Source organism: Apteryx mantelli, chromosome 13 (assembly GCF_036417845.1).
Source record: "Apteryx mantelli isolate bAptMan1 chromosome 13, bAptMan1.hap1, whole genome shotgun sequence".
Classification (NCBI taxonomy): domain Eukaryota; kingdom Metazoa; phylum Chordata; class Aves; order Apterygiformes; family Apterygidae; genus Apteryx; species Apteryx mantelli.
The window spans coordinates 17,255,990-17,400,168 of NC_089990.1; the positions used below are offsets into that span (position 1 = coordinate 17,255,990).

General features: G+C 40.3%; 4 protein-coding genes and 2 long non-coding RNA genes across 18 annotated transcripts in view; 2 read left to right on the plus strand and 4 right to left on the minus strand.

The window, feature by feature from the left end:
- Positions 1-2,839: 2,839 nt before the first annotated feature.
- TBC1D8B (TBC1 domain family member 8B) lies at positions 2,840-47,616 on the minus strand. 11 transcript variants are annotated; one of them, XR_010885548.1, is made up of 23 exons: positions 47,452-47,616; positions 35,538-35,648; positions 31,739-31,857; positions 30,990-31,215; positions 29,844-30,084; positions 28,055-28,262; positions 26,061-26,228; positions 23,940-24,089; positions 20,832-20,982; positions 19,217-19,431; positions 18,650-18,767; positions 17,658-17,943; positions 15,848-15,977; positions 12,998-13,096; positions 11,755-11,823; positions 11,296-11,536; positions 10,183-10,248; positions 9,771-9,854; positions 8,584-8,640; positions 8,160-8,260; positions 4,557-4,767; positions 3,382-3,459; positions 2,840-2,999 (listed from the first exon to the last, which is right to left on the minus strand). XR_010885548.1 is itself a non-coding variant. In XM_067304210.1 (21 exons), the coding sequence occupies exons 1-21, from the start codon at positions 47,579-47,581 to the stop codon at positions 4,672-4,674; spliced, it is 3,066 nt and encodes a 1,021-aa protein (XP_067160311.1). In that variant the 5' UTR covers positions 47,582-47,616; the 3' UTR covers positions 2,840-4,671. The 11 variants fall into 11 exon arrangements, 10 of the variants coding, with proteins under 10 accessions (XP_067160311.1, XP_067160315.1, XP_067160309.1 ...); XM_067304210.1 differs by having other exon boundaries at positions 2,840-4,767; XM_067304208.1 differs by lacking the exons at positions 2,840-2,999; positions 3,382-3,459; positions 4,557-4,767 and adding an exon at positions 7,239-7,818 and having other exon boundaries at positions 8,160-8,257; positions 8,584-8,625.
- Positions 47,617-47,862: 246 nt separating this feature from the next.
- LOC106487571 (uncharacterized) lies at positions 47,863-74,818 on the plus strand. The gene is made up of 3 exons (XR_001293089.2): positions 47,863-48,438; positions 69,904-69,998; positions 73,471-74,818. It is a non-coding gene; the product is annotated as an uncharacterized lncRNA (long non-coding RNA).
- Positions 53,023-82,297, minus strand: RNF128 (ring finger protein 128). The gene is made up of 7 exons (XM_067304216.1): positions 81,865-82,297; positions 66,691-66,938; positions 60,562-60,633; positions 59,889-59,971; positions 56,969-57,065; positions 55,963-56,131; positions 53,023-54,456 (listed from the first exon to the last, which is right to left on the minus strand). Exons 1-7 carry the CDS (start codon positions 82,295-82,297, stop codon positions 54,338-54,340), a joined length of 1,221 nt encoding a protein of 406 aa, XP_067160317.1. The 3' UTR covers positions 53,023-54,337.
- A 17,837-nt stretch (positions 82,298-100,134) lies between these two features.
- Positions 100,135-130,547, minus strand: RADX (RPA1 related single stranded DNA binding protein, X-linked). Its single transcript, XM_013946289.2, has 15 exons — positions 129,971-130,547; positions 128,983-129,125; positions 126,929-127,121; positions 122,800-122,908; positions 122,554-122,645; positions 122,337-122,459; positions 121,099-121,206; positions 119,154-119,321; positions 118,378-118,538; positions 117,643-117,854; positions 116,429-116,497; positions 110,779-110,858; positions 106,001-106,294; positions 104,280-104,462; positions 100,135-103,347 (listed from the first exon to the last, which is right to left on the minus strand). The coding sequence occupies exons 1-15, from the start codon at positions 130,536-130,538 to the stop codon at positions 103,202-103,204; spliced, it is 2,649 nt and encodes an 882-aa protein (XP_013801743.2). The 5' UTR covers positions 130,539-130,547; the 3' UTR covers positions 100,135-103,201.
- The window catches only part of LOC136993288 (uncharacterized), a 41,437-nt gene continuing 27,366 nt past the window's right edge, over positions 130,109-144,179 (plus strand). Inside the window, exon 1 of the long non-coding RNA XR_010885549.1 lies at positions 130,109-130,187. This is a non-coding gene — a long non-coding RNA (uncharacterized lncRNA). The remainder of the gene's footprint in view (positions 130,188-144,179) is intronic.
- The window catches only part of NRK (Nik related kinase), a 108,240-nt gene continuing 100,014 nt past the window's right edge, over positions 135,954-144,179 (minus strand). For all 3 annotated transcript variants that reach the window (XM_067304218.1, XM_067304217.1, XM_067304219.1), the window contains 2 exons: positions 140,468-140,607; positions 135,954-139,697 (listed from right to left, as the gene is read on the minus strand). In XM_067304218.1, coding sequence (XP_067160319.1) covers positions 139,614-139,697; positions 140,468-140,607 — 224 coding nt within the window. In that variant the 3' untranslated portion in view covers positions 135,954-139,613. The remainder of the gene's footprint in view (positions 139,698-140,467; positions 140,608-144,179) is intronic.

The following is a 144,179-nucleotide window of genomic DNA, read 5'->3' on the forward strand; positions in this document are numbered from 1 at the left end:
TGGCGGACGTTTGCATGGGGCTGCTGCTCCCGGAGGGCAGGCCCTTTCCCACCCGGAGACACACATCTCATTAGCAACACACTCACAAATGACTCCCCGCACGCACTCCCTGGCAGCGACCCTGTTTTTTTCCGGCACCAGCTCGCTGCCACTGCCCCTCGGGTGCTCAGGGCCACGGTGCCAGTCGTCCACATGAAGAAAGGAGGGCGATTGCGGGAGTTGTCAGCGTCCTCCGCTCTTCTCCAGAGGCAGAGCAATGCTGGTGACGGGGTTTCTTCCTCTGGTGGGAGCAGTCCCACATTGATGCTGATGGTTGCCTCCTCCAGAGGCTGGGGTCCACTTGGCGCTATTTTTAGACCTTTGCAAGCATGCGTTAATGCCTTGCTCTTTCTTCACCGCTCTGCAACTCCCCTTACAACCCAATTTACTCTAGAAGGTGTGCTTTACACGGTCGAGACGTGTTCTTTGGTAGCCCAGCTACCCCAAGCGCCTGTTTTGCCCAGCTGCCAGGTCTGCATCCCTTCAGCAGACCACTTGTGAGTTGTTGGTGGCCTGCGAGCCTCTGGTGTCCTGCTGGGCTCCTTCTCTTCTCATGCCGGGCACCTTGCAGGCGCCATGTCCCGCGGCTGAGCCCAGCCTTCTCACGGCTCCTGCGCTACTGCCCATCACACGGGTTCCCTTGGCCTGCTCCGCCTGGAGAGGGCAGAAGGGGCACGTGGCCGCCCTGACCAGCGGAGACCTGAAGCTGTCGCAGAGCCGCTGAGCAAAGGCCTCAGCCCAGCGAGGCTCGCGGGCTGGCAGGGGGAGCCCGCAGCCACCCTGGGTATAAGACGGTGGTTCCTTGCCTGGCAGCTCAGCCCCCTGCAGCCTCCGTGGGGCCTACGCCAGGGCTTGCAAAGGCACAAGGCCCCCCACGGCCATTGCCCAGCCTGGCATTTCTGGAGGCCGCTCGGCAGCGTCCTCCCTCTGCTGCCCGGCAGGAGACGCAAGTCTCTGCACGGCCTTTGCTCCGCAGCTCGGCAGCGCCGTGCGCGGGACCGTCGGCAGGGTTTGCAGGGGCTGCTCAGCCTGGGGAAAGGGGCTGCGAGCAGTGCCACGGCCACAGCCCAGCGCCAGCGTGGGCCAGCTGCAGGCAGTGGGGGAGCTCGTGCATTTGAGCAGCGCACCTGCCCTCCCCAAGCCCCGACGCGCTCGCGGCTCCGCCACAGCCGAAACAGAGCGGCCTCGACAAAGCTGGCAACCAGACACAGGGGTGGGTTCCCTGCCCGGCGTGCGTGCTGCGCAGCAGCTCTGGCTCCCCGTGGCCACCTCAGCCCCCTCCCCTAGGAGCTCCTCCACCTGCGCTGGCCGAGGAGAGGAGAGGAGAGGAGAGGAGAGGAGAGGAGAGGAGAGGAGAGGAGAGGAGAGGAGAGGAGAGGAGGCGGTGAAACACCACAGCAGCGTTGCAGCTCCCGGGCCACTGGCAGTGGAGAGGGTGCCAAGCGCACGTGGGTCCGCCTATGTGTCTCTGCGTGCGTGCGTGCACGTGTGTGTGAGTGTGTGTGTGTGTGTGTGTGTGCAGGAGGCTTGTGGGGGCTCTGTGTGCATGCTTGGGGGTTCCTGTGCGTGTGAGAAGAGGCTCCTGGGGCAGCGGGCAAGGAGAGGTGATGGGTGAGCATGTGCGACAGGTGGGACATCCTGCCCTGTCCTGGGAGGTGCCCAAAGGGAGCCCCATGGGCCGCAGGCTGCGCCTGTGCCCCTGCCCGGGCTGAGGAGGAAGTCGCGAGACCCTTCAGAGCTGCGCAGCTCATCGCAGCCTGCGCGCGGGCCGAGCGGGGAGGCTGTCCGCAGCCCAGGTGTGGCGGTCTGGCAGAGACATTTCTGCTGCCTGGCCCCTTGGTGAGATGGAAAAGTCCTGCCGGCCCTGGGGAGGTATCTTGCCTGGAGGAAACTCAGGCTGCCGGCCCTGGCTAGCAGCTCCTCTTCCTGCCTGCAATGCCCCCAGCTGCCTTGCCCCAACAGCCCTCAGGACAGGGGCTGCCCCTTCGCACCTGCCAGCTCCTCTCACCCAGCGTTTGCATGCAGCGGTCAGCTCGTCCCTTCCTCGAGCTCTTTGGGAGAGGAAATCCGAGGCGGCTCAGCACAGAGCCGTGGGCTGGAGAGCCAGCCAGACCCCCTGGCAGCCGGGAGGCAGGAGGAGGAGAAAGCAGGATGCTGCAAGGGACGGGAAAGCCTGGTCGCAGCCCTGGGACATGAGTGCCACACAACTGAGGCAGACAAAATGGGCCCCAGCACATGAACTCCCACACCCGCCAAGGAATGGGGACGACCTCCCTTGGTCGCTTGGTTCCAGTCCCCGGTGACTGCATAGGGACAGAGCAGCTGCCATCATGGTCTCCAGCACGGGCGCGATTCCTGGCAGCAGGCGATTTCTTCACGAGGACCCTCCTGGGAAACTGTACCCCCCCGCCCCCCATAAGGCCTTTCCTGACGGTTTCCAAGCCCATGCCGAGCCATGTATTCACCACGAGTCTCTGAGAGCTCGCCTTTGCCTTTCAAGGCCGTACATCCTTTGGGCCCTACAGCTTCCCTTGGACTTTGGCATGTGGACTGTGGGTAAATGTTCTCGCAGCCATCCTGAAAGCTTCAGAGGTACGCCGGGCGATAGGGCTTGTCGATCTTTCCCCCTCAGGCATCCCCAGACCCACATTTCAAGGGGAGTCCTACAGATACCTTTCTTCGGGACCTCACCTGCACATGATAGCTGAAATCACGCAGCTATTTAGCAAAGCTCAACAAACATACCTACAGTCTGCATGCTTTTTGTGACTGGAGCTCACTTAAAAACAACACACAACACTTAAAGAACTACACATCAATATATATTTAAAAAACACAAAAACACAAAAACACAACATTCTCTTCACTAAAAATCTACATAATTGAGGAAAGAGCTATTGACAGAGGTCTGAGGAAGCGCGGCGCTTCCTAGCAGCAGCCAGGGTGAAGGACATTTTAGCCTGCAACAGAAAAGGAGGCATTTTTAGGGGAAAGGAATGTGTTGGGGGCATCCCAGCATTAACAGAGCCTCTTTCCTGGCTTCCCAGACTCTTTCCGAGGAGAGCTGCTGCCAGTCGCGCACTGCCAGAGGCTTCCCGTGCAGACCTGAGGCCACAGCCAGGGAGAGGGCTCAGGCAGCCAGCCCCCGAGGGCTTTGCCGCTGCTGCACGTTGGGCAGCTCTGCCCCAGCGCCCATGCCTGCGAGACCTCCCTGACACCCCTGCCAGGATCCCCACTGGCTGCTCTTGGAAGCCACCCCAAGGCTCTTGGAAGCCACCCCAGGAGCAACGGGAAGGGCTGAGCCCCCACCTCTCCCCATCCAGCCAGCAGCAGGGGGAATACCTGGCCACTGGAGCCGTAACTCTCCCACTCCATTGGCTCAGGCTGGCTGCAGCCTGCCAGGCTGTCGGTGCCCAGAGCCTGAAAGAGAAAAGGAGGCTTTGGCAGGGGAAGCCACAACGCCAGATCACTGTGGTGAAAAAATGCATTTTATGTGCACAGCATCGATAGTAATGGCCCAGCCACAAGAAAGGACTGTGTAGTTTACACCAACAGCCACTGAGAATGTTTCGGGATGAAATAGCCATGGCATAGCTGCCCAGTCACATTGGCAACACTGCAGCAGGTAGTTCAATTTAAAAACTGTATAAACAGCATCACTAGTGTCAGCAATCTACACCCTAGCTTTAACTGTCAGTTTTGTACTGATGATATACATTTATTTATTTCCTCTGACTGAACCCCTCTGCAAAAAGCCAGACAACTTTATGAAAACTTTGTCCCCTACTTTTTGGTTTGCAGAAGAAATTCTTTTCATCAAAAGATTCCTCTCAGCTTCCTCACTCCATTCAGCATGCCCTCCTGCACTTCAAACCAGCATGTTTTCTTGTTACAGAAAGAAGTAACATAGATACGTAGAATGATACATCAATACTCATTTAACCACACCGCTTCCTACTGGAGAATGAGCCCTCCCAAATGCCAAAAACACTTCTAAAATCTTCAAGTTACAATTTCAGCGGAAAGTCCCTCCTTAGGAAGGAGCTGAGTAACTCTGGGTCAGACATCCTGCAGCTGCCCGAACCCTGGCTGGCACTTCTGCTTAATTCCAAGCTACATGCAGTAGCTGACCTCCTGCAGCAGACATGCGCCCACCCACAGCGTCCTCATGCAATAGGATGTGAATCTGGGTTCATCTTTGCATCACCGAGCACTTCAGATGATAGCCATAAGGCATGGAGCTCACTGCCCCTGACCCTGCAGGGCTTGAAAGAAGAGTGATAAAGTCGAGGTATCCCCCTTTGGGACTGAAGACAGGGAAAGAGCTTCTATTGCTTTAGCCTCCTCCTTCCCAACTGAGACTGCGTGCATTTGTTAGCCAGGCTATCTGCACCACAGGAAGGGTAGGAAAGTGAGCTAGACACTAGTTCTGGAGTTATTCTGCTCCATGCAAAGTAAGAGCGTCCCTCAACTTCAGTACATTATGACAAACCAGGGTAGAAGCCCAGCAAACACACCTGCGGGTCACAGTCCTTGGCTCCGGCCAGGATTTACTACATCAAGATCTCCCCAGGGGATCAGACCACGATCCATGGGCTCGAAGAAGCAAGAACTTGCCATTTAGGCAGTCGCTCAAGTCCTGCCAGCCTGCTGAAAGCAACCTTCCTCCAACCTCTGCCCTGCTGGGGCTGGACACGTGGCCGCTCTGACTAATCTTGGTGGATCAGCCTGCAGACATATTACAGGAAGGATTTAAATATTACATTTTGGGGGCAAAAGATATAAAGAAGTTGAATAGAAAATCCATGCAGCTAATTAATAAACTTTAGTGTTCCCCTAAACATCCAAGCTTTTCACCTTAAATGTATTTTTTAAAAAGTATATATATGCTGGTATTTCTCTGCTTACAAATAGATATAACTGTATTATGGACAAGAACTACTATATAATCAGTAATGGCTCTACAATCTCTCAGATTGACATTAATGAAAATTGATATTTTAAAAAGGTACTCAGTTTTGCATAACTAAACCATGTAATAGCACAAGGCTATTGTATTTTGCAGGTTCCTTCAGTACAGCTTTTGTATTTATATTTTAACCTGCATATAACTATGTTTTTCCAAACATCTTGGTTCTCCACCAAAAAAAATGTCACTTTTATGAATTTCATGTCTCTGTGATGCATTGCTTAGCAAATACCACATATCTTTGAGTATGTCTTGAAATTAACAATATCCACAATGATCCTACAAAAGCCTTTTGTATGAGTAGCTGCATCTATTTTCAAGGGACTACATTAATTTCAGCATGATTGCTTTGCATAAGAATTACTCACTGAGCAAACCTTATCTGATTAAGTCCTGGACTACAACATCAGTATCATCTGCTTTGTATTGTTAAAACAATATTGTAACTGTATTTACTCAGTGTTTTCATAATCTACCACAGTAGTGCCCTACTTGCCTCAGAAACATGCATATGAATGGATCATTTAGTTTGTATCTGTTATGCATAAATACACAAAGCAGACTTATGTTGCATCAAGCATGATTACTTTATGAAGGCTTCTGAAGAAAGCTGCCTCATTTCTCAAATATATGGTACAGTTTCTGAAATTACTCTTTGTTCAATAAAACCTTGTTTTATATTAATTCCTGAGAGCATGGGGCAGGAGAAAGGAAAATAATTCATACATTCATTGCTCTTGATCAAAACCCTTCTTTAGAAGCAGCATTGGAACTTTAATACCCATTGCAATGATGGCATTTCAACAACTGCTTGTAACACAAGTGAGATTTTCATTATATTCCTCATTCATTTCAGTATTGCAAAAAAGGCACCCAACACTAAGTAATCCCGTTCTCATTCCACTTCTTTAAAAAAAATACACCTTATAAAAATAATGCTGTTTTGCAGAGAAAGATTGTCATACAGCCTTTAGAAATACCCATTTTTAACCCATTTTAAGGTCAGCAGAGAGATGCCAGTTTACTTTTTTTTTTTTTAATTAATACAAGTGCTTCCCTGTTTCTCAAAAAAAACCATTCTAGCACAAGCTACCTAAGGCTCAAGGTCAACCTTCATCAGCATTAACACTGCTCGAGCTTGCCTCCACAGGTTGTTTACCATATCATTTTAAATATATTAAAAATCCCAATTCAGATTCCAGATTTTGTTGTCATTAATCCTGGCAGATACAAAATATAACAGCAGCAATGATCCAGAGAGCTACAGAAAACAAGGAATGATTACAAGATTGAGGTGTGGACTCAGGGTAGACAAAGAAGCAACCACAATCTGTCCACAGCAGCTTCCTAGTCAGTGTTCAGCTAATTAGGAAGCAGCTAAAGACTATTCTGTTCTTCTGTTATGCAAACACTAGCAAAACCATACAGCAAAACCATACATTTTACCAACATGCTCCCAAGGAGTCAACAATGGCTCCTCTTGCAAGATGTGTAACAATCACTGTGCAGTGAGACAGCGAGAAAGATTTAGCCACTGCTTTCCCTTGATTTCAAGCATCTACACCAGCCTTTGCATACACATGCAGCCTGGATGACCCAGCGACTTGCACCCCTTTCACCTGTGTTTTAAGAGGATGGGTATGTAAATGGGAAAGAGTAACTCATACCTAGCTAGAAAAGTAGGAAACTAGCTGTAAGGGCACTAGCTAAGGGCCACATTGCAAAAAAACTGAGATGTGGGCTGGGAGAATGCAGTCCACGAACTGCTGGTAAAGAAAGACTGCTGGAATCTGCAACAGTCCAGGCCCATCGGTAACACCGGAGCAAGGGAATCGAGAGCCTGGCAACTTTCTTCTCTAATCACATGCTCTTGTGGCCAACATATAGCTACCATTTCAAAGCCTTTATTTTTAGTCTTCGCCCTGCTTTCACCCCAGTCCACATGCAGGTTTAGAAATAACTATTTAAACTAACCTGGAAATCAATCTGTTAGCTGTCACTATTCATTTTAAGTGAAAATGGCTGGAAGTCATTATACTCATCGCAATAATAGAAATGAACTTGGAGGGCATACAGTGTAACAGCTCATTCAGAAAGGTTTTTTCATAGTGCCATTCATAGATCACACCTAGTATTTCCTAGCAAGGTTGCATATTTTAGTAACATGGTAAAAACAGTTTATTCTTCAGTCTTTTTTGGACTGAAACTTATGAACACTGCAAGAAAGTGATTGTGCTTGAAACTATTTTTATTTACATAAAAGCATACTGGTATCTGATATTTAAAGCTGACTCTTCAAATCCCATTCCCCATGTAAACTCCCCACTCAATTCCCATAGTAGAAACCTTCATTTGTAAGTGCTTTATGCTGTTAATGCAGAGTGCAAAGGTGAAGAAAATTATACTCTGGTTCTTGCTTTTAGTTGTAACATTTTAGCACTCTCTATTTTAGTTTTTATCTCATGCGGTTTCTCAAAAAATCTCACAAAGGCTGGCTCATTTAATAAGGATGCCAGAATCTGTTCAAAGGCAAAAGACCACTCGTGGTCCCCTCTCGAACTCTGTGCTCTACTGCCTTCAGCCTGCTCAGAGCTGCTTTCCTCCTGCCCTTTGTTTGGGACTTCAGCAGGCAACTCCGTAACGGCAGCTGAACATTTGACTGGTGTCACTGGACTCTGCAGTCTTCTGCCAACTTCTTCCATTTTCAATAGGAGGCTGGTAACCACTGCTATAGCCCGATATAACAGCTCCTCCTCAGGGTCTCCGTGGAATAGATTGTACAGGGTTTTTGAGAACTGGATGAACTGTGACTACAGAGAGATACAGAGGAAACTATTCAGAGAAGAGCAACACAACTCTCCTGCTTCACTGCTTTCAACCCTGGACTGCTGTCACTAGGTGCCTAGTACAACAACAGCTCTGATGACAACAGGGACGTGGACTAGCCTTGATAAACCGAGGTATGTCTGAAAGTTCCTTTCTACGTGAACTTACAGTTACACTAGTTTAAAAAAAAACAAGCTAATGATTAATTTGAAGGCCTGAAATTTAAGGGATCCTATGAATCTTTTGGAAAACTACTAATAAGACTTAAAGGATAAACAGCAAACAAAAACTGACTCGTGAAAGACTCAGACATAGGCAGTTTTACCTGATTCATCCTTGGCAGATCCTTAATATTTTCTTCTTTTTTAAGAAGTTCATCTTGCCACTGCTTCAGATATGCCTGAATATCAACCTTCCCCTTCCCTACTTGACCAAAAAAAAAAAAGAGCAAACATGAACTAAGACCTCCCCCGAGGGATGATGAGCAAAAGAACTGGTGTCCTCAGTGCCATTCCTTCTTAACAGAGTTGTGGGGCCTAGAACTAAACAGGACCAGAGTTTACATTACCTCCTCCTCCCAAGCACTACATTTATAAAAGTGGGTATAAAAGTGGGTATAACATTAGCACTATGCTTAAGATCACTCAAGACAGCATGATATTAATTACTATACTTCCTCAACATACACTTTCCCAGCTCCTCTCCCCCAAAAACACATGGTTACCAACTGTGTCTTCAGGATTCTCTACCTTTTTCTGGGCTGCTCTTCAAAGCATCACTTTCAAGACTATCTGCAGTAGATGAAACTACAGTTTATGAGGAGAAAAACAATTTGTTATTTCTTTGAGAAAGGAAGAGCAAATGCTTCATTTATTTTTATCAGAAATTCCTTGATTAAGAAGCAAGACCCTCATGGATCCCTGTGTAGTCAACACAGATTAGGCCAAGAAGAAACTGCATGGTCAGATTTGTACAATTTCAAACATTAACATCAAATGTACATCAATACAAACAAACATCAAATGTACAACAATAGCAACAAACACCACGAGCCACAGCAAGGCTGGAGATCAGAAAAGAAACTGCAATCACATATACCATCAAGCAGATAATCCTGATAATGCTTGTGGCCATGTGTTGAACTGTGAGTGAGAACAGTACCCATATTACAGATATGCTACTTTTGGATAATTTATAAAAACTGAAAAGGATCTGCCCTCCAAGCAAGTAAAAAGGCACAGCTTTCCAAAGAGAATGCTTTATTGACTCCATAAATGTATACCTCACAAAATTTTTTCAGCACATATGTTTTAAAATGGAAGCAAAGGATTTTGAAACCCTGGCATACGTGCATCAAATAATTATGGACTTGGATATCAAAATCCTTGAGGCAGGAAATATGCCTTTATGCCTTGAATGCGAAAAGGAAATAGCCAGCACTTCAACAAATAAAGCAAGGCAACAGAAAGGTTGCCAACTACGATGAAAAATACTGACCAGATATTCCGCCCTATTTCCATGTAAATGCTTGTGGCTTTTGAACTCTATCATCAGACATAAGCAGTTCAATTCAGGACAAGGATCTCTGTTCTTTGTACAGTGACTATTGAAATGACCTGTTACTGAGGCCTGCTACCACAAACAGTTTGTATGTTCATAAATAGTAATTAAAACACATATTCCTAAAGAAGAACTGCTTTAAAGAAGAATGCCTACCCACAAAGAAATTCTACCCTATTAGGTATGAAAATACAACTATCTAGAGAAGATCTTCACATAGGATTCATGTCAACAGTGACATGATTTGCTGGAAGAGATGATTTCAAAACAGCAGTTGAAGGCTTTCTGAAGAGAGCTCCCCGTCTTTCAGCACACAATAATTAATAGAACCCTTCTGATACTTTATGTGCAAAATCAAACATAACACAAAGCTTACCACTGAGCTGGCTGAAGTGGATCAGTTCTTCTTTTGAAAGATCATCACCTTTGGAAGGGCTTAGAGATTCTACTTCAGTAAAAGCTGCAATAAAAAAATTAATAAATTGTTTTCAGGGCTCCCAAGAATTACCAAAACAGTAAAAGAAAACAAAAGCTTTGTACAGACATATTGTCCCTAAGAACAAAGCAGAAATAGTGTTTGAGCAGATTAAGTCCTTCCCAAAGGATACATTACTCTGGAAGAACTATACATCTGTATTACAGCTTTGGGATAGTACTGTAGCCAGTGACAGTGACAACAGGAAGAAAGGTAAAGCTAAAAAAAAAACCCAAAAAACAAACCAAAAAAACACACAAAGATGATAAAAGACAGGAACAGCCCTCCCCAAATGCCAATGCTTCTCACTTACCTGGAGGGATGTGTAACTTAAAAAGCAGCTTGAGTTTCTCAGTGAAACTTCCATTATACATGATATCTGTTAGAGGAGAGAGGCAAGAGAGTCTGTTCAACTGGACCAAACTTTAAAACACCCTGTTAACCTAAACAATTGCAAAAGGGAGGTTGGAACTGGACATACGTCCTATCTTACTCTGCATATACTTAGAGATGAAGGTTAAGGGTGGCAACACCCCTGCAGCTGAACCTGGGGTTTGTCTACACTGAGGAAAGAACACTGCTTTATGACATTTCATCATACTATCCTATTCTTAAGTATGTCTGAACATCTAGAGAAACACAAAAGCATCTCTCTTCAACAGACCGTAACACACCTTCTGTAATGAGCTAAAACTGTGGTTACAGAAGAAAGTACAGCCAGAGCACAGAATAATGTCTATCACTTATTAAAATGAAACCACAGAATCAAATAAATATATCACTAATGTCTTCTCAGCATTTTCCCTTAAATTTTTGCTTCCTGCACAATAGCACTTTGAAAATAAGATGAAAGGAATACCGCAATAAGTCTAGACAACTTTCAGTTCCCCAGAGATATCAGGCATTGGCTATCTTGCATGATCTGTGTATGAGGTGGTTGACTGTGAGGAAGCGCTGATCATCAACCAAACAGGTTGGGCAATACGGTCATGCTATTTCCTAATTTTCTGATATTTTGATGGTAAAGCCATTTTTAAATATAATCTCAGATGGGAAATTATTCTCCATGGGATTAATGTTTCAGAAAAGTTACTGATTTGCGAAGCCTGATGTTAGCCATTTCATGGTCAAATATAGACAAGCAAATCAGGGCACAGTTCTCCAATTAAAAGCTCTTATCATCCACCTAAAGAATGTAGCACCCACTCTCAAACTTATAAATATACTCTGAGCACTTGACTTGCTATTTAATCTTTGCATTTAATATTATGCCATAAAGATAACACTATTTCAACCCTAAGTTAAGAGACTTGTCTCCTTAAGCTTCTTAGATATAGCATGGAAGGAGATACACAGAAGCATTTCCAGGACTCCTCCCAGGACAGCATTCCCTTGTCAATGTGCTATGTACGCGCTGTTCTCATACCAAGAACACAGGCAAATTGTTTGAAGTTTATAAGGCAATCAGAGTTCTCATCCATAAGTCTGAATGTCCACAGTGCAAGTGAGTCTCTGTTTGCACAATGAGACCACGGGCTCAAGAGATGACAGAGAACCCTGAATTGCTGGCAATCAATCCGATACTGGTCAAGATATGGCAGACTGGCATCATGGTGTTGCAGGACAGGACTATTTACATTCCAATAACAGGAAAGAAAGTGCTCCTTCTGCAAAGGAAAGGCAAAATGTTAGATGATATGAAAGGACAATTATCTCTCTGGGTGAGAGACGTGGGATGTTAACTATGCCACTTGGTTTAAAGTTGACATGCAAAACATACATGCTGAATCCAGCTTTCACCTGGAATTGTTAAAATTGTTACACACCCATAGTACAGTCCACCATTAAGATGGATGTTTGATAAATGAAGAAAACAGCACATTACCTTGAATAATTCATAAAGCTCTTCAAGGTCACTAGGACTGAATTTTACATCCTGGGACACAACACGTAGCTGAAGCAAAATTAAGAGAAAATTAACTAAATGATGAGTCTTCCCATCTTTGGAATAGGCCTGTAGAATAAAGTTCTGGAAGACTTAATATTATATTAAAAGATGCAGTTTGAATATTCCAGGTTTTGGCATGTTACAGTTAGGAGTAAGAAGAGAACCTCTATTTTAAAAGCAATCAGAAGATGATGGACTGGAAGAAATAATTTCTCACAGAATGCAAGTCACATTATTTGCATACACTGAGCCTACACTGAGACCAAAGAGACAAAATTTGAGTGCCAAATTATTTACAATGATGCAACATATAGTTTCTTTTATAAAAGACAAATGCACATTCAGTCCTTACCACTGAAGCTGAATCCCCATTTCTTTAACAAAAAAAAAAAAAATCCACAGCTTTTAAAATCAAATTTAGCTGCAAGACCAGGATCCATCTTCATGATAGATATGTTTTATAAAACAATATACAACAGTTAAAATCTTGGTGCAATCAACAGCATTTAGTATCATTTGCTACAAGCCACATTTAGTAAAGAATGAAGCACTGCTTCTTAAGTACACCATTATTATCACCAGTTATTGGAATTGGAATTGAAGAAAACAGGCAAACAAAGGAAGGTCCTTGCAACCCTCGCCTTCATTTAGGAGTCTGAACTTTAAGGATGATGGCAGCTAAAGAGTTGCCACACCACGCATACATTACAGGACACCTACACACACCACAGACACAAAAAACAACCTTTGTTAAATTTCAGTACAATAATCTCTTCAGTGACATTTATGATCACTTCCTAGAGCAAAAATGCAGTGACATTGTTTTATTGTAGCGCTATGGGCATTTCACAGTGCTTTATGTCTCTAAGAAAAACGCATTAATAATTTAACAACAGCTGAAAGAAATATAGGTCAGTCTCTTCCAATTAATGCAGAACATCAAGAGATATGCTAGCCTTTAGAAGCAGTCTGTGATGTCACTTGTAACAAGAGCAGAAGGTCATGCTGTGATTCACAGATTGAAAACATCACAGGCCAAGACCTCAGTTAACAGACACCCTGCAGATGAGAGGGATTTCAACCTATAAATTGATTTACTTGGCCTTAGAAAATGCAGCTCATCTCAGAATTTTCTAAAAGGGGATCAGAGGAAAGGGTTGAGCTCTCTCAAGACACTCACCACATTCTGCTTGGTTGTAGCTTCTAGTGCCTGGATAACATAAAGCCTGTTCCTGCAGCGCATGCTCTCAACATCCTCGTATCGAATATCGCCATATCTCTACAGGAAAAGTATAGTTCTGTGAAATCAACTGCCACTAGACACATCTAAGCAGATATGTTTATCTTTCTTGCATCTAAGCATCATACAAATACAGATATGGAAACAAAGCAAGATCCCAGAAACTCAGCAGAGAGTCATTCGTTACAGCACTAGGATTTCCCCTAAACAGTGCAACTCTTAAAAGGGTAAGTGTTTCAAAGAACGATGGGGAAAGAAAAGAAACTCTGGAGTAGTTCACTGTAGATGGGAAGACAAAGGAAGGGACCTTACACTGTTTTGGCTCTATATCCAACTGCAATTGGTTTTCCTCATTGGCTTTGAAAAGCAAATCAGCTTTATGAGCACCCCAGAGGAGTTATATTGGATATTAGAATATTATACTCCAAGAGAAGTTACACTGGATATTAGGATATTTTCTGACTAAAGGTAGAGAAATACTATAATAGGCTAAAGTTGCTGCAAGTTCTCTTTTTTAGAGAGCTTTAAGAACAAGTTAGCACATTTTTCAATGATGATCTGGGTGTGCTCTGGGCAGGGAGTTGAACTAGATGACCTCTGAAATTCTCTTCCAGAACTGAATTTCTATGTTTCTATGAAGACCACCAGCAGTATACTTCAGTCCTGGAAAAAAAGGGAAGCAGAGCAGAAACTGCACCTCTGAGTCATAACTCTTTCACTGGTCTGGCTCCTGGGCATTGATATTGTGCAACGGCCTCAACAAGAATATAAAAAAGATGTATAATCTAACCCTGAATTAGTACAGTAAATTAAAAGCTACATGTTCTTCCATTCAGTAGTTAAACATGGCTTCTTCATACCAGATTAGATTGTAAAAGAATGAATCTTCCATTTGTGCCTGAGTCATAAAGGCATAAAACGGAACATCATTTTAAAATTCAATTCCATATCTTTTCACTTTATCTCATTTATCTTCCTAATACCCATGTGAAGCAACAGTATCACACAGAACATCTCTGCTCACTTGTTTACGATTAGTAACTAGACCTATCTGCGGGATGACAACTCCTTTACAGCAATCCTCCCATTTTGAAATTTATTTTCATTCCACAGTGATATGAAAAGAAAACCTCTTACTAAAACAGAATTATGGTGAAATGAACCGTCTGGTCAAAATGGGAAGTGAGAAATTGACTCTTACTTTGCATCAACAGTTCTCAAACAAGAGGTTGTGACACTTACGAGCCTTGCAGAAATTCACTTCAACTGAAGATACAAAACTTGCAGCCAGAAGAGGCGTCACGAGATAGAAATGGGGATATAGGCCTAAGAGCAGGGTTGCCAACTCGGGAGCAAGAAATTGAGGTTCAAGGTTCTGCCCAACTCAGTGTTTAAAAACTATACCAAATTACAGGCTACTTTCTTGGGCCAACAACCTGACTGCAAATGCAGAACAAGAAAGGCAGCTTCTTTTGCATTCTCTGGTCTTTCAGTAATGATTTCATCTTTGTGAAAGCTTCAGCTTCCACTTCAAAATGCAACACACAACAGTTCATTACTGACCACCTCTATTCTTTAACCTGCAACCATTCCCCCTCACTACTATGAGATCTCACCATGACAAGAAAGACCCAAAAGAGTGTACAATTCTTCTTACAAGGATCTTAAAGTGTTTTACAAATATGATCGATCAGCACAACATTCTTGTGAAACAATAGTGATAGCAGAAAAACAGACATTTTACATGATTAGCCCAATGCTATAGAGAGGGTTCAAGAGAACTGATTCTTGCCTTTTGCTCTTCCTACTAAAGCAAAGTCCTTTTCTCTGTGAGAATCAAAAGAGAAAATTCGATCCCCCTAAATTACACCAATAACAGCTACTTAATTTTTTCTTAGTTAAGACCAGGACATTTTTCCCAAAGAGATGTATTATGGCTCTTTCGCTGGAAACACACGATTGAGAGTCAGAAAGAAGATATCATAGGGATAAAAGAAACAGGCTAATAGAAAAAAACAAATGAACAAATCTTTTTCTCTCAGCTTGCCTTTCATTTCAGATGGACTGAGCAGAAACTTAAAACACAAACCTATCTAAAAATGGATAAATACCCTGGATCTAAACCATGCCAAGGAAGGAAATGCCTCGTGGATATCTGAGGACAAAAGGAGAAGAAAAAACTGAAGTTATTTCCTCCCCAGTGCAGAGCTGCAAAAGCTAGACACTGCAGAAACCAAAGTTACAAGTTAAAAGGAAGTGGTAAAAGATCGTAATTGCCTTTTCTTACCAAACACATCTCAAAATGTCCATTTCATCGGTACAATGAGCTAATCAAGCACACCCAGTTTCCTGCATTGGCTGCTATGTCAAATGTTACCACTACCTGCAAGATGCAGTAAGCAGTCTCAAATTAGTAACCGCAAGGGCTGCTTCTCCTGTACCTTCAGTTTGTCATTTAGTTGACAGTGTACAGGGACTAAGACAGTGAATGAGGCATGCCAACACAGGAACTATGAAGCACCCAAGAAACTCTACTCTGAAGCAGCCTACCAAGCACACTTCAGGTGGTTAAAAAAAAAATCAAAACAACACAAAAACAAACCTATCCCATAACCCAACCTACAAGGTTTTCAGCGAGGCTCAGCAAATTACAGAGCCCAATCTATGCCAGTCTAGAAGGGTCTTCTACTTCGCTAGTTCGTGCAATGCAGCTGCAGTATTTTTAAGGTAGCCCATGAATTGCAAATACTGCATGTGATGGAAAAACATACCCACAATAAGAACACATACTTCATTTGACTCTCGGATCAAATCAGTAATGTCCACTTTTGGGTGGTCACTCTTTGTATTGCTGAGGTTGGAGCCCTGCTGCACAGTTGGAGGCAAGGGACTATCTTTGTTGGTGACACTGTCAAAAAACCTGCATGAAGCAAACACAGCAAGAAATAGCTAGTCCCAGTTTATCAAAACAAAATGATCACATCAGCAGTGAACAGCAAGCAGGATATGGGAAACAGTCAGCAAGAACCTTAGCAGGAGTGGCATGCATATGCAGTAACAGTACCACAGATACACAACACTGGAATTGGCTACCCAGAGAAGGTTGTGGAGTCTCAAACCTTTGCGGTTTTCAAGACCCAGCTAGACAACAACATGGCTGATGTGATCTAATGCTGGTAATAGTCCTTTTCGAGTAGAAAACTGGATTAGAGACTTCTGGAGGCCCCTTCCAACCAAGCATTCCCTGGTTTTCTGATCCATCTAGGAGATGAGCAATGGTGTACTACATAACCAGGAGAGAGGAATGGAGACTTGTGCTGGACTGTGAACTATGCAATCTCAGTTCCCTCAGGTGCAGAAGCCAAGACATGCCTGATATGCACCTATTCATCACACATACATCAAAAGCCTAAACAGTCCCTTTATGGAGGTCAGCCAATGCCTTTGCCAACGTTGAGGAACAGAAAGAGAGAAACATATCTACTGAGCAACAGCTTCCTTTTTCTTGAGGAGAAGCAGACTATTGTAACGATTTATTTAAATATACTGGAATGCTGCTGGCTGGGTTAACTGTGCAACAGAAGTGCTACAGCCAGATAAAATGTTGAAAGCAAGAGTTCAAAAGGAGTTCACAACAATCATCATAATCTTGGGTTCTAAGAGCATTGTTTGGATCAAGTGAAAATTAAATTTCACTCTACTTTCATATTTTAAATTTTAATGCATTTAAATTGGGTGAAAGTACATTTACTACTGGTGTTTTTTTAAATGGTAAAAATTTTAAATGAACACAGTTAGGTTTTACAATAAATACCAGGCTGCATGGTCTCTTATAAAAAAAATACATTTTACTCATTAATTCAGTAGTTCTTACCCTGTTCAAACATTCAATATTTAAAAGTCTGGTTAAAAGGAAATTCTTACTATTAGTGTATAGTAATTATAACTTGTGACTCATATGGCACAGTTTCAGCATCGTGTTTGCTATTCTAATATTCAATGACACATAATCACAGCAGCAGCAGAAACAACCAAATTTAGGAAGGCAGTGAAGCCAATATTGTGCACGTTTTTCTTGTAAAGCATTGCTTAAGAATGCACTTTATGTTGCATATTTAACTTTCTTCAAATACTAATACAGAATAACCATCTGCTCATGATTGTCCCCAACAATTTTTTTTGTCCCATATGTATCATCAGCTATTAGCAACAGAGGAGCTAGTAGCCTGAACTACAAAAACAGACTTGTGAAACAAGTTGTTACTAAGCTGATGTCGGAAATGTTTGAAAAAGTCTACCATCCTCTAGATTACCTGGTCATTAAGGAAAACCACCTTCAATAAGTGATAACAATTTCAGACAAAAAAACACCTAAGGTTTTACTTTAAAATACATAAAATGGCAATGGTTTTAGACGTTTAACGGAGGATCGGATTTCCAGAGGAACCAGGTGCACTTCCAGCCCCCCTTCCAGAATTTCAACCCCCCTTCCAATTCCTTAGAAGCGTTTGGAAGTCTTGGCCAGATGTCTTCTCAGCTGCCCCCACAATGACATATCTATCTGCTACACTGCCTACATGGATAATAGTTACACTGATACCTGTTGAGAACAGTCACAGCTTCTGCATCATCCTTACAAGTCAGCAACTTTTCAATGTTGTAGTCCAGCACTGTGAGGCCCAGCTGCAAGATTGCCTTTATTCCATCATAGAAGAAACAGTCCACCACATTGACTGCACTTTCAATAGGCAGCACACTGATAAAAAGGGTAAGGAACCAGGAGAGAGAGACCGAGGAGAAAAAAGTCATGTCCGTCATGTGATCTGTCAACTGAGGCAGATGAACCCTGATGAGCTCCTCAAACACTGCCTGATCTACCAAGGCACCTGCAGGGAGAGGACAACAAAACCACCACCCAGACCTTAATACAGAGAAGCATACTTTCCTCAGAGTGCCGGCCGGAAATAGAAACCCTATCCTACTGCAACTTTGTTATAAAAACAAACACAGGCCTGGCTGCATGGCATCATCAACTCCATCCCCTGTGCTGGGAGCCATGCACTCAATGCACTGGTCCAGAGCCTACTGCATGCTGTGAAGTACATTAGTACTTCTGTGGGTGTGCGACTACTGATGATGATTCTCCTGACAGATGATACATCCTCTCTGCAATGAGAGAGAAGTTTCATGTGCAATTTTCTCCTAGCATATACATCTGCAAACACTGAGTACTGGATCAAAGAATAAGTGTGGGACATGGAACAACTACTTTTCCTTTATTTAAGCTGTCTAAGTTTCAAATTAATAGTATGAATTTCAGACAAAATTCCAAGAGAAGAGTGTAATAGTCTAAACAACTGCTTCCTGAGCAGTCACCCCTAGAGCAATGACAATATTTGAAAGTCACATCTACTCATGCTTAAGGAGGGTCTAGGGATGTTGTGTTACTCTCATTTTCTACTTTACAATACTGAATCACACCCAAAAATTTCTCTCCAATGTTCAGGCTTCAGGTCATTCCTTAACACTTGTTCTCAATCAGTGATCATTTATATTCAATTCCAGACAGATAAAAAGACAGAAGGATATTACCAATAATTCGGCGATTGAAATAATCAGGTAGCATTCTTTCACAGACAGCAACCAACAGCCAGAATGCTTCCTCCTCTTTAGCATACAGCAGAAGTACTGATGTCAAAATATTCATTGCCTGTAATGTTTAAACAGGAAAGGAAGCATTTACAAGAGAAGATAGCGAAAACACAACTCATATTTGTCAGGTATTAAAATTCATATTTCTGAAGGCATTTTACAGCATGTATCCTTAGACTGGTAGGATAAATTACAGCTGTATCCACTTTAAGAACCTTACCTCAGTATCATCACATGCAGAGTATTTAAGCTACAGAAAACTGTAAGTGTTAGAAGTCTAGCAGAGATACAGAGACATAAATTCAATAGACATGGCAGCATTTAACAGCAGATTCAAGTACAAAGTGAGAGCTGATGTTATATAGTGGGATGAAATGAGCAATATAAGTGAGTCACGGAGCAAGAAACCATAAATATTTGTGTTATTGGTTTTATGAGGTGCCACTATACTGCTACGATGAACTAATGTTTAGACAACCAACACTAAGGGTCTCAAGACTGCTGTACCTGACAATATCCAATCTGGGGATTCCTGTATGCATAAGCTGTAAGGACTCTCCTGAGTGCAGAAATTCCTGTGTCACTTTGAAAAGCAGGATGCTCAGGTAAGGAACGACGCAAATCTCGTTCAATTTCATCAGTAGCTAAAGTGCATGTTCCTAAGGACTTTTCCACCAACTCAGTGTAATAACCAGGGTTGGATGCCATATCATTTACAGCACCTGCCAATACATTTTATTGCACATCATTAGAGGACAGTGGTAAAGTATCTACATGATTCTCTGCAACTTGTATAAAACCTTTTGGTGACCACCGAAGTTACACACCTCATGAATCTCCAGATATTAATGCAGTCTTATATCAGAGTAATTCTACTGAAATTGATGGGATTACACCATAATAAAAACAGAAAAGCAATATAAAATAAGGCTTAGAGTAAATCTAAGTCACTTTCCATTATAAACTTGATTTTGACTTGTTTCTTTTCCTCTGTTCCACTTTTAAAAAGCTTCTTTTTACCTACAATTTTGCCTAAATTCCTGGCAAACACAATAGCTTACTCTCTGTAAAGCTGGTAAAAGATTACACAAAACTAGGCAAAGGACTGAAATTTATCTATAAGTACTACCCAAAAATTTTTTGCCAACACCATCCAAGACACAGAGATATCAACCTGGTAACAGAAGTATAAATGCCTAGGTAAATGCTCAAAGAACGCTAGCAATGATAAACCCATGTTCCCATGTCCTCCAAAAGAACTACCATATATAGGCCAAGAGAATAGGCTAAAATTTATTTGTTATGATAAACAGCTCCTTCTAGAAGGACAGCAGAAAGCTCCACCCAGGGAAACAGAGAGAGAATAGATAGCAGGGAAGGTGCTGGGTGGCTCCTCAAAATCTGCAGCTGATTTTCTGGGTCGGACACAGCCTTCCTATGAGACTCTGATCAAGTCAGCAGTTGCTGCTTTTGTAAGTGTTGCACTGAATGGGAGTAAAAAGTGAAAAGAGTTGTTGTAAAGAAGTGCCTTAATTCCCTGGACTTCCATTTCCACATGGCAAGTACTCCGACACAGGTATGTTTTACGGAAGAAAGCCACAAAAGCCCTCAGTGCTTCAGCTAGAGATCCCATATATGTGAGTAAGTCCACGGTCCCTGTAAGTCTCAATCTTTGTACCAAGCAATACTGTAGAGCAAAAAGCCGCTAATGCTGGGGCCAAATTCTCTGCCAGAAAAACACTATTCTTCTGGGAATGCTATCCTCTCAGAAAGCTTAAATCAAAGCAAAATTAAAAACAGTCCCAAAAATACGTTTTTCTTTTAAGCAAGTAAAGAGGCTTTGCTGAAACTGATTGTCCCTTTGAACTTTAACAATACAACGCACAGTCTTATCACCATTTTTCACCTGAGTGTGTGGTAAAAACACAGATTCAGGTTTAGTTTGAATCAGTGCAAAACAGTATAATTTTATCTATTATTTTGAAGTGTTCTTCTTTAGAAAGATCCAGATGATTTACTGCAGGTAAAGGCATTTTTTGGACAGAATCCGTCCAGTCAGTATCTAGAACATTCATATAGCAAGAGTCTACAAAATGAATGAATTATACTCGTTATGCAATACCTGAGAAGAGCAGCCAGAGCTCTCCTCTTAAGGTCTCTGGAATCCCCCTTACAACTAGGTCTCGAGTCTTCTTTGTCCGAAACATACTGACACCATGTCCACGTTCAACAAAGAGAATGTTCCAGGACTGTTCTTTCATTTTTTCTTTCAACTGTGAATAGGTAAAACAAAAGACCAGTAAGTATACTGGAAGATTTTCTCATGTTTCAGAGGACAGAGACAAATTTGCTCTATGTAACATTCATATAAACTGGAAACAGCAGCTGTGGTATCAGTATTGGTATCTGAAAACAAAACTGGTGCAAATCAGAGCAAAATCTAATCTGTGTATAGAATAAATTTTGTGTACAGTTGCCCCAGGCCATTCTCTCACATGACCTACTATTCTTTTAAGAACATTATTATGAGAACACCTATACTAGATCAGACAAAAGGTAAATCTATCCAGTATCCTATCGGATAGAAACCAATAGTAACTGCCAAAGAAGAGCAAAGTCAAGCAAACATCAACTAACTACTCCTCCATCCTCTAGCAAATTCAAGCTCAGGAACTTCCTGAGCAGAGGCAATCTGTCTGAATTTAAAAGCCCTCAGCAGTTTTTTCCCTGCAAATTGCTTTCCTAATTCAAATAAACCTACCACCTTCCAATGTCACTTGAGCCCCCTAGTTCTTGCATTGAGGCAGCAAATCTTCATGGACTTTCAGCTTTTTCAAGGCACTCATAAGTTTACAGACCTTTTCCTTGCTCCCTGCTCTAGAATGATACCAATCAGAAAAGAGCAATAACTGTATGCAAGCTGGATTTTCATTTTAAATGACATCATCATCATCATCTATTTGTTTTAGAGTATTTATTATTCTGCTAAACTGATTTTTTAAAAATCAATGGGTAGACAGCTCTGTTTGTTACCTTAGATTGATCCACTTGCAGCTTTGACACCACATCAATAAAAAAATACATAATTATCAAAGGACCATGAAGTGCTAGGGGTTGAAAAGGAGTGAATTAACAGTAGTAAGGCAGTAAGACAGCTAACTAGCAACTGCACAGACAAATTCTGCCCCCAAAGTTCTCCTGTTGCATTCCAAAACACATTACTAGTATAACGGATAAGAAAATTCAACATTTAATATAATTCCTGTGGCAAAAACCTAGATGTACAATATAACTTCCTCTTGTAAGATTCTTTGCCAGATATTTCTGTATATGTGTGTGTAAATACATACACACACATGCAAATATATAAATAAGTATCTATATAAATATATACACACACGTATGGATATGGATGTGTGCATGTATATATATACACACACACACGTGTGTGTGTGTGTGTGTGTGTAAACAACAAAATTTTCTTGATGAAGAGTAAATCAAGTGAAGAAGGAAAAAAGATGAAATTGAGTGAAAGCAGTAGAAAAGAGAACCAGGAAAAATAGGAAGAAGAGAAGGCTGAGATTGCTTATCTGTGGTAGCAATTTTCTCTGTGCTAATTTGAGAGCTTTAACAAAAAAACATGAGAAAAAATATTTGGCCATGATGGTGCAATGTAATTAAACAAGTGACTATTTGTATACAAAGTCAACTCACACTGTCACAGACACCTGCTTAATCATCTGGATAAATTAACATACTTTGCTTTCAACATATCTACGAACTGTTCTTTGGTAACAGCAACAAACATATACTAACTCTGATAGAGATGAAACAAGATCCCACAGACACTCAACAGTCAAAGCAGGCTGCTCTCCTTTTCTCATTCATCATGATTTGGTGCATTATATTAGTTTGACAGATTTGGAACAGAGTGGGTACAAACGGTGGAAAGCAAATACAGGGATAGCATGGCATCACTGTCATTATCCTGCCACAGCTTCTCAATCTTTCCTCAGTTTATTTACATGAGCTCCAAACAGAACTAGGGTAGAATCAATAATCAGGAAAACACGTGGGAGAAGGAAGCCTAATTAGATTGAGGGGAACTACTAGCTGAAAATACTTATGCACATATGGGTTTTGCATTTAATCAAATATTTATCAGTGAGAAAGAACATTTTACAACTTAGCAATTTCTGTCAAAATGCAAGACTATATTGTTTGTAAAACCTGCTTCCCAGAGTGAAAACCGGCAAAAATTCCTTAATTCAAACAAAATTCAAGTTACAAGCATTTTGCCTGAAGAGTAGGAGAGAGTGGAGAGGACAGAAGTAGTGAAACAGATCCTTTGTAAGGTACAAGACTACTAATAAACTATTGATTATGCACCTTAAAAGCAATTAAATTTCTCTGAAGCAGAGGAACTGATGATCAGAGGTCCCAATCCATGAGAGGCTCCAGGTCTGAGACAGGGTGAACAGTACTGCTACATTTTCTATATATGCAGCAGTAAGACTCAACATTGTTTAAGCAGTTAAAGGTAATCTGCGAAAAGGAAAAGTAGATTTTGCTCAATTTTTTTCAACATGCTGTAAAAAGTAGGACTGAAAAATCCAGATTCCTGTCATTCCTGCACAAAAAAAGTGGGTTTATTTTCTGAAATTTCTAATATCAGAAATTCTATATTGATTATACCCAATTTTGCTTAAAGACTAATTTTAAAATAAAACCTTTCTGCCCTCTTGCACACATTATGGAGAAGCAAAAATAATACACCATGCTGCAAACAGAATAAAAAAAAATAAACATTATCCAGAGCATGACTTTGGTAGACAGAAGTGAAGAAGGAAGCAACGAAAAAATTAAGTCAACTGCCTGATAACATCTCCTTGCTCCCGAAGAGTTTGTAGTAACTTTGTATCTTGATAATTCAGACCGATACAAAACACGTTCACTATCACAAAACAAACAGCCACCTCCCCCTGAGGGAGTGGAAGAGCAGGAGGAATTTGCTCCATGAAGATAAGGCATATCATTATTAAACAAGATGAGCAGAAAATCGAATGAAGCTATGAAGAAGCACCCTGTGGACTCAAAATACAGAATATGCAGATGAAAGAAGATTGGCAAAGCTCCAGAGGAAATCAGCAGCCTTGCTGGAATACATTTTGAATATACTTAAGTCCTTTCCAATTAGATTCCAAAAGCTGTTGGTCAGTTTATCCCTTACCATTTTAGAGTCTAGATTCTCAGCATCCTGAGGATGGTAGACTGTCATCAGGGCTTCTGTACTGACAGTTTTGCTGTTATCCCTCTGACCCATCTTTGACCGTCCTTCATCAAAATCCATTGGACTGTCAGAGTCAGAACTAGCTGCAACCTTAAAGAATTAGAAAAAAAAAAAAAGACATTAATAATGGTAGTCATAAATGCCAAGACCCTCAAGAAGAAGAATGGATACCAGATGCTGTTTCACTTCCAGACCATCATTTCTTATGACGCTTTTAAGTTACACATACCACGTACAGCACTGAAGTTTACACTTACATGAAATACATATTTGCATGAACAGACTTCAAACAAATGAAAAAACAGAGTAGTTCGTGACATGCACGGCCAAGTTTTCAGGAGACAGCACTTGAAAAATCCACCTCTACAGCCAAACACGTATTCATATTATGAAAGGACAAATATTCATAAGAATGAGAACTATTATAGATATGGAGGCCTGGTCAATCAGTCACCACTTAAGCTGAAAGAAAATCATTAATTTAAATGGAGCCATATACAGAACTATACAGAAATGCTTTACGGCACTTCAAAACCAGCATAAGAACCTGGATTGCTTTTCAAAACATGATGGAAAATATAGTAAAAGAACCGGAAAAATGACGCATTCACAGTAGCATTATTGGTCACTACATTCCCTTTCATATGGGCATAGTCATTTATTTTTCCACACCTTAAAAACAGAGCTACACACTTAGCAGGGTTTGTCAAAATAATACAGATATCACCCAAGCAAGGGCAGTCTAAAGCTGAATGCCCTTGAGCAGCAGACCTTATCACTCAGCTCTCCCAGGGCTGTGCTGTACCCTTATCAGCTGAGCATTTTCGCTGCTATCAAACTATTTTGCTCTTATTACTCATTTGTGCCTTTTAACCCTTCAGAATCGAAGTTTCAAGGTAGAGATTTTGCTGATACACTGATTAGTTTCTACCCAAAGCATCTGTGTGCTTCTCCACTCTTACAACTGTCATTTTAGAGGCTACGCCAACTGATTCTACTGAATTTTTCTGAGCTCTCCTGACCTCTCCCCAAAAGGAGGGGCTCACCCAGGCTACATCAATCTCCAGCTTATCAGGCACTCAACTTTATACATCTGCCACACATTCAGGTACTAGATTAGCAAGGGACAGCTAATCTTTGGGTTAACTGCAAGTATCTGTTTAATTCTGACCCATGGGCCTCAAACACAGAAATGTGCCTTGTTGGAAAGAGAGAAGTGACATCTCTAGCAATTCTTGGCATCTGCCGTCACAACATAAATATGAATATTCACAGGTATAAACATGCAAATTGTACTTTTTAATAAGTGAGTAAGGATATACAGGGTTCAAACATCGAAAATTTCCACTGTCAGTGGTAGAGCAGATTTACCCAGCATTTTCCAATGCATACTGAGTTAAGCTACCATAGACTGATCCTACAGTAAAGTCCTTTCACTCCAAACTAAGGCATGCCAAGGCAGCTAAAGCCTAGCGGCCTACAATCTACCCTGCATGTGACAGAGCGGGATGTTATAGAGGAAAGGTCTCTGTGAACTCACATGTCAAGGTAAAAGTCCCATTGACTTCAGTAAGGAACATGGTTCCAAATAAGGGGAACTCTTCAGGAGAGATACACAGAAACTGTAACACATAATGGTTGTTGGGGTTGTTTTGTCACCTGCTTTCTTGTCTCATGCATGTACAGATTTCTTCACATCTAGCAACCACCTTACAATCATTCCATCAACTTCCTGAGCCAAATAATCAGCTGGCAAAAACTGACACAGCTACGTATGATTTCACACCAGATTGATGGACTTTGTTTTAAATGTGAAGGATCTGAAGGTAAGAGATGGGAACATGATTTTAAAAAAGACTGTAAAATTCAAATTCAGACAACCTGAAATTTAGAGCTGAAGCAGACATTCTTGCTCATCTTTCACCTAGATTCAAGCTTTAACTATAAATATATAGCATTACATGGTGAAACATTGAAAACAATACATAAACTGTTAGTAAGACTAGACAACCTTCTTCCTATAAATAGGTAATAAGAAATTAGAATTAGCTAGGCAGTTACCTCTGTATTTATGATGCGTTGTGGACTTGAAGTTGCACCACATTTGATCCTGAGCTTTGCCACAAGCTGTTCAAAATCTCTAACCTCAGTGAAACGAAAAGCTGTTTTTCCTTTGGTACTAATGCTGACTCCCCTGTTGGCTGGATCTGCCTTATCCACTCCTACAACCTAGGGAAGCAAGGATACTTAAGTTAGGCAATCCATCTCAACAGATGTTATCCGCTTGCTTCCAAAAGAGAAGAATGGTTAAAAATACATCTGTATATGAAACAGTCCTACACAGCATAACACAAGCAGAATTAATAATGCAGGTGACTTAAACTCACCACTTTCAAGCACCGTGATCTGCAGCTCTTTTAGCATGAAGTAATAAATATTATGGGATAGATTTTCAGCAGATTAGCATTCAGGGTGCCAGCTATCTTTGAAAAGGTGTTGCTAGCTTTAAGTGCTGAGCTTGTTTGAAAATCTTGCCTCCTCCTACCCGCTGAAGCTGTTACTTTTTTTCTTACCATACAAGAACAGACAACACATGGCTCTTGTAGGTAACCAAGTGAAGCAGGTTTCACAGGAATGAATTTCCCTTTCAAAGACAGCTGTCATAACACATGATGGCTGGAACTGATTTCAATTGTCATGATGGAACAGTTACAAATTAGAGTTAATACACTTTATTAATGTAAGTACTTTGGGGGAAATAAACTCATAAGACAGTCATGAATAGCCAGACTGACTGCCTTTGCTGATGCTTTTACATCTCTACAGGCAAAGAGTGAAAGACCACTGAAGTGAAATAAGTCTGCAGTACTGTAGAATAAATAGTGATGGCCTGACAATCCCCAAGGGAGAATTTAGAGTCAATTCATTTAACACAATCTCTTCTTGTTTATCACTGTTTATGGAAGTCACTGTTGCTCGCAGGACTACAAATAGACAATCAAATAAACTGCATTTTCTGGGTTGGGAATGCCAAATGTATTGCTGAAATTAACTGAGTTACATCCGAAATTAATCTGAATAGGTAAACAGTATTTCCAAAAATTCTGCTCAAAGAAATAATTCATTTAAGACAATACAAAGAAGAACAAATTTTGGGCCAGGGTTACCTGCTATAACTACATTGACGTGGAACAATAGATCATACCAAGTGAGAATTCACCCCACTGTGTCAGGTACCTTTTATGTCTACATCAGGCAGTACGCACAGACAGTACATAGAGCAATTACAGAACCTGGTAATTTCTAGGCTACTTTAAAACATGTCTGGGTGCTTCTGAAAAGCCTGTAACATTGAAAGACTGAAATGTGGCAATGTCCACAGATCACATGCAGTGAAGACATGGACAGAAAAGGTTTTCTTTTCTAAAAGTTATTCCACAGTCTAACTATAGTACCCTGTAGAACTACAAATGAATGCTGTGTCATTTACTTTATGGTCCTTGTTCTATCTGTTGAGAATGTCAGCTGTAATGGCATTGATATTTGTCCATTTAAGACTGTCAATGGATTTCCCTATAGACCTTTAAACAGACAGCACTGCTCAACTACTGAAAAGAGAAGACTTGAACCAGTGAGCTAAGGAAGAAAGATGGCAGACCAACTACCAGTCTTCAGGATCCTCTACCTTCTCCAAATCTTTACTTTTTAGCATAAGAATCTCTCATTAACTCAACCTCAAGAATTAAGTATAAGCTTTTATTTTTTATTTTTTTTAAAAGGTACTAAAAATTTGGATTCTGTACCCAGCTATAAAAATCAAAGCAGACAGAAAAGGCAAAGAGGATATAGGGAAAAAAGCTGAAACATGAAAGCAGTTCTATAAGCCACAGGATTCCTACGTGCAGTATCCAGGAAAGGGGAAATGTACGACATCAAGTAAATTAAGCAGATTCTAATGAAAATCTGTACTGAGAAAAATAAATTACTACTCTGGCATTAAACTACACAAGTGCAAAACTCTCAATATAACTAGCTTTGGTTGTAGTTTGCATTACCTCTCTTAATGGAATGATTACACTGCACAAGCTGCCATCCTGGCTAGCAAAGCAGATGTAGTTTTCTGAAATGCACATTTTCCCATGGATGTTGAAATGACTGAAAGGAACCCATAAGAAGCACTCATGAACTTCCTTCAAAGTCTCTTCTTTGGGTAGCCTGAAGAATGCACTAAACTGCTCACTGTGGGCACGGCTCTCCAGGCCTCTAGATTGAAAAAAATAAAAAGTGAGGGAGGAGAGAGAAGAGGAAAACAAAAGAAGTTTAAAATCTCTTTACGCATATGAAAGTCAAAATGCCTTGGGAAAAGTCTAGTTTAAACAAGCACTACATCGCACTCTCCCATAATTTGTGGGGCTGGTCTAGACAGGTGCCACAAGTTCAACCTTTTGCTCTAACAGGCAACAGAGTGCAGGAACAGATCTATGTACACCCACTTAACAAAATAGTTAAATGCTTCACTAAATATTAATGGATTTAAGCATGTTCTTAAGTAGATGTCTCATTTACAATGTGCTTAACCTCATTAACTTAAAGATCATTTTTGAGACATTGAGCTTAAACACAGAGTGAAGCACTTCACTGAATCAGGGTCTAAAGGAGAAAAAAAATACTAATAGCCCAACCTGCTCTGCTTCCCAATCCATCAGAACAATCCACTTAAATCTAAAACAAGTTTTGGCTTGACAGAGGGTTAATTAGCTAGAAATGTAGCACATGTTGGAAACATCTGCCATGGGATAATTCTTCACAGATAACTGCAACCAGAAACAATGTTTTGGCAGTAGAGCAACATCCATCTCCAGCATTGCTACCAGACTGAAATATCAATTACCCAGGAAATATAGCCTAAAACAAGTTTAATTATCAGTGTAATAAACAACTAAAAATATTTTTTTTTAAATTGTGGGTGCAAGGGTCTTTAACTAAGAACTAATAAAATGAAGTTAGCAGAAAAAAAATACTGAAATGTATTAGAAAAATGCTTTATCATCTTTTCTGATTTGCAGATAGATAACATGCTTCTAACACATGTAGCCCCCTTTCTGTGAATTTAACTGTGAATTTAAGTTACCTGACAATAGACTTGCTTCTCTTGGTTACTTTTTACAGTAACTAGCTGTGGTCCATAGACCCACAGATCAAAACCTGAAAATTTAAATGAGAATTTGGACAGCCCCCTGAGGAAAAGGCAACATTTTCCTCAACAGAAAATAGAGTTGAAGAGGAACCATATATTTAGCATAAGGAATAACCACTCATGGACTAAGAAGGGAGGACTCTAAACAATAGGTTTTTTACAAACACATCTTTTACACTGCCCAAAATACTTCCACAACTACAGAATGCCATGCACCAATCTGCAACTCAGTGATTTTATTACTGATCTCCAGTGCTGGAAAAATCACACAGTTATTATCTACACACATGTATTAAATTATTTTTTCTCATCATCAGGTCTCTCTTTGGAGACACTGCAGCACCATTCTTGATTTTCTATACCTAACTGCTGCTAAAACACCTTTTAAAAATACAAGCTACTATACTCCCTAAGCTGAAACCTAGTGCTGAAGGTTTGATCCATTCCTGCTTTCATATAGATTTTTGATACTACAAAGTAACAATAAATTATAATGCCTCATATTGTTTTGATCCCAAATTTTAATAAGACACGTTTAAGAGAACACCAACTTTGTAGGCATTTGCATATGTCCCTGGGACAAGGACTTTCTTCCCCCATCTAAAAAAGTACTGAACACAGAGCAGACACTACAAATAATACACTACCTCTTGGTGATCTGCAGAGGGTCATGAAGGACTAGGTCATTTTCAAACGTCTCTTTGTCAAAAAGCCTCCTAACAGCATAGTTTGCCAGTTGCTCCATGAGAAGGAATGTTTCATTAATGTGCAAAAACATGGAAAAGTAGTGATCTTCCCCATGGGAACACACATGAATGCTTTCTGTCAGGATCACATTGGAAGTCTTCTCAAGTTTTGATATTTCATCCCAGGAGATAATGAGTTTTACTGAAAATATGAATATAAGCAGATGTGAATAACTTCTCTTTAGCTGCTTACCCTCATATTAGGCAAAGAAAAGCAGTAGACAACAGAACTAAATAAAAAGTAATTAAACAGTACAGTTAAATCATAACCAATTTAGAAAGGGCTACAAATCCACAAGCACAAAAAGCAAAGACTTTCTTCACAATTCCTATGAAATAATTCTACTAGCTAGAATTTTATAGAAAGAAATACATTAAAGACACAACATGTATGAAAATAAAACATTACATCATCTATTCTTTGCTCTAATGTGAAACTGCAAATTGCAAACAAACAGCATCATGTAAGCTGTCCTGTTTTAACAGCTTACCAATAGACCTTCTTAAAGTAAATTGATCATTTGTTGCATATTTAGAGGAACCATGCCTCTTAGCCATTATGAATGAGAAGTAGTTGCATGCATCTGCTTAGAAATTATCCTACTTTCTTAATGTTTTCTAGTTTTTAATTATATACATTTGTTTGGGCAGTTCAAACTAATGTCACATAGAAAAAAAAAGGTGCAAATATCACCAGTATGTAGTACACCCATAGAAAAATTAAGTAAGTCTGTGTGTGTGAAGAACTGTAAACTTCACAGTCTGAATTCATCTGCAGCATGAACTAAAGATGAAGACCTTTATTTACAGTCAACTGCAACAGCTCTGCTTTCTCTCTGAAGCTTATATAGAGAAAGAACAGTGTTGTAAGTTTTCCAAATGTATTTATTCCCATAGAGTATTTTTAGTTTGCTTTTATTTTCTGTTCTGTGTTGAAATATGCTCATATGGTGAAATATGACATAGGACATAGAAAGAATTCTGTCAAATCTGAAAGATACATAATAAAATGTTAAGGGATTAGGCTTAGCATCAGGGCTTACTTACTTTCTGCTCCCAACAAAAATGAGTAAAAGCTAAGAAAGTTGGTACTAAGATAAAGCCATCCTTGACAAGGCACTCTGCCCTTCCAGTAACTGCATGAGTAATAGGTAACCAACTTCTCTTGCTCAGGTAATCCAAAACACTTTTCAAATTTCATAAGACCTTCACGAAACTTCTCAGGATCTTCTTCTTTTACAAAAGAACCTTTTCCCTCTTCAGCAATCAAACCCTAAAACAAAAGAACCAGTTACTTTATACGTGTGTCCTTGTGGGTAGGTGTCATATGTGCAGATGCATACATACAATACAGCATTCTCCTAAGAGGGTAAGTTTTCAAACAGGAAGAGTAGTCTGCTGATCAAAACACAGACCAGTCCAAATGAAATGTGCTATTTCTGGGTCTCCCACACAACCACAACCCCTCCCCATTAGGTCTCTCATACGACGTTAAGCAAGACACACATCCTCAGATTTCCTCATCTGAAAATGAGAGTATTTTCCTCACTTTATCACAAGAATTCCTAAATGTTTAGTATATATAAAATGAACAGTTACACCTTCACAAAAACTCGTATATACTTACTAAGCATTATCAACATATATTGTGAAATAATTTATCATCTTCAGTTTTAAATCACTATTCAAAGTCATCTGGACAGTGCTGTCCTTTGATATTCTAAAGAGGACATATTATTAGTGCACATTTAAAAGAAAAACAAATTTAGCCTCTCCCAGTTATGCCGCTTACTTACTCTTATCTTTCCCTGGACAAAGCTCGTAATATCTTCATTTGAATCAAATACAGATAAAGTCTTCATAACATTGTGTTCTAACCAGTCCCAGTGTTCTGTTATTTCTTCTCTGCTGGCTCCTGTTTGAAAGAGCAAGTTAATAGTACTTAAAATTAAAACGGATTTTAGTCACTTAACTAAAAAAAATTGTTAAATAGGACTCAAATTAATCAAGAGAAAACTCAGCGAGTTCTAGGTTCACAAACTAATTTAGATAAACAAGTTCAAATCACAGGTCTCAAATTTATTGTCCAACTCTTGTGTACATTAAAAATGTACACTGCTATGTTTTCATCTTTCAAGCTCTTTAGGCAGCTATATTTCCGCTCTATACATCAGGAAGCATCTCAGCTTTGTCAATACTGTGTGACTTATTGCAGTACTCTGACTTGGACTGACGAATTGGATCTCTCTTGTCTGCCTTCTCCAAGACCTTCAATTGAAGGTGCTCAGAACGGCTACCTTGCTAGAAGGTCAAATTTATAAAGTCCCTGTAAGAGCATCCAAAACTCAGACTGAGAGAACAGTGGACTTCTCCCTATCTGAAGTAACAGTGCAGCTCTCTCAGCACAGCAGTACCTCTCCAACACAGAGAGTAGAGCATCAATAGAACATGCCCAGTCTAATGAGTAGGGCACTACCCTGAAAGGTGGCAAATGTGTGATCAAATTCCTAAGACTAATAAGGAAATTAAATCTGGGCCTCTGATATCCTCAGCTGTAATCACTGGGCCACCAGTTCCTGGAGGAGGATTCCGAGACGCAGATCTATCATGCAAAAAAACATTCTAACAAATGTAATGATGTAAAGCATACATCACTGTAACCAAGAAGGTTGCAAAGATTTCTCTTTGGATACATGAAACAACCATTTATGCTGCCTACAGCAAACAACTTAATCAATTACTACTTACTTATGCTCAACTTAAGTCATGGTTTTATCTCATACACACTTAATTATCTCTCTAATCGTGATAAAGCTTAAGCAACCACAGTTCAGGAAACAATGTCATTCTATCTACAATAACATCCTGCTTACATTGCATTTTCCAACAGTGCAGTGTTTTCATGCAGTCATAAGGTTTCACAAGAGGACTGAAGCATAGCTGCATCCCAAATGGAGAACATACACCCAATCTAATTCCTAATCCCAGAAAAAAAGAATCACTGACTCATACAAGCTGAATGATCCTTGAAATAACTTTTGGCGCCTCCAGAATTAGTACTGTTTTCTTCTGGACCCTCCAGAACACCAACACATGGGAATAAAGAATGTTTTCTTCCACTTCTTTACATACTTGCAAGAGGAGGAATAACTTAGAAATCCTGTTATCAATAACCTTAAGGAATGTATGAACCATAGAGCCAAGATAAATTCAATGTTCCAAAATACAAAAACTGTGTTTCTAAAATCCTAAGAGAGAAATCAAGCTTGTTACTTTATTCACTTTACAGTGTTTTTAATCTTGGTTTCAGAGAGCTATCACCTACTGTATACTGAATGCCATTGCAACTTTATAGCAAAGAAAAACCGAACTTATCTGAGCTTTCCAGAAAGATATTTAGATTAGTATTTTACTTTAAATGCAAAAGAAAACTCTTACCCACTAGCTACTTTTTACAATCAGTGAAATGTGGTAGGCCAACTTCAAAACTGTTATGATAATTCTGCTTATCCTTTTCCTATACTAAGTTACAAACTATGCCAGCAGATAACAGATAATGAAGCAGAGATGATACAAGTGAAACAACAACAATAAAGATCCAGCAAATTCAATACTGAGTCAGTTCTTTAAAGATAGGCAGCTTTCTCCAACCCATCAGATGGTGGTGGAGTGGGAGAAGGAAAGGGAGGGAAAGAGTTTATCTGTGTTTGAATGAAGGGATTCTAAAGTACAAATTAGTTGGTGGTTTCATCCTCCACAGGAATGTTCACAAATAAACCGTCAGTATAATTACATACCATCAGCACCCCTGAAGAAGAACACAACATTAACAATTTCTTCTTTCTCAAATTACTTTGTAAAGACTAATTAAACTGCTTCCACTGGACTTGACAGAATTAAAGTTGCCTTGGGAATGAATAGAAATTGTTCTAAATATGGTTAAATAGTTAGACTATGCTATACATGGTGAATTCGCAATGGCACTTTAAAAATGATATAAAGAGTAATTAACACAGCAAAGAAATTGCAAACTAATTCTCTTTCCCAGACTATACACATAGGACAATTCTTTGAGTCACAGTAAGAATCTGAGGCACAGAAGTGACACTCTAAAGGTGAAATTTTTTTATAAGTATTTAAAAGATTTATGAGCACTGTCATTATTAAAAACATCAACCTAAAAGCCATTTTTATAATAAGGTTTTCATCAAGAACTTGCATCTGGTATTGCTGAAAATAAAACTTATGATAGGAGTAATTACGCTATCAGAAATAGCTTTGAATCCTGCTTCAGAACACCTAGTTCACCTTTTAAATCTATTCTGCTGTACTTACTTACGTGTTCTGTAATGTGCTGCATTGCTTTGGAAGCACACTGTATACAATTTCCAGGGACGAACCGGCTGATGAATAAATCTGTAAATCAAGTATTTTCCTTTTGGGGATCAGCCACCCTCCACTAATTTCTTTGGACATTTGCATAAATTTCAGTAGTCCCTCCAGAACTTCTCCTTCAGACAATCAAGAATTGGTTTTCTGGAGTATGAATCAGTCAACATTTTTCAACCACATGTTTCAGCAGCTGCCCAGAGAACATTGCCAGACAGGTATACTATAATGTTTTGGCTAGGTCAGGATAATAATATTTTCCCCAATTTCCTCTGCTAGATTTGACTTCCTGAAACATAAATTTAACATCATAATACAAAAGAACTACATTCCAGGCTATGGCACTCATAAAAGAAGCTACTTTCCAGGCTATAGCACTGGAAAGATCATGCCTAGGAAGGGAACCAATGCTGCAAGCAATGAATACAACATCCCTCTTAAATTTTGGAACAGCGGTATCTCTGGACACATCCAGTAGGTAAGCAACCTGTATAAAGGAATAAAACTTTATTCTCAGGTGAAGCTGCAAAACTTAAAAATAAATAAATAAATAAATAAATAAATAGAAATGCACACTATCCGAAAGCACACATTAGGAAAAAACAGATACTCTGAAGGTCAATTCTCTTTTCCATTTCCTACTGTTTAATAACACAACATGAGAAAGGGAAAGAACATGTTACACTAGGAAAGAAAAAGATATGAGGAATAATTCAACTCTTGCCATGCCTGGGACCCTGGCTTATTTTAACAAGCAAAGATAAAGTAGTAAAAAAAAATTTGGATAAGCAGCTCCTGTTTATTCCTACCCACAGCATGCTCGGTACTCCTGAGGGTCAACTTTTCCATATCATCCTGAACTCTGCCAAGTTACAGAGGTTATTAACAGGTTACAAAGGAAAAGGTGGTACCACTGTTATTCTAAGAGAGCACCAAGACAGTTCATATCTGAAGTTGTAATATGAAGAGTCCATAGATATATTCTGGGAGACTGGAACCATATATTGCTGTCAATCTCAGGTTTGTAGTCTCAGGAGCATCACTATACCATTACTGAATAACTTTAAACCATTTAGAGGTCATTGGAATGAATAATGATAAGAGAAGATTACCCTAACCCAAATGTTAATTCCTTCCTTTGTACCTTGACTAAAAGAAGGTTTTTCACTTTATAAACTCACTTAACTTCTAAATAATAATACATACCACATGCAATGGACCAGTAAACTTGAGAATCCGGTGTCTGATGCAGGATGCGAAATGGGGCCACTTTTGATGTAGAATCCAACACTGCATCTAGGGTTCCCACGAGAAGACCTGTTGCATTTAAAAAATAAAACAGAAGACCTGCTGCATTTAAAAAATGAAACATGTACAGCATAGTGAAACTAAGGTTTTGAAACATACGCTCACCTTCCAATTCCTTACTTAGTGAATAGGAATGCTACCTGAGTAAAGACTTACTCTCTAATGACCTCTGAGAAACTAGAGAAGCCCAAATGAAGAAAGCAAAAAGTGCTCCCAGAGGGATCTTTTGGGGAGGTGATATCATTTTGATCTGGTGAAAGCCATTAAACACAATCTGAGGGTCAGGAAGGTTTTGAGATGCCCACGGAAGTGATAACAATGCAGATTCCAAGCTGAAAAGTAATGCGATAGCTCTAAGCCTTCAACGAGCTCAAGCTGTATTTCAACTACCTCTTAAGTCATTTATTACTGTTTTCCTTTCCAGCCAAAGGAAACCATAATTCCATTATGCCCGATTTATAAAAATACCATCGACTGTTTTCAAATATGAACAGCATATCATACTTTCTGTACATACAAGTTTTGCTGCTCATTCTCAGTGTATACACACTCCATATTGTCAGTACAGAATTATAAAATGCCTGCCATTCTTTATAAACAGTCTCTCAGATGACTCATATATGCAGTATGGAACACTAATATTTCATCCCACCATCACATGCATAAGAATATTAAATAAAGTGCATTATCCCAATATTTATTATACACCCAAGATATAACGGCTACACCACCTTCTTGCCAATAGATGCTGAATTAACTCCTATTACACAGAGTTCAGATCACAGAACAATTTTATTAATGAGACACACTTCATCTCTCCATAATTAGGAGTGAAAAATTCCTGATAAAATATGTGAGTACGCATTTTATCTTGACTGCAGAAATCTTTCTTTCTGTACAGCAGCAAAAAAGGTTAGCTCAGCTATTTTAAAAGTAGCTTTCAAATCTAAGCAGTAAGGAATTCTAAAAGGGGAAGAAAAACCCACAGAGAAAAAATATAAGCTTTTGGATCCTGATGCACAAGTGAAACTTTTTCTTCTTATTACAATAGTAACAAAAATACAAGCCACAATAATTTCTTGCTTTATGCTTCCTTCCTGTAATTCCTATGCTTTGCATCCTTCTAGCGCAGCCACATAAATGGAAAGCTCAAACAAAGCAAAGCTACCACAGCAATCGCACACAGCTTTTCTTCTACAGGAGAACTGAAAAATAACATCTACAAAAGATGCAGATACCCAAAGAGATGCTGTAAAGTCTGCTTCATAGATCTGCTGAGATCATGGACACAGGACATTCTGAAAAACCGCTATCAGGGGAGACAGCTTGTATGCAAGGATAATACATCCCTTAGGACGCCTCTGTGTATCCTTTTATAGGTAACTGGAAGTTATCTTTTGATTCAGGCTTTTAACATTCTATAGAAGCAATAGACTTAGATGATTTCAACTGGATCCATCCAAAGTTCTTTCAGAACTTTTATGATGGCTTCTGCCACCTTTCATTCCACTTTCCTTCCATTAATCCTCTCTTAAATTCTGAAAAAAGTCAATTGTGAGAGACTTTAATACAATGAAGCATAGTAATACAAAACGGAGAAGTCTAGACAGTGATCTTCAGAACATAATCTTCCTATAGATACACTTCCAGCACAGAGCCTGTGTGACTTATCTTATTGTGGCCATTCAAGTTTCAGAATGATTTTGCTTCACTTCAAAATAATGGAAGTGAATAATAATACAAAACACAAAAAAACCCCAAAACCTAAAGACCAGTAAATCTCATGAATCAAAAATATTATCTCATGTTGTCTGCAACTCATAGATTGTAAGTGACCACAAACATCATCTCCTGTTGCAAAGTAGAATTTTTTTTATAGCTTATAATTGAAATCAGACACTGAATACATAACATTTATGTCTGCTTAAAGCGCTTTGACTTACTGAATGAGTCATAACACTGAGCTCATCTCAAAGTTGGCTTTGCTTTAGCAGATGTTTAATTATCTCTTTCACCATTCCCCTGATATCCTTTTCTGATATGATACATGGTACAAGGACATTAGTCACCATTTATGAGGTTGACACAACTGCTAAGCCTGAAGGGATGATTATGACACTGCATTAGAAAGCAGCACTCCTAAAATGCCAGAACAGTGTCTGTCTGTTTGGAAGGTCATTAGATTTTAGACACAATAAGCTGTAGCAGGTTAATATCAGTCACTTCAACAGTTCTACAGCCAATACTGCTTTGTCCATGAACATGATAAAGACTACAGGTTTGCACTTAAGATGATAGATATTCACTACATTATGAACTATGAATTTCACGGCTTTGGTAACTGGCATAACTGCAAGTAATCAGTAGAGTTACACCTTCTTACCCTGGTGCTAAATGTGCTCTAACTACTAGCTAGAAATCTTTTGAATACTGTATTATCAGTCAGGGTTTCCATAACTACAGGTTCTTCAGTGGATCTCAGCAAGCTCTCCCTTTTATCACTATTTCCCAATGGGAAATCAAGAATCATGTTCACCCAGGGAGTTGCGACCAATGCTGGGAGGTTTATTGGCACTATGCTAATTCCATTCACACAAGTCTATTGAAAAACGATTCATTTCCAGGGTTACCGACAAGCAAAGATTTAAAACCCACCTGTATAATTACAAGGATATTAATTGGATAATACAGGAGTAGGGAACAACAGAATCAGTAACCAACATTATTCAAGAATTATACATCTACTCTTATTAACATCTTGGCAACAAAGCTAATTCAAACCGGCTTTATTAGCCTTACAAATGACAAACTCTATGGTTTGTTGAGCAGCCACTGGTTTTAAAAGTGGAATAAATTCCTTATTCTGTGTTACTCCTTCCTGGCCAAAAAAGCTGGCCAAAAATCAAATAACAGAGCAGCCTACCCTAAAGGATTCCCAGTAGTCTGAAATGCATCCAGCCAATGACTACAGCTGGTAATGTTAACACTTTCCTATGAACAACAAATAATACAGATGAAGGGTGCAGCATTCCCATGTTAAATGAAAAGTTTACAGTCAACCACCATGTAAGTGTTCAGGTAAGAGTGTTCCTAAAAAGGTAAACTCACAAAGAACAGATTCCAACCAAGATTCTGGTTTTTAGTACTAAGAGGTACTGTTTTCAGTGAACAGAGAACACATGCTGGGTACCAGGACTGCTGAGCTGTGCTCCCGTCCCCTACTTTGGCTTGTTGAGATTCTAAGTTTGAGTTACATAACTCTACTAGTCATTTCATCCTGGCACAATATCAGTAATTTCTAGGGAAATGTATATGAGTTACATGTGGTGTCCTTTAAGAACCCTGAACAAGAGATGCCAAGAGTGATTCTATTGCTTTGGTATCTGTGTTTTTGAACCTGTTACCCATATCACAACAATATCCCTGTCATACAGTCCAGTACAGAACAGGGATCCATACCTCATCTTCCAATGAATAAACCCTGAAAACGACCTAAACAGAGGAAGAATGGGAGTTCTCTGTGGCCTCTCGGGATGTAATACTCCTTGATTTTGATGCAGTGTTAAGAAAGCCAAAGCAAGGCTCTCCAATATCCTTAATGGGCACTGGATCAGGATTAAGGACTAAATATAGGTAAATTCACTGCACTGTGTGTTTAGAAAAGGCTTGCTTTTCCAAATAGCTGAAATCTGAAATCAATGAGCAAGGTCACTTGCAGGTCTCTGCCAGATAAGGTCTTAACAGAACCTTTCAAAGGTGCATCAAATTCAAGATATTGATTTGCAGATAGATATTTTATAAGAGGAAGAGAAAGTTGAATTTATACACAGTCTCCATGAGCATAACTTGAATCACAAACTACAACACTAGTCCCAAGCAAATGAATAAAGACAGCTAGATTTATTTATGGGTTTTAATTATCTCTATTAATGCAACATGACAATCATATAGACTATTATTTGAATTCACTTCCTGAATTAGGACCAGATAATACTTAAGCTTACAGGAGTCCAGAAAACCTCCACACAGCTTTCAGAAACCCTCTCTGGCTAGTGCAAGGAACCTACTTAAAAATCCAGCTGAGTGAGGCCTGAAAATTTACAAAGCCAGTAGGCACTGACATAATGCAAAGGCAACAGGAAAAGTTTTCATCCAGGTGACTGGAATTTTCATTCCTCAATAATTCTTTATTGCGAAAACATATCCCTAGTAATAAAAAAGTTGCCTGCCTTGTATCACCACAGTGGCACAAAGCATCCAAATCTTGTACATTTAGTACTGAGTCCTCTTTCCTGAACAGGAGATTGGGTGTAACAGTTCCCACACCAACACATTCTTTGTTATCATTATAAATTTAAGATTAAGATTAAATTTAAGGAAGCATAAATGGAGCTCTATTACATTAGAAAGTCTCATCGCAGTCCCCTAGAGACAACAAAGATGATACAAATTACAGCATTTATGGAAATGGACTGATTTAACCTCTCCATAATGGAGGCAACGGGAAAAAGTGACTTAGGCCATGTCTGCCAGTTCCTCGCTAATGAAATACATTACATGCTGCTCTCAAACAACCAAATTCAGGGACAACCTACAGAAGATCATACACCTTCTACTCTTACCTCTGCTCAAAGTGAGACTCCGCAGTTTCTAGCAAGGATTTCATCCAAATCCTCTAGACTCACACTGGGGCACAACTTCAGCTATGCACATAGACAGCAATGCACATTTACAAGGAAAAAGGATTCTAATTTTATGAAAACATTTTAAGTTTCTCAGTTACTTGAGTAAAATAATTAGGTAACACCCTAAGTACTTAAATAAATAGGGTAAAATACCCTAGAAAATAAAATAAAGGGCAAAGAAACCAGAACAGCTTTGTACTAAGGATATGCTCTTTCCACAAGTCTCTGAAATACATGGTTGACAGAATACCAACATTAACAGACATAATATCAACAAATGGAAACAAACTTTCTCAGCAGCCTAAAACAAACATTCGCAGCCAAGTGCAGATGATTCAGTGGTAACATAAAGCAACGTACCAGAGTAGTGGCTTGGACCATCTCCTTCCTCGTGATCACCTTCCCATTATTTTATTGCAGAGACTTGCATCAAAACGCATTAGCAATGAATTTTGCTCTCAGTTGTACCAAGTTATTGCAATAAAGCCCAATATGTTATATAAAAATAACTGTCTGGCACTCAGCCATTTGGAGACAACACCACAACGTTCTTGTAGATTTATTTCACCAAGTATATTAAGACAGTACTCATATTTGTATTTTATGGTATTTTTCACCCCTTAATCTCAATATGTATTTCTTCCACAGCTGCCAGTTAAATATTTTTTTATTGCTGAGATTCTTCTGTTACCTTTCTCTAGAAGAGAACTATTATTATTCTGAAGCAAAGTTAGCACAAGCCTTCTCTCACCTTTGTTGCATAACAGCACCTTTATGGTCAATAATTAAATGGTATTAAAAATGGATCAGCATCTCCTGATTTACTAGATTGGAAGTATTAGCAGACATAAAATATTTGTAAGACAATAACAGCTCCCTACAAACAGAACTGTTGCATTATCACAACACTGGTCAGACCCATAATGCTAAGGACTTTGAAAGCAGCCACTTCAATGTACAATTTAGTCCTCACTCTTAGTTTATTTACATCATCATAAAAAGGAGCTGTTCAAAGTGTTGTACAAGCTCTGTCTGAGTGACAACAGTGATATTCTGCAGCTACAGCCAGCTTTATTTTGACAGTAACTGCTCATTTCTATGATCTGAAGAATTCAAAGGCTAAACAGAGCAGAACCAAAGGGGAAAAAATTATTGTAAGACAAGTAAGTTTGTAATAGATGGCAAACGTCATTCATTTTGATCAGATGTCTGTTATACTTCAAGACAGTATTATGGAAGAGACGAAACCATTTACAAGCAGCCTCCTAAGCTTTCAGCAGATAATTCTTGAATACCCCACAGCACTCAATAGGATCCTACAGAGAATGCTTCACAGCCAGAAATCCCAGAGAAATCTGAGGAGGGGTTTCGAATAGCTATGCCCTGAAAACTAGAATTTCAAGTTTGAGGAAGTATAAGAACAAGGGATAAAAATAACCTTATAAAAATTTTTTCAGTTATTTTTCTACCACAAAATCAACCTGTTCGTAAATTGTGAATTAAAATGAAAAATGAATCTTGAAGGTAATGCAATGCCTAGATATAACAGCAAGGAGTAAAATCAACAGGAAATATTTTACGTATGTGAAATATAAAGATTTACTATGAAACAGAAATCCTTTGCATGAGCAAGCAGACAATAATTCAAGTAAATCAGCTGGAATTTAAATAGACTATATTTTTCAACAAAGCCTTTTTAAATCAGGAAATGCAGGTCATTTGAAACCAAAGCTATCAACAGAAACATAGCACATTTTATATATTTTCCACAGACAAAGCTTTCTCAGGTTCAGGGTATAATAGCAAGGGAGAAACACATACCAAGTTAAAATTAATCACTGAACTACTGCCAAATTACAACATGGAGACCCCAACTGTAAATCCCTACTACAATAAATATATATGTACAAAGACAGGATAAAGCTTCATTTCATAAGGGCAAATAGTTTTACAGAGCATTTTGGTTGTTTAAAAAAAAAAAGACTAAAGTACCATTTTCACTATGTAAACTAAGATCCAAATACATAATATACACACCACAAAAAGCCACTGTCTCAGTGTATTTGACTTAAAATACATGAATGCCAATTTGTGAATGAGACCCTTTTTCCTATTTCCTCAAATTAAGCACAGAACTCTTTTTTTCACTTTTTTTTTCCCCTCAAATGAACCTGATCTCATGACCAAGAAACCTCAGCTTAATGAACTACATAGCATGGGCTGAGAGGTAGGTGTTCTTAGAGGTGTAAAATAGGTTAGCTTAAGTCTTCAACGAAAAAGATTTCATCTCTATTCACAGTAAATTAAGTACATTATGGTCAGGGGTTCTGGCTCAGGTAAGACACCGGTAACTCACTGAACTAAGCTGTGTATCCAAGCCCTTATGTAAAAGTATCTGTGACAATAAAGATACCCTGGGAAGTAGGAAAATTAGACGTACAACTCTGAAAAATGGTAAATATTAGTCTCCTTGGTGAGTACATACAGAGAAAAGTTTCACAGATATCACAGCTCCTGCTTCTCTTTGCTTCTGTCCAGCTAAAAAGCTGTATAACACAAAGAGATACAGAATTCAGTACAGAATCATAGCTAAATACAGCAGTGACAAGAACTCCTGCAACGTTTAAACACTGCAGTACCACCTCCGAGGGCCAAGCAGAGGAGGCTACTTTAGTCATAGGCCTTTACTCTCTGGCCCAGTGGTGTATCTACACTCTGCAGCCATACCGAGAGCACTGTCTGCTCCTGCCAGAAGGTACAAACACAGATGAAGCTTGCAAGACTGTGAGAGTTTCCAGTGCTTTTAATGACTATTGCTAAAGCAAGCCACGCTGCTTTTTCACAAAAGCATGTGGGACAGCGCTATAGACTGAACTGGTAACTGAAAGCAGTTTTCCTCCTGAGAATTTGGTGGAGCACAAACCTTGCGTCTTCAGCCTCGCATCCAAACCCTCTGCTCTTCCGGTTTCCATTTCTTCAGCAAACCATAACACCTCCCACAACTGTTGGTAGTTTGATTTCACACCTCCAAGGGTGCTGACTCCTACGCACCCAGAATGCACTTGGTGCTGTGATTCAGGAAGTTAAAGATTATATCCTCTAAATTATGCCCTAGTCATTTTCCCACCTTCCATCCCCAGTCGTAAATATGCTTCATAACAGAACGGCATTATTTGTCTCACAAATATATGCACTGCAAAACAATCTTTGCTCCAGCTGAAGAAATATGCAGCATAGATCTTTCCAGACCTTTATTAACATAGCAAGAAGGTTTACCTTTCAATTCCCATCACAGTTGGGAATCTGCTACAGGCAAGTCCCAGAAAAAGCTCAGTCTGCTAAAACAGCTGCAGGTATAAAATGGTCTCTGCTATTTATGCTACTACTGTACATTTAGCAAAGCCACAGCATAGACCTTTATGTTTTGAAAAGTAAGCACCTTTTTGTTTTTGCGTACTGAGCCTAGTTATAGCCTGAGTCTCATCTCCTGTCTTGCTGTTCCTACTAAAATAAACTTCTGTAAGTTTGTACAAAGATTACCAAGTACTTTTGAATGGGTCCAATGGAAAAATCTGTTAGAGACAAGCTCATCACCATCGATATCCACTTCGTGATAACACTTTAACATGACTCCTTGGACAGATATTAGATAAGGAAAATTTTCCCCAGAGCACATGCATTGTCTCCCCTTCCTCCCACCTCCTGTTTGTGAGCTAGCCAGGGATGATGCAGACAACAAGCTATATCTTTTAAAGAGCAGGTGTACCAGCAGGGTCCTTCTGTTGATTCAGGATTGCAACAATTGCCACAAGGAACCCAGAACTGAAGAGTCAAGAGTTTTCCCTGACTTGGGGAATTCCCTCTTTTCCCAAGCATGGAACACACAGCAAGCTGGGAAGACTAGCTGCACCATGTATTTTATCAATAAATTTTTGTCTCTCACAGTTCCATTTTACTTACATTTCTCAAGCAAAAAGAGGCAAATGAAAACAATGGAAGCAGAAAACAATTTGCTTTCTGATGTTTCAGTGAAAGATCAGTATTTTTGACAGCAAACACTCATTTATATAACTACTCCAGGAATATCCATTTTCTAATTAAGCTCCTGTCTAAACTGTAACTAAAGCAACAACTATGTGACCAACAAGCTTCATCTCACTGTAACTTTCTCTTGGTTACAGCGTATGTATTCACAATGCAGGTTTTGAGTCATCGTAACTATGCTTTGGTACACAGGCCAAAGGCCTAACACAGGCCTTTGGTACACAGGCCACATCCTGCCTAACCACATTTTTATCAATACTCTGTGGGAAACTGGAGTAGTTCTCCCATAGCACCTCTGCACAAGACACAATGACCACAGAGGACTTGGTCACAAGATTGCACTACCAGACACACAGCAACTATTTTGGGATAGTCTACTGCACACTGAATTATCAGGAAGTAGAACCAGTCAAACAGGTTAAAGTATCCGTAACCTTAGGTGAGGTCTAAGAAAGAAAAGAAAAGGAAATGTAAAGCTAAGCAGGTGCATACCTGAAGAAAGAGAGTCAAGTCTAAGCAAAAACAGCACAAAATATTTTTATTCACGACACTTACTAGCCAACTCATAACTATGCTACATGTGGGCACAAGCCATAAGAGCTAACTATCACCAAAGGATTACAAACTGGTCCTGCTATAAGTCAGTCCAGAAGGATTACATACACAAATCTAAGCATGGCTTGTTTTTTTAAGCCTGATACAGCACAAGAATTCCCAGCCTTCCTTCACGTAAGTGTCTCTGCTGTCCTCTATCTCTTTAGTCTGTACCTTTCTCCTGCTACTGGCTGCTTCCTCACACCACACCTCTTCTCCCCTCCCTGCACTCTAGGTTACCACGTGGACTTCTGCATTCTTGGGAATCCCTTGCTAGATAGAGCACCTCAGCTAGCCCCCATTACCTCTATCCAAGCCCTGCAGCACTGTTTATCTCCTCTGCCACTCCTGTCCTGAGGCCCAGCCTCTCCCCGCCCTCAGCACATGCCTGCACTGTTGCCTGCCTCTTCCACCCAGCGCTCCGCAGCCCCTCAGTGCTGCCTCTCACCTCACACCTTGTGTCTCACCAGCTGGGAAACGCTGGTCAGGAGAAACAGAGCAACATTTCACTTGGCACATTTGAGGTGATCTCATAACATAATAGCTAGTCATTGTTTTTTCTACAGTAACCTCTAATTTTCTTGAGTGACGTATAGCAATATAAAATTAAAATCAGACAATGGCAAATTATGTTACTTTATAGCTAGGAGGTTTGAATATTTTCATACCTACAAATACAAATTTAACTACATTATTTTGCAATTCTCTTGTTAATCCTTCTTATTCACAATTTTAATTCAGTAGCATTTAGTTCAGTAGCATATTTTAGTTTCTTGAAAAAGATAACTTGTACAGACAAAATCTGTATAAATCTGATACTGTGAGAAAAGTTATAGAAATAAAATGTGCCATGCTACAGATAAGAAGGAATGCTATAGGAATTATCCCGTTTACGCATTTTTCTGCACTATCAAATACCATCAAGGACAGAGGACTAGCAATAGAGGTCTCAGGTGCAAGAAAAATCAGTCAGACAAATCTGTCCAGCTGTAAGTCTACAAGGACATTTTTTAAAAAACCATAACTTTTAAGAGCATGAACACCTAGTTCTAATTCTCATGTTAGTCACAGCTTTTAAGTGAATTTTGTCATACGGGAAGACAACCTTCATACCAGCTTAGCTTGCTTTGGTCTCCAAAGATGTCAAGGCAGAGAATGGCCAACCTAACCTACAACACCTCCGCAGCTGAAAAGTATCACCCCTGGTTCTAAAGCCAAAGCTTCACATTATCTACTTATCTATAATATTATGATATTCCTAGAAGGTAAGACCTGGGATTTTGTAATGATTTCTTTTAACACTTCACTTATTCCCTGCAAGTAGCTCACATACCATTGAAGGATGCCCTACATTGATCTGGGAGGTCTCTACAGCTGAAATCCTTCAGCCAGAAGTCTGGAGGTTGTGTTTTTGCCAGATAGAATGAATGAACGTTTCAATGAGACAGTTAAACCTCATATATAATATAGTTCACTTAAATATAACTCACTCTGCAGTGACGCAATTCAACAGCCTAGAAAACACTGAGAGGTGCAATTCATACAAAACACTCAAGCTTTACTCTTTGCTTCCCCGTGGCATTTCTCCTTGAAAGGGTCAATGAGAGCAGCCACCATACTATGAAGTATTCTAGTTTGAAGAACTACCATCACAACAAAGGTCTTAGTAGTGGCCAGGGTCCCGGCAGTGCATAATGGTACAAACACACAATAAATAAGAATAGAAATTCACTTTCATACCTTGAATTTCTCATGAAACAAAGTTTATTATACTGAGGTCAATGACCTGTCAGTCTCTTGGTACATCACCATCCTCTCCTCCAGGAAAGCTCCATCATATGTTTATTTTTAAAGGGAGAGATCAGAAACACCAGAGCAGGGGCTCATTTTAAGCAGTCTCAGATTCAAGCAGGAATAGGGACTCAGAAATAAGCAAAGCAAGGCAGATCAGTCATTTCTTCAAACCTCTCCCCTTCTGACAAGCTGAAAACCTAGTTCTGCCAGGGTCTCCGCTGGAGCAAAGGGCTGTTAAGCTAGCACAAAGTGTTGGGCTGCTCTGACCTGAGCTTCACCTGAAACCTGCGGGAGGCAGGTGGCCCAGAGCAGTCAACTGCAGCCAGCCCTGCCAGGATGCTCATCCTGCACTTCTGTGCCGGCGTGCCTTGCCACGGCGCACACCAGTAGGCCCCATCCCACGCGAAGAGTCCCAGAAACTTCATGAAACCTCCCTTTTCCCCACGGCAAGCCTTTCTGGACGCCTGTCTCTTCGGGGTGGAGACTCGCACGGGGGGGAAGAGAGGGAAACCCCAGGAAGGTCAAGGGCTCCAAAACTTTGCCAGGCCTCCTCCCCTCTGGAGCGGGGTGTTCCAGGACCAGCCCACTCCCCCCGTCCCGCTCCAGCCCGGCCCTCCCTCCTCCCCGGCGGCCCCTTCCCCGCCCGCGCCCCCCGCCCCGCTGAGGGGGCCCTGCCTCAGGCCGGGGGCCGGTACCTGCGAGCCCGCCTCCGCCCTCCTCGCCGTAGCCCCGCCGCCTCTGCAGCACGAAGTACTGGTTGGAGCGCTCCAGCACCCACAGCTTGAGGGCGTTTTTCAGCAGCACCTCCTCGGGCTTCAGCCACATCTTGGCGGCCCCTCACGCCCCGCCGCCGCCGCCCATGCCCGCCGCGCCGCCCGGCCTCCCGCTCCCACGTACACAGCGAGGCTGCCAAGCGCCGCCGCCGAGGCGGAGGGGGGGGGGGGGGGTGCGGCTGCCGCCCCGAGGCCTGCTGGGAAGCGTAGTCCTCGCCGCCGCGCCTGGCCGTGCCGCGCCGCCGCCTCCGGACTACAGCTCCCGTCGGGCGTTGCGCGGCCGGCCGGCCTCCTCGGCGCGGAGCGAGGAGCGAGGCCAGGCGAGTCCCTGGCCGTTAGGGACAGTTGCTGAAAGGGCGGGGGCGCGTCGCGTTCCTGCCCGGCCGTTACGGCTCCTTCTGCCCTCGGGGTTGGGGGGGGGAGAGGCGACACCCGCCGTGTCCCTGTACTCCTGCCCGGGAGCCGCCTGGCACCAAACCCGCTCCTGTCACGCAGGGATCCCCTCCCCTGAGGTGTGTTCTTCAATCCAATTTTTATTAAGAGGTTTTTTTTGGAGAGCACTCTCAGTGCTAGTCACAGAAGAATTTTAAATTTTGGCCAAGCAGAATTCAGATTTCAGCCCAAATGAGAGACAATTATTCCCCCCAAAATATTTTTTGTTTACCTTTTACATTATTCTCTAATCAGAACAACTTAGACTGCATCTGAGGCGTCAGGAACACTTTTCTGTTCCTACACACAAGCAAACCAAGGCGCAGAAAGAAGCAAGGAATTGAGCTGGGACCATCCGTCACTAGGGAATACCGGCCTGCGGCTATGCCATGCCTCGCGTGACTGCCCTACCTGCTTGCATTGCTGCTGGAAGCGGAGGAACAGGCCTGCCTCAACAGCTGCTAGAGCAGACATATGGTCAGTGTATTTACATTTCATGTTATAAAAAGACAACCTGCTTCATTGGTTGCATTATCCAACAAGAATCAGTACCATCTAAATTACTGTATGCACTTACATTGCCTTAACAACAGTTTGGCTCCTGTGGTCTTGGTACTTTTGTAATTTGTCTGCAAGACCCTCAGGAATTCATCCTCACTGCCTAGCTCTTTGGGTTATGTATAGACTAACTTTAACTACTTGCTCTGGGCTCTGCTTGGAGCTCTTTATAAAAAAGCTGCACGTCATACACTTTGTACAGATTACAGACTTGGCACTTCTGTCACTTCATCCTTTCTTTTCTTCATCCCTTTCCACAGTCCCAAATGCATTTAATTCCCAGGAATGTTTCTGCCAGCCACTGGTATATCTGTGAGCACAGGCAGGGCAAGGTTTTGCCAAGCGCTCACAGCAAGATGTTTGGCAATGCCTGTCCAGCTCCAGCTGCGGAAGGAACCATCTACCCAAAGGCACCAGTGTGAAAGTAGAACCAAGTATGCAATCACACTTAATTCAGTACAAGTCTTCAAAACTGGATGAATTGTACTGGTATGAGACTTAAAAACAGTCATTACATCATAACAAAAGAAGCTCCAATATAAAAATGGTTTACCTTTGTGACTGAGTATAGATTAACAGAGTAGGAAGCAACAAGTTTCTGGTACTTTAGTAGTAAGGAAAAATGAATTAAAAGTCATTAACCAACATGTAGTAACTAACACAGATGAAACATTAATGAGACAAGGCAAACAACTTCAAGATGTATTAGCAGATTGTTCTTCACAAGTGAGTTTCCTCAATCGGCCCACCTGAAGTGACCAAGAGTCTAACACACATTAACAGTTCCCGTGGGTATGTTCTTACTATGGCTGTTCCTGGAGATTTACCAGCAGAACTGATTGAGTGATTCCTGCTTGGATGCTGCTGTTCTAAGAGCATTTCCAGGGAGAGTGTTTAACCATTTAGTTTTCCTCAATTGGACAAGCCTTTGGATAGGAAACAGACATGCAGAATCTAACACATCTTCTAATGCCAATGCTAATTGTATGGAGAGATGCCCTTAGCATTTCCTACCCAGAGCTTGGCATTTGGCAACGTGTGATGACATATATCACTTTCTTATTCAAGCTTCAAACTTTGTTAATCAGATTGTTTAAGAACACACACACACACACACACACACACACACACACACACACACACCCCTACAAAACCCTTCTGCTTAGAAAATGTCTGTTTTGTTTTCCTCTCTCCCTGGGCTCATGGTCCTGGATGTCTTACTTTTTTACATTCCCTCAGGAGTTGAATTCTTAATCAAATACAATTAAAACGTCCTCATGGAGGAATTTATTTATAGACACAAGTTCTTTCTTAATCAGTGCACAATCATCCTACAGTCTAATCAATGCATTTCACAGCAAGAGACATCCATTTAGTGCTGCAGAATTTTTCTTCCCCTGTATTAAGGGCCTCTTAAAAATGTTAAATGATTTCCCTCAAGTAACCACAGCCAAGACCATTAGCTATATAACTAGCTTCAGTCTGTATAATGAATAATTTAACAACCAATGACAACGGGACACAGCAGAACAACCTGAATATCACAGTTCAGTCTTAAGTTTTCCTTAGACCCAAAATTAAATTGCCAAAGCCAGTAGATTTTCTTTCATCTACTCCAAAATGCCAGCCATTACCACTCTTTGGGAGCAAGGCACTATCCAAATCTGCATAGGAATAACTTTCATATAAACCTGGGTGAAAAGGCAGGGCTATCTTCTGAGCTAGTATATGTTAAATATGGAATAAAATTGCATTAAATCACACAGCCAAGAAGTGTGCATTTATTTTGTCCAACTATTAGATCACTTGATAACTGCAGATCTTTCCATCTAAAGTCTGAGACAGATTAGATCTCACCATTTTATAGAAAGAGTTCAACTTCCTTTTTAACTCAGACTGCTTTTATACATTTGCAGTCCCTCATGACAAGCCCTGCTTTTTCCTTATGCAAAATCTCACTGTTATAACTACATTTCTACAGTGACACCTGAAAAATTCCCTCTATGTGAGAAAATTATTTTCTTTCAGCCTTGGATTTACAATAAAAGTCACACAGCTGTAAAGTCTGGTTTACAAAAAGCCATAGCAACCCAGTATCAGCTCACAGGGCTACCTGCTCTTCCTCTTTTGCTGAGGAATTCTTTCCCAGTCTCCATTAGAAAACATGGAAACATTTCTGAGTGAAATGTCTAAATCAGAGCTCTCTCCTGGGGGAAGAGAGATAAATGACAGCAGTGAGTAAACACATAGGAGATGCTTAACCTGTTCTGCTTTCTCTTTGGGGGCAGAATAATTGAAATGTCTATGTGACCCAATGGAAATATTAACAAAGTCGAAAGAGGAATACATTTTAGCAACTGTTACCACTTGTAGGCACATTATTTCTAGCATCTTACATTTAAATGTTAGTATATACAGCAAAGCCCAAAGTCATTGCACAATAACTGTAAGCTTGCATTGCCTTTCAGGAACAGCCCTATCCTCAGGCAGACTCCTGTTTGCGTCTTGCTTAAAGGAAAGAGTCCATTATGCCATAACACATATATACCTACAACATACTTACGAACAGACACTGAGCCATTTCAAGGCTGTACTATCACAACCTCTGTTGCACAGTGCTCTGTGCACAGCTAAGGACTAAAAACAACCCTACTGGGACAATTGCTATCCATGGAAACTTGAATATACAAAGTTAGCATGCAGTTTTGAAATTCCATTAAAGCAGGAAGAACTGTAGTTCAGTTCTTGTGAAATAAGAAAACATTTTCCCAAAGTGAGACAGCAACAGATCTGATCCCACTGTAATAGGTTTTGAAAGCATGAAATCTGCATGCTTTTGTTTTTAAACAAAATGCCTCCATACCCAATATTTGCAGTCTGCACAAAAACATGTTAGATTCCCATGCTAAGCTGCAAAAAACAACAAAAAAAGCATTAAGTCTTTCTGCTTTGCAGTAGCCCAAATACTGCTTAGTTATGCACACTGCTTTTATTCCTTTTACAGTACTTCAGACTTGATGCAAGAACTTTCAGAATTTTTCTGCAGATCAGCATAGCTGTCCTGAGGTTCACAGCTTTACAGAACACATACGCAGCATCTGATCCTATTGTAGCATAAGCCAAGTTCCTGACTATGTTGTTCTGCTACATCCTCCAGTACCAGTACATTCCTTGAGAAAACGCTGTGTAAAACCATACTCTTGGGCTTACCATCAGAATTATCAGCAATGGAAAAATTGCAGGTTTATTGCTCTTAGAAAACAGTAAGTAGAAAGGCTTGAAACATAAAAATACAAAGCACCACAGATACATAGGTCAGAAGAAAAAAAATCCCAAAGCACTTTTCAACACATAGAATTGACCTAAAATCTCCCCCCCCACGGCTTGCTTTTTTTTTTTTAATCAAATAATTTTTCTGTTAAACACAGAAGACTGGCAGTTGATTTTATGGCAGCATATTATCATGAAACTACTGCCTTATTGCTTATACACCACAATAAATTTGTAAATAGCTTTTGAAATGAAAAAGAAATTAAACATTCAAGGGCTACATATTTACTACTTGGCTGTTTTTCTCTGCTCTACACTTCAGCTGTAGAGTAGAAACATGATTACAGCTACCAGCATGATAACAGCTTCAGAGTGAAGTCAGATTACACTCAGACTTACAAATTGAGGCCATAACCAACTAATGCTTCCTGGACTGGACTTGGAAGTCTGCAAAACAGGATCGAGGGCAGGATGGTAGGGTAGCATTCCTGTACTTCATGTAGTCACTCCCTTGCCTTCCCTATGAAATAAGCTAAAAAGCAGAAGCACAAGGCTGTAACTACTACCGAACCTGCCAAGGCATTTGACACCTTTTTACTACATTTAAAATTCCAGTACTGAACATCTGCAATTTAAGTACTTTTAAAATGCTTTAAGACCAAGTGAACAAATACTTTTAAAGAAGGGAGGGATGCTGAAGACAGACCTGACAGTGAAAAGGGAAATGTAACAAGCTGGCTGATCTGAAGAGATCATGTAAGACTGCCTTGTGCCAGCCTGCATCTAGAACAGCAGTTCAGAAGTACAATCAAGCAGCTCACTCAACATCCTTCTGTACTAGCGCACACAGGAGGCCTCTTATAGAGCAGAGAATATGGCTCAAGACAACACATGCCCTTTGTGTTACTCCTACCCCTTTTCTCAGCACACTTCAACCTCTTTTGGTTGTTTAGCCTTGATAACCTTGCCTTAAAGCACTTGTTTTTTCCTCCTTGTAAAGCACAGCTCCTAGGCTTAGGCCTCTTGACACAATTTCCATCCCTATGATAATAGTAATGCCCTGCATAGCATCAGCAGTCCTTATTCCAGATAGTTTGAGCAAGCACTGCTACTTTTTGGCCTTTCAAAACTCAGTTTTGGGGGTGTGGAATGGGGCAAATTAAGGTAACTGAGAACAGCATCAGTTTCTATATAGGAGCTGGTACCAAACATTCAATGTCAGTCATAAGCGAGTCATCAGAATATAGTTTTATTTACATTTTCATGTTCAAGTTCAATACAAATCATAAGTATTTACAACAATTGTAATTACACTACAGATAAGAAAATGCATTGCTTTTCCCCTCCAGATTCAATAGTACTTTACTGTAGACTTTAAGACAAAGTTCTGCTAGCATTAGAAATAAACCATAGGTACAGAGATAAAAATAAAGTGCATACGCAAGATGTCCTCAGTTACCTTTGATGGGCAAGGCCATAGACTTAATATTGAGGCAGCCAGTGTTCCTCCTGACCCCTGTTCAACTCCTCACAGATGGCAGAAAACTTCTCCAATAATCTGTTGCATTTACAGGACATCAGCTGTCACTGCCACAGGCAAGACAATGCACAGCAATAGTCAGCCGCATTATTCAGATGTCGGATTCTTTTCCTGATGTTGCCTGAACAAAGCACAGCAGATCCTTTGAGAAGAATCCATCCTTTCATTTTAAGTTGTCTTCCTGAAGTCATCTCAGACTTCCACAAAGCCAGGACTCCTGCATATTGCTGGTGCTAGAGATGATCATAACTCAAAATCAGGTAGAATCTTTCAGACCGTCTAATATTATTATTAACAAGTTTGAAAAGTTCCTGGAATTGTTCTTTTTACAGTATTGTGCAAGTCAGGTTTGGCCTGTCAGCCTGAAGCCCTTTTTCCCCTTTAGGAAAGTGTTGTAGGCAGACTGGAGTTGAGAGGTAAAGGAGATTCAATCAGTTTACCAGATACCCAAAGACACAGTGGGCAAAATCCAGTTTGACAAACATTAGTTTGTATTTTGTCTTATCAAATTAATGCACAGAAATGGTAAAAGTGTTAAACTGAACAATTGTGTCTGCTAAGTATTAGACCAGATTAAAATGAATTTGTCTGCAATGAAAATCCTAAGTCAAAACACAAGAAAAAAAAACAAAAAAACAAGTCAAACAATTCCCAGTAGAGACAGCTACTACATAACAAAGAATCCTCTCCTTATTTAAAAGATTCAAATACTGAACAGAACCTTTGCTGAAGATGGAACGTTTGGTTTAGTGTTAAAATCTGATGGTTTTCTTTACATGTTTAAGACAGCTTTAATTGAAGAGTGCTAAAACTAAATTCCACATGGGAGACAGTTTTAAGTATTGCAAACCATGCAATTATGATTTAAATAAGTCTATTTGATCTCGACATTTCCATGGCAACATTGCTGCTACAGTCATCCACCAGGTTCTTACGGTGTTTGATGTACATGTGACAGCAGTTGGCAGCTCCTTGCAGAAGGCTTACACCATGTTGCTGGTCATATTCTTAGGTCCTGACTTCACGAACTTGTGTTTCATCTGCTTCAAAAGTTGGGTTGTCAAGATGTGGAAGGACATTCACAGCTGAGGGTTGGGATGCATTATTTACAAGATGCGTGTTGTCATCTATCCAGAACAAGAAAAAACAAGTTAAGGCAAGCTTCACTACTTTAAAAACAAAAAACAAAAACAAAAAAACAAAAACACAACCACACATTTTTTCTTCACAAGCCTACTGCAGTGGTCTCTTCACAACATCTCCTGAACAGGGGGAGTCCAAAGCCATGCCCCAACTACCGCTCTTCCACTGGCCTTCATTAGTTTGTGAGCCCATTACCTGTTATTTCCAGATGTGTCCACTAGGCTTTGGAGTTCACTTCTCACTAGGGTTGAGCAAACCTAGGCTGTGTGTACATCAAGTGGCAGAAGGCAGTGTAAGGCTACAATATCCAGCTATAAGGAGAGAGAAATCTCATATGGCTTTAAGGGCTACTGAAGACTGGCATCTGGAGTAACTCTTGGAGACTAGTTTCAGGATACACAGGGTGATTCAGAGAATTCTTTCCCCCCAGGCTAGCTTTGTTAGGCTGACATTAATGCTTGTTTTTGCCACTCAAGGCAAGAATACATATGAGGGCCTGCGCAATTTAAATAGTCCAGAATCACTTAATTTGCTTGTAGGGATGCAAATTAACCTTCTGATGTTTTGCTTATAGGAAATACCCTCTCTTCTAGCGGGGTGCCTAAGCAGGAGCACTCCTATATACACTTTACTTGCTGGAGCAAGATGTCCCACAGGTGGCAGCAAATCCCATGCTTTCCTATCATCTAGGGATGGTTCCAGTAGGAAATCTAAGCAGACAACCAGAATGCATCCTTCTCACCTCTGAAAGCTTCCCCACTTACTCTTCTTTCCAAATCCATTCTACAATTCAGGAGAGAACTACACTAGTTTTTGTCTGTTTACCTAGATTCTTTACACTTTTAAAATCAACAGCAACACTGAGCACTTCTTGGCAAAATTAAGCACTAGAAAAAAACCTTTTTCAATACATGTGTTCTTGTTTAAAAAGATAAGGTATTCAAAAAAGCTAGTAGTCTTTTTCAGTGAAAGTTCTCTGTGAAAGTGTTCAAAGGTGACTCAGCCTCTGCAAAATCTGAAATTCGGTATGAAGTATTTGTCATTTCTATTCTTTGCCATCTATACTAGAGCAAGACTGACTCCCCAGAAGTTTTCCGTAAGTAATTAACTGCTTAATGCAGACAGATCTAGTGGCAAGGCAGCACCTGCTTATCCAATATGTAATTTCCAAAGAGATGAGTTGTGGGACATCTTCCAAAAAAATTCCCTTTGGCCTTTAAATAGCCTCTAATTTTCAACTCCTCTTTTCTTAGAGTTCAGTTTTTAATTCAAGTTTAGGTTGTACTTCAGTAGAGAACAAATAGTGAGTATAAATGCCAGCTGCTTAAAAAACAGAAGGTTAAGATTACTCCGAAAAACAGCAAGCTCAAGGTGTTCAAGCACTATTACATATTACTAAGAAAGAAAGAAAAAGAAAGAAACCCTAATTCATAGCATAAGCAATTAAAGTGCAACATAACCTAACAAGACAAGTGAAGCAATATACTCACTTTCTGATGGTGCTTGTTCTTCCAGAACAGATTCATCTGCTCCTTGTACAGAAGCATATCCAGATGATGCAGTTTCACTACTACTATCCTCTTCATTAACTGAAGTGACATTTGATGCTTCACTGGATACTGTGGCTTGCACAGACTCTGCCCCATCTTCTATATCCGCCTTTGTGAAAGGGAAGCAAAACTGGTTAAGTTACAACTTTGTAGGAAGATGCATCTTTCCAGGAGGCCCCAATGCTTGCAGAGACTGGAGTCCAGTGGACTTTTGGCCAGAAAGAGGTTTAAAATTGAAAAAGCTTTACTGTAAACCTCCAGCCTAATAAGTGAAAGCCAGTTACTGCCTAGTTAGAGTGGGAGGTTTAGATGCAGCTTCTGTATTCTTCAGCCAGTTCTTCCCTTTTTCCTGCCCAATATCAGGAAGATAGATTCCTCCTTCCACTGAGTGCAGTTCTCCACCCCCCAGAAGGTCTCTGGCATACATTTCAGCTGGTCCAGGCAGTGGTAGGCAATGGCAACAGTATCTTCCTTCAGCACTTGCCACCATGAGCAGTGACAGAACACACAGACGTTTCTTGTGTATCCTAGGAAGTCACATGGCTCCCAAAAAGCCACATGTACTAACCTATCCTCTCCTCAAGGACTCTGGGTACTTTATAACTGAATGGAGGCTGGTTTCAAGGACAGTATTAGTTATCAAAGCCTGCCTAAACTTTGAGAAACCCCTCTATTTGCAAAGAGCAATTCTTCGGTCATGCATAACAACCAGTTTGGGTTGTCATTCTGCCTAAGGCTTTAGACAGATATCAACTCAGACCGTGTCAGCTGCAGGCTTCACTAACATGCATATGCTCTACCATTAGTCATGTAGCATCCCACAGTTGACATGCAAGGTCTGTGCTTATCTGCATTCTAAAGGCAGCATAAAACAGCTCATATGCTGTCACTACAATAGCATAATACTGCTAATGGCATTTGCCACTAGGAAAAAACACCAACTTACCTCAATGCCCAAAGCTTTGAGAATGTCACATTTGCACATGGGGCATGTCCTGTGTTCCAGAAGCCAGGGGTCAATACAATTCTTGTGGAAGAGATGGCTGGTGGGAGAAGGTAACTGAGAAGTTAAGTTTCACACCAGGAAAAGTGTTTATACAGCCACTGTCAAGACTCATTTAGAAACACTGAGAATTCATTCATTCTAGAATGAATATACTTATTTTGCTCCAAGTTACAGTTGAAACTAATGGCAAGTTTATCACTCAGCCTTTAGCTGCTTTTTACTTAATAGTACTTCTACATGACTCATTAAAACATTCAGCACTGTCATCTGTGCTACACTTTTTTTTTTTTTAACTGTACAATAGGTTCTCAGCTGATAACTAATACAAGTATAAGTATCAACATGAAATTCTATACCTCAGTCTTCGCTCTAAGGTCAGCTTTTGCCATGCAGAAGCACATGACTAAATGCCACTGTTTCTGTTAAAGCTACATAGAAAAATCATCTAACCAAGTTACTTCCTCAAAATAAACTATACTCCCACACATTTACTTTGTCTATGTAGTCACTGTCTATTCCAAGTGGATACAAGGAACATAATATAGTTCAGCCATTAAAGATGCAAACCTGTGCTCCTGTGAAGATACTCACTTCCAAAGTGGGTCTGAATTAGGACACAGGATGGGAAAACTAGCTGAAATCCTACTTGAATTTCCCATCCCCAGCTGCAGTCTACCTATCCCTTCAGCCTGAGTAGAACCAGCAAGGCAGACAAGCGCTGTTCAGTATTAATCAGAACTTTACTATGAGAAGAGTCAAGGTGGTCACCACATTTAGTACTTGGTACACTACACCCAAGTCTTGTACAAGGATTCTCCAAATAGGCCACTCTAAGCAGCACCTCTTTCCAGCTGCCCTAACATAATGTTCAACCTCAAACTTCCTTGATGCATGGCTATTTTAAGTATTTGTACTTAGTACTGGTTTCATGTGCCTTTGCTGTAAGTGTCTAGGGTTTGACTATCAGGATAAGAATGCCCTCTGCAAACTCATACACCCCACATACTTAGATAACACTGATGTGACTCACACTAGATTCACAGGAGCATCTGAGGGCCTGTTTCTTTTATGGATACTAGTTACATGCTTTCAACAAGTAGGCTCTCAGTGTTGAGGTCCACCACCAACATCACGTATGTTCTTGCGGTAAGTATCAGTTTACAACTCACATGAGAGCATTTCAATATAGTCTTGGCAGAGTTTGTCAAGCAAGCACAATCATCTTAAGCTAGTGCTTATTAGAGCTACATTTGGGTCTAAGAGGAATGAAGCATCACAAATATATTTAAAAGCAGTCTCAGGGCAAAGCATACCACAGCAAGCCTTGAATATACAGCAAACTTTTGAATGTATCCAGAATACATTCAAAAGAAGTTATTCCGCTCTTAACTCATTTTGTTTGCAAGTTTATATCAAGGTTAGGAGGGTTTATAGGGAATTAACATGCAAAGTCAGCTCTCCTATCAGCTAAAAGTATCTAGAGCTTGTCTAAATACCTCCCCACCCGTGGGGCTTAATTCATTACTAAACAGAACTACCCACTAGCATAAACCAGACAAGACAACTGAATAATCATTAACACACATTCCTGAAAGCTTACTCAGTTTTGTTTCATTCTGAACTATTAAGCACTAGAACAAGGAAGTTTGTTGGTAACACCTTAACAGACCAATTTCTTGGTATCAGAACAGCAGAGAAGTCCTATTACTTGGAAAGAGAGAAAACTTTTGCAAAACTGTAACCTTGTGCAAGGCTGTAGAAGGCGACTCCAGCTCAAATTAGATAACATTTGATAGATAACACTGCTCAGAGCTGAACAACAGCTTCAGCTTTTTCCATCCTTCAGAACTTGACTTCTCCTATGTCAAAATTTTTCAAAGTGCTTTTTTGTAACCCTTCCCATGTAAAAGCACGCTCATGAAATTCATGCAGTTCACACAGCATTTAACTTAAGCATTCTTGTAGCCATCTCATTTTGAAAGCTTTGCCAAAGCAGTCCCATTCAGGAAGCTTATGTAGAAATCACACTGGAAAAGTTTCCTTAAACCCTAACAAGGCTTCTCTCCTCAGCTTAGGAACGATTTTAAACTTCAGGGGAAGTGGACTGTTTTGGTCAATACTTCCAAAAAAGGAAGAGACATGTTACAAATAATTCTCAAAAGTAGAATCAAAGCTATAGTTATCTACATGCAAGTACTGCAAAATACCAACAAGTCCAAATAGGTCCACAAATTAAAACATTGATACTACAATACTAGGCTCCCATAGGAACACAGAATTGAGATACAATAGTAGAGAATTCTAGAGGAATAGTAATAATAAAAAAAGTCAGAGCTCTATTTTGGTCTTTATTTCAGAAAAGGCATGCAAGAATAAAATAGCTTTCTTCCAAACCACAAAAATCAGCATGGTTTAACAAATTGAGATTACCAGACTGATATCCGCAAGAACATGACCTTCTCAGTAACCAAGTAATCAGTAAACTAAGTGACAAGAAATAGGCATAGCTTTGCCTGTCATCTGCAATTTAGAGGTAACATTTTTATATACCAGCAAAGAAAGAAATCTTAAAAGCCCTTGGAATCCTTCAGACAGGCACTGTGGTCAGCTAAATTCTACTTGTCAATCTACTCACAGTGGAAGTTTTAAACACTGTCAATTAGTGGCACACCACAAATGCAATATTTACACAGTTCCTGTAGTTTGAAACACTGTTTAACACAGATTCAAGACTTCTTGCTGTGCAACAGCTTGATTAAAGTTTGATTAGCTTTGTTAACATAGCAGGAGAAACAATTGGTAGAGGCATGTTTCAAGATACTGGATTAAGGGGCAGTTCAGAAGACAGAAGAGAACTTACTTGCAAGTCAGAATGCGCACTACTTCGTTTGGCTTGTACAGCTCAATGCACACTGCACAGCTATCTCCATCAGGACCAGTTTCCTAAAGCAATGAATTTAGAGTGTTAACCAACTTGGAAAGCTTTGCTTGAGCTACCGTCAGATTTACTGCAGACACAAAGGGGTCTACCTAAAGTAATCTAAAGTAGTTCCTGTATATAATCTCTTATATAAACACATTTTCTGGATTACTCATAGTAGAGCTGACATTTGAACAGAAGCATTAGAAGTTTATGTCCACAGTTTAGAAACACAGCTGCAAGCCATCACTGGATTATTTTAGGCACTACTTCAGAGGCTTAGAAACTACTACCTCCAATTTTGGTCACAAAAGAATAGCCTGGGAAGCTGACTAGTGGTACTAGTTTACCTTTAAGCATCCATACCACAAAACCAGCACCTTTTGCCTCAAGCAGCACCTCAGGTAAGCAGCTAACAGATTTATAAGAATGTGTGAACTTGAAAGTTCAAAAAAGGACTGGTCTGAAAGAGGAATTAAGTCTGCAGCAGAAAGCTAAGGGTAGAGGTTCAAGGAGGCTTCTGCATTCTTCTTCTCCAGCGCTAAGAACCAAGTTGTAGATTCTGTGCCAAAGGTGCATCATAAAGTTTGGGAGATTATAGGGTCAGTTATACCTTGTCCCCTTGCTTCAGGGTGCGCAGCTGTAACTGTCCAATGGCCTTCTTAGCCTCGGCTTTTAATCGTCGCTGTAACAGAAAGCGGCTCTGATTAAACAGAATCATTTTTCTCAGAAGAGGTGGTTACAAATACTTACCAAAGCACCTAATGCAAGCAGGCATGCATTTTAACTCACATTATTAAAAAACAAAAAACACCCCAAAAAACACCACTACACCCACCCCAAAAAGCATGACTGTGCTATTTAGAAAACGAGACAGAGGTTTCATGTGGCTGTTGAATTCGGATGACATACTAACAAAACATTTGGGTATGCTTTCTTTTTACCAAGCCTTTTCATAAAGCACAGGAATTTCAAAGGTTTTTTCTTTTAGAATCTGGGAGATATCTTGATCAGATTAGACTTGCCAAAACAAACAGAAACCTCCAAATTAACTTTGTACAGAGGACTGAATATTTTGTGTCTAACAATCAGCAAGTTTAACTAGTGATTTTATGACAGCTTCCTGGCACAAACTCAGTACACTGCATCCTGACAAAAGGCAAGTTTCCTTATCAATCACCTTGAGTGCCACCAGCACACCCTGAACTAGTCCTCTGTCGTGACTGCTCTACAGAGCACAAACAGCTCAGGAGCCTACAGCCAAGCATGGACCACTCCTGTCAAGTGGAAGAATGCAGTTTTATCTCAATATTGGTTCAAAGTAACATGAACAAAAACAAAATACTCCTTTCCCTCAAAGCTATTTCTCCCTTAAAACAAACAAAAACACTCTTGAGACAAGGTGTGATACAAATCAAATGAGTAGCCTCAGGTGAATTACAAGGCAGCTCTAATAAAGGCCGAGGAGGAAGCTGAATTGCATTTCCCTTCATCCAATTTGTTTGATGTTCTTAAACACCAAGACACAGATAACCAGACAACAGGAGCCCAGCTTGCTTGGCAACTGCTCCTGCTCAGCTGTTACTACACAGCATTTAATTAGCACAGGAGCAACATCTGTTTAAAGGTCACAAGAGTTACACCAACATCAAGAATGACTGTCCTCTCCCTTGCTGGTGCAGTTATTGCCTCAGGATATGGAGGAGTATCAGGCAGGTCCAGCTCTGCTGCAGCAGTACCACATGCTGGCCCAACACAGCAGTTCTCTGGGACAGAGGACTAAAGTTCTGCACATACCAGAAATGCTGTTCAGGACAGGAACACCTATTCTGTGACCTTTTCAGCATTACTTCCCTCTACAGATTTCAGTTCATTACAAGAATTTGGGGGCTTCAGTAGCAGGTGTGGTATCAACAACAGAACAGGAGTGCAGCAATATTGCACTTCTCATATGCAGCCAGAACTACATGTCATAGCTTCTTGTTATAAATTGAAAACTAAACTATCTAGGAGTGCACTCCTTCATATAGTATCTAATCTAGGCATCTAACATCAGGCCAAGACTATTAGACAGGACCTAACTGGCTGCATCATTAATAATTTACTGAAACAATATTTTAAGTTTTGCCTGGGCACAAGTTTAATTGCTGTTCATGAAATGCACCAATGGCAAAGTCACCTTTAACACTGATTTTAGTAAATACATCAGAACACCCCTCTAGCAGGGTGGAGAAAGGTTGCACGAGGAAGATTTTATGGGATAGACTATCATGAGATCGAGGATACTCAAGGCTGCAACGTCAAAGTATTTTGTGAGGTCAAGTTTTTTGAGCAAACTTTAAATGTTAATGATGCTAAAAGCCACTTACCCAGCAACTCTAGAAAAATAGCTGACTAGGTTGGGGCAGGGAAAGGAAAAACACAACTAAACAAGAAAACCCATACAAAAACAAGATATTACAAGACAGGTCAAAACTTGGCTCCTATCCAGGCTCTGACACATTTGAGTAGAGAGGCACCTAACTGGGAAAGTTAGATTTGCTATTGCTTAGTTCCCAGTCTTTCCTGGTCCAGGACTGCAAATTCAATCTCCAACTCTTTCTGTGTAAGGGTGCCTTCCTAGTCTCCTACAAATTCAGTAATGACAGTGTAGACTGGCAAGCTCTACAGAGGTCAGGAACTCCTGCTTCCCTCCTGTAAGCTAAGGAAGGTTTTCTCCCACAGATAGATACCGTCATGGAAGTAGTTTTGAATTGTGACAAGCTGAGCAGCTTACCTCCTCTAAAGCCATTAATTGGGTCACTTTTCAGCTGTAACATCTAATCTTCATAAAATCAAGAGAAGTGAAGACTCAAGCTTAAATTAGAAACCAGGCCTTAGAGTAACATCACTGGCCATTTTGATGTGTTAAGAAAAGCTAATATATTACAGAACTATGTTTGCCAGTACTCTGCTGACTAGAATAGTAGCAAGCCACCTATCACACTTTTCCTTTGCTTTTCCACCTTCTTGATCCTGCAATGCTGTAAGAGACTCTGCAGAAGTGGTGACTTGAATTCCAAGCCCAGAAGAAAAATGCATTCAGATAAACATAGTAGGTTGTAAACAGTTTAATTAGTTGATTCACAAGGAAAAAGCTTCTCTATTTCAGTTCAATTAAGACAGATCACTTGTTATTACATTTTTGTTTTCACTTGGACTACAACACAACATGCCTGACTGGCACTTTTCAATATTTACTCAGCTTTTTAAAAAAGGAGTTTGCACAGTTTTACATTACTAAGTTATATGCAATTCCTGCTTAAGTTGAGTGAGAGACAGCACTGCTGCCTTCAAGAAAAGTCTGCAGTGCAGAAAGTGTTTGAAACCTAGGTTATATGTGATCAAACCAGCTAGAGAGAGTCCTTCTGCCAGAAAATGCAAGTAGTCATACCAGAAGTACAGAATCTGTTGACAAATTGTGACATTTAAATGTACTAAACAGCCTATCTATAAAACAAGGGATTGCTTCAGCAAGCACTGAAGTCCAAACATTTTTCCTCAAGACAAGGACAGGAAAAGAATATAGTAACACCTAAGAACAATCCAGTTCAAGCAGGGGTTACCACTAGCCCCATGAATGAGTAACTCATGTTGCTAGCCAGACTCTTATTTTGAAGAGGCTTTTGCAGAAGAGACAAAGCATCTAGAAAACAGTCCTCCCTGTCCCAGCCCATACCACTGCCCTTTTCAGTCCAGACCAAGAGCTCCACAGGTCTGAGGCTCACTCCACAAGAATATGCCAAGTATTCAAGGATCTGAAGAAGCAAGAGGCAAACCACAGAACATTGTTATCATATCACAACTAGCTCATTGTAGCACTCTGTCCAAAGCAATTAAGGAGTATTCCTTTTGGCTCAAGCAAGTCTGACATTTTGAAAGACTGAACTAGCCAACCCTCAGCAGCACCTTCAGACTTCTCACTCAGTAGCATTATATCTCACTCCCCCCCACACGCACACAGGGAAGGTCAAAAAAGGGGACTGAAGGAATATGCGAAGGAATACCACTGGGTAAAGGGATACTTTCAGAACTGTAGCTCACCTCTGGAAGAGGGAAAAAATTGTAGTATTTAATAACTATCAAGACATCTGACTTTCTTAAACACACCTCCTAGAAGGATGCACAACCCTTAGACATCTTCATGATCAAGGAGAAAAAATATATTCCTCTACTCCAAAGGACAGACTAAAGTCCAGGCAATCTGAGTTTCCAGGACTGGATGATGACAGGCAAGTTCCACACGCAAAGTGAAAGCTCATACATGTTTGACTAATATTTGAGGTTTCACAAAGGCAACCAGGCAGCTAAAAGTGTTGAGACTCTGCATGTAGTATGAAAAAATCCAACCTGCTGGCTAACAGAGAACACTGTAGAAACACTGTTTTACCAGTTCACCTTCACTAACAACTTTCTTGTTATTCTTTGCTTATCTAATCATTGTGAGGTCACAGCTTTTAGATACCATGGTTGGAAAAAGCAACAAAAAAACCCACACAACTGGAAAAAAAAAATCTAGGTTGTCTGAGTTTTACTTTTATAAAATAGTACTTTTTTCCAAGATGGCAGAGAAGCTTCCTTCATTTTTTTTATACTTCATAAACTACTGTTCTAAGGCTCCTTATCTTCAGCAGTTCAGCTGAAATCAGGTGAAACTGGCATGTCATTTGCCAATGTTATTTTTCAACCTAAAGTAAACTCCTTGTGCACATAGAATCCAAGCTGGAAATAGTCAGTGAGGGTACTAGCCAAGCAGACTATATTTTCCCAGTATCCTCTACCACTGAGGCATTAATAACATTTGTAGCTCATTGAAAACCTGGAAGCTCAGAGAGCAGAGCTAGACTTCCACAACTACTCTATTAAATACCCTCAAAGGAAGAAAGATTTTTGTATGATTCAATTCACAATGACTCTTGCAGACTAGCTTCTAGGGTTCCCAGGTTTTCCTGCCCAAATCTGTTTAGCATGGGAACAGAGTTCTAATACTGAGGTAGTGCTAAGGGGAAAAAAAAAAAGTTAATCAGCAGGAGACAGTACATATCTTGATTCCCAGATGTTAGCAGGAGGACAGCATCAAGATTCAAAGCTCCAGGCCATCCCTCACAGAAGGTACTAAACAAAGATAACTTCATGTGACATCCAGTAGCAGCGATGCTACATCTCACAGGCAGACAGGCTTCCCATGCTGCTCTTTCCAATTATTCCCTTATTGTACTCGTGTCATTTCCAGGTGTGGCATGATGTCTGAACATGAGAACAAGCTTAAAACAAACCACTTATGGGAAGCCTAGTCTAGAAGACAAGAGCTGTAGCTTAGGCCAGGTGCAAATACAGTTTCAGTTCACTGTTAGGGCTCTAGTCTCAATTAGCAAATACAGAGCCAGTTGATTGTTCATCGTTCACAAGATCACATTTAGACAACAAGCGCTCAGAAAACGCACCAACTCAGCCAAGTTCAATTCCATGATTACTAGAAAGAATCCAGCATTCAAGTCTGGTCGAGGTCCCCAAGAACATTTCTATCATTTCCTTTGATCTCTCTGCCTGCCAAGAACAATGGTTCTCCATGTTAACATTTTAGAGGAGAAGTCAGTCCTAAAAATTTGTAGAGCCTGTAACTGGTCTGAGTTTCAACACCTGTGTCCAGCTTTAAGCTCCAACAACTTATTTCAGGCTAGCAGAGAAGCTCAGTAGGGCAGGTCTTCTGCAACACAGGACCTGCATGTTACATCTTTAAGTAGCTAACCACTGATGCTGAGATAATTCTCATACTCAGAACCAAACTAGAGTGAGATGTTCATGCTATTGCCATCTGTAGGAGATGAATCAGCAATAACTCTTCTTCCAGGGTTCAGGTAAAACTGGCAAAGAAGGATTATAAATACCAATAGGCTCCTTTGCAAAACAGCTCTAAGGGCAAGACTGAAATAAGTGCTCATATTTGAGATGCTCAGATCTTCATTCTCACTTTTTTTTTCCCAAGGCTTTTGCTTAAGCCCTGAAGTAGCAGGTGTAAGGCAGGTCTGATCAGACTGAAGACAAAGCTGTGGGCACTACTATGTCAGCTGATCCAGATTATTGCACAGAATAGAGTTACTTGGAAACTTAACTCATTAGCAATTCCCTGCCTGCAGTTTAGGACTACGGTTTAAAAACAACATCACAACACTGCTTTTTTTTCCAACTCCTACATGAGGCTGTCAGTGCAATTCTGAGAAATCCTCGAGTTACAAGGAAGCTTTCAACAAGAAACAGTTTCCTAGCTTGTGATTTACAGAAGGCGGCAAAAACCATGTGCCATTTTGCAGACACATTTGTGGTCGTGTCTCACATTACAGCTAGCACACAGGCAGTGCTATGTGGGAAGCGCGAGGGTCAGCTGAAAGCAGTTTCATCTCCTTCAGTACCTCAGCATTATTGCTGCATCACAGCTCAGGGAATAAGATTTGTAGGAGACAAAAATTAGTTAAGCATAATCCGTTGCATTCCCTAGATAGATGCTTTTTTGCCATGTCTTTGGAAAGGCTTAAGCTGTTTAAAAGTGTACCTATTAGCATTTTAAAGATCACACTCTCTCCTTCATGTGGAGTCAACAAACTTAGTGATTTTGGTGCTCAAGTGGTATTTCACCCTCAAGATCCACAGCATGCTGTTTCAGAGCAATAACAAGTGATGCAACACGCACACAACACAAACTCACCTGCTTCCTGGACTGGGCCCTTGTGATCCTGAATCTCCGAGCAGAATAAAAAATGAAGTAGCCCACAGTTGCTGCTGTGACAATGAAAAATGACACCGAGACAAAGAATATCGAGTAGTGATTCATCAAAGGACCGTGCTTTTTGCCCACTTCAATAACCATAGTCACTTTCATGCCACTCTCAATCCGGCGTAAAATCTCTGTGCCTTTCAGGTTGCCAATCATAATTGCAACGATGCTTCCTGCACCTGCAAAGGAGAAGGGGAATCCATACTCAGTTTCCAGGCATTGAACAGAAGTGATCTTAGCAGTTCTAATTCAAGCACCATACAGCAGACTGGAAAGTTGAACTGGCATTTGCAAATTGAACATGAGCTGGTGGATTTTAAGTGGTACATGGTAAGTCTCCATGTTCCTGTTCACCTGAAAGGTATTCATTACCTATGAGCTACACAGATGAGCCATTGTTAGAATTCACTCCTCTCCATAAAGCCTCATTCCCACGTGGGACACTCATATTGTAATTATTTTAGAAGCAACACTTTGGTGATTTACATTTTAACATGCCTTTGAACTGCACGAAGTTAAAAAAAATCCTGTGCAGTGAGGTCACTAGGGATTGCACTATCTTCCAGAGCTCACAGACTCCAGGCACACAGCTAGTGGCTTAGGAACACTCCCTGCAATGTATCTTCCCCTCTCCCTGTTCTGCTGCTACTTCCTACCACCTCTTTCCTAATTTTGAAAGTACTGTTTAGTATTTATCCAAACACTGAACAATTAAAACCATGGACGACCCTTTGCTTCTCTATTTTTGGAAGAAATAGAGAAATATTTCAGTGAAATTCAGTGGTGAACTAAGCATTTTTGTGGGTTTCTAATGCAAATATGGAGGGAAGACAATATTGAGGTGTGGTTGGCTTTTAAGCAGTCTGCCAGTGTGGCAGACTGCAAACTCCATCCAGATTTTAACATCAGATTTCCTTAGTTGAACATCATGACAAGCCAGAGGGATCAAGGCATCCCTTGATGTTTTATGGTAGGAAGTAACTTTAAGCAAGTCTGGCCACTAAGTACAGACCAGAACAAAGCTGCTCTCATTTCAAGTGACAAATAAATGCTAAGAACGCTTTGCACTGTTTGTGGAACTTCAGGCAGTCCTAGTATAAGGAGGAGTTTCTCGGGGGGGGGGGGGGGGGCAGGGAAGAGACAAAGGGATATGCAGTAAGTTGTCACTGGTTTCCCTCTAAACCAAAAAAATTAAATTCAAGGACTAGCCAGTCAGGAGTCTCACTGCATTAAACTTGCAGCTATGCAACATTCATAATAGATAATATATAGAGAAGGAAGAAAGGCTGTTACAGAACTGCTATTTTTATCTAATCCAGCCAAAACCATTTTTAATGGGAGAGACCAAATTCCTTCCCTCCCCCCCCCAATAAGAGAAACCTCACCCAACTTTCAGCTAGCAAAAAAATCCCTAAAATTGGTGTTAAAGCACCAAGGCTCTCATTTGAGAAAGCACTTACTAGTTTTCCAGCTTGCTCATGTAATACCTTTGATCCAAGATGGCTAAGCATCATGTCTAGCAACTCTCCCCAGTGTGACTAAACTCATCTTTTATTTAGAAAGCTCCCTGTAAGGAGAAGTATATCACACAGAGGAAAGTCAGCCAGACTGCAACTACTGTCATTCATGATGAGCTTGGGTTTGTAGGCCAGTTATAAAATGAGCTGGAGTCAGGAGTGAGCAAGAATTCAGCCTGGCTCAAGCCAGGAGCTGAGACTTCTTACTTTCATAGCACTGGAGAAAAGCGTGGAAGAACAGGCTGTGACAAGACACTAAAAAACCTGCCAAAAAGCAAGAAACCTCTTCTGCCCTTTCATCCTTGAATAAGCCTCACTAGTCAAGTAAAGCATGTGGTTAAGTGCAGTACCACATGCAGTGTAGGGACACATGTTAATGTAATGTCACCATCAGTCCGCAAAACTACTTCAGCTACCAACCCATCAGTTATGAATTAACTTCATGAATTTACCCACCCAAACAAAAAAACACCATCACTTCCATTTAAGTTTCAGACTAGTTATTTCACCCAGGATGTCATCAGAAGACAGTTTTAAATCATTTTTTTCCCCTGACTCCTTCCCTCTGCCCAGGGTTCCCCTTGAAATTTCAGCTCTGTGTGGTAATGCTTTAGAGCAACACATGTGAGTGGCCATCTAGCAGAATTCAGAGCACTCATTGCAGCCACTAAAGAAAGGAAATTTAGGTAGGTATATCCTGCTCCTTCTCATACATACAAACATGCTTGCTATAAGCCAGAAATTGCCAATCTGTTTTCCCTCCCCTCAGTTAACGCTTCAGTGCTTACCCACATCTAGGGAAGGTGAGTTGTTTCATAAAGGAACAGCAAACTGGGACATGCTGGGGTCAGAGCTCAGGTTGCAGGCATGGCAACTAAGGACTTTTAGGTAAGAGCTTTGACACTGAGCAACAAGGGCAGAACTGAGAGGATGGTCATTTCCTAGAGCATCTGCACTACTTGCCCTTAGGCCAAGCACCTGATGATGCAAATCAGCAGTCTTCACTATTTCCTGCTATGGAAGCAAACGTTTAGAAACAAAAATCAATTTCTGAGGGCAATCATAAGGGAGCTAACCTGACATCACACAAAGTTAACTGAATGCCCTATGCCAAGAACAGGGGCAAGGAATCCAGTAACTGCAACCCATTTCTGAGACCAGTTCACCTAGACCACCTGTAGCAGAACAGTTTGGTATCACTTCAGAAGTTCCTTTCGGGCAGGGAGGAAACAAGGCTCTGGCACTATCGCACAGGGTCTCTCATGGGGGCATTGTCCTTACCTGGCAAGGAACAGGGCCTTCTTTACCCACCAAGAGGATCTTCAGTGACACCCTATTAGCCTGAAGCTAAGCTAGAAGTCCAGAATGTTATTTGGAACTACTGCTGTGCTTCTAGAGTAAAACCAGCTAGGCTCATCCCCACCTAATGCTTCCTGAGCTGCTAAAGAAGTCCCATCAGGATGACAGGTACTGAAATAATGTTACCGTGGCCTGAAAACCACCAACCTAGACAGAAGCTTCTGACAGCACTTGGGAGTTTTAGTCGAAACAAGCCAACTGAGAGGACATCTGAAGAAGCATCTCAAGCATTGCAGTTACCCTGAACTGTCAGGGTTTTTTTTTCCAGGCTCCAGCAAAGCAAGAAGAAAGTCAGTAACTTGTGTGGCCAAAACCAGACAGGAACCCAAGATCCTGACCAAAGAGTTGGCTTCTGTGATTCAGGTGAGGCTTTCTGTAACATTTAAGGGAAGTTAGAAAGTGAGATTAAATTGCTACCTCTTTAGCTAATAATGGGGTCATGGCTAAACAGAAGCAAAACCTGTTTAGTTAAACATTTCCCAACCTCACTCCTTTTCCATCTCCTATGAAATGGGAGAGGGAGAGTCTGATTCAAGTCCTCGCAGTAAATACAATCTGCCTCTGTAGAGCTGGAGTTTTGCAGAAGGTACCTTGCAAATGATAAGACAGCATGCTGGTCAGAGTCTGAAAGATGCTGTTTTCAAACACCAACTGACACAGATGAAGCACAAGACCTTAAATGGTTTGTTGGGGCAAGGAGAGAGCTGGGGCACAAGCACATTTGGCACACAAGAGTGCATGAGTAGGGATCAGTGTTTTACCTTCCTGTATCAGGTTTACTTAGATGCAGAGTAGAGTTGCATCTGTTTATGCCAATATTAAATAACTATATTAAACTCTGCCCTGCAAAGACCTTGCTTGTTTCACCATTACACTTCTGCCCTCTGTAAATGTGAAGGTACAGGTTTGGCGATTCAGTGGAGAAATGTAATACTCAATATGTGTACAGAACTCTGAGCATTAACTCTTACACAGCGAACACCTGCTTTTTCACCTTTATTAAGGGGATTACTGTAAGCCAGTGCTACTCTTGCTTGTGCTACAGATAAATCAATTCTGAGCCAAACAAAGCAGGTCCTTAGAACAGCCACTCAGATGTTTAGCAGACTACAATACAGCCTAATCAATGCCTTAAGTGGCAGTCATTTGTAACTAAAACCAGATTCTGTTAATAGGCTGAAACACGTCACAGCAAGGATTAAATCTTGGGTCCAAACAGAAATTCTCTGCTTCAAAACAAGGTATGGCAAAGCTGTGCTTTGGAGGCATTGCCCAACTCAGATGAACTTTGTGTAATACACAGGATAACCAATGCTTTAGCTCTTTGATGTGGATAAAGTCCCCATGAGTAGTAGTCCCCTCTGCACCATTGCTAAGTGTGGTGAGACTGCTGCATACATCAAGGCAACACTTGCATGGCAGATCCATGCTAGAAGCATCCACACTGATTCTACCTAGTCTCCATGACTTCCACAGCTAACAAAAAGCCTCCCCCCATAGGGGCAGCTCTGAAGAGTGCCACAACATGATCAGGCCAAAGCAAGCCACAAGCCAATTCCCACAGAAGACTGATTTTCAGACTTGCCTAATATTCTTCTCCCTCCACCCCCACAAAAGTAAAGGAACAGGAAGCCCCAGCAGCTGAGAGGAAACATCTCTTTCCCTGGCATATTACAAGTACAGCTACAATTTCAAGAAACAACAATGTAATACCCAAATAAAACTGTTTGTATTATTTTTTTTTTAAATGAAAATGGAACCAGGCTTTCTGCAGATATTGATCAATAGGCAGTAATGAGCATTCCTTTCTCACTTCTCTGTTGGGACCTGTTAAGGTTATTCACCCTTTCAGGTAGCTGTAGTACAGCTTCCAGGTGGTCTGGAAAGTTTATGAAGTGAAATGGAATTACACAGTAAAAGAGGAGTGAGATTAAGGGATGGAGTGCACCAGGTTTTATGGTAATTATTAGTTATGCAGCTGGAAGTTTTCTGCCCAGTCCCAAAGACTCATTGCTGTTAAAGCCCTTGCTGTGATTCACAAAGAGAAAATAAAACTTCGAAAGGGAGCTATCAGCACCCCAGGTGGAATGGCTCGAGCAGAGTAAGACTTAAAAGCCCAGAGACTACAGCTGTGGTATGCAGCCTTAAAGGGAAGTTCTGCCTATGAGAGAGACTTTGCAATGGGCATCACTGAACCTGCTCATGTTTTTGACTTGAAATATATGCTACTGAGGAGCCCGCCAGCACAGGAAGGCCATGACAGCCCTTCAAGAACAGCTGCTAAGTATTTGTGTAAACAAACATAACAGGCAGATTTCCTCACCTGGGAGGAAAGCTGAATACTACCTAATTTACCATAAGTAAAATTTAGTCCTAATATCTGCATTTCCAGTTGAGAGCCACTTACTGCATCAGCACATCAAAACAAGCAGTCTTCTGTCTAAACTTCACCCATTCCTGCGTTCATAATGACCATCCCTTCTGAGGCAGCTTTGGTAGGCAAATCTTTCCCCTTAGGAGAAGGGGGTGTTGTTATAGCAATGTGTTCTCCAGGGTGAATTGCATTACGTATTTCACTCTGTGTATTTAATAAAAGTGAAGCACAATCTGGAAAGGGGAGAAAAGGGAGAGCCTCCAGTAATTAACATCTTTGCTGTATTACCAAAACCCTTCATGTCGTTAAGGACACATTTAAGTTCCTCAGCTAATTAACTGCCTGAAAACAAGTTTACTTTAAAGGAACCTTTTTTTTGGCATTTGAATTTAAGGAACCTTTGTTTTATTCCCACATTTCTTATTCACCACCTGAGTTCCAAACCAGGAAACCAGCACTGGCTTAGCCTGCTAACCACAGTGCCTGCTCCTGGCATTGCATGCTACCTTTTGGAGCAGCACATTTTAAGGACTAATATTCTGGTAACCAATATAAAACATCATGTGCCTTTGAGATTTAAGCAAGAAAGTCAGTTATGAAGTTTGCCATCTCTGCACATATCCTCTTCCTCCACAGCTGACTAAGAATACACCAGTGCTGTTACTCTTCAGTATCTAATGCCACAGAGCACGTAATTCAATCTAAGAGAAATATTTAACATTTTCTGTACAATAATCAAGGTAACACTGACAAATGCAGTATATGTTTGTCAAGCCTGAGACACTGGCAGAGCCTTTTGTGGTGAATAATTAACTTCCAGTTGTTTGACCACTTTGCACATCATTGAAGCTAACTCAAGAACCTGGAGTTCAAGTGAGCTCCACTAACCTCACTTAAAATTGGCTTCTCAGCTTGTTCAGATGAAGCTCAGCATTGGAACTGTTTTGCATTGTTTAAACCTGTTTTAATTAACCCAATTCAGCTTAAATTAAACCACAAAAGCCCCTTTCATTTCAGCTTAAAGATACAAATGTAACCTGGGGCAAGTTCTGTAAATCTTCCAGTGCAGCTTTTCTTGTATAGCAAAGGCCAGACCCCTGTAATGTTTCTTCTATCATTTACCAAGAGAAGGCTGTAAAATAGCCTGATGGGACTCTTTCCCATCCCCCTCCCACTCCCTTTGGGAGTGAACCTAACTACAATGTAATTTGGTGAAAACTGAAACATTTAAGGAAGGCAAGAGTTTTGCAGGCATTTTGAAGAAAGAAGTTATTAAAACACTCTAAGTTACTTCAGAACAAGGAAAAAAAAAAACACTAGGATTCCCCCTTGCCCCCCCCAAACTCCAAAATTTCAGATTCAGTAGTGTTTACCCCTTCATGGGATTCTGAAGTTTTGTACTATGTTTAAGTAGAGCCAAATTTTAGGTGTCCAGTGACAGTATTATTTCACTTCATACAGAGAGTGTCTTGTGGAGCTATTGACTGAGCAGCAGCAGAAGCCCAGGCTTCCACTCCCCAGGGAACAAGCCCAGCCTTCCCTGCAGCTTGCCTAATCCTGCACTTGGCCATACCACCACCAAGACCAAGAACCGAGTTTGCTGGTATCTCAAAAATGGTAAATGTATCCACTTTCAATAATATTTTAACCCAACATCCAATCAACATTCAGTTTTCCTTAGGATTCAACTGTTTTTAAATATGTAAGGTAAACAGTTTTAAGCAAGTCACTCTAAGGAGGAGGGAAGAAAACAGAAAAGTAATGCTATCCACAAGTTAAGCGTTGTATTTCTGCATGCAGAAGGGGCTTTCTGACAGCCTAGAAATGGCTAGCTGATTGGAAGTCATTTAATAGTGCAGTAGCAGAGTGAATTGTATTAAAAAAGGATAACTTTTTACAATGAAATTAAACAGCAATTCAGAAGAGGACCAATTAACCTTTTTCTGTCATTGCTTTAAGAGGACAGAGAAATGAAGGATGCAATTATTAACAGAGTAAAGGCTGCAGGCATTCTGCTACAGCATACTACGTTCTGTCAGAACTACTACAGGAAGAAGGATTTTTCTTTTAAAGAGCTTGCATTATCTTGCAGAGAAATCTTTAGAGAATGCAGTCTCACAAGAACTGTTCGAAGTGCCATGGCAATAACCCATCGCCACCCTTTTTCTGGCACTTTAAAACCCTAGCTGACCACCATGTAAGCCATATGCTTGGAAAAAAACACAGGAAAAAACATTGCTTTCGATTTCAGTTGTTTCACTTATAAACAGAAAAGCAAAAAGCTGGCTTTAAATTGAGTGTAAATTCTCAAAGAAAGGCTCTCCTTATGCACAGCAGAATCACTATCTGAAGACTCTAGGGAGATGAAATACTTACAGAAATCCTGGGCTGGGTCAAGACAGTGGCTGGATCTTTATCTACATGATATCGTGTTTGTAACAGAAATAGCTGTGCCTTCAATCTTAGTCAGAAGGGGCTAGTATTTCACCAGCTTTCATTAGTCATCTAGACACCTCTCCAACCCAGAACATTAACAATTCACCCTGGAGATCAATCCAGCATCTCCTGTATTTTAAAAAGAAAGATCATACTGGACATCATTGTCAATTGACTCTCCAAACAATTTCTTGCTATATTAGCACATATGGCTGTTCTGACATACAAGAAGCATGTTTGTTACATTGTCTTATTTCTTACTTTTTTTTTATTAACTGAAATATCTTGAATACTGCTTTTCTCACTGTACTGAAATAGTAACACGTATGGGATTTCTGGTGGTTAACAATTGTACCAGTTTGTTTGGTGTCTGTTACAGCAGAAAGGAAAATAAACTAACAGTGTACACACACTGAGCCTATATTATGGACCTGATGCAATTCCTCTTAAAGGAAAGGCTGGCATTGTACACAAAAGCCACTGTGTCTCAGCATCATGCCATTATGCTACAGACAAAAGGTTTTCACCTGGCTTCAGAAAAGTACTGTGAAACCATGAAGCCTGCATTCTAGCTCTGCTCTATTAAACAGCACAAAGTTTACAAAAAAATTATGGTTCTCATCCACATGCACAGGGGCAAGGCTCTTCAGGAATGCAGATCTGATTGAACAGCACCTATCCCAGCACTTAACCGTAGGCGTGCCATAGGCACCGTTAGAGGAAATTTCATCCTCATGCCCTACCCACCATGTGATAAGCTCTTCTCTTTGCAAGAGGGAAGGGCAACTGAAGTCATAGTTCCAGGAGCACTTTAGCCTGGATAATCTGATATGTAGGTAGCCCTCTCCCTTCTCCTACTCCTGCTTTGTACTCCTCTCTTCCCCACCTCAAATATTACCTGGTGCAAAGAAAAGAATTACTGACTTCCAGGCTACTATCCAGTATGTAAAGCAACAAATACTCTCCACCCCAGCTTTTTGATTAAACTGTTTTCTTGCTCACACTATCACCCACACTTAATGAAATTCATTTTCAGCTTGCTTTACATGGTAGTTGACACTATGCCTGATCTCTTCCTCCTCATCATACAAGTCTTTCAAACCTCAGAGTTAAACATGCAACAGCAAGACACTGGAAAAACATCACAGAAATTGGCAGGAGTACTCATGAGTGGGCAGCAATAGTGAGAGCTTCTAAAAGAAAAATAAGTACATTTCTCCATAATGCCCCTTCCCTTTAAAGAAGGGAGAGAGCCTTAGAAGATCCTAAGATGGTGGGGACAGAAGAGAGGGAAGAGGAGAAACTTCCTGACAGGTAATGACATTGGGCCAAAGAAGAAACTATCTTGGAGAGTTCACGTCCACAGCACAGTCTTTGCCTGGAAGCACATACATGCCTTTGCCTGGGTCAGTTTACAGTCCTCACCACCAGTACGTTTATTAACAGGACTACAGGAGGGAACACTAATCTCTGGTTAACAGGATCCCACCCCAACTGTAGCAAGTGACTCATCTTTTCCTCAGCCCAACATTCAGACATGAAGCCTTCACATTCCTGCTCTACCAAGTAAGAAATTCTGTCTGAACAATACTTCCTATATTATCGGCAGAGTTACACTTCAACAGGTGAAGATAAAAGACATGTCTTAATCATTAAGAGCTGGAAGCCTGGTCCAGCATGGCAGCAATAAGTACTATACCGCTTGGGTACTACCACCCTTGTTTGTTTAGGGAGACTGTTTTGCAGGTTGGCCTTCAGACCAGACACACAACAGTTACTAGCAAGTAACACACTAGCAAGTGTGAAAAACTTTTACCAAACAGGTTGGGTGTTTAATAGGAGCATGTCACGACCAAATGTGGTTTTACATGACATGAGTTTCCAAAGGTTCCAAGTGTATTCTGGAGCTGGAAATCCACCTGCGCTCTGTTTGGTTTAAGTAGTGTTAAAAGTGATTATCTGCCAGATGAATCCAACAATTGCCAGCTTTTTTCCTTCTGAGCCTTTTCAAGACATTTACATAAATGCTACCAGGCCCCACTTAGAGCATTTAAAAGATGAAATCAGAGAAAACATGAAACACACATCAGCCAAGACAGTACTCTTAAAGGCACTGAGATGTGAAGAGAGCTGTCCTACAGATCTCATTCATGCTTTTTCGTCAGTGGTACTTGCACGATTAAAGTTTCAGCTTTCCTTCTAGCAAATGAGATTGAGTCCACAGCTAATACTCCTTTCTCTCAACACACTGGCAGCAGCCAAGCACTCACTGGAAACAAGCAAGTTTAAGAAAGCTAATGGTAAAATAATGCAAGTCAGCACAGTGTAAACCACAAGGCAGTCTGCAAAGAGACAGGTCACATTGATACACTCAGACAGCGCTGAGCCTGACTATAGCTGCGCCATTGTTTGCTCTTTGGCACATTCAAGCCTGGAGGCAAACACACACCGTCATTGCTGTAGGGCTGCGTATGCCCCACAATGAAGCCTCTGCTACCACAGCTGCCACTTAGATTTTAATTCATCCTTTCATATTTCAGCAGCTCAACAAACCCCAAGAGCAAGGGCACTTAACCTGTTCCAGTCTGCTTCGGGGCTGGTGCTTAACCTGCAGTCTTCTGTGGCAGAGGTACCTAAGCTAGACCTAAACAAGCAAGGTCAGGGATCAGCAGCTGTCCAGCAGCATGGACTGGTCTACTCTGTGGGCGACCCTACCTCACCACCATACCCCCACCATGCCCCTCAGCTGTGAGATTAGGGCCACCAGACAGACTAGTGTACCATGTTCAGTTACCTGAATGCCAGTGTAGCTGTGACATTATTTTACTCTAATTAGTTATTCCAGGGAGCCAGGAGAACCGAATGGAGCACACAGCAAAGGCAAAGTTACAATAAACACATGTCAAATAGCTATTTTTAGCTACAGAGATGCAAACTCAAGGTACCATAGAAATTCAATCCAGGCACAATGGATCCATTCAAGTTCCTTCCGATAAGGTCCTGCTGGTAGCAAGACCTAAGGAATCTGCAGAAATGCACCCAGCCATGGTCAGGGGACATGAGAGCAACAGTCTTAGAAAATGCATCTTAATTCCTCACCCTGGATGTACTCAGTGCAAGCCTTCACTCACTGTGAAGGAGAGGTGGACGTTTGTTTATACAACGTTTACAAAGCACAGCCTGCCTTGGGTTTACCATTTCATCTCAATTCTTTGCTTTCACAGGACCAGTTTAACAGGTCACATCAGTCTTAATATCATGACATAGTTTTATCTTGTTTCTAAAGATCATGCTTCATACAAAGTTTGAGAAGAGCACAATTATACTTTTTTGCTATATGCTGTTTCCTCTATGCATACGCTTATTAGTCTTCACCTTTCTGGAATTCCTGCAGAACAAGTTTTAAGTGGCAGTGCTACATATTTAACCTTCTCCTAACCCTTTCACGCATTGATGCAAGTTTAGACTGGAATCAGGTCCTTACTTCTTAATCTTGTTAGCCTGGGAGACACTGCTACTGTTACTTTTTAGTCAGAATTATCCAGCTGTGTTCCCCCAGGGCATAGCCCCTGCAGATGAGACACTGGCTCACTCAAGGCACGAGAGGAGGGAAACAAAAGAAATTATCCCAGCCACTTGCTGACCTGCAAGGAATCCTTCTTTGCCAAACTTAGAGATACACTTAACACTGGAGAACCTTCCATAGCTATTTGTGTACCCTGACACCAAAACCACCCAACAGTATTAAGTCAAGGTCCACCTTTAAAACAAACCAACTCTTATTGTGCACTTTTTCCTCCCCACCAACACACACACTGCTGTTTTTCTCCAATCAAATGCCTTTTTCAGAAGGTCAATATAGATTAGAGAGGTGCAATTATAAGCACACAGAACTGTACTTTGAAACTCTGTTCAACCTGCCACAGAGAGGTACCATCTTCTTAAAATGAGCACAATTAAAACTAAAGTTTGCTAATTGATAAGGTTTTGTGCTTATAAAATTACTAAGCAAATATTACTTTGGACTCTGTTAGATGCTTGACATTCTACATGTTAGAGGGGATTAAGCAGGATTTGATCATATCTGATTTGGCTATTGTATTCTGCTGTTTTGATTGGCACTTTTTTTAGTAAGTTGGCATACCAAAAGGTTTCCACACAAAGGACAGATATAAGCAATAAAGAATTCAGACTAAACACATCATAACTTTAACAGCAGAAGTGTCTCAAAGCAGGATGACTAGGACAAAAACTACTTTCTAGTGCAGACACATTTGAGTCTCTAAATAAAAAGTTGCTTCAAAAGCCAAGTTTGACACCCATGGAAGGGAGCACACTACACTTCTAGGTAAGCTTCTGTTAATAACCTAGGTGTTCTGTTGCTACAGAAATTCCACAAAGAAAAGAAAAATCAGGTATATTGTGCTATGCATCCAAAGCCCACCAACAGGGATTTTCCTTTTCTGTTAGGCAGATGAGAGCTCCCACCCCATGCTGCAGAGAGGAGGAGCATGCCAGCTGCCAAAGCACAGGCAGGAAGAGGGATTACCCCAGGCACAGTTGGAGACAAGGCAAGCCCCAAGGCACAGCTCCCCCCAACCCCAGCAAAGCTGCACCGCTGCCTTGCGCTACTTCCCACTGCCTCAGCTTAGAGGAAGTGCTTGCCCTTGTTTGGTTTCACACAACACCATATGATGACCCAATTAAAGGAGAAATTAAGTCAGTCAGGAAACACAGACCAAGTTCACTGTTAGCACAACTATGGCCGTTACAGAAACGGCAGGAGCTGTAGTTGCACAAAAGCTGTTCTTTCATTAAAAGGGCTATCTTCCCTATGGCCTCTGGAGAAGTTGGAACATCCAGTGCCACCAGAGGCCAGAAGAGGAGGTGTATCCAAGACAGTGCAGCGTGGAGAAGGGTGATCTGACCTGCTCGTTTCCAGATTTGAGCTAAGGCTATGGCAGTGCCCCTTGTCAGCATTATACAAGGAAAATCCTGCACTTCACAAGACCGATTACTTGTAGCTTGCTTCCTCTTGGCTGCACCGTGTGTTGAAAGCCTGCAACACTGTCAAGTTTCACTGGAGAACAGCAGGCCACAGGGGCTCTGCACTCCTGCGAGGAACAGAGCAGACCATTCAGGTAAAGCCACATAAGCAGGAGGAAGAGCACTGCCATTGGAGGAAGTGAGAAGGGGGCATAAAGGTCCACTGCGACCACAGGAAAAGATGCAAGTCCAAGGAAAGAAAGAAAAGCGAGGGTGTAACAGGAGAGACAGTAATGGACAAAAACAAAGGACAAGGAATAGGAACAGCAGCAACAAGTTTAGCCCCATAACCGTGCTAGGACATGGTAAGGAGTCACGCAGATGAAACGAGCAATTTGACAGAAAGCCATCTTCAAGAAATCCCTCTCCTTTTTATCAATGCTTTGGCTGGGAAGTTTCAACATGCCCTTGGGCCTGCAACCAATCATGTAGGATGATCAGGACAGCTAGAGCCATCAGAACATAAGTTCCCTAGCATAAAGCTTAAGGACAGCATGAGAAAGGAGGCAGCTCTGAACAGACCCTGCAGAGAACAGATGGCTTCCTTCAACAAGAGGAGGCTCCTAGGAAGTTTAAGAAAGATGCTGTAGGTCTCCCCCTGGCCCAGCTGGCTAAGTGGCTGGGGGTACATAAACCTACCCTTCCAGAAGGGGTTCAGCAGTGACCTACCCAGGTCAGCAGTGCAGAAAGAGCTCCTCTCCCAGAACTGCTGGATTACAACACAGTCATACAATGAACAGGGCTCAGGTAGAGATGCCACTGTCAGTTCAGCAGGAGGGACTTGCCCAGCAATAGCCAGATCTCAACAGCATTTATCAGCAGGTGATTTTATTACCTAAGAGAGCTCTGCCTCATGAGTCAGAGTCTATCCAGATTGTATGTTCTGAATTCTTAAAGCTGAGTACAGTCATACTGCTCATTAAGATTACATGCGATGAACCTCAAGAGCCATCTTCTGTTTCCTTTGTCTCACTTATCTCCACTTCTAACAGACAGAAGTCCTTCTCACCCGCTGTAAGATGTATGGCTGTAAATATATAATCATTTTTCAAATCAGTCTAAGGTTTAAGATTATTCACTATTCATTCTCACTGTTCTACTTCTGTCAAGACCTGGCTTCCCAAAGCATTGCCACTTAGCAAAACACAGATACACTAGGTGCGTGCACATCAATCCAACAGCCAAGGACTGGACATAGCTATCAAAAAAAGCTCATTGTGCCCCATCACAAATAGGGAACCTATTCTTTATATTAAGGGAAGTCAGCCATACACCTCTCAGCTGTGGGCTATTTCTCAGGAAGCATTAGCTTGAAATATAGCCAAATCTCATTCTTCATTTGAAAGATGGGCAGTTTGGGAGAAAAAACAGTGCTGGCAAGTAGGAAGCTTTTTACATCAAGAGAATAGAAACTCCATCAGCCACTGCAAAATGGAAATACCCTTTAAAAGAGCTTTAGCCACTCACACTGGAAATGGCACTTTGCCTGGCCAAAATGACCTTTGGAAGAGCAAATCAGTCCCCTACTCTGCCTATTTCACAGTTGGTTAGTGTGTGGGACATGGAAAAAAGCCTGTGTCTCAGTGTGGGGAAAATAGCCTATTTCAGAGCCACAATCTAACCCACGAGCTTTACTGGCTTTAAAAAAGCCCAGCATAAACCATCTGCGGGCAAAGTTAAGTAGGTGTGTTGGAAACTCAAACAAACCATGGCCAGAGCCACCGGTCCTGCCTTCACCCCCCACACACCCACAGCCGGTGCCCAGCCCACCCAGGCCAGAAAACTCAAGCAGCTCCTGCTCTATTTCAACCCACAATAGCTTTTTCAGCTATCAAACTTTGTAACTCATTAATCAAAGAAAATTCAACAGCAGCAGCACCTTGAACAAGCAAGGCTGACTATAAGCAGAAACTCTTTCTTGTGCTAATACTGGTACAGCAGGATAGTCAAAAAAAAATTCCAGCCTCTTGTTCAGCATCGAAGCCGAATACGTTTAACAAGGACTGCATTAGCTAGAGGTTAACCCCAGGCATGCCCGTTTCTCACGGCTGGCACCATTCAGACAAAAGCAAAGGGTGTGCTGCCAGTCTTTGGGCCTCCTCCTTCCCAAAGCTAGATCACAGCAGAAATTTCGGCGTTCCTCGGCGGCTCCGCACCCCTCCTTCCGGGGGGAGGCCAAGCGGGTGTCTGTGCCCAGCACGCCGCTCCCGCCCCAGCCGCGCCGATGCTGCGAGCGGCCGGCGGCACCGGCGCCGGCAGGCTGCGGGCCGAAAGGCCCCGAAGCCGCCCCGCAGCGCGCACCGGGGCCGCGGCGCGGCACTGCCCGGGGCGGCCCCGGCCGCTCACCGCCGCCCCGCCCGCTGCCCGGCTCACCGGCGTGGGACATGGGCAGCACGTCGTTGCCGGTGCCGCGGTAGTTGTAGATGACGGCGGCGGCGGCACCGCGCGCCGCCGCCAGCCGGATCTTCTCGGCGAAGGTGCAGCCGCCGCCGCGCTGGATGAGGGCGAGCCAGTCCGCGCCGCCGCCGCCGGGGGCCCCGCTGAAGTTGGTGAGGGCGCTGCAGGCGTTGAAGGCGTCGCGGCCGTCGGGCAGCACCAGCACCCCCGCGGCCGCCTGCAGCGGCGAGTCCTGCCCGTACAGGCCGCTCTCGCTCGCCTCCCAGCCGCTCCGGTTGCCGCCCGCGCCGCCCTCCCACGACACGTTCACCCAGGCGGTCCACACCGCCGCCGCCGCCCCGCGCGGGCCCGGCGCCGCCGCCGCGCACAGCAGCGCGCCCAGCGCCAGCAGCGCCGCCGCCGCCGCCATCCCGCGCCCGGCTCCGAGCCGCGCCGCCCCGCCGCCGCCTAAATCGCCGCGGCCCCGCCGCCGCCCACGGGGAGGAGCGGGGCCGCCCCGCCGCCGGCCCGCCCCGCCGCAGCCGCCGCCGGCCCGGCAGCAGCACGGGGTGGCCGGTACCTCGCGGCGCGGCGCGGCGCTCCGCGGCGGCGGGACCCGCCCGCGTCTCCTCCCGGGAGGACGCGTCGCCGCCGCCGCCACCCCCGGGGCGCCTCCCACGGGCAACAGGTCTACCCGCCCTCCCGGGCATCGCCTCCCCAGACCGCCTCCCGGCGGCGAGGCATCGCCTCCCCGGATCGCCTCCCGGGGCACTGGAGCAACCTCCCGGATCTTCTCTCGGGGAGACGGGTCAGCGCCAGCCCCGGTCGCCTTCCACGGGCAATAGGTCTACCCCCCCCCCCCCGGTCCACCTCCTGGGAGCGATGGATCGCCTCTCCGGATCATCTCCCGGGGCGGTGGTTCACCCCCTGGATCACCTCCCAGGTGCGGTGTGTTAATCTCCAGAACACCTCCTGGGGTTATGGGTCACCACCCCCTGGATCACCTCCCAGGGGCAGAGGATGGTCCCTCAGATTGTCCAGGGCAATGGATCATCCCTCCGGATTGCCGCCCAGGAGCAGTGGGTCACCCCCTGGATCACTTCTCAGGGGCAATGAATTGCCCCCTCCAGTCACTTGCAGGAGTGCTGGATCATCCCCCATCTCAGCTCCCAGTGATGATGGATTGCCCCCCTGCATCGCCTCCCAAGGCAGTAGATTGCCCCCTAGATCACCTCCCGTGGTTTGTCCCAGTGCTCCCCATGGGAACCGGGCACCAGGGCTCCCAGCAGTCCTGCAGGGACCCCCGGATGGGGCCGGCCCCACAGCAGCCTCACAACACAGCACCACCAACACCAGCACCCAGGGCCCAGCCATAACCCAGCCCGCTTTGCACCATTGAGTTAATATTTGCTAAGCACTCAGCAATGTGTGGTATCAGTCCTGCCTGCAATTTGTTTATGGAGTACCCGGTTAGCTGTGCTAACTCATCGGCCGTTGTTCTCGCTGTTATTGAACATGCATCATAAAACTGCCACTTCAATCAAATACTCCTTTTTCTAATTATGTATTAGTTGTGTTTGCATAATTAATCATTATTTGAGCTATGCAGCTTGCAAAGCAAATTCACATTTCTTCAGGGCTCTGCAGTTACTTTTTGGACAGCCACTTTGCATTCAGAGGTCCTTTTTTCTTGCTCGCACACATTTTTGCCATGTGGTCCTGCAGCGCAGTTTAGAGTGCTTGCAGGATCAGTGCATGTATGAACATGACATGCTGCAGATCCCCTTCAGGGTATTTGAGGCAAGAAATGAAGATAACAGGAGAAGCAAGGACATTTCAAGCTCCTCTTCTGCATAAAGCCACTTTCCTGATTGAGAGACCCTGCTGCTATCAGCTGCTTCACAAGAATTGCCCCCAACATCAGGAGTCACTGAAATACATCTCCAAATTGCCATGCTTCACCACATGCAAGCTGGGTTTCTGGACAGGAGCCATAATTTGGATAGGATTATTCCTGTGCAGTGATTACATACCACAAGATCTGCTGCTGCCTATGCATTCATGAACAAAATTGGTGTGCACAATGAGTCAAACCCTTTCTGATACGAGTTGGCGCTGCTTAGTTTTTAATGCAGACTTCTGGCTGAGTCTGAAACTGTGCAGCTGATAACTGATAACTCAGCGTAGATCTAAAAGAGGTTGTTTTCCATGGCACGCATTTTCCTTCATTTACACCTGTGCACAATGCAGGACACCGAATGTTATGCAATCCAACCCGACTCATGGGGACTTGATGGGAGTTGGCCCAGGTGTGAATGACTACCTGGGAGCAAGGGATTCAACGCAGCCTGCTGTGCCGGCGTCCACCCTGCCGAGCATGCTGCATGGCAGGGCGGGCTCAGGACCCTCTGCCTGAGAGGCCGAATCAGAAATTCATCAACTGAGGAGGAGCACGTTCAGAGGAAAGCCCCGAGAAAGATTTGAAGCAGAGCCAGTGTGCACCCTAGTTAATGTCTGTGGATTGCAATTTTTGGTTACAAAGATAGTTTGCTGCTAGAGAAAAACTGCAACATAGTTGCATCCTGAAAACTTTCACACTTCCAAATTAACCTAAAGTTCCCAACACAGACACGCAACCCCTCGGAGATGGACTGACCAAACTGGCCTCCCCAGGCACAGCCCCATCAGGGCCCGAGAGCCACAAACGATTCCAGAGCAGCAAACCTGCTACAGAAACTCTACAGAGCTCTAATCCCATTAAATTCATTGCTTCAGGACAAAGATGGTCTTTGAAAGGGACAAGACACAGCAGTTCTTCTGACCCTTGTGAAAATTTTGTAAAGGGATAGTGGAAACCTGAAATCAAGTGAAAAAAAGACGGCGGGGGGGGGGGGGGAGGGAACAATCTGAGGTGCTTCATTATGTCTGAAACTCTTGATAGCTTGCTTTATCTCCCACTACACTCCTAAAAATATTTCCTCTGCTCTGCTTCTGTGGAGAAGATCCTCCATAAAAGCAGGAGAAATTCTCTGATCATACAGAAGAGATATGTGGAGTTTACCAAGCATCATAGAAACACATTGCTACACAAAGGCCTTCCTCTGGTGCAGCTCACAGTACACATCTTTGTACTATTTGGAATAATAGAAAGTAGCAAAAACTGCAGTAGAGCATGATTTTAAAGGTTATATATTCAGAGATTCCCCTTAAAGCAAGTTTATTTTTAAAAAAATCTGTATTGTTCCTTGTGCAGCTGGATGGACGCTATATCTAACTGCAGAGACCTGTGTGACTCTCGCATGAACAAGGTCCAATCTTGCAAGCACTGGCTTGTCTATGGCACAAAAATCTGCCGTGGAGTGAAATTCTGACTACCCCAAAGTCAATGGCGACTTTGCCTTTTGCCTCACTTGATAACATTACTCCCGTGTATGACATACAGTCACACACATACCCAAGGCTTTCCAGGATTATAGCCGAATTACCACGGTGATGTCCTGGAAGAGGCGGGCAAGTAGTTCATAAATTAAGCATGGTTAAGCAAAAATGTGGATGTTTAGGCTAGTTTGATGAGAGGTCACTGGATAGACTAGGGACAGAGGAAGGGTTTTTTTTCAGTTAAACAGAAAATGTGACTCAATATACAGAAATTATCCATCCTTACTTTTGTTTCACTTCTGCTTACGCACAATCTTCTGCCAAATATATGAGTCTTGTGATGAATAGCACTCTCATTTCTGTGTATAATCCTGACAAGATAAATCTGCAGGGATACCAGCACAGAAACTGGTGGAGTTTTCATAGCTTGGTAGCTCAGGGAGATCAGAACTTGTTTTTGCTGCTGAAATAGCAGAATACAAAGCAAGTAACGAAGAACAGATGAAGCAATTTGCTAAAGATCAATATTGCTAAATATGCAAAGCTCACTAAGCAAACCTTTTTGTCCTAAGCTAAACAAGTTTCTCATGTTCTCATGCCACATGTAAGCAGACAACTTACTCCAACAGTAACATGTCTAGATAAAATAAGAAATATACCTGTAAGTAGTCAGAGAGAGAGACGTTTTAATTCTGAAACCTGTTCCATGGAGGTGCAGGGAACAGCAATGCTCTGAAAATATAACGAAGCTTTATACAATGGACATGAGCCAAACCATGCAGCTTTGAATGCCTTCAGAGCTTTAGGGATGTTTAGCTCTGGCATTTTCACAAAGAGAGGAACCAGAGACAAAAATAGAGTCAAAAACTGCATCCTCATCAGGATGAAAAACTTTCTGTAGTTCTGGGGATTTTGAACGTGAGGCTTTGGTTTAGCCACAGTCTCCTACCCCTGCATACGTTACAAGTTCATAACATGATGGTAATAAAGTGACCCCAGCAGTGCAGATGTGAAAGCTGCAGCTCCTTGCTGCGGGTGAACGCGTTTCTGCAGCAGGCAGGAGGCCAGGGAATGGACCCGGAGGGGATCGCAGAGGCCTGTGTTAGGACACAACTTTTCATCAGTTCGTCTAGCTCTGGGCAGTAATAAATAACTCCAGTGCTCTTTGGCAACTGTTGTGAAATGTGCACACTGTCCAGCAGAGCCTGCTGACAAAATGTCCACAACACATTTGGCAATCTCACCAACACAGAGACTAAACTTTTCGCTGTGCAGCACAGAGCGTGGTAACAAGGCACAAAGGCTCTAAACGTGATTACAGACATTTTGCTGCTATGTAATTAATCCAGTAGCAAGTTTCTGACTCCTTGCTCAGGCAATATTTCCATGCCCCTGAAAAGAACTGAGTAAACAACCAGCAGGCACAAACAGAAAGTTTGCTCAAAGTGTTTGGGTAATTCCTCAGGTTAGCAAAGCAAAGGAAGTTAGCATTTGTATTGCAAAAAAAGCGGATATGCCTGCTGATAACAGTTAGCCCTGGAAGTAAACCCTGGAAGATACCCATCTTGCTCGGGATGGCAGGGAAGCGACCTTGCTGCAGCCTCACGCACTCCTTGCGCATCCCGGCACGAGCAGCTTCACACCAGCACCACAAGACGGGCTGAGCAGCCATGCTGGAAGAGTGTCAGAGCGCAGAGGCACACGCTGGCCACAGTTAAAATGGGTATGTTTATAAAAAGCACACACTTTATACCTGTTTCAAGCTACATATCTCACATTAAGAACTTTCTGGACTCTCAAAATTAATTAAATCTTCTTCCAGAATCATAATTAGTAAACAGATCTGCAACCTTAGTGAAGTGTACCCTTTACTCACGTTAGAAAAACATAGTTCGGCTGATGACTTTCAGTTCAGTTACCTGTAATTCACAATAGAAAAGGGGCATATTGAATAGCATGTAAAAATAGTCTCTGCCCCTAGGAAGCAAGGCAAGGACAAGGCAAGAGAAAGGCTGACAGTTTTTTTTCCCTTTACATCAAATACAGACATTTTCTAGTTTGGAGAAAGCACATTTTGCAGTGGAGAAATAGGCTGGGCATTTTGGGGTCTGTAAGTAGCACAGGATATTGCTGCCACATTTGTTTGAGAAAGCTTTCCAAAAGTTTCAGAAATTAAAACACCATCGTCCATGATGACTACAGATGTGAAAATGATAGGATAAACAGTATTAACAGACTTCCACAGAATTAGAAGCAGAATTAAATCTGAAATAAGTACAACATGCAGGAATTTCTTGCCCAGATCTGATTTTGTTTAACCTTAGAAGATTTTTTTATTATTAAAAAAATTAGGCTGCATAATTTTCCTTTCCATTTTTTTCCCCCAAGGCTGTTTGTGGAGGCTCTGAGAAGTTCAAAAGCAGGGTGTGACTTTCAGATAAACAAAGTGAAATCCTGGGAACACTGTCACTGACTTCTATAGGGATGGCCCCATCATTATCTGGGGCTTTATCTTACTTAAGTAAATATTTAAGCATCTTTTTTCCAAGGTAAAAAATCTGCATGCTAAATATTGCCTTTAATGTCAGGCCAGACCACTCAGGGCACCTTGCTGATGACAGACCTGTAGCTTAAACTAGCTTCCTATTCTTATTGCTTGCAAGAGCCACAAGATCAAATATGTGTTTATGTCCTTTAAAACTAAGTTTGTTTCTCATTCAAACACCCAGCTCTGGATTTATCTCTTTGGAGGAAAGCTCGCAGGAACACAAGAAATCTCACAAGAACACACAAAATCTCCTCCATTAGGGCAAAGTGTTAAGATCAGGCACTGAAGCTTCCATGAGCTGCGTATGGGTCTGAGTTGTGTCTCGGGGCCTTCTCCACTGAATAATGAAGTGGAAAGGAGAAGCACTTATAAACATGGAAAAAGCAATTAAAATAAGAGCCCTAAAATGAAACCCAGGACTGAGTGACACGGGACAAAAATTCATGAACAAATGTTACCCTGAATCATGAGTTAAAGACAACAGACATGGCATCTCCTTACCCCAAAATGGCTCACGGCCTTGGCCAATGATGGAAAGGGCTTGGGCAGCTGACTTGCTCCAGAGTAGGCAACTCTGTGGGCTAAAGCATGCCAAGATTTAACCCACATGGGAAAAAAAAGAGATGCAAGAATGGTGCTTGCAGCCCTTAGCTGCCTTACAAAGAGGCCAGGTCCAAGCCAGAGGAGGCCGAGAGGCTGGAAACCTCCCCACTTCCTGCCTGAAGGTTTTAGGAGCTTTCAGGAAAATCTGTGGTGATTCTTGTGGCCACAGGCAGAAGATACCACAGAGGGTTGCCCAGTCCAGCTAAGCTTCACTATGAATCTGAGAGCTTGTTTGACTCTAACACAACTTGGAAACTCCAGTGTACAACTCTGTTCACTAGAAGCGGAAAGAAAAGTGCGTCAGATCGCCCTGTGCGCTGGAACCAAACACTTTCCCTCGGCTGACGAGATGTGCGCAAGAGTCCCTCGTGCCAGGGAAGCAAACATTGTTTTAAGCATTTCTGGCACAGTGGGACCAATTGTTACGACAGCGCTGGATGTGCCCTCTCCTACCCCAGAGAATAGGGTTAAAACACTGTCAGCTGTGGCAGGAGGTACACCAGGGACAGATGATCACGCACTGACCAAAGGTCACAGGCACGCTTCTTCCCATCAAAGAAACTTGTGATTTCATTAAATTACATTTTCCACTTTTTATTTCAAAGGGATTTGGACAATAAAAAGAGACAGGCAATAACTGGGAGTTGCAAGCAAATAAAAGTGAAGATAAAGGCATTCCCCACAGGTGACTTCAAGGAGCCTCTAGCAAGGAAAGCACCAACAATTCCTCTGAAGAATTTTTTAAAAGCATACAAGAAAGGCCAAAGCTTCTAGGAAACCATGTGCTTTCCATCTGTTTTGGCTTCACATGGCACTGAGCATGCTTGAATGCCTACAGATGATCCTCGAGCCTGTTGATTCAGTGGTGGTCGTTCTTCAGTGACAGTGGAGTTTCCATGAGTCAGTGCTTTCCTTCCCTCTGCAGCGAGTTGGGCAATGCCCATCCAGCCTGGGGACCGAGATTTTCCATGCAATGCATGTAATGCAGTTGACCAAACGAGGAGCATCAGATGACTGGAAGCCTGAACACATCCTCAAGAGCAGACAATATTGTCCCTTGGCCCTTTGAGGAAAAAATGAATAAAATTCAAAACATTTGCTCTTTTTGGATTTGTACTGGGCCACAGTTTCCATCTACCCACAAAAAATCAGTAGCGTATCTCTAAGGGACTTCTGTTATCCAAGGTACAAGCGTTGCTAGATTCACTCCTGATGTCATTCCCATCAAATACTCACAGATTTCTGCAAAAAGCCTTCACTGAGTTCAACAGGGAAAGTTTAGCCGTGACTCCAGCTGTCCTGACATCCTTGTTTACACGTCAGAGAGCCCAATACAGCAACTCTCTGGATGGGAGCTTTTAAGATCACACAAGTGTAAAAGCTCAGTTGCCAGCGTAATTAGGGCATACGCGGTGACAAACTTCAGTGGCCCCAGTAATGTCAGGGAACTTTGCCAGTAGCCTTGATACGCCGGCAGTGAGGACGCAAGTCCCTGAGCACATGCAAAAATCAGGAAGGGGAAAGCAGTCTCTGGGGAGATGCACAAGGTTTAGATTTTCAGTCCTTAGCCGCTTCTGTGTGGCTCGGGGGGTGACGAGAGCGCCCGGCTCCTGCAGCGGCTGCTCAGCAGCAGGGACCGGCGCGGCCAGAGCAGCTCACAGCCAAGAGCGACCAGCGTTCACTCCCTTCCCAAGAGCGCCATAGAACTGTCTAAATCAAAGACCAGCTCGAGACTAAATGATTTGTTTTATTACATACTTTTTTGCTGAGATTTATTTTGGCATGTGACTTCAAAGCATGACCTGAGCTGCAAAGTTTGGAGCTAGAGGCACTGTTCCTCCCAGCCTGTGAGAAAGGAGACTTAGCATGTTGGCTTAGACGCAGTGTTGCTTTCCAGCATATGTTTCTTTCAACGTCTCCCCTTCCTTTAGATAGAAGAAACTTTAAACTACACATTTTTTTCCTCTGTACGCTTTTGCACCTTTGCTCAGCTGAGTTCTGAGCTAAACCAGCCTGGTCATGGCTTGGGTGGACGTGGCACAGTGAAGGCAACCCCCTGCATGCAAACTATTTTCATAATGTGACACAAACCATATTCATAAACTTGCAAACAATTATATTATACGTATGTTATAGTTATAGACAAATAAGATTTGTATTTCAGGTCTTTCCTAATTAGCATTTTCACTCTTCAATGGGATGCACGCAGTAATGCACTTTCATGTACTGATCAGTTTATGCTCCACCAACCCAGCTGGAAAAGTGCATAGAGAGCAGCAGCAGATTTTAATCAAAAACACTGACAATGAAAAGCAAGTTGATGTATGTAAGCTGAGACTATTTCTAAAAATATCAATATTGTAATATTTAAGATTAATTTCTAAGTGAGATAGCAATAAATGCATCTGCAAGAAAGGGGCACAGACTATTGTACTGTTGCTGACTCAATGTTTCCATGTGCAAAGTGCAGAGTCTAATGAAATCAGTGGAAAAACTTTCACCAATTTCCTAAGGTGTAAGATTTTTTTTTTTTTCTGCAGAGATTTTTTTTTTCTGTAAAGACCCTGTATAAATCCTTGGTTAGAAAGCCTGAATGAATGATGAGGCAAATAGGACAGTAAATTTCAACAGGAATTTTAGAAGAAACAAATGGCCTATCCCAAAAGAGACTTGGTAAAATTTGGGTCCAAAATGTATTCTGAAAACCCCTGATCAGCTGCTGCTTAGATCAGCTCCAAAATCTGAAGTTGCTTCATTTTTTGGTTTGGTTTACAAAGGAAATAAGCTATGCAATCATATAGTTTTGCTGTCTGTCCTCATACCCATCTCCTCCCCTTTAAAAATTTTCCTGCTTATATACAGCAATGCCCAATTTCAGCCAAACTGAACTGAGAGCTTGCAGATCTGAAGGAGAAGTTTCCCACAAGTTTTTTAGAATTAGCAGTGGGTTGGAAGCTAGAAATCGCAGCGAGGTGCTCTGCGCACCCTGGGGCAAGGTGAGACATGAGGCTTGGTGACCATGGGCTCTCTGGACTGCCAGCTTGCTTCTGCCTCCATCCCAGGGAGAGAGTGGCATCCGGGAAAGTGGGGTCTGCTGCGTCAAGGAACAAGGAAGCAAAAAGGACTTACGAGCTTGTGCTGGGAAGAGCGGTGAAGTCAGAAACGGGGAGGGAGAAAGAGGAAAGAGTCACCTGAGCAAAGTCACAGGGGCCATCCGGACACAGGGACAGGCTTTAGCAGAAACCACGCCTCCGTAGTTCTTTTGCTCACAAGACAACTGCAGGAGCCCTGCTCCTACACGCACACCGCCCTGTAGGGGAGAGCAATCCCCTCCGCTTTCCTGCGGCACAACGAGCTCAAAAGGGGTCAGTGCAAACACCCCCGCGTCAGCACGGCCTGAAGCTTGGAGGAGCTCCAAGGAAGCAAGAAAATGAGCTCAAATCTTCTTAGATAATAAAGGGAACCAAATCCAGCTCTTCCCTAGTGGGAGTGAATGCCCTGAGCTCCTGTAGGAAAGGTCTCGGTCACACCCTCAGTGCTGCGGCAGGAAGGACCGTCCCGAAATACATCAGTCCAGCCTGGCTCTAAGCTGTGCACCCCAGCCTGGGCCTGAGCAAGGCTCCAAGCCACAGCAGCTTCAGCAGAGATGAGAATTTAAAGTAAATCTGTCTTGAGCATTTTCCCTTTAGCTGTGTATACACAGCTCAGGTGGCTGTGCTTCAGCAGCTCGCTGCTCAGCTCACTGGCTTTTATTGACCCTTCCTAGGTGTTTCCACCACAGCTCCACTGCGGAAGAGAGACATTGGGGCTGAATTTCGCCACTCAACACTGCAGCGCCTCCAGGGACTCTTTTTAGTCATAATTGCAGGTGACTATTAGGTTTCTACCATTACATTTTTTTCTCTCCAGTTCTTGGGCTGTAACAACCAGCATAACTTCAACCGCAAGAACGCGGCTGATAACACAGGTTAAACTGATAAGTGACTGACAAAAGCTGTGCATGCTCTATAATGCGCTACATGCTTGTAATTAGAAGCCAGATTGGTTGACTTGATTAATGTTAATACTTCTTTTATTCTTTGTTTTCACCAGACTAGTGGCCATCACTAAACAGAGGGTGTGAACATCCTCTTTTTGGGGGAAATGGCTATCCAGAAGGTTGGCTTCTGTTTCTGGTTGTGACGGTGAAAGTTCTGGACAGCTTCTCAAGAGCAATGGTTGAAATGATAATGTTAAAGGGCCAGTTTGGACTAATTTCCTTTGCAACAATATACATGAAATGTACAGGCATTCGCTGTTCTGAGATTCACCAGTACGGCAATATTTAAGAAGAGAAGAAATTCCCTCTTGGCTCAGACCAACAGCCCTTCCAGCGCAGTAGCCTGTCTTGGACAGTGTCTGGCACAGATGCCATCCAGGAAGAGCCCCGTCACCATCTGCTGCCCACTGCATGAGTGCCCGAGGCGTGAGTGCCCCTCACGTTCCTCTGCATCCAGCAGTGTTGTATCAGGGAAGTCAGAGGGCACAGCCCTGCCTGTTGCCTTCAGTATCTCTTTTTAGACTAATCATCCATGAATTTGTCCAAACATTTGTTCATGCATATATTTAGTTAGAGAACAACTTTTATCCTGGAGTCTAGCTAAGGAACCTCATGAGAGTGCCATGTTCTTGTCCCAGGGCAGACCTCCTACTGGTTTCCTGCAGAAGCAAAATTTGGGCTTTCTGTGTCCATATACTTGGTCACAAACGTAAACAGGTAGATCACAGCATGTGGTCACCTGAAATAAACCTAGCACTCATCACACAGATTACTTTGGGAAACTAAAGAGGCAGTAATAAATACCATTGTGGTGAGTTCCCGGGATTTGCTGGCTACATGTCCTGCGGAACATGTAAAATCCCAGACCTGACTGTAGCTCTCTTGCTGCCTGCACTCTGTGGAGCCTTCAGGGATTTTGCTGGCCACCTGTGGAGAAGCAGGAAGCTGGAATGAAAAGGCTGGTTGCTCGGAGCTGATGAGCCTGATGGCAGCTCAGGTCGGCTGAGGCTGGCCAGCGCCTCTGAGCATTGTCCAGTCCAAGCCCTGCTCAAGTAAGGTCAACTACAGCAGGTTACTCAGGGCTGTATCCAGTCAAATTTTGAATATCCCCAAGGGTGGAGTCTCTACAGCTTCTCTGGGCAACCTGCTCCTGTGTTTGAGCACCCTCACCATAAGAAAAAGTTTTTCTTGTGTTTACGGAATTTCTTTTGTTGCAATTTGTGCCCATTTCCTCTTGCCTTGTCACTGGACACCACTGAAAAGAGTCTGGCCCCATCTTCTTTACACCCTCCCATCAGGTATTTATACACACTGATCGGATGCCCCTGGAGCCTTCTCCTCCCAAGGCTCAGCTAGCCCAGCTCTCACAGCTCCTGCTCGGGTTGATGGCTCCAACCAGTAAATGGTTGCATGCTTTGACTTCCCTGCCACTGCGCTCACTGCATCCCGCACCTCTCATTGTGTAGAAGGCATGGAGTTACTCGGACAATTTTCCTTGACAGTAGATGGAGAAATTTAATCTGTGCTATTACAACACTGACTTCATGGAGGCATTTGGTTTGCTGTTAGCAGAGCTAGTAACTTCACAAGGACTTAATGGAAAAGGAAGTTCACAGCATCTGCTTCTTGGGGACATTCGTGGAAGTTCATTTGTTTTCACATGCAGGTCTCATGGGCTTTTCAAAGCTAGGACAGAGTCTGACTTTTTCTGTAGCAAACAGAGGAGATTATTGAAAATATACTCTAAAACATGAATTACTCTGAAGATCAAATAAGCAATGATATTTTAGAGAGTTATGATGAGGAATCAGAGCAAGATTTTATACCAGCTTCCAAAAGAGAAGATAAAACCAAATTCCATTGTCAAGCATTTAGTCCACAAGTTTATAATAGGGATTGCATCAACAGCTAATAAGATCCTATCTTGAAAGTACTTCTGAGATAACAGAAGTTAGACTTTGAGACTACAGAATTCCCTGGAAACAAGTTGGAAGAAAACACAGATCCACAACAATTCTTTTTTAATTATTGTCAAGATTGCCAATTATTTGTATTGTACGGTCAAACTGAGATAGCTACTTTACCCAATTATATAACAGTTCTGCTAGGGTAATGTGTTTTATGAGTCTTGAAGGCTTTAATCTCACTTTCACTGCCTGAGTCTTAGTAAATATCCCATGGAGGAAACAGCTCAAAACTCACTTGATATTGCAGCTTAGCAGCTATACTGAAGTAGTATCCAAATATCAGCAATAAAGGTGTTTCTACTTCCTTTTTTTCCATCCTCCAAACTCCAGTCTCCTATTTCCTTTTGTAAATGAACAGGAAAAAAATAATTGTCACAAGAACATACCTCCCTCTACTGGTCTGCAGCAGCACTGCTTGCACAGTATTGTCCAAAATCAGCTGTTCTGTCAGTTTGCAGAACACAGTTATTCTGCTACAATGCATGCTCGATACTTGTTATTTAAAAAGGTGCTTCAAAATATCATGCTTAAATCTGGCTATGTTTCAAAAAACTAGGTTTGATAATTCCTGCAGAGTATGCGATTGCACAGCACATTCAATCACCCAATCACCCTTTTGCAAATTCTGTCAGTGTTTAACACTAAGTACCCAAGGTGTCTCCTAAGAACCCAGAAAAGCTAGATACCCAAATTGCAACTGTATATTTATGTGCTCTCCAAGTCCCACCTATAACAAAAAAGTTTCTTGGCATCTGGGAGTACAACTGTCACCTTGAAGAAAAATATAGCATTCATTTATGGAAAACTGAAATAAAAGTCACCATGCGTTTTCAACCGTGGAGAACACCTTTTCAAACAGTATCTAAAATTCGGTTCCTAAATCAATATTTAGGCACTCAGGGCAAATGAACTGGCCTCATTAAGATGAAAATACATACTACTATTACTGATTTCGTTGGCATATTCAGAGTTCAGTGGTTCTAAAAATAAGGACATTTTAACTTAAATTTCAAGGAGTTGTGCTGGAGAAATATTGTTATAGGTGCATATTCCATTCCCTTTCCAGAGAAAATCATTTAAGTGCTGAAACTACTAAAAGGAGATATATTGCATCTAGCAAAAGCTTAAACTGTGTATCACTGAATCAATCCAACTTTATATGAATAAGACACAAACACCTACAGACAAATCTTTCAGACTAACCCAGAACATTCTCCCATTGGTAATTCTTGTAACCAGAGAGGGAACAGGAAAGACGTTACTCACATCTTAATGTCTAAAATTTTCCATAGTAAAAGCTATTACTATATTAGCTTTATCTTAGGGGTGTGTGTGCATGTGCATAGCAGTAACCCAAAAGGCAATAACATGTAAAACTGGTAATGGGAAAAGAGAGCTGCCATAGAGGATGAGGAAGGAGTCACCAAGAGGGGAATTTTTTCTCTTTGTCCCTGCCCAGCAACTTTAAACTTCTAACGTTTCCTGGACACCTGAACTTTGCCCAGAACAAACTATTTCATTGCTGTAAGACACAGATGTTTTACGAAATTATTTATATGAAATATATACATAGTATTGTGCTGTTGTAACAGAAAATAAGGTTGGCTAAAAACCTCTATTGATTTCACATTAAAGGCAGCAGGAAGCAAGACGAAGAAACTGAGAGAAATAGTAGCCGAGGCTCAAAAGTCTAATAAATAACCGAGGTGACTGAATTCCTACAGCCGCACACAGTAGCAGGCAAATACAGCCGCACGACCGCAGATGTCCCGCCCCGCTCCGGCTGATAGCCGGTTGATAACCCGGAGGTTGCTGTTCATTGTTTAATCAGGAGCTTGTAGATTGCTGGCATCGGCAGAGTAGATTTGCTCTCGCTGCCCTGCCAGCAGGACTACATCTCATCTCCAGAGGTCCCCTAGCCAAATAATAGACAGGATTAGTCACCATGTCTCTATAATCCTCTCTTTGGTAGATTCCATCCCAATAGCACATTTCCTTTCCCAGCTCTATGAAAGGTTGTTTCATAAAAAAAAGCAGCTGCAAGCACTTTTTGTTTGATAGCCCACAAGCGTTTATGATACAGCACATAGAAATGCCTGGGAGAGGGGTAATCTATTTTACCTAAAAAATGTATGAGTCCACTCGCGGCAACGAGGGAAACAGACATTTTTATGAGAGAGAATATCCTTCTTCTATACTGTCTAGGTGAAGTCAAGAGCTCATCTCACTAAAGTGTTTTACCCTTACTGTATCTAATATATGTGAACATTGCACTGATTTATAAGCCTTCTTTGCCACCAAATAGATCTTTATATTGCATCTAAAAGAAGTGGTCCTATAAAAATCGCAACTTGCCTTTGAGAAAACTAAATGAATTTAATTAAGAAAGATGGGATTGTCTCATGAAATACACTCTTGGGTGGTACATCTGCTGCTTTCAAGACCTAAAAATCTTTGCAGTTTTAGAAAAAAATCAGTAAAATTAGGGTCTGGTTTCAGCATTCTTCTTAAATAATTACTTTATTTCTGAAGTCACGTCCAAGTGTCCTGTTTGTGACATCCCAGTTGCCTAAGCAATGCTGTCAATGTGCCTAAGCAAGGATGCCGCTCTACTCCCAGCCGTGTCCTACACCGCCTTCCATGGGAATTGCACTGCCAGAAGACGCCCTCGAATGAGGTGGCTCGGCTCCAGCCGCGTTAACGCTTTGGGCCAGCGGGGGTCACCACTGCTCCACAAGAAATGCAGCTAATGCCAATTTTGCAGCTACATAAACCCAGTACACTGCTTTTTATTCATGCAGATTTCGTATAAGCTGACAAGCTCCAAAATCAAAACAAAATATTAAGTTATATTTGAAACTCTATATGCTGGCCACTTAAGCCTAAATCGCTTTTTCCAGTGTTAGAACAAAATCTTTGGTTTATTAGCCACACTTACATTTCCAGTAATGCATTTCATGTTCTATTCACAAACACTAGCTCTAGCATAACATTAGAAGAGTCAAAGCTAGTTGTATATTACAATAAAGCACTGTGCTCTCAGTGCCATACAGCAATTTTTTATCGTGTCATGCAGAACCTTGTCTAGGATGAATGTTCCTGGGGCTCAAGACTCACACGGGCTGCTCCTGCAGAACAGGAGACACATAACTGAAACCGTGAACCAGCCTGCTCAAGAGCTGGTGCTGGCTGACTCTTGCAAACTGTCCAGTTTTGGACTTCATAACTAGAATCTTTCTGAAAAGGCAATCCAAAGCAGTACAGGGGGTCTCATCAGTAAAATGCTGGCCTGCCTCTGGCTTAAAAATTTCTCAGTTTGTGAATGCTTACAAAATCAGACAAGCAAGATTTAAGCCAAAGGATTCCTAGCATAGCACCGCCAAAGTACGCAGTGTATTTCAAGGAAGTAGCTACATATACTTAAGCTTTATGTTAAGTTGCATATTAGGCATGTTGACCCAGATGAATTTACAAAGAGATGAAAGTCAAGCAATATGGTATCACAGTTGACTTCATAGTTCCTCCCTTAGATTCATAGTATTTAGGGCTAGAAGAAGCCATCACAATCCTCTTGTCTAACTTTTGTTTAAGGAATCGCAAAAGAGGAAGAGATTAGCTACTATTCAAAAAGGATTAAAGCAATAGAGAAAAGCAGCAAGGTCTGGCTTGCTATTTGCAAAGCACCTATGTACGATACACTTACAAGCTAAAGGTAACAAATGGTACTAACTTTAGAGACTCTCTAGCTTGGCTAGACTGCCCCAAGCTCAGAACACACCAACAGGGTATTTCTTAATAAGCACTGAACACTTGAATTGCATAATGCATTTTTCTTCCATTGAATATCTTGATTAAAGCAACAACCACCCATAAACACAAGTGCTTCCTTATAACCCAGCTGTGTTGTTCTGGATCAAATTTACCAGAAATGATCAGGTTCTAGAGCTTCACACCGTAATACTCACCAATATGCGACATCGGAATGGGGTAATTGCCTTTGTCTGGGGCATTGTAGATCACAGCTGCTGTTGCACCCCTTCTGGCTGCCAGCTTAATTTTTTCAGCAAAAGTGCAATTGCCTCTTTCAATCAGTGCTATCCATGGTGGTTCCGTGACGGTGAACTGGGTATTCAAGTCACAGGCTTGAAGGTTAGCAGATTTAGGGATGCCCACAAGCCCCTGAGCACTAAGCAGAGGAGAGTTCAATCCATACAGGCCACATTCACATTGCTCAGACACAGACCTGTTACTAGTACTGTTGAAATAGAACAAACTCACAAAGGCATTCATGGGAAGTGTCTCTGCAGCCTCGAATAAAACACTAATAATCACCAGGAGGCAGGACAGACTGAACTTATTCTCTTGCTTCATTGCTTATTCATTTAAGTACAAAATTTAGATGTCTATAGACATTTTCGGCTGCTGGTGGCCATTGCTAGCCCTCAGCCTGCTGATTAGCTTGAAATTTCAGTTCCCAACAGGAACTTGACACCACCCACGTAAGTCCTCAATGCGTCAGCAAGACTATCTGGAGGCATGGGGGTGGGAAGGAAAACAAGCGACACACCTACTTATTGTTGAGCAGGGATGCAGACTGAAAGAACCTGTAAGTATCCTTTGGCCCTAAGTTTCTTCTACTCTTTACAAAGCACCATTACCTCTCTCCTCCCCTCACATTTCTGTACAAGTTCTAGCCTTGATGGTATTTCATAAGAGACTGCTTTAAGGCCACTGCTCCAGGAAGTCTCCTATTTCAACCTGAATATCACTTGCAAAGGACCAGATCATCTTTCCTTCAGTGATGTAACTGAGGGTTCTCACTTCACAACACAATCTGGGATGCAAATGGCCTTGTTAAAAATGTCAAAAGCAGAAGGAATTATCATTAAAAAAAATCTTACTCATCTTACACACTAAAATAACCTTTTTTTACCCTCTTTTCTTCTTTCTGGTCCTTTCAGTCACCTGCTCCGTAAGGTCCAGCTTGTTCTGGTGTTTATAATGAACTGATTTCAAAATTGATTTGTACCAGTGCAAGAGGTGTAAAATCACTTAAACTCATCTTAGAACCAGATGATCTTTCAGCCCATTTTCCCCCACCCTAGTTCCCTTTCAATTCTCATTGAAATGCTTCAGTTATTATCACACAACTCTCCATTTCAGGATGCAAATTCTCTAGGTTCCTCCCCTAAATTCTGTATTCCAGAGCGATGACTAGTATCAACTCCTATTTTCTCATACTAGTAATGTTTCCAATTTTCTGTTCTATTCACAACTTTGGAGTCCATAATGAAGGAGATGAAGGAATGCTGCACACATCCTGGAGAGCAGAACTGAAAGTTAATCCCCTGCAAACACTATTATTTGTAATAGCAGCTACATACATACACACTTCACTGTGATTTGCAATACACCCATAAAGGGCTGGCTCCATTGCAGGAAAGAAAATGCTTTCTTTATGAACGGTTATACAATGAAAGAGGAAACAAGGAAAATAAAGGACAAATTACAAAGTCATCAAGACCTTCTTCCAATTTTTCTGTTGAAGTCATCCTGTAGAGTGTTGCAAGCCAAGAGGAGCTGCAATAGGCTGCATGTATTTTGCCAGAAGCTGGACCTAGTTCTCCTGTAAAGATTCCTTGATTAAACAGAACTCTGGCGAGATTCTTTGAAATACTGAAACAGCTTTTAGAAGTGAATCTACAAAATTAAAAGAAATAATCCAAGACATCTTAAGATATAAATTCATTTATTTATATTCTCCAGTTTTCAACGATACACTAATTCTACATCACATTAAGTTGAAACTGATCTTACCTCTAAGATCTACGAATTAAAAAGTTTTATGCACTCAAAAGTACCATCAGTTACACTCAGTTTACCTTCCCCTAGTTTTCCTTGAAATTAATGCTAGAAACACAGAAAACATGGAAACTTAAGATTTTAGAGTACAGTTCTTTGGTTGGATATGAATTTTACAGTTAGGGGACATGCCTGCAATATTCTCTGGTAAAATTATACCCTCAGCAGTGACAATACACAGCAGTAAGAAAGATGTTTCCTACAATATACTTTGCACAAGGAAAGACTTTGTATGTTGGTTTCACATGGAAAATTAACACATTTTGACAGTCTCATGATCAAAAATACTTTGGTTTTATACTTGCATCAAACAACACTGAGTGAAATAAAACAGCAAGTAGGTTTTTTTGCAGAGAGGAGCTTACCCTCAAGACCTGCAGCGCTGTTTTGGCAGTGAGGAAGGAGATAGACAGACTGGTGGAACCATATATTAACACTACAACACTTCAGAAACTGAAGTTGGAATATTAAATTCTAAATAACTTACGCGGATGGGGTAAGTGCCTCTAAAGAATGACCCAGAGTATCCAAATTCCAAGTCTAATACAGGTATTATACAGCCTCTAGCTACACAAGGAACCTAGGCTTCTAACATAGGCACTTCATTCTGTAATAGTGTATCTTCCCTTCCCACTTTTTGCCATGAAAAATTTCAAGCAACACTTCTGTAAAATAAAATTATACACTTTAAAAGCCTTTAATTCATATTATGCATATTTCACACCATTCCAATTTTTCTTTTAGAGTTAGGAAGTTCTAACATGGAGGGTCAAGTGATTAATGCTACATGTTTAAAGAGTAGTAATCAGTGCAACTCAGCAAACAACTTTTGCTGGATTTATATTGCATGGGATGAATTGAGTGGCTACAACAACTGAATACAGTGGCTCTGTAACAGGGCCTACCACATCAATTCTACTATACAAAGATAATTTACAAATTGCCTCTGGAAATAATGGTTTCATTAAAATTAGACTTCGACTTGAAGTATATCTAAATAAAAAAATACTGGCTGACACAGTCAGCATGGCTCAGTTTGGAACACGAAGTGCAGGTGCTAATATCTTTTTCTCTCTAGAGCAATGACCCCTAATCTTCACATACCCATAAGCAACCAAATTACATAAATAACATTGCAAGCAACACCATGCTCTTCTCTTGTTGGTGTGTTTTAATTTTAGCTTCTGTGTCCATGAATAATACCATCAGGTTTCAAAAGTTACAACGTATTCTGAAAGCCATGGGTTGAGAAGCATTGCTCTAGAACTAATACTATACCATCCATACAAAATATAGACATACAATACGTAGTCACATTTAATTAACTTCTACTTTCTGTGCACATTTAAATTAATGTTTATCCATTAACACATTTTAAAACTGTAAACTATACTAGAAACAGAATAATTTTATCTAGTTCTTTAGAATATTTAGACTTTTTATCTGAAGTTGCCTATGAAACTGTGCTATAATAAACACAGTTAAGTTTCTCCTTCAATTACCTTTAATTGAAGTCAGGTACAGAGTTGAAGCACTAAAGAAAAACTCCACTGTCCCCAGAGCAGACACCAGTGAGCCTCCTAGCTGAATGAGCTACTCAGCAATTACTAACAGGCTGCTAAAATGGCCCAAGGAAGTTTTCCATATAAGAAGAATAAATCTGTTCCTATAAATTAATTCCAAGGGCTGCGATCAATAATGGTACAATTCAATTGGCAAGCTTCCGAGATGCAGTCATTTCTTCTCAAAGAACTGATCCAAGACCAACATTTCATACAGGCAAGCTATCAAATAGCAACAAGTTTTAGCTCCTGCTAGAGAACAACTTCCTAAGGATCTAGTTGTATAATTGATTTAGGGCCAATGTTTCACAGGCGAGGAAAAAGTGAACCTGTTTCTGAACTCAGCAGGAGCCAGCAGCTGCTACTTGGTATACAGTCAGTTGACAGTATTTTACGCAGTAGCTTCTTGCTCCTGCCGAGTTCCTTCATGTGTTCAGAATACAGCTATTACTAAAAAGAAAGATGATAGTACCAGTGGTGAACAACCGAAACAATAAAATAATCGTGTGACAAACTGTGCATCCTGCCATGCTAAGCACTCCCTAAAGTCAGTTTTTCTCTTGCGAAGTCACAAGCTAGCTCCACTAATAAAGAGAAAGTTTTGTTTTTTTAATATTTCATCATTTCTTTTGTTTAATAAATAAAATACGTTAAAAACCTTTGGGTGCTATACTCGCAACCCAACACTCTATGTACAAAAGTAGACACATAAAAATACAGCAGTTGACCTTGCTTAGATAAAAAGAATTGAAAGTGACTTCTTGGATCACTACATCCAGTCCCTGGTACTAAAGGCACCATGATATATAATCCCTTTCACAAACACAGTAAGCATCAAGCTTAAAAAGCAGTTAGGCTGTCTCTAGTGCTCCCACTGAAAGATCAGAGCAGAACATAACTCTAATCCTCAAAATGATTCTAATTTCCAGCCTAAATTTATTTCATGGACAGTTAATTCTTTTACAAACATTGCCTTTAACGTTGGGAAAACTTGTCTCTCTTTGCAGTGCTCACCTTGATATATACATTTCCTGTGTACGTATGTGAGGTCAGAGAGATGAGTCATATTCCTTGCTTTATCAAAAGATAAGCTCACTGTATTCCCTAGTCATCCTTCTTGAAACATAGGCGACCAAGACATTGTGTAAGAGGGTTATAATAGCCTGCTCTGAGGCTGACAGAAATAAGGGCAGCAATTGTCTTTCTCAGTTACATGGACAACCATTACAATTGCTTTAAGACATCGTAACTTTTTTTTTCTTTTGTCTCTGCTAGCTCTAGAAAAGTGCAATGTGTAGAGGGTATATTCCAAGTTACAGCAATTTTATTTCCCTCCTTTTCAACAATGCGTAAGTGTGAAAAATAAGTTATTAAGTTACACTGGATCCAGCACATCAGGTTCCACTGTCTGGTAGATTTTGCTCAGAAAGACTTCCACCTTATCATCACCCAAGTGACAGACGTCCAAGATACAGACAACGTGTTTGCCATCTAGGTCCATCGCTGCTTTTATGATTTCACCTTGAAGTTAAAAAAAGTAGTTTTCATGAATGTACAGTAAAAAAGTATGCTGAATCGATGTTTTCCATGCAGTAATGTGCACATGTTCAACCTTCTTTCACTGAAGAGCTAACTTGAGGTATGTTAAGTGCTGGCCTACTGTAAACTTTCTTTTCTTTTTTTCTTTTTTTTTTTTTTTCCTTCCAGAAGTTTATTACCAAATTCAATCACTAGAAATGACAGTAGCTGAACTTAGATATGGAAAAGTTGAAATGTGCATTACTTAAATATTAGTGATTCTCAGATTTAATAGTTATTATTCAAGGTAAGTAAAGATGTATCTGAATAGAATCAGGGTTGTCTGTATAGATATAAACATTCAGGAAAACACTATGCTTATATAGCACTTTCCGGTATGATACACACATTGAGAGTCCTCACTATATTTGTTGTGAGATACCAGTAGTTAGAACCATAATTTGAAGGAAAATAATTTAATAGCAGACAAATACTTCAGCTTATAGATTCTGTAGGTTGCATTAAATCGGCTGTTCTAAGTGACATTAGTGTAATGGAGTGATTGACTGGCAGTTATTCCACTCTATTATGAAGCAGATCAAGCCAAATATTCGCATATTTAGCCATACATACTGACTTCTATGTCAGTATACTTTTCTATCAGCAAATAATTGCAAATACTATCTAGGTCATTTGGGAGTTTATGTTTTGAGTATTACAATATTATCTTCAAAGTATAAAAACAGGTCCTGTAAAAACTGGCTTGAAAATCCAGGATTACATCTATTCAGTAAAGGTGGTCACACGGAATTCACATATATTTCATTGAAGATGTGAACAATGCTTGATCTACAAGAATTTCTATAGAAGATTAACTACTGCATTTAGAGATAAAACAAGAAACAGTAAGTAATGTCTGTGAAAACTAGTCTTACTTGAAAGTGGAAACATGTCATGAAGCCCTCCATTGCTACTGGCCTTCTGCTGACATGCTGAGATGCAACTCATACAGGATAATAACGTATCGTTTTGAATGTCCTCTATTCGAAATAAGTGGGTATCTTCAGGACAAAACAGTGGGAGGAATGCAACATCTATTGCTACATCATGGTTTATACCTATTGAAAAAGATACTTACATTAGCAGAAGACTTCATCTTCAGTCCATTAGCAACTTCATGCATCATTTATTTCTTCATTTTTTTTAAACCAGACTATTGAATGCTGAACACTGATAACTCATCAGAAGATTTTTACTTACATGTTCTTCATCCATTATGTAATAACCGAGGTCTAAAAATGTATTTCAGTAGGAAATTATATATACTTATACATATGCACATTGAAATTGGTTTGATGTTATAGCATATTATGATGTAAGGTTAACAATGCTGCTTGCTCAGAATACATTCAACCAGTATTTGAAGCCATTTTGCACTTTTTTTTTAAACTCTATCAATGGTACAAGGGCAAAGTAATTCATTTTACGAACAGCATAACTATAAGTATGTGGCGCAGTACTTGTGCACATCCCAGGATTTTAATGACTGTAAATATTCAAATACTTTCTCCCAAATCCCCCTTAGGAAATAATGAAAACTTTTTAATTACAGGATCTTAACATAAGCACTTTTAAGTTAGGCAATTTCCTTCCCTTATTAATGAGAAAACAAAACCAAATAGGTTAATACTCCACAGTAATGTTAACCAGCAGTTGTGCATCAAGTTACATATTTACATTTTAAGGAATAAAGATCAATTGCTGCTTTGTGCTAACCAGAAGCAGCACAGAGCAGTTGAAGAGTATGGGTAAACACAGCTATTAATTTTCTAGCATGGAAGAAAGGTACTTTAAGAATGATACCCCAAATCAACCCAGTGAGAATAAAGTTCAAAGGAACCATTTAAAGGTGTCCTTTTCCCTTTAAGAATACTAATTTGCTTCAGATTAATACCTCTCCAGCATGAAAGTCAGCTGACGATAAAGTGCAATTGAATAATTTACCTGTTTACGTCAGTATGGCCGAACTACTGAACAGGACCTATCTCTAACTCTAATAGTAAGGATTACACAGATTCTTCAAATAACATACAAAGTTGCAATTATATGCAACGTGACACTAGAACAAGATATCCACTTCATTTCAATCAAAGATGTGATGACATTTTTGACCAGAATCACAGCTTTTTCCAGTAATAGCTTGGGATAGAAAATATAATGAATATTTTGATCTAGGTTAAAGAAAACCTGGGCAAGATGATGAAACTTCAGGTACTTATTTGCTAAAATTAACTTTAAAATTAATGCTTCTGCTCGAAATTTCAAAAGCATTGGTAGGTTTTTGACAAAAATAGTTTAGTTCCTGAAGGTGTTATGAAAACAAAAAATACCTAACTAACACGCCATAAAATAGATGTCAGACCAGTGCCTCAAATATCCTGCAAAAACAATCCTAGTTCATTCCTCTAACAGAAATCTAAAACATCAATCATTTTTTAAACATAAAGGAATACACAAAATCAACTGATTAAATCAGAGAAATCCATTCAGTTACTGCTGAAGATCTAATACATTCTTAATTTAACACAGCAAATACCTAAGATCATACACTGCTAGTGCTTAATCTTTTTTAGAAGCCGAGCTACCAAATACTTACCGAGTACTGTCACTTCGTAATATCCAAGGCCACTAGCACTTTTAAATTCATTGATATTTTTATCTGACCTATACTCTTTTGGCTGGTGGACTGCTGCATGAAGGTTGTACTGTTGCATAAGTAAGTCTTTGTGTACATAGTCAAATTTACGTGGGATGCTTTCTGGGAAAACTGTGCTGTGATGCAAATATTTCATTAACTTGTCTTTCACTTTTGCCCATAGGTCACTCTGCCACGAATCACAAGTTCTTCCAGTCTCTTCAGTTTCAGGTATATCACGCATTCCTTCTTGGTCTATTATAAACATAGCAAATAAGCAAATATTTAGTTGCTCATATGTTCATAGAATCATACTACTTCTCTACTTAATAAGAAATATTTTAATTAGAACATTTCAACTATGAAGACATGGCAGAACATTCAAAGCAAATAACACAATGAATTAAACTAGGGCTGGAATGTTAGTAATCAGGTAACCTTAGAGGCTAGAGTTGTAATAAAAATACTTATTCCATCATATGAAGGAGAACATTATTGCTTGTTTTTTAGAGAGTGTGTAACTTTTGCTTAGTGAACATCTAGAAACCATGAAAACATACGTTTAAAATGGCTACAAGCACAAACTTTTCCATCCTTTGTACAATAAATATACTCTTGCATTGAGGTCTCAGCTTGATTATTTCAAATGTCTTGTTATATAGCCAATGATAGCTCCAATCTTTTTTTCCCTATTATATGTAATTTGAGGATTGTTAATGGTAAAAGCTCACATACATCATCACTCCCAGTTTTGAAGGCAAGCACTGAATGGTTTAACACCCATTTCAAAATATTCCCACTGTAGCTCAGTATCTCCATCTCATGCAAAACTTGTTCTCACCAAGTAGCCTCTGAACCGGATATATTATCCACTCCAGTATTTCCCTGTGAACATATGCTTTTTTATTTGCTTATTTTCTTTTCAGTGCTGTAATTATTAAGATGGAGTATCAGAGTATCAAAAAAGACAAGAAAACAGAATGTACATAGATAAACTTGATACATCATGTGCGAGAACATTAAACAAGTGAAATAAGAATCTTGCGGCATTGTGTTAGACAACAAGTAACAGTGAATTTAAAGAAAGCTGATACTGAAATCAAAAGTGTGTTGTGGATCACATGAAGCAAACTGCAGTACTTTTCTCACAAAACTGGAATTAATCATTTAAGGAAAGATGGCACATGGAAGCTGCTACATGAAGACACATTTTTCTTCACCATTTTATGTGGAGAATTACAGCAGCAATGCATTTGAGAAATCATTATTAAACATCATTAATCAAAAATAAATGAAAAACTATGATATTAAGTTCTCAGCCCTCAAATTAAGTGTTACTCACGGTAAAATTCACTTTTAACCTTTTCGTTTTACTAACAGCATATTATATCATCTCACATCTAGCACCAGATGTTTTGGTAGTGAGAACACCAGAGCTATGATATGCTGTACCAGTGATTTAATGCATAAAAAAGGCAGTAACATGGAAATTTAATAATTTTGAACAACTAAACACACCCATGTCTGGTTAGAAAGATAACTAGCTGATACAAAATTTTATTGGGATATTTTGTATAATTATATTGAGAAAGAAGATACAATTGTTATTCTCTATAACAAGCATGAAGACTTGATACTATAAATTCTGCAAATAAAGTAAAAGAAGTTCTAGAATATAAATAGTGGGATTAAAAAATCTTTCTAAAACTTCAACCGTGCTTTTCCTTTACCTTTCTCCCTCAATATATTATTGGGGCTATAATTTCCATGTCTGACTTGCACACTCACTTTTAAATTAGCATAAACAGATGTGTAATTATGACAGCACAGTAGAAACAGCACCCACAGATTTTTTTAAACCATAAGACGCTGAAACCTGTAACAATGTGACCATACTTTAGAAGAAAAATAAAGCAAGTATTTGAACTTCTCTAGCCTCAGAGAGCCTCTTAGCAGCAAAGATTATTTTCTTCTTTAAACCAGTTAAAAATATAAAAATGGCTTTGGTGAACATTTAAACACATGATTTCTCACAAAAAGCAATTAAAATGAACCATATTTTGAGTTCAGTTACCAGAAAGGTCTTTTTATTTTTACATCTTCTGTATAATTACAGTACATAGCAGATGTTCCTTTCTTGCATAAGATTAGCAGTTAATTTGATCCTCAGTCTACACTGTAACTACAAAGTACTTTTCTTGCAAACACTTTTGTTAGTAAACCTGAGTCAGTGCATTTCTGCTTTATAGTTATGTTTACCTTATCTTAGAAAGCAGACTACCTTACTCTTCTGCTTGTTCGTACCTCTTGCAAAAAATTGTATCTCGAGTGAATGAAAGTCCAGTGAGAGTGATATTTACCCCAGTACTGTTTCTTTCCTTTTCAAAATATTTTAACATTTAAAAAATACAATTTAATAATTTATTTCATTTTGGATATCTGCTTCACTTTTACACCTTTCACCTGACTTTTCCCAAATAAAACCATGGTTATGAGGCTGCTTAAAGGAACTAGTACAACAGCTAGGGAAGGTTTCAGGCAAAACTCTTCCAGCAAGACTGTCTGCATGCCTGTCAAATGACTATTTAAAAATTGTTACTGTTGATATAAGCTGATATGAAAGGGAGCTGCCAAAAGATGGAAGTGTCAGCACTGCTAATAGGTAGTTGCAAAAGGATGAGGAGGGGAAAAAAAACAACGTACATTCCCATAACTAGCTTCTAGATTAAGGGCAGTTTCCCTTGCAGGTATTTTCAGCAAAAAACCCTATCTGGGACCATAGTAACAACACCAAGAAGCTCAGAGTAACTCTTTTACATTTTGAAATGCTATCTGTGACCTGCATATCAGTAAATGGAAAAACAAGTATACAATATGTGATTTATTAAAATATAATCACAGAAAACAGGTGTCCAATTTCATATGCATATCATAAGTAGTAAGGCTGTTAAAGAAAATACAAGCTTGCTGTAATTTAGAGTAAACTAGCATCTGCCAAACCATTAGTATTTCATGTAAACCTAACAAAAATATTGCCACTAGGACTGACACTGTGTGAGAAAAACATGCACATCTGTTTACTAGCTCCACTAAAATATTCACATAATTATTTCATACTTATGTTAGATAAGAGATCATTTATTTCAGACTACACTCAAAGTGTCAGCCAACTGAAGTTAAATAAGGCTTCTTATGAAGGTGGGAAATATTTTATGTAAGAAAAGATGCTGAAGTTCTCACTTTTAGAATGTGGAATATGGTACCTCTGTCTGCCTCTCGTGAACCAGATTATATGACAGCAAAGAGGTCATTTAAACTTAAGTCATACTTCAAGTATCTAAATATGCTGTGAGGTTTCTTTCCTACAGTTAATAAACGCATGCATTTGATGCACATCTCCCCCCCACCCTTTTTTTTTAAGCCAATCTCTTTGAAACCAAACACATGCATTTATTTTATATGAGATCTACACAATATCCTAACAACTCCGGAGACAGTAAAAGCACAGCACAATAAACACTACAGCTATGTCTACCAAGAATTTCTGTAAAAATAATTACAAAAGCTCAGTTCGACTCCTCATTTTTAAAAGAGACAAATTTCAGCAAGGACGAACAACAAAAAGTCATTATTTATCAAACTTTCTTACCGATAAGTTTTCTGATTTTTGAGGAACATATTTTTATATAGTACCTGCTGCTGCTCTTTTTCCCTTGAATAAAATTCCACTTTATATGGTTGCCTGTACAAATCTTACTCCAATGTGAAAGTTTTCTCATCATTTCAGTCTTTAATATATTAAACATTTGAGAACATTTACTGTAAATTCTTTTGCTTTAAAGCAACAGAACGAAGACGACTACAGCAGCAACCTATCAAGAGTATGAGTGTAGTGTATTAAGAAGAACTGCTTTCTTGCAAAAATAAAAGGATGGACAACATTATACATAATACGACTACACATAAAAGTAAATAAGCAGATGTTAATGCTGGGACAGATGCTAAAAGTAGACGGATTTTTAGATAAAATTATATGAATCACACTATATTCAGTCAGCTCTGAAAAGAGGAAAATATGCCAAAATATTTGCATGAAATAAAAAAAAATAGACCAAGCTACACATAATGACAACTAACAAATCAGACTTCTTCCTTCATCCCAGAACAGATTTCGAGAAAGTACCTGCTTAGAATATGAGTTTATATTTCAACTGCAGAGGAAGAAAGAAGAATTTGATAATATTAACATGGAGAAAAACAAATATCATTCTAATTATTGGTTTGTATGTTCCATCTATTTCCTCCACATCCTGTATTTGCCCTTTTAATTCGTACTCATGCAGCTTTGGGGCTATCTTCCTGGACAGGGACAATTTTATCACACGTAGATCACTATTGCAAGAAAACTGTCAACAGGAGACGGAAGCCTTTTGCTGCTAAGTCTACTGTGCAGTGCTTCTGAGGTACAAAACTGACTTAAAGCTGGTATAAAGCAATTCCCCCTGCTGAAAAACAGCCCCACACTATCCCTCCAGGCATCCTTCAGAACACATCAGGGACAGGACCAAGTGGAATGACATTAACAATATGTTGGTACAGTGGCTCCCTAGAGGCTGATGCAACCAGCTGCCTATAGGAGCTGTTCTGTAAGGATATCTCTGTTGCCTGTTTCGAACCTGAAGCGAGGAGGCAGACTTAAAACTCTATTAAGGTTAATGTAACAAGTATTTGAAACATACCTGCGCAGTACTGTAAACTCTCTGATACAGCCTGTCCATTTTTATCTTGCACAAAATCTTCATGTTGAAATTCATTCAAGCTATAAAAGGAAAGTTATAGTGTATATATTTTAAAACCTATTTAACCTCAAACACTACACAGCAAAACTTCAAAACTTGACAGGTTTCTAGTGATAAATGATACAAACTAGAATGAGGGAGCATTAGTACTTGGTTTTACATCACAAAAGTTGGAAGATAGCAGTTAATGAGATGTACTGTGCTCAGTAAATCAGTTTTGAAGAGCTCAGGACAAGAATTGCTTTATTCTATTACTCTATGAAGTAAATAGAAAAGCATTCTATACTCAAAAAAAAAAAAAATCAATCAGTGTTTGTTGCCCTCTACTGGGCACCGTTTGGAAATAGCACAACACTAAAAGCTGAACATCAGACTGCAAACAGGTTTCTAATTTTATTCTAAAAAAAGACTCCACGACATGCTATTATACTTTCATATCAGCAAACTTCAGTAGTCAAAAACAAAGCAAGAATGGAGCAGAGTTATCACTCCAGAATCCAAAATGATAGAGAAATTGCATGCATGTTTTCCTTTGGACACACTACCCTGCCAAAACAATCAGTTCAAAGAAGCAAACTGTATTTTTGTTATACTTTCATTTTTAACTGTGACTTTTGAATTAACTGTAAGCAACACTATTCTCTAATAATCACTGATCAGTTGCCTAGGATGTTAGGCAGCAGAAGAGCATAACATATATTACTGCAGCCACACCCTGGTAAAATAAGCTCTTAGTCCCATTTATTCCTTTCTTCTTTGCTCCATTGCTTTTTATTATGATGTCTGAATAAACTTGGGGAAAAAAAAACAAACTATATTATCGTGCATGACAAACAACTGAGACATAGGCAAAACTATGCTAAGGTACCATTAAAATTTCAGACAATCAAAACAGTTACTAATAAAGTATTGTAACTGCAAATACACAGGAACAACGTAAGAACAGCAAAGAAGGAATCAAACCTTACATTCTGTTTTGTGGAACATTCTATATTTCAGTTTTAGGTATTTAGTGTTTTTTATGACCCTTCCCATTTCATACTGAGGATAAATCTTGAAATTTTCATGTCACGGTTTCATAGTAAATGGAAAATATCTAAGATATCATTATAGTTCAGGTGAAAGGAAATTCATACTCTAAAACCACAATGTAAGTACATTTTATGAAATACACTATCATCTATGGGCTAAGTATTAGAATGGTCTTATTATGATCTCCCAACTCTAGAGACAAAAAAGTCTTCTCATTTTAGCAGTAGGGACTGTACAAATAAGATTCCAGCCACTTAATTTTGAAGATGAAAAAAAGCTACCACGTAGAGAACTTTAAAACAGTGTGACCCTACTTGCTCCCCACCACCAACCCCAGCTTCTGAGCAGAGTTACGTTGAAAGTATTGGTAAATGAAAATTTATATGCATTTCAATGTGCCCTTATGGTCCAAAATATCTTTACAGAAGTCTTGAGGTCCAGGGGAACCTCAGAAAGATGCATGCAAGACAGCAGGAAGTTTGTTTCCTTCTAAAAAGATAATTCATTAATTACTTTGTGCCTCCCACATTATTATTGTTAAATAAAAGAATGTTTCCATGAAAATAATATCTTATGAAGGATTTCAGTTAATTTCTTTTATAAGAACCATCATGGAAAATAACTACTATTGTACATGTATAACAATAAACATTTACATACCAGCTATACTAATAAATTTCCAAGATATTAGAAGACATTATCAAAAGTATTAACAAAAGAAGTCTAATTAAAAATTAATGCCTACAAAACTAACTCTCACTTTCAAGACTCAGACTTCTCAATAAGAGAGAAGAAAATCTAGAGTAACTTTATGAAGAAAGAAATCGACACGTCAGTTAAGATACATTTTTCTTTTTACCCATTACATGTCAACTTCCCTCCTAATTTAAACAGAGGATTAAACCAAGTCATACCTCCGACAAGTTGATATTATGGAAACGGTTCTTCTTCTTTTAAAATTGTACATTTTTCAAGGTGAGGAGATCTGATTTAGAGCTGGTAGTGCCTCCAAAAAGCACAGAAACAACTTGTCACAGTTCTTCCTAAATTCTAGCATAGATCTGTGGCTGTGATGATATCTCGTACATGCCCTGACGTGTTATCCTCACAGGACTGCTTTGTGCTGGACTTTATGTGTACAGTGTAACTTGTGCTGGGTTGATAAGGAAGGGAAAATTATCTCTGTACACTGAACAACTTAGAAGCTTCTTTTCCAGCCAGAACGTCTGCAAGCCACCTGACACAACCCAAGTCCTTCCATTTATTGCAGTATGCTTTGGCTGCTGTAACCCAAAGCACCTGTGTTTCTATTTGTCCATGCCAGTTTTATGAGGACTTGTGATATATGCATTTGCTATTCCCAGCCTGCATTCTGCAGGCTCCCCTTCTCAAAGATGCCCACTTGCAAAAAAGCCCTTATATGGTATTTACATATGCACTGGTATTCACTTTTTTAGTCTTTTTACTTTAAAATATTGTCAAGGAAAACAACATTAACTGAAGCAGAAGGCATGAATAACTGTAGAAAGCACTGGGATAACAACCATGTCTTGTGCTCCACACCTGTTTATTAAGCACTCAAAAAAAAAAAATGAAGGAAGAAAATAGTTACAACTTGTCGCTGTGCCAGAATGATGCAAGGGCCTCAAAACAAACAAACAAAAACCCCAACAAACATAGCTGATAAAAAAGCCTTACTTTACAAACTGGTTTGAAATCAGCTTAACCGAAATGTAATGTCATGACAACATTATGATACTGTCATTTACCATGACAAGTAACAGAGAAAACAAAGAGCTTTCCACAATAATTTGTCCAGTCTATTTAAGTTGATGGTTTACCTGCCAATTTCACCCCTTTTGTGAAAAAGGGGTCTGAAAAAAAATATCAGATTTCAGGAAAATTTCAGCCAAGCAAACCTCAAACTGAACTTCCCCATACGACAGAACATGGGGGTGGAGGAGCAGAAGGAAAAAGGACAAAGGGGTCGATGGTACATTAAACATTTAGGAGTGAAACTGCAAAGATATAAGCATACAAATAAGTTATCCTGAAGCAATTTAGAGCATGAACATGCAATACATCAGCAACTCCATGATAACTGCAGTGTTAAACTTCTATAGATTAAAATGCTAAGAAAACTACTGTGTGTTTTCCCACTTCCACATAAAAATAAGCCTTTCTGAAATTCCTGATTTTTCCTCATGGACAATAAGCTATCAGTTAAACTATTTTGGGGTATATTAAATGTTTAAAAAAACATTTATGTTGAATGTCTCCACTAGCAAGGATATAAACATTAACGATAATATATTAATCAGTTTCCTCTTACCTATTCCTTTCTCAAACCCTTAATAATAATACTATAGTAATACTATATGACATCACATGTCAGCTGTGATGACAGCTACCTCAGAAATATAGGAACTGAGGCTGTCAGATAAAGAGCCTTAAAATAAACTATTACTATTTAAAAGCAAAAAAATCCTTCAACAATGCAACAGCATGCTGAAAAACTGCACAGAATACTTGACACAAAATAACTTAAGCTAGAACCTGAACTTTAACACATGTATCTACTGTTTTTATTTTGTTCATGTATTAAAATGCTTCACAGTGAGAGCTGACATTCTGCCACTTCTAAGCAACAGAACAGAAAACGATGCAAGTTTAAGATGCAAGTTTAAGGTACATCAGGCTAACTTTTCATTTTTCTTCTGCAATTTGAAGCATTCAGCACAACTTCACAGTTAATTACAGAAATACTCATGAGTTACCTTTTAATTACATAGAGTGAAACAGCTCTCCATAATCCAACACAGACTTTCTCCTCCTTTAGCTGAGGTTCTAGTACTAATGGCATAGAGTGGACACACAGGTAGCGAGGATAGTAGCAGATTGAGAAAAGCAGAGAACAAAGTAAACATGCCTTAACTTTTTGTTTCACTTGTAAAAAATGGGGAGAAAACATTCTTTCCACCACCCCCCTCCAAGAAAAAAAATGAAACATTTCTCAGGAAGCAAAAGAAAAAAAGAATCCTCACATTCCAAAAAACCTCCTGATTTTCCTAGAGATTTGTGCCGCAAGTCCCCCAACACTCCTGCACCACGGTACCCCCACGCGCTTCCTACGTCTCATGACTACACTGCTGCTTGTTGACAAGAGAGAAGGCATCAGGCCCAGCTCAGAGATATGTATGTGCTGATGGACCAGTTGAGTTGGTGCTGTTGAACAGAAAGCCTCACAGCTGAGTCCTGCCTGGGTTCCCCCCAGGGGCTACACGACTTCAAAGAGTCCAGTCTGCCAGAGACATGTTCTTAAAGCCTGGTATCAGGCTGAATGAATGAGTTGCAGAGTCAAACAGCCATTTTTCCTACAAAATGCAGTATCTACCAAGAAGGCAAAAGTAAACAGAAAGGTGAGCTCAAAAGAGCCTAGTTTATCCCACAGAAAAGGCTTTTCCAAATACAGCTCCCAAGAAACATTTTTTGAGAAAACAGGTGTACATGTAAAGAAATAATGGCTGAATGGTTAATAGCTTATTATCAACTCCTTTATAATTAGTTTTGCTATATCCCTAGCATCATGATTTCTTTTTGGTGAGGAGGGAAGAGATGCTAAAGGTCAGCTAAACAGTCAACTGAGGGTCACAGATACTCATGACACAAGCCCAAATCACCATCTCCAGGGAAACAGACATTTGAACTGATTCACACCAAGAAGTTCAAATATTCCTTTCATCAGGTTACTCAACCTGTATTTGGAACAAATGACAAGAATTAAAGGCCCTTCAACAAATTCTCACCAACTCTCTAGTAAACCTAAGGAAGGGTTACAGGGCAACCATTGTAATTAAACAAACAATGAAGCTGCCAATTAAAAATTTTAAAGTAGCTTTTACTCTAGACTAACAAATAAGAACAGTCATTTAGCTTTCATATTAATTTCCCATTTGTTGTTATTATTTCATTAGGTTCCAGACTTGTCAGGGCTCTGGATTTGAAACTCCTACCTGGATTGTTTTTTCAAATCCTTCTCTGGATCCAAACTGAGTTCAATAAAGATTGAGTGTTGGACAGTGGAAGAAGGAGCCAAATGACTTATCATGGATAACTACACTTACACCTCAGTAGCACCAAGGACCATGCACGGCTCAACTATCACTAGCAAATCCACTCATGCTATCACACTGTTCAATCTGCTTGATAATTAAGCATCTCTCCCTCCTATCTGTGACTTTCCTATTTAAATTGTAATCTCTCTAAAACAAAGACTACATGTTTCTCTGCCCACCATGAAGGACCCCTGTTCCTGCATATTCCCTAAGTGCCACTATAAAAGTGTTTTTAATAATGCACTCAACATTGTATTTCAGAATAAAATAATCTAATACATTCAAACTAGAATTAGTGCCTAGGAAGTGAATAGAAAATATTAAAATCTACCCTGTTCTTTTATTTCACTTTCCTATTGATTCTTAACCTGTGACAGTCTGACTTCAGATTTCTTTGCTTCATCAATGCAATTATTTAACATGATTATTGTCACATGACTTACCTGAATTTCTTTCTTGCAGATCGTGTAAAATAAGTGTAAGATGATACAGGAATAACAGATGCACTTCCCCTTAAAACAGGAAATTCACCATTATTGTACAGTCTTTCATTAAATGAAAATATATGGAGCAAAGATGCATGTTTTTCTTTCAGGAGAAAAGCAGAACCTACGACACTCAAGTGTTGGAATTTTTCTTATGGAAGGAAAATCCACTAATAAATTTGCAGTAACAATGCCAAGATAGAACTTCTGTTCACCAGGGGTTTTGCTTGTCTTAAGTTTTCATTCAATCTTAGTTATATTTCATCTCATCCACCCCCAAAATATTCCGAATGCCTGACCTTTTTTTCACTATGAGAATTGTACATGAAAAAACCCACATGGTTTGCTAGATTTTTTAACATAGAATCTCTCAATATATACTAGGCTCCGTAACACTGTATAGGGCTACACTGGATTTTGCACAAATACTGCAACAAAGGGAAATCTTATACAAGCAATAATTTTACTCTTGAAACTAATAAGGTTGCATCAGAAAGAACTTGTTTTTTTCCCCTTATATTGGATTGATATCCTTTGTCTATGCCTGACTAGGCACAATACAATTGCATGAACAAAAGCAAAAGTAAGTACTACAAGTTATTTTGAGCCTTTAGGTTACTACATCACCATCCTCTACTTGTCTTTCTGACAGCAAGTCACAGCTGTATGAAATACCTTCCATTAACCAGAAAGCTTCAAACATGCAAATACTCCCCCCCTCCCCCCCAGAACAGGTACACCAAAACAATATTTCTCCTGATTCTGCATTTTCAGTGAAGAAAACTTATTTCTTCACCACTGTAGCTGATGCTTGTTCCACAGCTAATCACTGAACTATCCCTTGCTCAAGAATTAACGACCATTTATTCAAAATCTCCAAGATTAATAACAAAGTAGTGTAAATATTAATCAGAAAAGTGCATCATCAACCAAACACATCTGCTTTAACCAATCATTCATTAGCCTAACAGTGTAACTGTCATCATCTGATGTTAAGAAAAAAAAATACATAACTACCTTTTAAGAACTGAACTTTTAAGCTTTTTATATGCTTTTCTGTGACCTTCATTCTGAACTAATTTACCTAAATACTTTTCAGAAGATCCGCTACCTATTTCTACCAATCACCGAGAAGTTGCTTTTCAACCTAATACTTTATGAAAACAGCTTACTGTTCTGTATCTGTACATAATCTGTGTGTTATCTTTCTCTTGACTGAACTCTTTTTTGTTAGTAGAACTTGATGCTGATGTTGTTCCCCAGGAGAGCAACGTCCAGCAAGAAGAGACTTAACTTCTTTATTTTGAAGGTTTCTGTTTTTTTCCTTGTGAACACAATCTTCTTTTGACATGGCAGAACTTCCAACAGACTGAGAATCATCTTTCTGCAACCACAGGTAATTATTTAACAGTTAAAAAACACTTCAAACTGTTGCTTCCAATTCAAAAACCTTAAAGTTTGTTTTCTTTAAACAACTTCTAAAGCTAACCAAATTATTTATCCTACCTTCTGAAAGTCACAAGAGACTAGGAGATACATTTAGCAGAAATTCTCTTGTCAAATTAATAAGATAAATTCTGTCTAGAAAGTGACAGTGAGTACACAGAAGTAGTCAGCTCTCCCACATTCTATTTTATATTAATAAAAGTTATCTGGTCTGTTGATAACTTCTAAACACTTACATACTTTTATGGAGGACTGCCAGAATACTCTCAAGAAAAGCACTAAATCATTGCTTTTTAAAAGTTTTAAACTATGACTTTCAAAACTTCTTTTGCTCTCAAAATGGCAAACACAGTTAATTAAGAAGCAATATAACTAGCTGCTGAATTCAAAGGCAAAATTCTCAGTTCTCATTATGATCGTAGTTGCCTAAGTACTATAGCATTAATTTTCAAGCACTGTACCTGAGCAGGTTCCACTCCTGAGACATCTTCAGCTGCACTACTACAGCTGATGTATCTTATGGCACTAATTATTCCCTGAATAGCAATGCGCTTGTGCTCCCTGTAGTGCAAGTCTTCAATCTCTCTTCCCATCTCACCTATGGCTTTCAAAATCGATTCAACTGCAAAAAGCAATTCCCACAAACAAGTTTTAAACAAACAGAATATCAGAATGTCTGAATACAAGACTCAAATGAAAACTGAAGAGAATTTTTTGCTAAATATTAAACTGATTTAAAATTGAACTTTTGAATAATTTTAAATCCTTTTGTTGTTCACATCACATGAAAAAAAATTGAAGAATATACTTTTTCAGTCCACAAGCACCTTTTAGTATGTGCTAGCAAATAGATATCATTATTTATGTTCCAGGTGAAATTTTTGTTATATTCTTCAATATAACTGTCTTTAATTCTGATTTAGCATAATATTCAGAGTAAAACTTCTGGTGGGCAGATCTGCAGCTCAAGTTGTTACAGTTTGCCTGCAGCTCATGGACCCATGACATTTTCTGTAAGATAAGGATTTAGCATATGATACATTATTAGTTGTGAAAGAGTTTTTCTTAAATGACATGCCATTATTAATGCAAACTAAATCACAGGCCATTATTAATACAAACTTGTGTAATACCTAAAAATAACTGTGTTGCTTTTTAAATGAATTGTAGTTTTAAATGCTTGGAATAAGACTGAACTGAAAAAGGCTATAAATCTTAAAGATATTTGATAGCATACCTTTATTGTTTTTACAATATCTCAAAAAGTTATTTGGAGGTCGTGGAAAAGGGTAATAGCCACCAACGACAGTTTTCTTCATTTGAACAGCTTCACTCTGTGTTTTAGTCCACTGAATGAAGTTTTTCACTTTGGCATCCTTGGTGTATGGCTGGCCCTTGTGCCACCCTTTCAAAACAAAATGATCAGGTATCAAAGAATAAACCAAGTTACTGTCATCAGTTTTCATCTTGAAACTATCCTGAACAGTGCATAGAAAAAATGAATGGAGAAAAACTGTACCAGAGAATGCAAGGACATCTACTCAACAGTGTTTTATGAAATGCATATCTTGAATTCGTTGACTAATACTTGCATTTAGCACTGAAAGTTAGATAAGTATTGAATACTAAAAAGAAACAAAACGATGACAAAAAAATTGCTGCTAGAATACTCTCTCACAGGAGCATACAAAATAAAAAAAATGATCAAGAAATTGTTCAGTTCCATCTCGTCTTTCTTCTTTCTTTTGTAATCTCAGCAAGAAAGAACACATAAGTCATCTTCACAGGTTTCAGCCAGGACTTTTGCTGAAAGGCAATGTGTATTTATTGTTGGCTGATTTAAAACCAAGATATTGACTAAATGCAAGTTTCAACAAATAAATTATAATCTGAACATGTAAGCTTCTAACTGTGAATTGAAATAGATCTCCTCCAATGCTTTGCAATCTCTAGCTGCAGTTCTCATTTAGGACCCAAATGAACATAAAATGAATTAAAGTTAGAATGAGGAAAGCTGAGAGTGAAACATTTAATTAGAAAGCCAAGCACAAACTATACTGAAGAAAAGTGAGGAAGAAAAATCTTAAGCTCTTCATTTAGGAACAAATTAAATAAATATTAGAAATCTGTTAAGAAAAAGATAAGCTTGCTTTGCTAGCCCAAGTAAGCACAAAACGCCCTACCCAGCTTGTCAGGAAAGACTGTGTGTATACAATTGACTAGGTTCAGGTGATTTTCTAGCACATATTTTTCTCTGTTCCTACTTGTCAGTGGTAGGATTCAGAATGGGTGCGTGGTCTTTTAGGAATACTAAAGAAATGAGCTGGATAGATAAACATGGGAAAGCTACACCTATCAAATTTTGTACTCCCTTGCAATTATGCCAGTACACCACTCGCCTCCAATACTGTGCTGCGACCTGTCTCCTGATTCAGGAGCAAATGTGCCAGAAACAGCTGTGCCTCATCCTGCCTGTGACATGCTGACTGACAGTATCTAGCGTACAGTATTGTAGGACCACAAAGAGCACTGTACTGCAGCAGAGACTACTCAAACAAGACCAGCTAGAAGGAATATGCTTTCACTGCAGCCTAGCACCACAACCCTTCCCAGGCCACATAATCTGCATAAGGCCTTGCACTTTGGGAAAGAAGAACGTAAGAGCTCTCCAAATATTTTGGGGAAAAAAAATAACTAAGATAAGTTTAGCACAACTATACTGAACTTTTTTTGTAATAAGGAAATGTGTAATCAAGAAAAGCTGCAAGTGCTTTTTTCTTCTTTTCTTTTTTTTTCTTTCTTTTTTTTTTAAAGGAAGTGGTCATACGCATTGTTACACTATTAAATGATTAAAACAGACTGGAAAGAATTAGTAAATATTTGACTTAAGCTAATAATAGTTACGCACTTTTTCATAAGATACACCAGATACATCCATTAATGCCTCACTAGAATGCAGCTTGCCCCCCCTCCTTTTTTTTTTTTTTGCAATGTAATTATAAATTCAAAGTTAGTTCTGATAGGAAAACTAATGAAAACTAATGCTATGCACTACATTTTTTGTTATAAAAACAGACTTTTTTCTCTGTTTCAATGAAAATCATTGAGCTTGAAATCACTAAAATATCTTTTCCAAAGAAATAAGATTATAACTACATAAAACTAAAACTAGTTTAAGTTACCTGTAATGAACATTTGACTTTCATTTGAAGTCGTAAGGTAAATTGTCCTAGAAGGATTCTCTGTGATGTCCCGTACCACTCTCATCTGTGTACACACCAAGTATGTCACTAAAGAAAAAAATTACTTCAGTTTTCCCTGATACTTCATTGATTTTAGGATTTCAAGGCTGATTATACTGGAGTAATTTTAAATAAGTGCTCAAACCCAGACATTTCACTTCTTGACCCTGCAAATGCTTCAGCATGTATTCAGCCTTCATTAGAAGTTACAACATGGGGATATAAGTCGATTTTCAACTTGAAAGAACTGTGCAAGGAAACATATTAGCACTAAAACATAAGGAACTTCATCAGGTAGGATATCAGTGAAATAAACAGTAACAATATGAACAATAGACAGTTGGGTTTTCTAAAGAAAAAAGGATAACAAACATAGAAAGCAAAAGAAATCATGAGGTGCCACTGCAAAAGTTCTAAATAGAGTATAAACTCACTCTTCAGTTAATATCTCATTTAAACACAGGAATGTCATTCTTTGTCATTTCCCCACAACACAAGAGGAATGCATCCATAACCTTAACAGGGCTGTGCAGTTGGTTCTGCATCATATGATATAAAATGCACATGACACCAACCAGTGTTAATGGAAGGGTGAGTGCTTGAAGAGAAAGAAGGCAAGAGGAAATATTTGAAGCCCTTTTAAAATCCATAATTAAGGTTTCCCCAGTTTGAAATTCATCATTATTAGCTCACATGCAATAACTAATGCAGCTGGGTGATGATTTCTGTTTTGTCAAAAAATGTTTATTCAAGGAAATTAAACTTTTCCACTTTCATCTTTCCCTTCCCCCACTCCTTCCTGTTATAATTGTTCTCCCATCTATAAATAATCACTTATTTACAGGACAAAGGGAGAAGGAGATTTTAATAGTTGCCTTCTTACTTTACCTCTGATGCAAGTGACACTGAAATTAACCAGATCAGAAAAAAGTCATGCCTAGGCCATACTGCCTATTTGCCTAGGATATACTGGCAGATTACAGTATGATAAGGGTTGCCAACATTTAAAGTAATGTATTTTGTTTTTAATTTTGAATAACTGATCAGCTATTTTCTGATTTGAGGAGAAAAACTGTGGCAAATTTATCTTAGTCAATGGCAATTATATTTAGAATTTGAAATTAGTGACCAACTAGAAAAACATTGCAAGTAATTAAGTATTATAAAGAGAGAAATACTTGGGTGAATATGCTCAAACACATCTGGCTGAGACGTTGCAAATAATTCCAGAATGAATGGTTGGTCTGAGGTCCCATCAATAGCATGTGCCCAGCGATAGAGCCAGAAGTCTTCACCGTGCTCTATATAAACAAATATCAAGAAAAACATATAAATATTTCTTCAAAAAGTTAAAAATGATTTGACAAATTTTGAAAGTGATATTTATAGAAAAACCTCTCTTTCTTGCTCTTTCAGCCCTTCCTACAAATGTCACAAGACCAATAACATCACAGGAATGATTGTTTGGCAAGTCATCCAGTTCTGACCTAAAAACAAAACAGAACAAAAAAGTTGGTGTTCATTAATAATAAAACATAAAGCTTTCTCAGAAACGTCTCAGAAGAAATTTCCAATTAATATTCTATGCAATTTAGTAAAAATTGAAGTTCCAGCTCGAGAAATGACAAGCCTTTATTTTACCTTGTGATAAATCGATATTTAACTTCAGGTAATCCCCATTCTGGCTTCACCATTTCTTCTGGAATAATACTTATTTTAGTAGGTGGGTCTCGAACATTCAAGCTGATTTCTGATGAAGAAAAAAAACACAGTAGCATTTAAGGTATGAATACAAATTCAAAAATTATTTTCATTTTAACTAAAAAACAAACCAAAACCAAGTAATATTTCTTAAGTGAAGTATTCTAACTTCATCTCACTGCTTGGGAAATTATTAAGCGAGTCTTAGGACTTTAGTTTTCATCTGGATAGAGTAAGGCATTCAGGTATGGTATTCAACAATGCAATGTTATAATCTGAGCAATGCTAAACTTCCCAATTCTCTACATGAGCCAATTTATTCTGATCCAGCCAGATATTTTAAAAAACAACAACAGGTACTAAAAGAATATTAATTAGCTATGAAATACTTCTTACACTAGCTTCATTCTCAAAGGTCACTACAGTTTAAAACTGACTTGCAGAGAATGAAGTATAACAGAAGACAAAAACTAACAGATCAGAACTTCCACCTGGTTTATGTTCAATTAGTTATTAACATGATTTAAATATGCCATGGCCATGCAGGAAAACAACAAGTCTTTTCATGTGTATTCTATAGCCCCTGAAAAATTAAATTTAGCAAGCAGACTGCTTAGATACTGTATAATATGGTGGAGTGTTGCGGAGGGAGGGGGGAGAGAGGAGAGTTCTGCGACCAGATAAAAAATATGGGAGGAATGGTTTCAGCATCTAAAATATGCAAGGCGATACTCTATTGCATCTCTCATAACAAGGCAAATCTTGCTGATATTCAAGACTGATTCATTTTCTACAAGATATTTTGATTTGGGTAAGTAATTGGATTGTAGTAATGCAGCCAGAAAAGCAATTAAATAGGTATCAATAACATATACAGTTGTTTATATAGTTATACCAGGCCCCTCACACTTAAACTAGGAAGATATACTTAACATCAGACCCTCTACTTCAGAATTTTCTTCTGGCTGTTGCAAGATGCATACAAATGTATCTTGAGGACAAGTGTGGTTTGCACCTGGTGTTTCAAGACAGTATGTCACAGAAAATTCCTAAGAAAAACGTTCCTTGGTACATTCATCAGTAGTTTCATCATTTTGAGATTAGGTGAAAGTCATATACTCAACTTGGGACTGTACTCTGGGATGATTCAGAAGCTAAGGTCAGTCCAGCCTATTAAAAACAGCAGTTTTCATCAGTACCACACAAATTCAGTGATCTGTGAGATGCACGTTACCCAGAGGCTTCTTGGTGAAATTCAAGGTGTCAGTAGCAACTATTCAAGCTCTAAGAGCCACAGCTGCAAACTGCAGAAGCAAGCAATGTAGAACTCACTTCATAAAAATCTAGGACTGTGCCAGAAGCATAGCATCTTGCAAGAACTTTTAATCTTGAAAACACTTTCCCTTGCGGCTTAACAAACTCTTGTTTTGTTATCTCTCCAGATGCATTTTAAACAATTTACAGGTGAATGATTGTAAGAAAGCATTGGAAAGGTGGGATGTGATAGAATTACAAATTGGAAGCAGATTATGAAAAAAGTAATGCTTACTCAAGCAATTCAGTGTAACTGATTGCCTTAACCAGCTAGCTGAAGAATGTTTTGAACACACAGTATGCACCCTTTAAAAACTGAAATATTGCCCCATATTGGGGTATATACGGGTTAGGGAACATTCAAAGAATATCAGAGACTTTTATACATATTTTTATATTAACCAAGAAACTACCAAGGCATTAAATTTCACCTATATTGTCACCTGACCAACAAAAATCCCCCAAAAACACACATGCTCAAGAGATTCAATAAATTTGATATGCCTTAGAAAATTTTTTGGATATTCTGGTCTCTATAGCCTCTCTTTTTACAGGCCGTATGGAGATAAAATCCACTAGTCCACAGCATGATATGCTTTGTAAGTTCATATAAAAAAAAAATGAATTTTGTGCTGAGAAGAAGATACTGTAACATTGAGAAGGATCAAAAATTATTTTTTTTACAGCACATCTGCAGTCTGAAAGTACTCCACAGCATGTCACTATGCAGCAATTGTTTTAATTCTTCCACCACGTATCTATTATCATGCACTGCCCGTTGGCCCCATTTTCCATGTTGATCTCTACATCAACATTTCCACTCCACTAACACTTACAGAAATCAGTAGTGTAATGTCAATCAAGCCATTAAAAAAAAAAAAGTGATATTTGCTCAAAGAGAAAGTCATCTCAGATAGCAGATTTTATTATGTCATTTTGCTGTAGAAAGGTCTGTGGCAATTATAATTGCTGTCAGGCTGGCTTGTAAGCAACATCAGCTTCCCCCCCCCCCCAACTTCCCTTCCTGGCTAAACATTTCTCTCTTCTGCCAATTCATCACAAACACTTCAGACATTAAGATCTGTTTTAAGGCAAAAATACACTGGACAGAGAATACACTGCTTCTGGCAGTGAAAATATTGTTTATTTTCATGCAGCTGCAGCAACTGCATCAGGAGACTGTCACCATTAGTAAGTTATATATACACATCAACCTTCACTAACATGCATATTTGTTTGTTTCAAGGAAGGTATTTGAATTTTCTGATTGTTGGCCGTTATTTTGTTGAGTATGAGCATGTAAGGGAAAGAACTCATGTTCAGGGAAGTAGGCGTGAAAAAAAGTTGATATAATGTAGTTTGGATAGGCTATTTTTGTTATACTGCAGCACTGGTATTTCTGTAGCATAGCTCTCTTGAATATCCGTCACATTAACCAACAGCAGAAAAGAAACTTATTTTTTGCCACAGAATATTCTTCATCTGTGCACTCTCCATGCTGCTACTGTTTCAGCAAAGACAGTGGTCCTCATTACAACTTTTATTCAATGGAGCTTTGCAGATAGACTTTAGTGTATAGGATAAGCCCCAGTGTAAGAGTCAGATCATGTGATAATGAGATTCAGTGATCTGGAAGAAGGTGTGAGCAATGCACAAATAGTATCTGTATTATTAATCAGGAAGCAGAACTAGATTAAAATACAGTACCAGAAACCTGCGCTTACAACCCCAATACTTGAAATTAGGAGTCAGATTTTTTTCGTCTTTCTTAAATAAAGATTTTAACTAATTTTGGCAAAAAACCTTGTACATGTGATCCAAATATAAACAGGGAAAAGTAACTACCCAGATGCTAAGGAACCCATCAGAGCTAATATTTAAGGATATGTACCACATCAGTTAATCTCAGCAATGGGTCACTTTCCATTTTATTTCTGTGAAGAGCTACATTTTACCTATTCTTGTAAAATGGCTAAGAGATTCTTTTCATCCACGAGACAGAGAAATCAGAGAGAGTGTCTTGGTCATTGGCATGAATGAATTCTCATGAGTTATCCACAAATGAATTCAGTTAGCTCTACCTTTCAGCAATTTCTAATTCTATTGACAATTAAAATATGTGAAAAGTCAGCATTACTAGAACTTGAAACAGAGAAATGAAGCATTAGGATAAGTCTCATTTGCCTAGTGCAGTGAGAGAGAAGAAATCTTGGCATTTGAGTAAGAGGCTGGTAATGCTTTCTGTAGGGACACACATGTAAACTTTCTTTTCCATCCTATTCTGCAAACATCTTCCAGTTGAATAGTTCCCAAAGTCTCCAGTAAGAGTTTCAGTCTTCAGATCTCCTGAATAGTAAGAAATTTCTCACACAGGGAGAAATGGTGCTGAGGATGGAGCGCAAGGTCACAGGAACAAAGGCAAGAGGCTCCCTCTTAAAACTGGGAATAGAGGGTCCATTACCAAAAGGGGCACCAGTAAGACAGGATGCAAGGCTGGAGGCAAAATATACCCAAAATGTGCCCATCAGGTCTACGCCCATCAGATCATAACCCATGCCTGCGGACTCCCATCAACACCCTTTTCAAAAAGGCATCTGTGTTTTATCTGCTTTGAAAAACAAGCCAGAAGTATACCACTCTAGTGATGAGAAGGCCACCTAACTTCACTGGCACTCTTGTAACTGTCAGCTGAAATGGTATTTCATTTTTACAGCTATATTTCATTGAATCAAAACAGATTTCTGCAATACTTAACCAATCGTAGCAAATCTCTTCATCTGTGAATCCCCTGGGGTTGGCTGTGTTTTAAATGGATAACTGGTTTTGATAGCATACTGCTCAAGAAGAAGTACTGTGCCAACCTTCATACTCTTATACCATTCAGGACATAATGAATTCCATAACACCATTGACATCATGCCTGAACCATCAGCAACTTCAAAGTATGCCTAAAAGAAAGAGAGACAAAATACATTCATTTGTATTTATCATCATTCCGGTAGTATTTCTTTTGGATAATGCATCAGCTATTATGTCAGCATCATGAACAACTTCTCTGCTGATTACAAACAGATGCAGAGTATGTTCCAAAACTTGCACTGAAAACTGGAGAAATCTCCGATTTCTGCATAAGAATTCATCCACAGCCACCCCTGCCCAAACTCTTATCCTTCCACTGCTCAGTAGTGGTAAGTAACACAAATGTGACTCAACATTCTTCAGAGGAGATTCAGGAAGTATCATACACAAGAAACAAGAGAAAAGAGGAAAAAAGAAAAAAGGGGAAAAAAAAAGTCTTCCTTATTAGAGTAGCACTTCAAAATGTCCATGAAGAGAAAGTGTATTTTGAAGGCTGAATTATTACAAGATCATTGCATAAACCGTCATGATCAAAATATTATATAGGACTGATTTTCAAGCAAAAAATGATTCAGAAAACAAACATTTTGTTAAAGCTAAAATATAAGACTGCATTGTGAACCATCCTCTTTTCACTGTAATTCTGCTTGTGACAAAGATTTCTACCTCAATTTTCTTTTTCCCTCCTTTTTTTAACTGGGAAAACTTTGAATCCTTAACTGAGCAAATCTTGGAGCACTGAAAGAGAAAAAGCTTTTTAAACTGTCTTATAATGGTCTTATAAGGTAGCAATCCACCACAAAACAAATCTCAGCTCTATCAAAATGCCTCATTTTATCCACTCACCTGTCAGCCTCAAGCAATCATCTGCTTTTGTCCATACTACCACTTACACTCTTTAATATTATCATTCCTGGACATATCCAATGCCTACATCTTTTACGCCCTTCCTGTTTTAAATCCCTCTTTTCCCAATTCCAAATAATACACAGATATTATACAAATTAATTCTTGTTAGTTCATTTTCATATTGCAAATTATGCACAAACCATGCACATTTGAAATTAAACTATTATATCATAATATCTTTTGTTACTTCATTGGTCTATCTAGTAACAATAACAACACACAATACTTTTTTTTTTTTAATAAAAGAAAGAAAAGAGTGCATAGAGCAAAAAGCATGCAAAATTTCTCTCCTAATTTCTCCAGCTAAATCAAGTCTGGGTATTGATTCTGCAATTAATACCAAGAAACGTGACTCATGAACTTTCATGAAAGTTAGGAATACCATCTAGACTGTCTACTGAGAAATACCTCCAACAAAAGACAAAGGCTTATCTTCATGTGGAAAGGGAATGGAAACTTGGAACAAGAGAACACCACAGCCTTTCATCAAAAAGTTTCATATACCTCTCTCCCCATGAAAGAATTCACATGGGTTACTGGACCTCTTCGGAAGTGAAGAAGGGAGGGCAGCATTTTACAAGAAGCACTACACAAAAATAACCATTAGAAAAGCCATTAAGAATTTTACAGTAAACTAACCTAACCATCTGGAAGTCATCAGATGAAAGAATTAGGGGAAACAGATTGTTAAGTTTTCTTTGCTTATGTTTTTTGGTAAAAGATGAACTAACTCCTGCTTCCATAGCCAGACACCAAAAAAGTTTAGTCTGTTAAGCTATTAAAAACTCCAATTTTATTTATTTATTTATTTTTTACACAAAAAGCTCAACTGAAACACATGCCCCAAACTTTGAACATATGATCACTAAACCCACCATTTCCATACTTTTAAGGGCTTACAATTTTTATAAAGGTAGCCTTTTTAGCATAAATTCACTACAGCATAATTCTTAACTGTATGTGCTATATGGGAGCAATAATTTCCCAACATCCTATAACTATTGTTCAAGGGTGCTAACCAATGTCTTTATCCCTCTTTACCTGATAGGGCATATCCACTTTTTTGTCTGGTTTCCCGTAGTACCTTAGTCTAGATTTGTGTAGGACCCTCACGAGCAGTGGCTGGAAGTGAACTCTGCTTCTCCAGGTCATTTCCAGCTGACCAAGAGAAGTCAGCTTGGAGACTATGGAAAAAGAAAAAAGACCAAAACGGAGTGTTAATGGTTGAACATTCAAGTGGTTTTTAGTAGTAAAGGTCACAGACCAGAATTTCACATGTATTTCTTAATGTTTCTGACATTTAAAAAGGCTTATTTGCTAATACTACACACCCTGAAACCCTGCTCTGAGCTACCTGCACACAGTAGTTATTTTTATTTTTTCACTTAAAAGGGACCAGTAACACTTTTAAAATTAAACAGAAGTGTTTGTCAGATGAGCAAAAAGGCTACTACAAAACACATATATTTTAACCTGTAAGAACCCCACATTCCTGCAGTAAATTCTGCACACGCCTCCACAGTTGGCTCCATGAGCTGGCACGAGCCCCTTAACAGAGACCGCATTTTCAGCAGCGGTTATTAGGTGTGAGTGCTCGATCCCAAAGACCAGCAAACAGACTGTTACCGGAGCAGACCTTTTTGAAACCTGAGAAGATCGGCGCCAGCACCAAAGCCACATGTTTTCAGTAAATGCTTAGAAAAAATTAAAAAGTCCTCTCGCAAAATAATAAGAGTGTGCATAGGCTGCGAGACCTATGATGACGTATCCTTACTGGCACAGCGCCTCATACAACCAGAGGATCACTTCTGACCGTGGGGCCCGGCGCAGGTGAATAAATAACGTGAATAACCAGGCAGCGTGGGTGGCTTCAGCAGCGCACGCCTTCCCGGGGTGCGAGGCCGCCACTCTGCCCGGGAGAGGCCCCTCTCCCCCCGGCCTCCCCAGAGAGGCCCCTCTCCCCCGGCCTGCCCGGCCTCCCCAGAGGCCCCTCTCCCCCGGCCTGCCCAGAGGCCTCCTCGCCGCTTACCGTCGACGTCCACCGGCGCCAGGGCCTTCTCCGCCACCCACATGTCTCCGTAGGGATCCTCGTTGTTCCAGAGGGGGAGGTAGTGCTTCTTCTCGCCCCGGAGCGGCGGCGGGCGGCGGCGAGCGCGGGGGGCAGCGGCGGCGGCGGCGGCGCCCCCCGCCCGCTCCAGCCCCTCCAGGCAGAGGAACCCGTAGTGCAGGCGCTTCTCGTCGTAGAGGTAGGCGCAGCGCGTGAGGCGCAGGCGCGCGCCGGCGCGCAGGTGCGCGCGCTGCACCAGGCCGTTGAGGTGCGGCGCCAGGTAGCAGCGCTGCTGGCACGCGCCGTCCGCGATGGTCACGTCGTACCAGTACTGGGGCGCGGCGGCGGGCGGCGGCGGCGCCTCGGCCAGGTAGCGCTCCACCGCCAGCACGGTGACGGGGGGCGGCTCCGCAGGAGCCACGCTCAGCTGGGAGGAGCCCCGCACCTCCTCGAAGACCCTCTGAATCCAGGAGGCCCCGCTGGCGGCGACCCCCCGCCTCTCCTCAGCGGGGCGGGCGCTCCCGTCGCGCTCCGGGGTAGGGTCCTGCATGACAGCTTCCTCGCGGCCCTCCCCCCCGCGCCGCCGAGAGCGAAAGCCGGGGCCCGGGCCGCCGCTGGGGAGGGGGAGGGCGGCGGGACTCGGCGGCCGCGGCCTCCTCCTGTCACGGGCTGAGCCGGGGCGCCGCCATGGCGCGAGCGGGGGCGGGACTGCTGCGCGCGCGCGCCGCGTTCCATTCAAAGCTCCCAACGGTCACGGAGGGGGAGGGGAGGAGCCGGCGGGCCGTTGGGGGAGCCGGTGACAGGAAGGCGGCGGCGGGGAGCGCTCGGCGGAGGGCGAGAGGTGATGAGGGAAGCGAAAGCGAGAGGAGCTGGTGGGAGGAGCGGAAGGGGGGAGCGGTCGAAGGGACGCCGACACCAAACAGCTGGGTGGCCGCGAAAAGGTGTTGTTCGGAGCGTCTCGATTCTCGACATCTCCTGCAGCTGCCCGGGGGCTTGCTCCTGCGGTCTAGTCTCGCCCTCGGCGGGACCCAGCTACACCGGCACTGCTCAGGCGTTAGAAACCGGGTGTGGGGTCTGGAGCTCCAGGAGGCCCCTCTGTACCGGCTTGCCTGTGCTCCAGCGTCGATCGGCAGCCCTCCCTCGTCGTTTCCTCCTGTAGCATTTCTGCAGAGCTAGCATGTCATCTCTGAGGGTTTTTTTATTTTTTATATTTTGCTAGGGTAAACAAGTCAGGATCTTTCCATCTCTTGAACAATAAATAGGCTCTTTATTCCCTAGATCATCTTAGCGACCTTTTGCTGCACCTGTTCCTCCTTCAGTTCTTTTTTTAATTTGACCAGTTTCATAATTACTCGATGTTGCATCCATAGCAGGATGAATATATTCCTGGTTGTAGTGGAAATGTCTCAGTGCTACCTCCTAAAGTTGTATTTATCTTTTTCATAGCTGCAGCATGTTGACTGTCATAATCATCCTGCTTTTGAAAAATTCGCCTGTGTCTTTCTCCTTTGTTGTTTCTAATAACATCTGTTAGGAGAAATTCTTATTATTGGTCCCCAAGTGTGTGACCTTACATCTTTTACTATTGAATTTCACCCCACTGCTACTCCAGGTCTCAAGATCATCCTGTTCTCCTTTATGATATCACAATCATTTATGGTAGTAATGAAATTCTGGGGATTAAGGACTTTATATTTAGTACTTACTACCTCTTGCTTGAAACAGTCCCTATTTTAATCTCTCTTCGTTGCTTTGTCTCTTTGTTTTTGGTGCCATCTATAAATCTGATTGGAATTGATTTTTATTTTATTTTTAAGAAGAAATGTAACAGGCTATGAAGCAGCAGTACAGAGTGAGGAGAGAAAGGTGAAGGTAAAAGGGCAGGAAGAGGAAGAAGAGAATCTGTTTCTTTTATTTTTAGTGTTGCTGGTCCAGATAAGCCTTTGAAAATGTGAAAGACGTGGGTCTTAGGTTTGGCTGCAACTTAGAGCTGCTTCAAATGCTGGGCCGAAGCAGTTCTCTATGAGTTCGCGGCTTGAGAATTATTGTGTTCTCAGTCTATTGCCTTTGAGATTATGGAGCATTTGCCTTAGGGAAGCTGGAAAACTTGTTGCTTGAACCATTTAAAACAGGTTGAAGAATTAGATGCTGTGTTATAGAAACAAGCCTTTATTGGCCTTTGGACTGGAATTCTTGGATTTATGTAACAATGCAGCCCTTAGTGAGAAAATTTAAAACAAATCAGTTGTGTTTATGTTGAAGCCAGGGTGTTGAATGAAACTTTAATGCACTCTTTTTCTTTTTTTTTGGTGTACACATGATCTGTTGTGTGGACTGATAAAATTGTATTTATGTTTTTAAAAAATGAAGAAAACCTAAACACCTTTTTATTAATGTTGCGCAGGATGAATGTTTCACATTACATACAAGCCTTACCCGGAGGTTTGTGGCTTAGACTTTTTTCAACTAGCAAATGAGTCATCAGTTATAATGAGGAAATCTGTGGACTGTTCCTGTCTTTTCTGCACTTTTGTATGTGGTTGTGATACAATTTGCAGAAGAAAGGTATCCTATTTGTAGCTGTGCTAATTGTTACATGTACCACTGTCTTCAGGATTTTTTATTGTAAGTCACTGAGGTTTCACTCAGGAAAGCTATGAAACTATCTTTTATAGACTGATAGTAGAGTAATACTTTATAATTTTAGATAAATTTGTATGTATTGCACAGTTTTGTAGTTCCTTCTATGTACTTGCTCCTGTTATCTTCTTGCTCACCAGCAGAGGTCTAGCAAACATACCAATTTCAAAACTGAAGCAGAGCAAGTATCTTTCTGCTCTACAGAATTATCAGCACTGGAAGATTCTGCCCTTCCATTAAGTTTTATTTACAGCAACAGCATGTTTTTATGACTGGCTCTGTCAGTCAGTTTCTCTCACTCTGGTTAGTTTGCCACACCTGACCAATGGGATAGAATCTGTAGCTGTATTGGAAACTGGAAGTGAAGAAATTCTCTGGAAGCACTTGGACGATCATTAATGATGGGTGATGATTTGTCAATAGGTGGCTATATTAGAATCACGGAAACCACAAGTGCATCATGTTGAACCTGTTCCATCAGAGCATGTAAAGAAACTCATTGAAGACAATATGATTATTCACATACCTAAGACCAAGCATGTACTTAAATGCTAAACTGTACCAGTGTCTACCTCTGTAGGATCAATACATAGGCTCAAATTGTCAGCAATACTTAGGAGCCAGTGCTCTGTTTGTATATACAATGTGCCTTAAAAATACCCCACCAGTTAGCCTCTATAGTAATGCTTGTGAGGAACAGGCTATGTTTAGTAGGAAAAGTTTATTACACTGTGGAAAAATACTACATTTAAGGTGTTGGAGAAACAAAAGGCACAAAATAATACAATGTGCTGTAGGTAAAAAAATAAAAATAAAAAAAATTTGCTTTTACACAAAATCATAAAGCTCACCGTAAAACACATTTTTGCCACAAAATGCTTTGGGAACAAAAATAAAATAGCCTTTCCAATGTGTTTCACCATTATATCCTAGGTGCTTTTGTTAACCCAACCTTGAAAATAACAGGAAGTGATTAAACAATGCTAAAACAAGATTTGAGGTGATTATCCAGTAGACATCCTCTTTCCCTTTAATTAGCAGTAGGCACTTTGAAGAGCAGTTTAAGAAAGTGATGGACTATCAGCAGGAATACCTCTTACACTTCTGTTTTGTGGAAGTTTGATGTATTGCACAGGTTTTAGGATCTACAGAAAAGCCTTTTTATAGAAATTGCAGGTTTGCTCATGTTTCATTTAACTTAAATACAGTTGTCTAAATATGGAACTAAACTCATAAGCTAGTCTTTACGATAGTCTTTGGAGAAACAATCTCACTGCAGAGTAATTTGGTACCATGGAACAAACTACTTTAAAAAAAATTTTTTTTTCACTTGAGCTCCATTGGAGAAAGTAAATACAAAATACGTAGTTTGGGTGATATATAAGGTAACTTGTGTTGTGTGTGTGTGTGTATATAGCTCCATCTTACTGCCTAGCTGTAACCACCTTTATTGCTGGTTTTTGACTGGGCCCAGAACTGCAACTGTAGGAAAAGTCATGCTTATGACCAGACTGTTCAGGCTGTAGCAGCATGCCTGTGAGGATTTGGGGAGACAGGCTTTCATGAATGGTTAAATTGAGCATATTGAATATCTATTTTTAGATTTATAACTTAGCCCAAAATGGAGAAATTTGAAATGGGGATTCCTTTTCACTGGAATGGCAAAAAGATACAAAGACCAGTAGACCAACTTGCCAACCAATTTTCAAGTTCCGATTCCTGAATTTTTGTACTTTTTTTTCTCCACAGAAAAGCCTGCCTGTTTGTTTGTCTGTTTGTTTTTGGTGAAAGAAGAAGTTTGTTTTTCTCTTTTTACAAAAATGAACATGGACAAAACATATATTGTCCCTCACCTGGAAACAGTGGAACCATCTTGGCTAAAATTAAGGGGAAACAAATCAACTGATAATAGTGGACACAGAAGATGAAAACTGTAGTCCACAGTGCAAAATCTGACAACATTAAAAGCAAGGGGAAAAACAGGTTCTTAATAAAATCAGCACTTCTCACTGCATGTATTACTACCCTTTACCAAGGTAACACATATCTACAGTCAGAAAACAAAGGGTAACCTGAAGATAGTAAACCCTTGATCCTTACTTGCATGTCTTTTCACATATATAGGAGTGGGTACAAGATTTTTCCTGTTGGTACTAGAAAACAATGTCTTATTTGTTGTTAATGTTGTGAAAAAAACGATATCATCATCTCCCAATCCACTAGTCATGCATGTTAAAATCCCTGGGTTTTTTTTTTTTTTTTTTTTTTTTTGTTTTTTTTACAGAAGAGTGCAGAGAGAATGTTGCAGAACTGAGTCACTGACAAAGCAGGAAGTCAGAATTTTTGCTGCTCTGTACTTACTGCAGTTGTGCCTGATTTTGAGGGAAGTAAGCAAATAAAAACCCAGAGAAAAGCTCCTGTGCACAAACGGAACTGTACTGGAACATGAGCTCAATATGTTTTCTCTTAGGGTGGGGAAGAGAAACTCATTTGAAGTCACTGGGGTGGAAGAATCCAGGTATATGGTGCTACTGAAGCCCAGAAGTAACTTCTAGTGGAAATAACAATGATGACTGACTAAAGTAGTCTGATCTACTCAATCAAGCAACCATGTTATCTTTAAACTTCTGATATAGATCCCACTCCATACATCAAACACTGGAAACTTACATGCTCTACTAGGCTGGAAGAGATAGATAAAAACTTGCAGAAAGACACTCATCTTCATTTAAAAAAAAAAAAAATCATAGAAATCTTGCCTCATGCCCTCACCCTTTCCAACTCCAACACTGACTTAAATGCTTAATTTCCTAATTTTCACTCTTAAATAGTATGGTTACAATGTGCTATCATGCCTTATTATGTACAGCAAAGACAACTGAGTGAGCACACTTGAGAAAAAGTGAAAGGGCTAAATTGGCATTCAGACTGATAAACATGCATAAAAGCCAGTTGTTGTAGTGTCTATGCCTGCAAGCTGTCATTTCGCTCTGGTTTCATTGCCCCCCGTCCTACCCGATATTTGCGTAGAGAGAGAGGCAGAGGCACAGAAACTCACTTGTAAAACTCATTAGTAGCACACAGTACAGTGCTGGCTGTCATCCTTACTAGCCTTCTGTGTAGTCTGAACTCTCACACTGTCACCTCAACATCTTTATCCATTGTAAGGAAACGTATTCATTTCATTTTTATAGGCAGATATAGACAGAATGAGCCAGACATTCCCCTGGGTATACTTACTGGATTTAAAAAACAAACAAAACTTGCTATGATTTTTACAATAAGCTTATACCAATATAACAGAACTTTACAAGCAAAATATTAGTTTTGGTTTTCAGATTATTTTTTATTACTGTTTCAAATGTACAATCTGAACATTAGGAAACAATAAAAAAAACCCACATACACGATGTACAGTACATAGCTTGCATTGTTCCCAGTTTTTAAAGTCACATGTCAAGGTTTAGTCTGCAGAACAGAGTTCACCATTCCTAAATGAGAGCAGTCCCATACAATACTATATTGATGTAATACTAGCACAGACTTTTCTGGGCAAATATATCATCACCACCTGTCATTAGGATACTGCATATATCAATGGAATATTGATAGGGATCCTTAATATTCTGATCTTCTCCACATCAAAGTGACTTCACAACAAAACCCACCCATTTCAGCTGTTCACACCTTGCTTTTAAAAGTTAGTGAAAGGATACAGCTAGGGAAACTCCTCACAAAATGAAACTACAAATTTGATACACATTTTGCATAGTTAGATTTATGGCATTAAAAATTTGGGTCTCTGGAATTTTTTTTCTCCAGCCTTTAAACATTTGCTTTGAGCTTTTAACAGTTATTCAGAACTCTCATTTAGCATTCAGACCATCAATCACTCCAGATACCTTTCTGTCTCTTTGGTTACTTTTCTTCACATCTCTTAACCTTCTTTTTTTCTTGCTATAACAAGACACTGTTCTAGGCATCCACTTCTCCCCCTTTGGCTACTCCTGTTTACTTTCTTCAGCTTCTCCCTTCTCTTCAGTCACTTCCATTCTCTCCCATTACTGTTCTCAACATCTCTGAGCTCTTTCTCATCTTCAGCCATTCTGATTTTCTCTTGATAAGCTTATGCACACATTCTCCTTGTTGCACCAAATGCCATTATTACTTGGAATCCCACTTCTAAATCCTTTAAAGGGCCTGATCGTTTCCATATTTATACATAGATGTAACCCAAATGGCTCCAAGAGCCAAAAAAAAAAAAAAAAAAAAGCATGAAAATCCAACTCACTACCTTGAATTATAGCTGAAAAAGGGGAGCAGAATGAGAGATTAAATTCTTAATGCAGTAATGCACATTCCCTCTCTCAAACTCATTTTTTTCCTGGTATGGAGCTAAACAGTTTTACAGTTTCAACTTACTGTCACTTTTTTTGTTACAATAATATATATTAAAAAGTTTAATTACATTTGCTTCTTTAATCTCTTGGCATGGGCTGTTCCAAGTTCCCCTGTCCTCTGCTAATTCTTCTGAACTGGTGCCTAGCATCAGGAAAAATCTGCCTCCTACCTGTTGACACCAAAATGAGAGGGGAAAAAAAATTCACATGCCTCCCATGTAATGCAGAGGCTGCTATGACAAGCACACTTTAAAAAATACTATATGGCAGCCTGGATCATTGATTGCTTGTAGCAAGAGCAATTTTGAAAACAAGTTTTGTACACCCATTGAGTACAAAATGAAAGCTGTCTTTTCTTCACAGTCTTAGAATTTTTACTTTAAGTCAAAAGCTAATAAGTTGTATTTCTGATTGTTAGCAAATTGTGTTTTGCCTGTATTTGTAACTTTCTGTTAAGGGTTTTTTTTGGTGAAAGGTGAACAAAACAAGCCCCATGTTCAGTAGCATGGGAATCCAGGCCAGGCAAAAATGTGTGTCTGGCTTATTTGCCCCAGCCTATGGGCAACAGGTAGGAACACTACTACAAATAGAGACCTACTGAATTTATGCAGCTCTTCCTGGGCATGGTATACTATTCAGATTTTAAGTCTGTGCACAAATTGATTACTTGCACGCATTAAGATCCACATTGAGTGTGCAACTGCACATATTTTTTAGCATGTCCTTAGGCTTGTATTTTTTGTAAGTTAAAACATTTAAGAGGAAAATACTTCATAAAAAACACTACACATTTGTAGATAAACTAGTGCTCATGAAAAGTGCTAGGTTAAAAACTTTGGAAAGTGCAGTCCTCCATGTAGCCAAAGAACATGGCAACAGTGTTGGCATCTCCAGTCTGCCCTGCAGCACTTGAGGTGCCACCACGGGGAGTGAAAATGGTGATTAGTCCCCAGTTTGATTCATTCCTTGACTTCTCTGCTGAAGTTATGTACAAGAATACCAGTTCTGGAGCTGATGGTTGCAGTCTGAGCACCTGTCAGTCACAACACATCTCCTAACACTAACTTAACTTGACATACTGTACAAAACAGCTACCACTTCTAACAACTTTAATTTCACCCCTTCTTAGTCAATTTTGAATCATCATCCTTGAGGTAGACGACCAGATATTCCAATACACTTCCCCTGCACCTTTCAGTATCACATATTTCAAGTAAAAAATAACCATTTTCAAACACTGTAGCTAATGATTTCACTTCTGCATACAGTGTCATCCATACTGTATCATGTCTGGAATGAACTCTTTTGTATTGCTTTTTATTTGATGCTTTACATTTTCAAAGCACATCCAAAAATCAGCTAAATGATGATTGCATTAAACCCTACAATTTAATTCTAGAACATTTATATAGTTTTGTGGCCAAGTTACAAGCCCCTGAGAACAGTTTTATGGCAGAAACACTGGCACCAATACCACTGGTGGATGCAGCTTTATTTAGATGTAATTAGCATAGAAAGCACCTGAAATTATTTATATTTTCTATTTATAATAGATCAACTCTTTGGATATTTTCATAACTATATTAAGAATACATTTGTTAATCTTGATATCCATTTTGGAAAGATTATATTTACACACAAATACATGAAGACTTGATGCTTAAAGAGCAAGAAGGAGGGAAATAAAAAAGGTGCCTGATCCTGTGCCCTTGTACACAAGGGTAGTGCCTTTAAATCAACTCACGTGAGTATGGGTCACTTGTTTGAGTAAAAATTTAAAGGTTCAGGTCCATAAAGCATTTACGCATAAATGATTCTGACAAACTACTATTTAAACTATTTTTACAAATACATTCTACAGTAACTGTGTCTAAAGGCTGAGACATCCAGCCCTGAGAGAAACATGAAGACTGTCCCCTGTATTTTGTAAAATCTACCACATGGGGCACACGTCTAGAGTAGCTGCTTTTACAACTCTGCCATGAAATGCACCCATTCTTCCTAGGACAAGATACAATCCCTCAGTGTCCAAATCTGCGTTAGGCCCCTTAATAAAAAGTTGCTCTTTCACTGATTAGAAGACTTGGACAAATGTGTTTTGGTGAAACAGTAACAATTTTGTTAAAATGTACAGCAAGCCAAAACAAATTCAAAATAAAGTAGATTCCAATTTGTCACCCAATACATTTGTATGTTTTATATCTACATACAGATGTTGCCATCCAAAAAAGAGTCTTCAGTTCAAGCTAACTGTATTACACTGTCTGTGAAAAAAAAAAAAAAGGTACACTTTTCATAGTACAGGAGTTTGTTACATTGACTACATTCTTCATTACAGTTGCTCTTTGCTAACACTGTGAATAGAGTCTTGGTTTGCAACATATTTTAGAAAATGAAACTAAAAATGTTTGCAGTAATTTGACAGGAAAATGGAATTCTTTCCAAACTGAAAGAATATGAATTTTGATAAGTTAATAATGTCAGGATTCTTGTAGGTAAAGAGTGCAAATTTGTGTATATTACCTCCAAGCATTTTACACTGCTAGCTAGAGGGAATTTCAAAGCATCCTTCATTTTGATGTGATTTACCAGTTGAATAGTACATTTTGACCGAGAGTCATAAAGTAAATTTGACTGCTGCCTCCTGACTGTACAGATGCAAAGAATACCTTGAAAAAAAAAGAAAAGATAAGCTGTCAGTTTACATTCATGAGAATATTTTTATCAGTATAGGAAATCTAAGAGAACAATACTGTCCCAAATACAATAGTGTATGCATTCCAGTTCAATTTTAATTCCATGAGAAACTTTTTAACAGCAAAACAGTGCTTGTGCTACAACTATGGTATATTCCTTTTTCCTATTTGGAAGGACAGGAGAGCACATTTAAAAAAAATTAAACAGTTTTGGGGCCCAGTTTTCTAAATATAACAGTGGGACTGAACAGGTTTCAGAAAACACTTATCAGGCGCTGCCATGCCATATGCAAGAAATCATACTTGATTATCTATACTCCAGTGCTTGCGATATCTCAACTATTAGAGTGGTTTTTTTCTTGATGGCTGCTCTGAATCGCACATAATTTCAGTAGCCCAGGAGAGGCAGTTTTGTAGTTAGGCGTTACGAGAATACAGTGGCTCACCAGCCCTCTTCAGTACATTTGCTGTGCTGGAGTCTGGCCAGCTCGTGTGAAATCCATGAAGGCTAAATGCAATAGGAGTCATAAAAGAACCGGCTGTAGGAGGACTCTGTCAGAGTGCAGGATATCTACAGTGAGTGGTTTGTGCGTCAGTGACTACATTTGCTTTGGATGGGAAACTTGCACTAAGGTAAGAAATAGGCAATGTAAACACAAAGTTAAAAAAATTAAATAGTCTTAGTTTCTTAGTCAACTATTACTCATTTTTGCTAAATCACCACACTGTAGTGATGTCTGTACCTTGTCATTTCTTTCACATAGAAATTTTAGCTTCTGTGCTTTCTTGTGCATAAATACTCCTTCCAGATTCCCTGTTTCCACAGAACGTAGTTCAATTGCTTTCTCTCCCCAGCCCATGACCTGATTTGACTGAAGATAAGCTAAAAGAAAAAAAGAAAAGAAAAAAAAAAAGGATTTGATAAGTTAAAAAATGCCACCAGTGTATTTGCCCGTTACTATTAGCAAATTAGAATGCAAATGCAACCAGTCATTTGTGGGAGTCCAATATACAGTGGGATTCTCCAAAGCCTGTTTCAAAAAAGAGAATCATGCACAACACATTTGCAAATACATTTTAAATGGCTAAATCTTAGCCTCCAGTACAGAGCTTGCAAAAAAAGAGACTACACAAACGTGATCTAAAGCAGGAGCTGTGGCAGTTTCTCCCTGAAGGTGCTAGCACGACAAGCAGCCTGACCTACGCAGTTACTCTGGCTGTTCTACAGTTTCTGGGATTTAGCAACACTAACAACTGCTTTGCTTTCGAGTTCCTTTTTGAGCGTTTTTGAGTCTAATGACCCCATTGTTCTTACTCCACTATAGAGGATTGAAGGCAGAGAGCAGAGTTCTAGGTAACCAAAGCAAGATTCATTCACTCCACACTATAACACCTTTTCCTCCTCTTTAGTTCACTCAAGAGATTAGAACCTTTCTTTTGGATATTCAGAATTTCAGCCTGTGTGTACTATGGATATGAAAAATGAGTTCTTTAGGGCTGTGGAAGGTAGCTTTGTGTGCTGTAGCTATTTAACAGCTGAAAGACAGATTCTTGTCTCATTTATGTCAAAACACATCTGAAGCAGCTGTGTTAACCTCAGTGAAGGTTTCTGAATTGATGTCAGTATAAATCTGATAACTATATTCTGAATGATTTATATTTTAAACATTTACATAAAGTTTTGGAAACAGCAACCGAATTTCAGTTTCTCAGAGTTATTTTTGACTCTACACATATCTTAACATTGTATATTTTAGAATCACAAAAGGTTGGAAGAGATGCCCTCTGAAGGGCATCTTCTTCCCTCTCAAAGCAGGGCCAAATTAGACAAGGTTGCTCAGGACCTTGTCCAGTCATGTTATAACTGTCTCCAAAGATGGAGATTTCGCCTCCCCTCTTGGTGTCTGCTGCAATGCATCACTACCTTCGTAGTTAAAATGTCTTCCTAGTATCTAATCAGAATTTTCCTTGCTGCAACTTGTGCTCATTTTACCTCTTATCCTTTCATTGAAATATCTCCAAGAAAAGTCTTGACTCCGTCTTATCTATACCGTCCCATTAGGAAGTTGGAGTATGGATTTACTGCTGAGTTCAGGTTTGTCCGATACCTAAATACTTTTGAATCAGACTACAGCATGATTAACTTGGTCTCCTTAGCTGCTGTCTTCCTGTCATTTCTTTTTGGAGATATTACATATATCCAGAGAAGGGACTCCAGCACTAATGGAAGCTTTCTATGTTACTCCCTTCAAATCTGGCAATTAGCTGAGGAATCAGCATAATGATGAAGGAGTTAACACCACAGATTTCAAATTTGGCAGTTTCAAGGAAAGCCCTCTGAAAGCTCTGAAATTAACCTATGTATGGGCTTCCAAAGTGAAAACACGTTATTTTTGCTCTAGATAGTCAATAATGCTTAGAAATGGTTCTTCTTGCTCAACTATAAATTATTTCATTAGTTTGAGAATTCTGGTGCTGTGAAATGATATAGAGGAAATACATGTAGTTGACTGGTTTTTAGCTTCAGTGGACAGTGTCTGCCTGTCCTACATTGTTAATGTGAGCAGTCTGTCCCTTAAAACCTTCCATGTTGATTTGCATTTCGTCTACAGATTTAAGTTTTCACTCCACTTCAGAAGGACAGCAGGTATAGGAAATACGCCTGAGTGACTGTATACTCCTTTAGTCGTTGTTTGGCTTAATATAAATTTGAAATCCTTGCTTTATAATTCTTTTCAGAACAAATATGTGCATTTATACTGTGAAAATTATATCTCCTCAGAAACATGTCTGTTATAGTGACAATATGGAGATTTTAATTCCCCCCAAAGTGTATTAATTTCCACCATATCTGGTTGGTAGACTTTCCTTTCAGTTGTTCTTTGTGCACGCGGAAGACTTGCCTGCTACTAGAACTGAAAGCAAGAAAATTCTTTCTTCTGTATTCCCAGTATCCCACTGCTGATATCCCAGTCATGCAGAAAGAAAACTTCCCATTTGAAAAGCAAAATAGCAGATAGGAACTGAGGAGAAGTGGGAGAAGAGAATGGGGTTTTCTGAAATCAAACACCTGAAATCAGTATTTTTTTTTTTTTTAATCCTTTCTTTATACTTTAGTTCCTAGGCTGTATAACAGATTACCACCACTGTAGGCAGTGAGGAAGATAGTCCTTAAGGTTTCTGAATCACTCCAGCAGTAGCAAGATGAGCACCAAGGTGTCACCCATGCAACATGCAGTTAGTGTCTAATAAAGTAGAAGATGATGAAAAGATACTCAGACATTTGCTTTTTTTTTTTTTTTTTTTTGTAGCAACTGACACCACATTAGCCTTTTCAAACTTAGCTTTTAAACACAACAGACCCACAGGTACACTCAGATACTGGAGGGTGGGAAAGAAAGACAGGTGTGTATAGGTGTGTATATGTAAACAATAGTATGAAAACATTCCATGGCTATGCTGCTAAGTATAGGTCACATAGGTCCTAAAGCAACAAAGACTTAATCCACTCTTAACTCTCTTATCTTTCCCACTACGTGAAATCTGCGCTCTAGTTGCCAATATCCCTGTCTGCATCAGCTGTATCCATGCCTTTGGCAGATTTCAATTTGATAGTATCCTTGCAGCTCTCAGCTTAATCAGGCTCTCTTGCAACCTCTAGGTCATCCAGGATAAAAAGCCCTGGATGACTGGGCAAGCCACTACTGCTATGTTCAGATGAGACTTGATCTCCAAAGCAGTGAACAATGGGAATATAATAACATATGAGGTATCAAGTTCATCCACTTACGTTCTGCTGGCAAGCCAATATACCTGAGAACTTGTCAACTGACAACAGCAAATTTCAGTCAAAGTACAAGTAGCCCAAAAGCTCATTTCTGTAGCAGAATCAAAAAGTTCTTTCTCAAATTGTGGCTATGAGATTGCATGCCAAAAAAAGGCCCCATTATATTGTTTGTGGGGTTGTCTAGCTGTAAGGATTTATCAGTACGTGAAAATTAATTTTGAAGATAGCAGGCTGTGAATTCAAAGTTCAGTACTAATCCTTGATTATCTTCCCATGTGAGAGTATTTATTCTGGAATATAAGTGTGCCATGTGGAATTAATTGAAAGCAGATTAGATATTCAGATTAAAGACTTCTTATTCTGGAACAAAAGCTCCTATATCATGAACAATTTAGGAATAGTTATTTTGGATCAACTTTCCACCTCAACAAGCCTTAAATTAAAACATCCTGTGCTTCCAACTGGCAACATTTAAGGGTGTTTGTATTACCCAATGCAGCACTGAATTGGTTTCCAGCAACCCTAGACATAGACAGCTGCTCTGGTCCGTTGGATAGCAGCTTGGCAGAGCAGGCATATACAGCCTGTATAACCTGGACTAATGTGCCAGTGTTGCTTAAAGTTCTGGAGCAAGGTCATCCAGAGGTACCTGAGGCTCCCCTGCATCA

Coding starts and splice junctions, on each gene's coding strand:
- TBC1D8B (XM_067304204.1), bottom strand. CDS start 47,581: ATGTGGCTGAAGCCCGAGGAGGTGCTGCTGAAAAACGCCCTCAAGCTG. Junction 31,216..31,738: donor TTGTCCAGGGAAAGATAAGA/GTAAGTAAGCGG, acceptor CTTTTGTTTTAG/GGTTTGATTGCTGAAGAGGG. Junction 13,097..15,847: donor TGATCCGAGAGTCAAATGAA/GTATGTGTTCTT, acceptor CTTTTCCTGTAG/AGATATGGCGATATTCGATA.
- RNF128 (XM_067304216.1), bottom strand. CDS start 82,297: ATGGCGGCGGCGGCGGCGCTGCTGGCGCTGGGCGCGCTGCTGTGCGCG. Junction 57,066..59,888: donor GTGCGCATTCTGACTTGCAA/GTAAGTTCTCTT, acceptor TTCTCCCACCAG/CCATCTCTTCCACAAGAATT. Junction 56,132..56,968: donor TCAAAGCTTTGGGCATTGAG/GTAAGTTGGTGT, acceptor CCTTTCACAAAG/GCGGATATAGAAGATGGGGC.
- RADX (XM_013946289.2), bottom strand. CDS start 130,538: ATGCAGGACCCTACCCCGGAGCGCGACGGGAGCGCCCGCCCCGCTGAG. Junction 116,498..117,642: donor TTATGTACAGATACAGAACA/GTAAGCTGTTTT, acceptor TCCTGTTTTAAG/GGGAAGTGCATCTGTTATTC. Junction 104,463..106,000: donor TTACGAAGTGACAGTACTCG/GTAAGTATTTGG, acceptor CTTTTTCAATAG/GTATAAACCATGATGTAGCA.